The sequence below is a fragment of the Argentina anserina genome, chromosome 2 (genome assembly GCF_933775445.1).
Source record: "Argentina anserina chromosome 2, drPotAnse1.1, whole genome shotgun sequence".
Lineage (NCBI taxonomy): Eukaryota > Viridiplantae > Streptophyta > Magnoliopsida > Rosales > Rosaceae > Argentina > Argentina anserina.
This window is the reverse complement of record NC_065873.1, coordinates 500,372-613,471: the sequence shown is the minus strand read 5'-3', so window position 1 is coordinate 613,471 and position 113,100 is coordinate 500,372. Positions and strand designations below refer to the sequence as shown.

The 113,100-nt window shown below is 36.9% G+C and overlaps 13 protein-coding genes and 1 pseudogene across 16 annotated transcripts; 6 read left to right on the top strand and 8 right to left on the bottom strand.

Moving 5' to 3' along the window:
- Positions 1–16,245: 16,245 nt before the first annotated feature.
- LOC126782882 (probable BOI-related E3 ubiquitin-protein ligase 3) lies at positions 16,246–22,384 on the top strand. Of its 2 annotated transcripts, XM_050508223.1 has the most exons (3): positions 16,246–16,366; positions 20,954–21,172; positions 21,314–22,384. In XM_050508223.1, exons 1-3 carry the CDS (start codon positions 16,349–16,351, stop codon positions 21,857–21,859), a joined length of 783 nt encoding a protein of 260 aa, XP_050364180.1. In that variant the 5' UTR covers positions 16,246–16,348; the 3' UTR covers positions 21,860–22,384. The 2 variants fall into 2 exon arrangements, with proteins under 2 accessions (XP_050364180.1, XP_050364179.1); XM_050508222.1 differs by lacking the exon at positions 16,246–16,366 and having other exon boundaries at positions 19,847–21,172; positions 21,314–22,380.
- Positions 22,385–23,487: 1,103 nt separating this feature from the next.
- Positions 23,488–24,760, top strand: LOC126783033 (SKP1-like protein 11). Its single transcript, XM_050508414.1, has 2 exons — positions 23,488–23,855; positions 24,118–24,760. Exons 1-2 carry the CDS (start codon positions 23,532–23,534, stop codon positions 24,337–24,339), a joined length of 546 nt encoding a protein of 181 aa, XP_050364371.1. The 5' UTR covers positions 23,488–23,531; the 3' UTR covers positions 24,340–24,760.
- A 21,624-nt stretch (positions 24,761–46,384) lies between these two features.
- Positions 46,385–50,963, top strand: LOC126783060 (uncharacterized). 3 transcript variants are annotated; one of them, XR_007670835.1, is made up of 13 exons: positions 46,385–46,580; positions 46,760–46,897; positions 47,028–47,109; positions 47,408–47,484; positions 47,628–47,728; positions 47,816–47,942; positions 48,494–48,610; positions 48,736–48,821; positions 49,098–49,164; positions 49,419–49,497; positions 49,624–49,715; positions 50,253–50,392; positions 50,466–50,963. XR_007670835.1 is itself a non-coding variant. In XM_050508442.1 (13 exons), the coding sequence occupies exons 1-13, from the start codon at positions 46,458–46,460 to the stop codon at positions 50,499–50,501; spliced, it is 1,269 nt and encodes a 422-aa protein (XP_050364399.1). In that variant the 5' UTR covers positions 46,385–46,457; the 3' UTR covers positions 50,502–50,963. The 3 variants fall into 3 exon arrangements, 1 of the variants encoding a protein (XP_050364399.1); XR_007670834.1 differs by lacking the exon at positions 50,466–50,963 and adding an exon at positions 49,823–49,973 and having other exon boundaries at positions 50,249–50,383; XM_050508442.1 differs by having other exon boundaries at positions 50,249–50,392.
- A 1,025-nt stretch (positions 50,964–51,988) lies between these two features.
- On the bottom strand, positions 51,989–53,794 carry LOC126784633 (magnesium dechelatase SGRL, chloroplastic). Its single transcript, XM_050510111.1, has 5 exons — positions 53,532–53,794; positions 52,917–53,090; positions 52,676–52,834; positions 52,454–52,600; positions 51,989–52,195 (listed from the first exon to the last, which is right to left on the bottom strand). The coding sequence occupies exons 1-5, from the start codon at positions 53,694–53,696 to the stop codon at positions 52,079–52,081; spliced, it is 762 nt and encodes a 253-aa protein (XP_050366068.1). The 5' UTR covers positions 53,697–53,794; the 3' UTR covers positions 51,989–52,078.
- A 9,078-nt stretch (positions 53,795–62,872) lies between these two features.
- LOC126785287 (probable methyltransferase PMT24) lies at positions 62,873–68,183 on the top strand. Its single transcript, XM_050510923.1, has 9 exons — positions 62,873–63,211; positions 63,807–64,793; positions 64,874–65,023; positions 65,631–65,901; positions 66,029–66,139; positions 66,225–66,399; positions 66,670–66,939; positions 67,384–67,581; positions 67,692–68,183. Exons 2-9 carry the CDS (start codon positions 63,849–63,851, stop codon positions 67,918–67,920), a joined length of 2,349 nt encoding a protein of 782 aa, XP_050366880.1. The 5' UTR covers positions 62,873–63,211; positions 63,807–63,848; the 3' UTR covers positions 67,921–68,183.
- A 3,761-nt stretch (positions 68,184–71,944) lies between these two features.
- Positions 71,945–73,740, bottom strand: LOC126782953 (disease resistance protein RPM1-like; annotated as a pseudogene).
- A 149-nt stretch (positions 73,741–73,889) lies between these two features.
- LOC126782954 (disease resistance protein RUN1-like) lies at positions 73,890–78,710 on the bottom strand. The gene is given in 7 exon segments (XM_050508310.1): positions 73,890–75,607; positions 75,714–75,992; positions 76,106–76,365; positions 76,368–77,194; positions 77,429–77,733; positions 77,735–77,947; positions 78,633–78,710. Coding segments are annotated over 7 exon segments (3,519 nt in total). The 5' UTR covers positions 78,702–78,710; the 3' UTR covers positions 73,890–74,041.
- Positions 78,711–78,896: 186 nt separating this feature from the next.
- Positions 78,897–82,432, top strand: LOC126785220 (dolichyl-diphosphooligosaccharide--protein glycosyltransferase subunit DAD1). Its single transcript, XM_050510842.1, has 5 exons — positions 78,897–79,068; positions 79,163–79,210; positions 81,773–81,860; positions 81,958–82,001; positions 82,192–82,432. Exons 1-5 carry the CDS (start codon positions 78,964–78,966, stop codon positions 82,273–82,275), a joined length of 369 nt encoding a protein of 122 aa, XP_050366799.1. The 5' UTR covers positions 78,897–78,963; the 3' UTR covers positions 82,276–82,432.
- Positions 82,433–83,350: 918 nt separating this feature from the next.
- LOC126782179 (uncharacterized) lies at positions 83,351–84,477 on the bottom strand. Its single transcript, XM_050507370.1, has 2 exons — positions 84,081–84,477; positions 83,351–83,968 (listed from the first exon to the last, which is right to left on the bottom strand). Exons 1-2 carry the CDS (start codon positions 84,138–84,140, stop codon positions 83,351–83,353), a joined length of 678 nt encoding a protein of 225 aa, XP_050363327.1. The 5' UTR covers positions 84,141–84,477.
- Positions 84,478–85,184: 707 nt separating this feature from the next.
- On the bottom strand, positions 85,185–90,112 carry LOC126785217 (uncharacterized). Its single transcript, XM_050510838.1, has 7 exons — positions 89,640–90,112; positions 88,489–88,541; positions 87,982–88,074; positions 87,682–87,905; positions 86,853–86,919; positions 85,799–85,909; positions 85,185–85,404 (listed from the first exon to the last, which is right to left on the bottom strand). Exons 1-7 carry the CDS (start codon positions 90,049–90,051, stop codon positions 85,381–85,383), a joined length of 984 nt encoding a protein of 327 aa, XP_050366795.1. The 5' UTR covers positions 90,052–90,112; the 3' UTR covers positions 85,185–85,380.
- Positions 90,113–90,868: 756 nt separating this feature from the next.
- Positions 90,869–93,093, bottom strand: LOC126785219 (uncharacterized). The gene is made up of 4 exons (XM_050510841.1): positions 93,018–93,093; positions 92,856–92,909; positions 92,673–92,724; positions 90,869–91,233 (listed from the first exon to the last, which is right to left on the bottom strand). Exons 1-4 carry the CDS (start codon positions 93,071–93,073, stop codon positions 91,024–91,026), a joined length of 372 nt encoding a protein of 123 aa, XP_050366798.1. The 5' UTR covers positions 93,074–93,093; the 3' UTR covers positions 90,869–91,023.
- Positions 93,094–93,211: 118 nt separating this feature from the next.
- On the top strand, positions 93,212–94,910 carry LOC126785218 (protein PARTING DANCERS). The gene is made up of 8 exons (XM_050510839.1): positions 93,212–93,343; positions 93,514–93,632; positions 93,723–93,811; positions 93,893–93,988; positions 94,118–94,212; positions 94,291–94,331; positions 94,442–94,525; positions 94,603–94,910. The coding sequence occupies exons 1-8, from the start codon at positions 93,301–93,303 to the stop codon at positions 94,750–94,752; spliced, it is 717 nt and encodes a 238-aa protein (XP_050366796.1). The 5' UTR covers positions 93,212–93,300; the 3' UTR covers positions 94,753–94,910.
- A 353-nt stretch (positions 94,911–95,263) lies between these two features.
- Positions 95,264–103,039, bottom strand: LOC126785216 (bifunctional aspartokinase/homoserine dehydrogenase 2, chloroplastic-like). The gene is made up of 18 exons (XM_050510837.1): positions 102,895–103,039; positions 102,097–102,164; positions 101,617–101,994; positions 101,255–101,343; positions 100,848–101,151; positions 100,644–100,696; positions 100,340–100,554; positions 100,158–100,245; positions 99,953–100,066; positions 99,370–99,468; positions 98,962–99,156; positions 98,291–98,373; positions 97,552–97,777; positions 96,791–96,936; positions 96,522–96,657; positions 96,271–96,354; positions 96,094–96,186; positions 95,264–95,696 (listed from the first exon to the last, which is right to left on the bottom strand). The coding sequence occupies exons 1-18, from the start codon at positions 103,005–103,007 to the stop codon at positions 95,451–95,453; spliced, it is 2,730 nt and encodes a 909-aa protein (XP_050366794.1). The 5' UTR covers positions 103,008–103,039; the 3' UTR covers positions 95,264–95,450.
- A 7,531-nt stretch (positions 103,040–110,570) lies between these two features.
- Positions 110,571–111,621, bottom strand: LOC126784753 (protein LEAD-SENSITIVE 1-like). Its single transcript, XM_050510251.1, has 2 exons — positions 111,525–111,621; positions 110,571–111,397 (listed from the first exon to the last, which is right to left on the bottom strand). The coding sequence occupies exons 1-2, from the start codon at positions 111,616–111,618 to the stop codon at positions 110,754–110,756; spliced, it is 738 nt and encodes a 245-aa protein (XP_050366208.1). The 5' UTR covers positions 111,619–111,621; the 3' UTR covers positions 110,571–110,753.
- Positions 111,622–113,100: the final 1,479 nt, after the last annotated feature.

Sequence of the window (113,100 nt, the reverse complement as noted above, 5' to 3'; positions counted from 1 at the left end):
TTCTTCATTGTTTCACCAATATAGCACAAACACTATGTGATTCACACATTGGTATAGCACATTGTATTACTTCTATTTTGGACAACAACTACTGACATGCTATATTAGATATCAAAACTCAAATTGCATTCACATCTACATGTATGTGACTGGTTCATAAAGATGCAAACGGACTAAGAATGGAACCATTCATTCATTATGATAGCTTGATTGAAGCTTTTGGAAGTGATCGTGCAATGGACTAGGAGCAAAATGGTGAAGCAGATGAAGATCTAAATGACAATGATTATGTTGATATTGAAGAACATGGTTTGGATGAAAACACATCTTCTTCCAATGTTATTCCCACCTTATGCTCGAACTAGGAAGCGAGCGAGAGATGTTTATTCTCAATGTTTGGGAGATATGGCTAGTACATTACGCTCTTTTGTAGATGTGACCAAGGAACATTTGGAGACAATGCAAGGAGTACTCATGACTGAGCATATGACATCTGAAAGAAGAGGTAAGATAGTTGAGGAGCTTATGAAAATTGAAGGCATAAATGATTATGATGTGTTAGATCCAGTTGTTGAGATTATTCGAGATGACTCCAAAATTGACCTCTTGTTCACTTTGCCTACCAACCTAAAAATTAAATAGATCCATAACTTGCTTGTCCAAGTCAGGAAATAATTATTGGGTTGAGTTTTCTTTTGTATTCCTCCTGAGATTATGGTGATTGGAGTAATTATATTTTGAACTTATTTAAAGACTTACCTATAATATATATGTTGGAATTCTGATTAATGTAAGGTTATTATCTATTATGAACATTAACTATGATATTGACGAGATATGGATGATGTTTTGAATCAAGTAGGCATTCTCTATATTTTTAGTTGGTTTTGATTTTTCTTAGTCTGTATAATTACTTTCACTTGTGATCAAATTCATCATGAAAGAGAGGCATGTAACAAATTGAATTGGTGGCAAATTCTTTCAAGTAGGTTGATGTTGTTTTCAATTTTATATACAAGGATATAATTGGAACTTTACTATATGTTTGCTTTCCACTCCTACACTCAACCAAACATCATAAATGAATTCAAATGGATTTCATGCATGATTTCTTTGCCTTACCAAACATATGAAAGGAATTTGGATAGGAATTCTACCTTCCCTTTACCATGGAAAAGAGAAGGGAATTAACTTACATTCGGTCAACCAAACATGGTCTAAGATCAATCACAATGAAATTCACAATGTATACTGCCAATAACAATGTGAAACGTAGAGCGAAAAAAGTTAGTTGACAGAATCACATAGAGGTGGAGAAGTCATTAGACGTGTTATCGTTAGTTTGAATTCATTAATGAAACGATCAAATTAGCGATACGATTACAAGTTCAAACACCTGTGATAAGATTCACATTTGGATATAGAAATAATAAATCATAATAAATTATGTGTTGGGTATGTAGTTTTGTTCTACATAATGAAATGATGAGATAGATGAATGTGATGGATATCCCTCATTTGGTGGAGGAGAGAAACATACGAAGTGTTTCAATGACTAAGAATAAAAGAATGGAAAGAGATGTACGGGAGACAGTTAAGGAAATTGAATGGAGAAAGTAATAGAGTTAATTAAGGCAATCATGCATGGCCACAAGTTAATTATGAGAGTTGGCTATAAAACCCGTACGCTCCTTTCATTCAATAATAAGTTTTGTAGAAAACCAAACCAGTAGAGTTTGAGAAACAGAAAGCCTCACTTTGCGTGAGAGAGAAATCCTCTTGAGAATAATACAAGAGAGACTAGTTAGCCACAATATTTATTGTGAGATTGAGTATTGTAATTCCATTTTTCCATAGTGGAAAAAATCGTTTCTTTTGTTATCTCATTGTGATTACACAAAACGTGGGAAAAGTCAGATCCTGGGATAACTCATTATCCGTGGGCCTTGTATTAGGCGGTGTTATTTGTAATCTTTCCCAACAAGTGGTATCAGAGCTTCGGCTCTGCACGGTTTAGCTTGTGTCATTCACAATGGAAGAATCAACCTCGACGTCATCACCGACGATGGTTAAATTAACCTCTTCAAATTACTCCATTTGGAAGCCCAGAATGGAGGACATTTTGTACTGCAAAGATTTATTTCAACCTTTGCAAAATGAAGGGGCAAAACCGGCTGAAAAAACTGATGCTGAATGGACATTAATGAATAGGAAAACTGTGGGGCAAATCCGACAATGGATTGACCAAAGTGTCTTTCATCATGTAGCGCAAGAAACAGTTGCGTACACATTATGGACAAAACTCGAGTCCATGTATGAAAGAAAAACAGCTCAGAATAAAGCCTCTACGATCCGGCGGTTGGTGAACCTTAAGTATAAGGAGACAAGGAGTGTCTCTGAACACTTGAGTGACTTTCAGGGATTGGTGAATCAACTCACCAATATGAAGATGGTGCTTGAAGATGAAATGCAAGCGTTATTACTCCTTAGCTCATTGCCAGACAATTGGGACACGCTTGTAGTCTCATTAAGTAATTCAGCTCCACAAGGTGTTCTAACATTGGATACAGTTAAAGATAGCTTGTTCAATGAAGAATCAAGGAGGAAGGAGCAAGGGATGCCAATAGAGGCTGAGGCACTTGTCACTGAATATCGTGGAAGAAGCATCAACAGGAGATCCCACATTAGAGACAAGTCTAGAGGTAGGTCAAGGGAAAGGTTCAAAGGTAAGCCGAGGACCAAAAGAGACGTGGAGTGTTATCATTGTGGCGAGAAAGGCCACATGAAGAGAGAATGCAGGAAGCTCAGAATGGAGCAATCGGGAAATGGTGATGTAAGCAATGTTGCTGCTACCATTTCTCATGGAGATGAGGTCATCTTTGTTTGTGATGCTGGTCATATCAATTTGGCATCACATGATACCTGCTGGGTTATGGATTCTGGTGCATCATTCCATGTAACCTCACGAAGGGACTTCTTTACCTCTTATACAAGAGGTGATTTTGGTCATGTGAGGATGGGGAATGATAATACATCCCAGATTGTGGGAAGAGGAGATGTTTCCCTAGAAACAAACACTGGTTGTCGTCTAACATTGAAAGACGTGAGACATGTTCCAGATATGCGTCTCAATCTCATATCCACAGGATTGCTAGATGAAGAAGGTTATACTAGTGTGTTTGGGGATAAGAAATGGAAGCTAACACGAAGTTCCTTGGTGATAGCCCGAGGCAAGAAGGTAAATACCCTTTATTGTATAGAATCCGAAGTCAATAATGGGTTCGTTAATGCTCTCGGAGAAGACTCCTCATTTGAGCTATGGCATAAACGGCTCGGACATATGAGTGAGAAGGGACTTCGAATTCTGGCCAAAAGAGAGACATTAGCCGGGTTGAAAGGCAAATGTATGTCTCTTAAACCATGTTCACATTGCTTGGCTAGAAAGCAACATAGAGCTTCTTTCTCCTACAAAACCCCACATAGAAGACCAAGTGTTTTGGATTTGGTGCATTCTGATCTTTGTGGTCCAATGACCACGAGTACTCATGGAGGTGCATGGTACTTTGTTACCTTTATTGATGATCATTCCAGAAAGGTTTGGGCATTTGCGCTCAAGACAAAAGATCAGGTGTTTGATGTATTCAAACAATTTCATGCCAGTGTTGAACGAGAAACTGGCAGAAAGTTAAAGTGCGTCCGCACTGACAACGGAGGAGAGTATATGGGAGCTTTCAGACGTTACTGCATCAGTAACGGAATCAGGCATGAACGATCTGTTCCAAAGACTCCACAGCATAACGGAGTGGCTGAGAGGATGAACAGAACTATTGTCGAAAGGGTGAGGACAATGTTATCTCATGCTAAGTTGCCCAAGAACTTTTGGGGTGAAGCTCTACTGAGCGCTGTTGATTTGATCAACCTATCTCCTTCAGCACCATTGAATGGTGAAGTTCCAAACAAGTTTTGGACTGGAAAAGAGGTATCCTACAACCACCTGAAGGTGTTCGGTTGTAGAGCATTTGTTCATATTCCCAAAGATGAAAGATCAAAGCTCGACCCCAAGTCGAAGGAGTGCATCTTCTTGGGATATGGAAATGAAGAATTCGGGTACAGGCTATGAGATCCTGTCAAGAAAAAGATTGTCAGGAGTAGAGATGTTGTTTTCTTTGAAGATGAGAATATTGAAGATATTCAAAAAGGTACCAACGTGAAGCCTGTCAATCCCAGAGAATATCCAATTAACTTGGATCCAGTTTCTCGTCAAGAGATTCATAGGGGAGATTTAGTTGAAGATATTGGAGATGTAAATAATGAACCTCCAATGAATAATGATCCAGCTGAAGAAGCAGCTGATGAAATGGTTGAAGGTAATGAGAATGAAGAACAAGATCCTCAAAAACCTCAATTAAGAAGGTCACGTAGGATACCTAAGCCCCAAACAAAGTATCCTGCAACAGAGTATGTGTTACTCACTGAAGGGGGAGAACGAGAGTCTTATGAAGAAGCTCTGATAAATGACCACAAGGGAGAGTGGTTGAAAGCCATGCAAGAAGAGATGCAATCCTTGCATAAGAACCAGACTTATGAGCTGGTAGAGTTACCCAAAGGTAGAAGAGCACTTAGAAATAAATGGGTGTATAAACTGAAGACTGAAGAAAATAGCTCACGACCAAGATATAAGGCAAGGTTAGTCGTGAAAGGTTTCAGTCAGAAGAAAGGTATCGACTTTGAAGAGATCTTCGCACCTGTGGTGAAGATGTCATCCATCCGGGTCGTACTTGGCTTGGCTGCAAGTCAAAATCTAGAAGTTGATCAACTAGATGTGAAGACTGCATTTCTTCATGGTGATTTAGAAGAAGAAATTTACATGGAGCAGCCAGAAGGATTCAAAGTCAGTGAAAAAGAAGATCTAGTATGTAGACTAAAGAAGAGTCTATATGGTCTAAAGCAGGCACCAAGACAATGGTATAAGAAGTTTGATTCCTTCATGATTGAGCATAGGTATCAAAGGACTACTTCTGATCATTGTGTCTTTGTCAAGATATTTCCTGATGATGGGTTTATCATACTACTTTTGTATGTTGACGATATGTTGATCGTAGGACAAAATGGTGACAAGATCAGCAAGTTAAAGAAAGAACTGAAGAAGTCTTTTGCTATGAAAGACTTAGGACCTGCAAAGCACATTCTCGGTATGAGCATCTCTCGTGATCGGGAGAAAAGCAAGTTGTGGTTATCACAAGAAAAATATATTGAGAAAGTATTGGAGCGGTTCCATATGGATAAAGCAAAAGCAGTTGTTACTCCACTTGCAAGTCATTTTAAGCTTAGCTCAAAGCAAAGTCCTACATGTAAAGCAGAAAAGGACGAAATGCACAAGGTGCCATATGCCTCAGCAGTCGGGAGCCTAATGTATGCAATGGTGTGTACAAGACCCGACATAACACACGCAGTTAGTGTTGTGAGTAGATTCCTGTCTAAACCAGGAAAAGAGCACTGGAGTGCGGTAAAGTGGATTTTGAAATATCTAAGGGGGACTTCCAAAATGAGTTTATGCTTTGGAAGTGGAAAACCTGAGCTGGTCGGCTACACAGATGCAGATATGGCTGGAGATATTGATTCCAGAAAGTCTACTTCTGGATACCTGATTACTTTTTCAGGGGGAGCAGTATCATGGCAATCGAAGCTACAAAAGTGTGTCGCTCTGTCTACTACAGAGGCGGAATTCATAGCAGCTACAGAAGCTTGCAAGGAAATGCTATGGATGAAGCGGTTCTTGTATGAGTTAGGTCAAGAACAACATAAGTACATTGTGCATTGTGATAGTCAGAGTGCAATCCACTTGAGTAAGAATTCGAGTTTTCACTCGAGGTCGAAGCACATTGATGTGCGATATCACTGGATACGTGATATGTTGGAATCCAAGCAGTTACAGCTTGAGAAGATTCATACTGATGATAACTATTCAGATATGATGACAAAGTCCTTACCTAAGGACAAGTACGAGTACTGCAGACAAGCAGCAGGAGTATTCAATCTCTCCACTTAAGTCGGGAGGGAGAGATTGATGGATATCCCTCATTTGGTGGAGGAGAGAAACATACGAAGTGTTTCAATGACTAAGAATAAAAGAATGGAAAGAGATGTACGGGAGACAGTTAAGGAAATTGAATGGAGAAAGTAATAGAGTTAATTAAGGCAATCATGCATGGCCACAAGTTAATTATGAGAGTTGGCTATAAAACCCGTACGCTCCTTTCATTCAATAATAAATTTTGTAGAAAACCAAACCAGTAGAGTTTGAGAAACAGAAAGCCTTACTTTGCGTGAGAGAGAAATCCTCTTGAGAATAATCCAAGAGAGACTAGTTAGCCACAATATTTATTGTGAGATTGAGTATTGTAATTCCATTTTTCCATAGTGGAAAAAATCGTTTCTTTTATTATCTCATTGTGATTACACAAAACGTGGGAAAAGTCAGATCCTGGGATAACTCATTATCCGTGGGCCTTGTATTAGGCAGTGTTATTTGTAATCTTTCCCAACAGAATGAGCACTAGCTCTTTTTGTGAATATCAGAGTATGTTTGTGATGCTATATTTTCGATAACACTAAGTTGGGTACTCCTATTGCTAGTTTCACTGATATGATGGAAACTATAAGATAGGTTTACAAATGAAGGTGTGTACATAAGTCATCACGTATGTAAGTCATTATTTTTTTTGATAACATGCATGATGTTTATCAATACGTAACATGGAAATCGCTTTACAGATACAGACGTACGTGTTTCACCCCTGCAGCATGATTTGCTATACTTATTAGCTAAGTTTTGGATTATTAATGTGAAAGGTATGACTTCAAATGCAATCTAATTAGAAAATAACCAGTTCCAACGTACACGATTTTATATTTCACGATCTTGGCTCTACCAGTGTGGCAGTGTGTCTGTTAATTAAAATTCCTACACACATATATTAAAAGGTCGCGTTCAGCGCTCTGTCAGGGTGAATGAGTTTCAATATTACTCATGAACTTCATATCGACTAGGTATACTATAAAGTCTCTATAACTAATGCCTTCTTATTTCTTAACTTGTTCTACTAATGCCTTCATGTGCACCCACGCATGCAAAGACGACAATCAAAATCATTGTCTAATCGATCCATATTTATAATTTTCAAAACCAGATCTCTGCAGGGGCTCTGGCATGCATGTTTCGTTGACAGAGTCACAGAGATATATGTTATTGCTCCGAATTACAGACTTTTAGTGTTTCGATAAGATCGCTCGGAACTTTACAAATTAAGAAGTATATTAGTATATAATATAACTACAATCGATCTTCTAATTAGCAAGTGGTTTGAAATTAGACCCTTAACATGGTTTTTGTAATAGCAAATGTTGGAGATGCCTTAACGTCCAGATAACATGGTTTCCGAACCTAATGGCAAATGGTGGAGATGCCAATTGACGTCTAGATCTCTATGCATGGATATTAAATCTGATATAACAAAGTTTAGGTAACCCTTAAACTAGATTATAATTAGATGACCGGAATGGGTAGGTTTCAGATGCTAATAAATTTCTTGCATGTCGTCTTCAACCATTCTTCAACGGCTGCATATAATAAATATATAGCAACAGCTAACAGATAATGTTTTCCATATGGAGAGGCATACTCGAGATCTTTTTCGGAATTAACTTGTCCGTCCCTACATGTTCATCCTTTCAGAGAAAGAAATGGTATATAGCGCCCAGCTCTAGATCTCGATCTGTTTATTAGATACTACATCGAGCTACACGCACCACGCGTCCATTGCCAGCTTGGTTCAATTACATGAGTGAAACAAATTAGTTATATGAGACTTCTGTCGTATTTTATCCCTCCAAGATCGAGAAACCTGGTGGTGTTCAGACTTCAGAGAGAACAACCAAACAATGACTCATTTCATTGGTGATCCTTTTACTTGCAACATGAATCTAAGAATATATATATGATCGATGAATATGTAAGATCATATAGAGGAGCTGCTGTTGGTGCTTCTTAGTTTCAACGTAACTCATCCCCAGCCTGGTTCTCTCCCTTCTAGATATCAGATTTGTTTCAAATTGTGCCATGCAGGAATGGGTTAGTACGTATATGGCCATCCTTGAAACTTAAAGAAACTTGAAGGAACTTGACACTGAGCTGACTGAAGATAGTATATGGTACCTTCCACGAACAGTAATTATTATATATCTGTATATTTAATACGCTCGTAATTAAAAGCAACATGCACAGGTCATTCGTCTCATTCTGATGTGACCAGAGGTAAGAAAAAATGAACAAAAAAAAAAGGTATGAAAAATGCATGTTTATTTTCTGCCATGAAATCTATCATTTGGAGGCTTGGAGCATATGAAGAGATCAAGCAGAGGGAGAGAGAGTTAAGGAATAGTACATGGTCACGACGAAAGAGAGCTAGCAAAGAGAGTCGCCTAGCTAGCTCTTGCTCAGCACCCGCCTAGCGCCAAATATAATTTGAGTAAACTACAGTACATGTTTTTAATTTGTCCCGGCCTCTTCGGTCATGAAACTAGTTCAAATTTAATATCCAGATTGTAGTTCTAATGTACACCTTGAATTGCAACCCAAACTCTAGGCTCTATCGACAAACCATATCTTCTCCTGCCCTAAGCGTTTTGTCTAAGTTATTAGATATTACTTGTATAATTTCGAAACTCCAAAAGAATGGGTGAAGAAAGTCGTAACATATATAGGTGCATACTCATTGAGAATGTGTTCGATGAAAATGGAAACATATGGCAACTCTTTTTCCAACTCTTTGTGCAATAATTATATCATTGCAGACACCGATATGGGGTTAAGTTCGCACGCAAAGAAATTGAAGCACCAGTATAGATACTAAAATCAGAAGTCAAATGGGTCAGAATTGAAATTAAATCCATACATGCACGAAAATCATGTAGGTTTATAGTTGGGCAATGCGATCGGTTACGGTGCAGGAAAGGAGAATAGTACGCTTGAATCACATTTCACGTCAAGTTAGAAATCAAGCACGACAAAACGACGTGTTGAATTGCTCGATCTATGAAAGAAAAAGCTTGAATTTGATTAAACGTACGTAGTTAATTGCTGGCATGAAAGCAAAAATAAAGGCTTATTGATTCGGTGAGAACGAAAACAAAATGCATTATGCAGTCAAAGATGGCTGGATGATCGATGCATACCCCAAATAAACATCTGGGAATTGAAGAAACCTTACAACCTAGCTACTACTAGAACTATAGTTTGTACGTATGGTTGTTTTAATTTTCTCATTTGTTGATTGCAATTGAGCTTTGTTGTATTCATTGACCATGGAAGAAAGGTCGGGGAAACTTGACGCACAGGAGCTACGAACAGAACCATTTATTCGTTTCCAAGTTTGAACTATAGAATTTGAACAGAGGTGCAGCATGGGTTTGAAGTAAAGGAGCTTCATAGTTCACATGAGTAGCGTGTATGTGTAATAACCCCAATTTTTCAAACGATATTTGATTTGAAGTAAATCCTATAAAGTTTTGAAATTCATTTAAATTGAATTTGATTGTTTGCATGTGTACGAAAACGGAAACGGAAACGTTCCGAGAACGTTTAATAAGAAAACGTTACGTTTCCGAACGAATTTATCGACTTTTATTCCGTTGCTCGGTTGTGAAAACTTCCTTCACGAAAGTTGTAGAGCTCGTCGATACGAGTTCGAGAGTATGTGACGCGTTCTAATCGGACGACGTACGTAAAAGTTATTAACGACGGAAGTTAGTTTCCGATTTTGGGAGGGGGTATAAAAGGAAATTGTTTTAGTTAGGGTTCCCATAATTGGAAACCCCTTCCCTCACTCACCCGCCGCACACCCCTCTCTTCTCTCTCGGCTTCTCTCTCCCTCCCACCCCGAAACCTCACTCTCCCTTCCCTCAATCTCACCTTCCCCTCGCATCACCGACGACCTCCGCAGCTGGAGCATCGTGGTCCTCACCACCTCGCTCTACGACCACGCAGCTCTTTTTCCCCCCGCAGGCGACCCCGCAAGCTTCTCGTTCCCCGACCCCTTGCCTCGCGCCGATCATTGACCTCCAAGCAGCCGTGCCTCGCCGCCGCTCCTAGACATCACGAGACCTCTGCCACCACTCTCTAGCACACCGAGCCTCTTCCTGCCGCCCAGGGAGCCACAACGACGAGGGAAGCTTCCGCACGAGACTCACCAAGGATTCAAGCTTTTCCAACGTGTTTTGAACTCCGATCTAGGTAAGGAAGCTTTCAATTTCATGGTTGTGATGTTTGTGGTTGGATTGGAGTAGTTTGGGCGGAGATTTGGGCAGATCGGAGGTGGTTGGAGGAGATGGGTACCGCCGCCTAGAGGCGGCGCGTGAGGGCGTTAGGGGTAGCCTAGGGGTGGTTGAAGGCCGTAGGAAGGAAGAGGGGGAGGAGGGGGAGAGTTTAGGCACGGCGGTGGCGTCACACGCTCCGTGGTTAGCCTCGGCGCGTGGGCCCCACGCGCGGCCGGCCGGAGGTGGCGCGTGTGCCACACGCGCCGCCGTGTGAGGCGGTGTAAATAGTTTTGACTGAAAGGGTATTTTGGTAATTTACTGTGTAATGGTAAATGTAAATGTAAATTTTAATTACTACGGTAAATGTAATTAATTTTTACCGTCGGTAAATGTAATTATAATTTACTTTCAGTAAATGTAAAAAGTAAATTGTAAAAAGGGTAATTTAGTAAATTTTATTTACTGAATTTGTATTTACATTAAATCGTACGTATACGCACAGAAATACGTATATAATATTTATACGTACAGAAATACGTATTTAATATTTATACGTACAGAAATACGTATTAATATTTATACGTACAGAAATACATATTAATATTATACGTACAGAAATACGTATTAATATTTATACGTACAGATAATACGTATTTAATATTTATACGTACAGGAAATACGTATTTAATATTTATACGTACAGAAATACGTATATAATATTTATACGTACAGAAATACGTATTAATGGAGTATTGTACAGTAACCGTGAATAGTGAACAGTGAACAGTAACTTCGTATAACCAAAATTGCTGAACAGTACCGTATATTACTGTTTTGGCATTTAAAGGTTTACGAAACGATTCTAAATTCTTTTCTTATTCTTTTAAGGTGATCGTTAAATCGAGGAAAGGAATTAGCATCGCGAATTGTGGGATTACGCTCAAGTCAATAAGGTGAGTAAAATCTCACTGAATTACGAATCTACCCTCGCGGTGATTCAACATTTTTGCAAGTGTGTTTATTTAATGAATTACAACATGTATATAACTTAGTGGACTACGTATATATATAGTATAATGGTAATAAATATATATATATATATATAGTTCATTAAATTACATACTGTTATTAATTCATTAAAAATAGTCATTCGGGTGACAGAAAAATTGTGCATGTGTGATTTTAATGGTACGATATGATGTGAGATTATCGTACGTAATTTTTCAGGTGTTTATGAAATATGACATGTATATGATATAGTGGACTATGTATATATTGTATAAATGGTAAATAAATACAAATATATATAGTTTGCTATATAATATACTGTTATGATTTTTATTATGATATATTGTGAAAGTTTTAAAACGTACAATATGATGAGTGATTATTGTACATGATTTTATCTCGGAAAATGTGAAATATTGTGATTTGTCTTCGGACGTGATGTGTGGTACAATATGATGTGAGATTATTGTACATGTGAGGCAAGTCGGAACCTAGCCTTTGGCCGGGCGAAAGTTACGATACAGTTAGAGCTCTAGTCTGTCTGCCATAGTACTGCATGAGGTAACGGGTGGTTATCTGATCATGGGTACTCAGCTTGTTTTGGATGTTGGGTGGCGGGTGGTTACCCAACATCAGCGGTATACTAAGTGAGGGGTAACGGATGTGTACCAGCGCTCATTAGTTACCATTTTGTGAAAGTATTAGAGTAACCAGATGGGTTGCTCGTTTTCTCATGATTTTCATTATGCTGTGTTGATGTGGAGTTGTGTCTTTTATGAGACGAGAGTTATTTTAATATTTTACTCATACGAGCTGTAAAGCTTACCGGGTTTGTGTTGCAATCCCGGTGCACCAATTACAATGGTGTAGGGGATACTTCCGCAGGTGCTGAGTAGTGGTGATTGAGTGACGACTCCGAAGACTCGAAGTCGATCGCATCCAGTCGTGGTGAGGTTCCAGCGTGGATTGTGTGTGCGATTTGGTGTGATTTTATTTGTGAGGTTGTGAGGATTATACAATTCCATTTGTTATATGTTGAATTATCATTTGGGTTTGTAATAATCGGCTTGACTGAGTTATATTTTAAACTCAGATGTGATCCGCTGTTACGCTTTAATGATTTCGATTTATTTGAGATTATTTGGTGTTTAACGACTTTAGAATTTTGAGTTTTTAAGCTCGAAATTTTGGGGTCGTTACAGTATGAAATCAAAGCAACCTGAGATCAGGGTGGATAGATCATCATGATAGTACTGGAATCAAAGCAACCTGAGTACGTAGCTGACATACACGTATGGAGATGAGATCAGTCTATTAACTTTGAACTGTTTCCTGTTTATGAGGGGAGCAACATGCATGCAACCAAGTAGGTCGTATCTGATCGATATTGCATATCGGGAACAATGCACCTCTTCGCAAACAGACATGCAAAATTGCAAATACATTAGTTAATTTTGATTTTACTAGTTTGCTCTGGTCAGTAATCATAGGTGGTCAAAGTCTGTGCGTGTGAAACTGAAACGCAGATTATCAAGTAAAGAATATGGAAGAGTAGTTGAATGATTGCAAAGCCATTATGTTCGTTTTGGTTTGATTACTCTTACGACAATTTCGTTCATGGTTTGGCCTACATTAATTCGATATGCATTTTCACACAACTTATATATAAATCTATAGCTATCAACTCCAATTTGTATTTATAGAGATGGTGAGGTTGCAAGAATTAGCTCAAGATATATATCTTTCTATTCAGAATTGAGATATATTCGTTGAACTCGAGGGCTTTCTTTTTATTATTCAGAGGTTATATAATTCTCGTATTTGTTCACTTCTTGCTTAACCATTCGACGTGGGAGAAAAAAAAATTATATTGACACGACATATCAAATCATGCAACAACTCTAGAAAGTGGAGTTTCCTGGTTGTAGCCCAAGTACTGTACCTCGATTTCACAATCATATAATTTCGTTTTCTCAATAACATTGGACGTAGCCCGAAATGTCTTGATCAAGACTATATAATACGCGTTGATCTATAGAAAATGGACTTAAAAGTTGAAAATGGATCATTCATTATACACCAAGAAAAGGTGCATATATTGAAATTATCTATAGCTTTCTTCCTCGACCCATATTTGAATTATTAATTTCTTCCACAATTGTCACACACGGCATGGCTGCCACACAAAAAGGGACAAAAAGCTTGAAGGATGACCTAGATAGCTTAGCTTTTCCAAGTGCATCTGGACTTTATATTAAAAATCATAACTGCATGCCATCAAGAAACAATAGTGGTGTCGAGTGTCGACTACCGATTCAAAACTTCAACTCATGAATTGAGGCTAAGAAAAGAATGAAATCTCTAAGTCGGTCATCATCAATCGGCTAGGAAATTTCCATGAACAACTGCATGCCTCTTTAATTTTGTGGCCTTTTTGTCCTTGGCTCGATCTAATCGAAGTTCTCACTTATCCAGAGCCTTTGTATTTCATCAATCCACGTAAAAAGCTTTGATTTTTATCGACCTCAAAGTTTTCGTTAAGTTGTTCACAGTAGGTACTTAAACGAAGTATAACCTATAACTAGCATAGTGGAGTACCGAAAAATTACGCGCCTCAAATTTACCGTATATCAGATAATTCAATTTCTAGTAACTTAATTTTTGCACATGATTCACTAATTCAAATGCTGTATTTTTAGGTTTTTCCATTAAAAAGTGAAAATGAGAACGTAATTATAAATTAGGATGTGTATATTTCCGAAAATTAGTTCCTCCACGACCATAGAATTAGATAATAGGTTTTTCTATGTAACATCTTGATTTTTTTAAGTATGTCAAATTTTATTTTTGTTTTTAGAATTAGATAATAGATGGTATTTTTCGGGTAATTTTTTAAAGTTCGGATCTATTTTGTGAATATACAATTGAAATTTCAGTCTCTGGTGATGTGGCACTATTTGATTGTTCAATTTATGACTTTGTCCCCCGCATCAGTAGCCCACGTGGGTACTTGTCAGAAGCTGATGTGTTCTTTCTTTTGGACACATGTCAGTCATAGTTGGAGAATAAATAAGGTGATGACAAATGGCAACTGCAGAAGAAGAAATTATTCTGGTGATGACATGTGACGCACACCTGTGTTGGAAATTCTGAGATTTGAAGACACGTGGCGAATTCTTAATGGTCCAATTCTTCTTACCGCCGATGTCACTTTGGCAAGCCTATAAATAGGCCGCTTACCCATCAGCTTTTCACTCATATTTGGGGAGTTTTAGCTCTAATCTTTTTTATTATTTTATTAGTTTTATAAAATTCGGCCGATCATAACTTTTCACTCAGATTCTAGATCTGCTAACAGTTACGTGTTTGTATCGACGTCCTCTCTTTATCTTAGAAGTTTGGATTAAATCCAACGGTGATTCTAAAAGGCTCGATTTACGGTTTTGTTTACGTTCAGTACTCGGAGTGGCATGCCAAGGTGAGTAATTTATGAAAGTGTTTCAAATATTCTTATATATTGTTCAAATGGTCGAAAAATATGTTTTAGATCTATTTTAAAATATCTCCATATTTTAAGTGAAACATGTATTTTGCGAAATAGGTGGAATTATATATATATATATATATATATATATATATATATATATATATATTATAATAGGTGTTGGATCTACTATGTTGATAAATCACGTAACATGTGAACTTCTTGATTTGTTATGATTTGTTATGACGAAATAAGTACGTGACACACGGAAGTATAAGTTGTGTGCATTAAATTGAATGATATCCAATATGAATGGAAGATGCAATGTGATGAATTGTTCTGATGGATGTGTATACGATATATAATATTTTACAGTATGTGTAAAAAATGATATCGCTTCACTGACATATTACACATATACTCATTGAGTGCGTGATTTTACTTACCCACTAATTTTTAGACTTATTTATAGAGAAATTTAAATTTTTACCGAGTTGGGATTGGACAAGCTTAGAAGGTAGAGACTAAAGGTAAGGTTTTTATTTACATTTCACTATGTAATATTAACTCACGCATTTGGGACTATTGTTCGATGCGGTAAAAACCACGGACCTCGGGGCCAGATCTAATAAGATGGTATCGGAGGTAATCAGAGACTAGAACTCCAGGATTTTGTGGTAGATTATGATCTTTATTTTTAATGTAGAGCCATAATTGTTTATAATTTTATTAGGAAAGATAATGAATTTTGGAATGAAATTCTTTTTATGGTGATTAGATCGTAACATCTTAATTTTTGAAATAGGTTAAATTTAATTTTCTTTTTAAAAATAAGAAGTAGTCGCCGAGTTTGTGGTATGTTTGGAAGTTACGAATTATTTTTAATAATTTTTCAAAGATATGATTGATATTTGAATCGGTGGTGATGTGACACTATTTGATGGGTTAGTTTCTAACTTAGTCCCCACGCATTAGTAGCCCCACATCGGTGCTTGTCAGATTTTGCATCAGCTTTTCACTCACATTTTCGGGTTTTAGCTCATCTTATTTATTATATTATTAGTTTTTATAATATTTGCGACTAAACTTTGCGGAGCACAATTTTTTATCCGCAACTGATTATAGATCCGCATATTTTTATCTTATAAATTTGGGTTAGATTAAACGGTAATTTTTTATAGGCTCAATTTATAGTTCTGTTTATGTTTAATATTTGGTGTGACGTGCCGAGGATAATGATTTATGTAATGTGTTTCTTTAAATATTCTTACGTGAAATTAGGTTACATATAGAACACACGGAAGACTATATATGAGCTTATTTAACTATGTATACTATAATAACTGCAACTGTTTTAGCTTAAAAGTTAGTTGCTTATTTTTCTCTCTCTAGGGTTCGAAACAAAAATTGCCCGCTTAGCAACGTGAACCTTTACTTCCACTACAAGCTATTTGTGAGGAGGGGCGTATATTGATCTTGCCTCGTTCCTTTGTTATGTGACACATATATGCAACCTGCTTTTCGGATGAGTGATGAAAACACATGTTCTCAAAATTAGAGGTAACATTAAAACTTTAAAAAACTGCTCAAATGTATTTGGGTTGTCCCACTGCCACGTGGCGGAAAAACCATACTTCTAAATATTTCATGTAGTTTTGGTTTGAAAAATTATCGTCGTCTCTATTACATTACAATATACCCGGACGAGTAGATTTCAATCAATAACGTAGATTACCAAAGGTGTTTTTTTTTTCATTAATGATGTGGTTAGACCATTTGATATCTACATTACTCGGAAAGAAATCAAAATTTCTACGTCTAATGATTCTTATCGATCACTACCATTTGTGGAAAGTACGAAACCCGGGGCAGGGAGGGGGCTGGGTGGGCATGCAGTGTTGGTATTTGCAGCTACCTCAGGTTCATGTCCATATCACTTTGCCGAAAGAAGCAAGGCAAAGCAAAACCTAGCTCGCTCTACAAAAATTCTTCCCTTCATCCGTGAAAATTCATTTGCGTATGTGTCATAACTTCAGCCACTTATTTCAGTCAGTTTTTGTCTTAGTATTAGTTCATTTAGGTTCAATTCGATTTCTTTAGAATACAAAGCAAGTCAAAAAATCAATCACAAAAGTTGGATCTTGTTGAAATTTAAAAGTAAGATTTGATCTTAAACATCTTTGTCCTTCTTCCTCAAAAGGGTCGGGGCAGCAATGGCCTTGATGACGACAACCAGAGAAAAGTTTGGATGATGCAGTTGAGAATTGTATTTGAGGATGAACCTTCACTTGGGTGGAGGGAAGAACCTCCGCCCTTCATTCATAGGCGAGTCTAGGCAAGTGCCTGAGCTGAGATTTTATTGTTTGCTTGGAGTATAGAACTTTTTCATGGAAAACCCATGTAAAAATGGCAATTTTGGGCAAAAGTTTGGGGAAGAAAGTGTTGCAGGTCATTTTTTTTCCGTAAGTAGGAACAAAATGGTGTTGTATAAAGATTTAACTATTATTGAATTGATTTGAGTCCTCAATTGAAAAAAAAAACTTATATAGCAGTTGTTGTACCAGCATATCTATTAACTATGTCAATATTTCAATTTCCCCGTACATTTTGAATTCTTTTACAAAAATCCTTTTTTGTCTCAAGATTTCAGTCATAGCTATTAACTATGTCGCTAAATGTCTGTATTCTTCATTTCAAAATTATTATTCTTTTAATTTTGATGACGAATGAATACTTTTCTCTTTTAATTTATTTACCGAGAGTCAAAATTTTAATTAACATCATCTTGGTCTTAATTAATATAAACAAATAGAAGCAGTTGGGAAGTTGCAGAAAGCTAAAACCCCCATACATTTTCCCCATTGAAATTATAACACCACACTCGACTTCCTCTTCTTTTGGTCTGCACACACCTCATGGTCTCCTCTGGGTTTTCAGGATCACTCACATCTCCCTTGATAATTATATAAACAAGGTCAGTCAATGGAGTGTGATATGGGCATCACCGATGCTGCTCACCTGCGGGACATGAACTGAGGGACAGAAAGGGACAAATCGGCGGTAGCCGTCGATTTTAAATGGAGCGGATCGTACGGATTGCACATAAGAACCCAATTTTCTATGACCCATTTATCTCTTCGGTTCCAGAGCCCCAGAATACTTCTGCTTTTACCTTCTTCCTCTCTCCCCCAATTCAAACTATGCCATCTACAATTGGCAGGTTTTAAATCAAGAATTTGAATCAATAGACGAATGGGAGAGAGATCGTTTCGACAATTGAAATCGGTGACTGATTGATCGTCGGAGAGAGTTTCTGGATTGCAACTAGATAAATATTGTTCTCTCAATCTTCATTTTTGGTATGAGCTCTCTATCAAGTATCAATCTTGGTGAAATTGGTAGAAGTAGAAAGCTCTATGTTTTTTCAACAAACCAAGAACCCAGAGAATTAAGTTGTTTGCTGACTCTGCTCTCTCTTTGTCCCTCATTTATTCTGTTCATCATTATTCCAGGTTTCCAACCCAGGTCTCTCTAACTCTTATTTTCTCAGTCTGTTGCCAGTGAAAATCATTTACTTAAATTGTGATTAAATTTCGATATCAATAGACAATTGAACTAGAAAATTTGATCCCTTTACAAGTCAAATTAAAGAAAAAAAAATCTCAAGGAATCAGACCACAGGTTTGAATAATTGAGTTGAAACCAAAACAATAATGCATCTTGATTCAACCCAGAATACAAAAAGAGTACGTAAAAGAAATCTTGATTATGAAATAATTTTCGCCCTTGAATCAAAGCCAAATTCTCATAATCTTTATTTTAGTAAATGTTTAATTAGTCATTAGACAAACCCAGGGATTGAGCCGACTGACCCAGAGACAGAGAGAGGAAGAAGAAGAAGAAGAAGAAGAAGAGCAACGGATGAACATGGGGACGAATTAGGTGCAGCTGAAACTAGGTTCTGTAGAATTCTTTCAGCCTTTGGATCGGCTTCATTTAAATCCAATGGTCAAAAAGCTGCTGCCCCTTTCTGTCCCGTAAATGTTCTCCCGCAGGTGAGCAGGCCTGTCACACTACTACTCAAAAGAACTCCAAAAGGGTCCAGAGGAATCGATGGTAATTACGCTTTTTCCTGCAGGGTAAAAATGCAGGAAAAAACAGAGCCACTGTCTATGTACCAAATAAACAGAGTAACTATCAGGGGTTTCTTGAATAGATGCCTGACACTGACAGAGATGAAGTCAGGGTTTTGTTAAGTGGGTTCTGTTGATCAGAATCTTAGTGCCATCCCTGCTATGGGCCTATGGTAGTGGGTTATAAGCACAAGGGTAAAAGTGAGTGGAAAAGTTTTTAAGTTATTTTCATTTGAGAACCACTAAATATTTACCTGCCCAAAATCTTTAAGGGATGATAGAATTTTCTCATATTCGCTCGGAAAATACTGCAATTTTTCTCCTTAAAAAATATAGATATATATATATATACTGCAATTATTCAAAATAGTTCGTTTAAAGAGACAATAGAAGGTTTCAATAAAAAAAAAAGACAATAGAAGGCTGCCGTATTCGAGCGGTAATGAAGTTACAGCAAACGTTTAAAATTTAATAATAAATCTCACGTGCATAAACCATAAGAAGATATAACAATGTAATTAACTAATAACAATCCGTGCGTGTGGCCGTGCGCATACTTTATTATCTTATTTTATTCATGGATTCATTACATTTTTTGCTCTGTTCTCTCAATTCATTACTAGATAACATACCAAATAACACACGAATGGATTCATTACCTCATTCGTTGATTAGAATTAGACATACAATTTATTACTAAATGTACCTGGTTAAATTTTCTTTGCCAGCTTTTTAATTACTAATAAATATTCTACTAAATAACACATATGCTTCCCATAATCCCCCTCCCCAAGCATAAAAGATCCGGAATGTTAGTCTTGACTCTTGACAATGTCCGAAATTTGTGGGCGTGTTCTGTATAGATTAGAACACCGGGGGAATGACCGAATAACAATAACAATCCAAGCTTTCAAAGTCTCAATAAAACTCTGCATTCCGTGTTGGGATACATCCGATACAAACACACGTTTTCCTTATTGATAATTAAAATCATAGGACTAAGTTAACCCAAATATATACAGTATATGGTATATCCAAAATATTGAGTTTTAAGTGTGTTGACCAAGTAAGAGAAAACAAAAAGAAGTATTGACCGGTATTTAATCCTGGAAAAAAGATATGCATGCAACACCTTCCCAATACTAATCAGATTCACACGCAAATTCATAGGATACACACCTCACGTTTTGCTGTTGAAAAACATAATCGAGAAAGAAACTTAAAATCACATAAATCTTTTGAACAAAATGGGTAGGTGAGAATTGACACCAATCCATTGCTCTGAGGTGAGTAAATTATGCTCAATCTGAATGGTATTAAAATATTTACTCTTTCAAGAGAGGGAGGAGAAATAAAGGGGGAAGAATAGTGTCTCCTATTCTAAGCCATTCCAGATGAGTGACCAGACTGACAAAATCAAAATTTTCATATAAATACGAGAGAGAGATGATGGCATGGAGGACTCGTTCACACAGAGCCTCTCACTCTCACCCACTTGGAATTGAATTCTGTGTGTTTGTTTGTTTCGTTTCTAATTCAAAACAAACGCACCCTCTTCTTCCTCTTCCTCCTCTGAAATCTCTGACCGACCCGATAGTTTAGTCACAATATCTGCATGCGTACGTTTTTGTTTGTTTCCAACCCCATTGATGTAGAGCAAAATGAGGCAACAAAATCCTCAAACTTTTATTTTATATAAAGCCGAGACACAGACTCAGTGAAGCATCCTATGCCCTTATCCCTATTTCCTCTGCTGGTTTCTTATACAACCTTGCTATTCTCTTGTGGGTCTTCTTCTTTGTTTAGCTGTTTATATATATATAGCTCCCCCCAACTTCTAGCCCACCACCTTTTTTTGTCAAAAATGGAACATTGAGGGAGAAAAGCTTGAATCTTTAGAGTACATTTGTATTCTGGTGTTGGTTTTGGTTTAGAGGGTGAAATAATCATGGCTATTGAGGCGCAGTTGTATTCTGACAGTCTTGGGTTTCCGATGTTTGGTTCACAAGCACAGGATTTGATGGTGGACAACAATGTTTGCGGTGGGTTTAATCAGTTCTGTTTCAATGCTCAGCAGAAACCGCCGCAGCTACAGTACCAGCCACCGCCGTTGATTCCTGGTACTCTTGTTCCTGCTCCTCATAACAACAACTACATGGCTTATACTCGACACGGTATTGCAGCTGAGGAGGCCAAGCAAAGACAGGAGATTGATGACTATCTCAGATTACAGGTTACAGCCCATTTTTCAAGAGCAGATTATTAGTTTTGGTGTTCTGTTTTTTCAACTTATTTGGTTCTACTTTCATGGTTTTGGTCCTTTTAGTCCTTCTGGGTTTTTGCTGAATGTCCATGTTTTTGGTTTTGGAAACAGAATGAGAGATTGAGATTGATGCTGCAAGAGCATAGCAAGCGGCAAGTCGCATTGTTGTTGAAGAAAGTCGAGTGCAGAACAGAGCTAGTAATGAAGCAGAAGAATGAGGAGATAGCACAAGCGGTCAAGAAGAGAATGGAGCTCGAAGATTTCTTGAGGAAATTGGAGGCTGAAAACCACGCGTGGCAAAGAGCAGCTCAGGAGAACGTGGCCACGGTCATGTCCTTAAACAACACTCTTGAACAGTTCAGGGAGAGAGCCACTCGTGGTGTCATGGAAGATGCAGAGTCTTGCTGTTGTAGTGAACAAGAGGAGGAGGAAGAAGAAGACACAGGTGATTTCAGAGGAGGAGGAGGTTTTGATAATGGTGTTGTGGGTGACGAGATAAAGATGATGATATGCAAAGGCTGCAATTTTGAAAGGTCGTGTGTCATGTTTCTCCCTTGCAGGCATCTTTGTTCATGCAAAGCCTGTGAAGTTGGTTTTGATGCTTGTCCTGTTTGCTCGACGCCAAAGAAGGCTAGCATAGAGGCATTGATTTTCTAGGCTGAAATTCCAGGAAAAAATGGGGAGATAGAAACAAGGGGAAGAGCGAAAGGGTTTGAAGGATTAGCAGTGGTGATGATCATGGTGCTATCAATGGGTGAAACAGAACAGTGAACAGAGCCAACTTCAATGCAATGCCAATGGTGTAAATGGGTTTTCTTAATTTGCGTTTTCTTTTCCTTTTTTAGGGACTCTGAGTTTAGGCTTAGTTTGTAAACCTCTGAGAAAGACGAAATGGATAGGACATACAGAACAGAGGGCATCTTTTCCTTTCATGGAGGTGTCTTGCTGCTTTTGCCTTTTTCAAAATGTTGCTGTGTTTTTGTTGTGGTTTTTATTCTTGGCATGGTGGGATTCATCTGTTTATTCATATCAATCGGGATTGCACAAATTGGTCCACAACTATTGACAGAAAGATGAGCCATCAGGAGAGGATTGAAAACGTTCAGATGAGAGAACAAGTCTGTTTCCGCGTTTTGTTTTCATGCTAGAAATGAGTCTTGTTCAAGTTCTATGAGCTTGATTAAGAAAGGATTTAAATCAAAAGAGTCAATGGAAAAACTAACTAGGAAGTATAATAGATTATGGATTGCACATTGGATATCTTGCTTGTTTTGTCAAAGATATGTTAAAGATGACAATACCATTGGAAACATCTGATTTAAAAAGAAAACAGCCAGTCAAGTTTGCATCTTTATGGGGACGACATTGCCGATAGGTATTCCAATTTCCTTAGGTCCAAATATGTGTGCTTCTCAATTGCCAAGTATAAAATGGTCCATCTCATGCTCATTTTTGGCGCCCATCTTAACCTCATGTTCACGCAAGAATTCTGTTAAATTAGTGAAAGGCTTAGAAATCATAACATACTCAAGACTCAAGAGAGTGCCCTGACCATTAGATATAATTGACAAATGCGACTTATATTGGCGAAGGGAATTTTTTTCCATCATATTGAAGTAGGGGTGATATAAGATTTTAATTTTCGGTAATTACATGATGAAAGAGTTAACGTTCAGCGAATATTTTAGTGTGATGATCCTCTTAATAATTGATACTTCTAAGTATGGACTGGACACTTTCTTTTCATTTTATTGTTATTCTTTTTAGTGTGTGTGGGCACTGTGGCATTTTGTCATCATTCAAAAAATCGTAACTGAAGTAATTAGTGAGCAAAATGTGCTATAAGTTAAAATTGACTTACATTTTGGATTTATACCACGCACGAGAAAGAGCAAGCATTTGATTTGACACAGATTTAGTGAATCACCATTATACTAAGAAAATCAATACTAAAAACATATATAGTTGAAAGAGGAAAACAATGGTTCCAACTTCGTAATGTAGTTGAGTGACCTAAATTTGCAACCGCATCAGATTCTTTCAAGATATGAGTGAATTTCAATCTTGTCTATGTTTGGTAAGTACTTAAAATAACTTATAATAAATAAATTGTTCAGACTATGATGGCAAGGATTGAGTTGATTTAGAGCAAAGTATGGTAAAAAGTAATAACACAAGTTAATCAAATAAATTTTGGTAGATTTTTCAACCAAAACGGCGTCGGTTCTTTGATATAAAAAGAGAAGCCCCTCACTCTCACTCTTCAACACTATTCAACCCAAAACCCCAAACCCTCCCATCTCTCAGCACCTCACTAAACCCCAAAACGATGTCGTCTCAGAAGAGACTAATCACCCTGACGAGCTACGACGGCCAGAGCTTCAAGGTCGAAGAGGCGGTGGCTTTCCAGTCGGTGATGATCAAGACCATCGTGGATGACATCGGCGCTGAGAACCCCATTCCAATTTCCAACGTCTCCGGCGTCATCTTGAGGAAGGTGATCGACTACTGCCGGAAGCACGCTGAGGACGGCAAAGATTCCAAGACGGAAAGAAACTGGCGATTCGTATGGCCCAACAAAGACTCGCCTCTCAAGAAATGGGAGTCTCAGTTCGTCAAGGTCGAGCAGAAGGATCTCTTTGAGCTCATTTTGGTTAGTCCCTTTAAACCCCTATCTTCGATTTCGCTTCTTTCGGTTTTGATTGAATTTTAGGGTTAGGGTTAGGGTTTTGCTGATTTGATGGATTTTTTGGGGTTTTGCGATTGTGTTATATTTTCTTTGTTGGTTTTTTTGTTCTTTGTATTGGGTTGTATTCAATTTCGCGAAGATTGGATATTTGATCATTGAGATTTGGCTTTTCTGATTGGTGGGGTGTTTGGGATTGAATTGTGGTGGGTTTGGTTGTGATTTGCAGGCTGCGAACTACCTGAACATTAAGGGGCTGATGGATTTGGCTTGCCAAACTGTGGCAGATATGGTCAGGGGGAAGACTGTGGAAGAAATGCGCAAGATTTTCAACATTAAGAATGACTACACTGCAGAGGAAGAAGAGGTGGTTCGGAGGGAGAATGCATGGGCATTTGAAGATCTAGAGTCGGAGGGGAAATCATTGTCGGAGGGAGAACTGGGCATTTGAGTAGAAGCCGACGGCTGTCTGATTGGTATCCGGTGTCGATAATGTGGATGGTAGGAATGTTGATATAACTAAGGCTGATAATTGTTTTCCCCTGGGGTTCCTGTGAAGTTTGTGTTTGTACTAACAATGAAAAGGTGTTGTTAGGTTGCTTAGTGTTTTGAAGAATTGCAAATCTCTTTTGCTATCCTAATTGCATGCGGATTTTTATTAGTGTAGGGTAGTTTTAGTCCTCTGCCTTCAGTATTGTTTTTACTTTCTAGCTATAGTCTTATTCTCCAAATTCTTGAATGCTGCAACAATGAACTTTGAATGTGGGTTGCAAAGGTGGCTGTGCTGCTATAGGAATGTCTGATCAGTTTTTTCTTGGCTTTTCCGCTGTAGCATTGTTTTATCCCAGTCTATTCCTAGATAATTGGATATAGCAATGTTTCTGTCTATAGAAATGCCTGCTCTTTCATGCCGCTATAATATCTGCTTGCTAACAAGCTGCCTGAACCTGTTCTTTCTCTGGTTTACTTTGGCTGGAGGCCAGTATGTACGTTGTCAAACGACCGTGTCCTTTATTCACTGCCTACAGTAACACTTAAAATGTCATAATTGAATAGTTCAAACGCCCACCTTTCTCTTCGTAATTAGCATTTTTCTTCTCCAACTGTCTTTGTGCAATCTTTCCGCTTATATATTTGCAATTTCGCATCTTGTGCTCAAGCATATTGAGGATGTTGCCCCTAAAATTATGAAGTGGGTTTTTTTTTGTTCCCACCTTTTGTGTTCGTGATCACGATTGGAGCTATCTTTGTCAGTAGGTGCTTCTATTCCCCTACTTAGCTCTTTCCGGATTAAGTAGTATCACAAAGTATGCAAGTGAATTAAGGGGGCTGGAAGACGGAATAGAAGTATCAGTGTTTGAGGTATTTTGATGAGGCAATGTGGAAAGGTGTACTGGATATCGTATAGGTATATCTCAACCAAAAGCTGCCAATTGGAATAAGGAGATCGAACATGTGACGAATTCGAAATAAAATAAGAGGAAATGAATCAGCTTACTGAAAAATATTAGAATATCATGTCAAATTAGTGGATTGTGCAAGTGATGTTTATGGCATATTGTTCGGGTTTGGTGTACCTTTGAGAGCAAATTTTGGCCTCGAGTTGACAACACAAAGTATTGCAGTGAGATTGTTCTCGTCTTCCTCGAGCACCCTGCATCTCTCTGTTTGTTGCCACATTATTATAGTACTCCCACCAAGAATTTGTTGCCTCCAGCTGTTTATTGAGTACGATTTTCTCAGTTTCACAATTCTTACTTTCGTCCTTGCACTTGCAGACATGTCCTTCACCATTTAGCAAAGTATTCTGATCTTTTCCAATAGCTGCAATTGCCTCTTGCTCCCATTTTCTGCAATCTTTTTTGTAATTGTTTCCAACATTTGTTTCACAAACTTGGATGCATATTGCATGACATTTCTCATACCATAGTTCTCAATTCACCGAAATCTCCGCCAGAAATTGAACAAACGGTTTGCCCAAATTCGTCGACATACATCGTGAATCACACAAACCCTTTATATATCATCTCCTTACGCTACACCACCGTTGAGTCGACTTGAACAATGATCTGGTGATCATTCATAAGGTGGGTTAGGGTACGTTCATTCCACATAACCATCATTTCACCTTATACCGCATCACACCTTGATCTGCAATATTTTTTATCAATCGAGTGAATAACTTTTCTTCAGGGCGATGAGGTTTAGGATCAAAATTGACTTACTATATTACAAAGGTATTTTCTTACAAAGTAAAATAACAAAAACCTCAAAACATAGGCTTTGTTGTACAAAGATAATAAAAACATCAAGATGAAGCCTAATTTTCTCTTTCTAGGTTCATATTTTCATATGTTAAATACTAACCCTCAAGAATGTTAAGATAACACGTCATCAAAGGGACGACTAACGAGCTTTATGCTTAATAGAGCAAATCTCAAATACATAAATTTCAAGATGGAATAAGATATAATAATGATAATATGACTTCTTAATTATCAGTTGCTAGTAATATATCTTGTAATAAACTTGATCACAACTGTCATATTTCTCAAACAAATATCATTTTATGAATCGTAATTGAATACTTTTCTTTTCTCATGACAAAGATCAAACAAAGTATACTGACATAATTGGTCCTTACAAATTTAAACTAATATACAGTTGTCCTCCTTCTAGATACATACTATACAATTGTGTCTCTTGGTTAGGGATGACAATATTACCCATCGGGTAGGGTATTCACGGGTATTCGATCCTAATGGGGCTGTGTAATTGAGAAAAACGGGAAACGAGTATGTGGATTCCCTATATTCAAAATATGAAATCGGGTAACGGGCGGAGATTGTATTTTGATCCCCATCTCAATCCTTATCCAATAAGAATAAAAATATATATTATATATGTTTCAATATTAATTAATATTTATGTAAATAAAAACTTTTTTTATAGTTATTATTTTATTTTGAACTAGACTTGTATTGGTTTAAGTTGGATTAATGTAAAAAAAAAAACTAATTTCATCATGATATTTAGTTTTCATTTTAGATTTTTACATTTTTCTATACTTCATATGATTGTTTATATAATATAATAAAATATCATTAACGAGTATTGAGGCGGGTATGAGAAACAGATTCACAACGGGTATAGGGAAGGGGAATACCTATTACTTTCTAACGGAGATTGTGCGGATATGAGGATGTAATTGAATTTAGGTATGAGTATGGTATTTTCGATCCTCTGACCCTACCTTGCCCATTGACATCCCTACTCTTGGTTGTCTAATCATAGTTCATCATGTAAGTAAATTATTTGATTTCATCCCCATCAAACTTGATTACTATCATTGTGGGTAGTCCGTTATAATATATCAAGTAGAATAAGTCTATATGAATTAGAATATTTTTTTGAAACATGACGATATAATCATTGATAAAGAACTCAAGAAAGAGAAGAATATAACAACCTAGTTCACTCCCTTGGGGGCTACAACATAATTGGAACTAAACAAAGAACCAAACTAGAGGCATAAACCTTAACAAAGGAACTTAGTATACCTAACTCTAACATGAAACCTAAAAAAAATAAAAGTTCGTCAAAAAAAAAAATAATGTTTGCATGACTAGCTCGCTTATTTGAGGATCGCTAGAATCACCATACACAGAAGGTGCATCCCCAAGGCATCTCATGCCAAGGATGGCCAGAATCAAACTTGATTGTGGCCGAAAACCTTCCATCATACGTACTTCAAAAATCCGAGGTTATCTAGCAGCTAAAGAGACATCTGAATAATTTTTCTTTGCTATGACCCTGTTGCAGTTTCTTTGGCGCTTGAGATGCGACTTGTGCACTTGCAAGCGTTCCAAATTGGGAAAATTTGAAGACAGTCTTAGCATTTGGAGATAGTCAGCTTCTATCATGATCACTATTATCTTCTCTAGATTTAACTATGGGTTAAAGTTGGTATATTTTGTTGCTAGATATATGGTGGTTATATGATTAAAAGTGTTGATTTGATGCGACTTCTCTAGAGTACAAGACACAATTGGATGGCTAGAGCTTTATATTTTGCTTGTTGGGACTAGGGCAACTCACCAACACATACTAAATTTTCCCATCCGGCCACACCTTTGCAAGCACCACACGACCAAAGAATTGTGGAGAAAAGAGACGAGTACCTCAAATAAGGTGAAACTCAACTTTAGGTTTTGGAAATATACTTTCCACATTGGAGAATTTGGACATAGCCTGTGGGTTTATGAGGGTTTGTAAGTCAGGAGGAACCTCAAATGTGATGATCATGATGTTCATCAACTCAAAAGACACTGCAATTAACTCTCGTAGCTGCTCTGTCAGATCCGAAGAGCTATCAACACATTGTCAGCGGCTCCGCTCCTCCATTTCGGAAGGGATGTACTCCTTGAGATCTGGAATCTTTAGGGAGTGAGCAGCAGCAAGTAGTCTCTACGCCTTCTTATTGTTCTCCAAGATGCGGCAAACTGCTTCAGCTTTAGAGCCATCTTCAAAGCTTCATCCATGGCGTTTCATGCGCTTCTTTTCTCTTGGTGAATTGGGTTTGGGTCACTTCATCCGTTGCCAATTGATTTTAGATGTGAACCTCAGATCAGTTTATCACTTATGATGTTAAACACTCCATCATTTTGGTATTCCTTGAAGGAAAGTACTAGCAAAGATTAGTCAACTATCATGCATAAACTATTTAGTTTTATATAAAATATTTAGCCATATCATTCATCTTAACTCGAGTTTACAACACAAACTATCTATCTTTTGCAAACTTTAGATGAACAATCAAGCAATTTTAATCGAATATGATAGATATCATGCAGCTATTAAGAACCATAGAAATTGATCTATTTATGTGCACATAGAGTTAAACGATAATTCAACTAGGGTTTAGAGCCATCTTCAAAGCTTCATCCATGGCGTTTCATGCGCTTCTTTTCTCTTGGTGAATTGGGTTTGGGTCACTTCATCCGTTGCCGATTGGTTTTAGATGTGAACCTCAGATCAGTTTATCACTTATGATGTTAAACACTCCATCATTTTGGTATTCCTTGAAGGGAAGTACTAGCAAAGATTAGTCAACTATCATGCATAAACTATTTAGTTTTATATAAAATATTTAGCCATATCATTCATCTTAACTCGAGTTTACAACACAAACTATCTATCTTTTGCAAACTTTAGATGAACAATCAAGCAATTTTAATCGAATATGATAGATATCATGCATCTATTAAGAACCATAGAAATTGATCTATTTATGTGCACATAGAGTTAAACGATAATTCATCTAGGGTTTAGTGGCATTACCTCTAGTTAATATGTTTATTTGAAACCTATTGACGAAGAATATGGAATTTTTTCATCCACCGTGAGATTTAAGATTTTGTAGAATTTAGACACACTTTGGATTATGAAATTGGATTCGTATGAACTCGTGACCATATATAAGAGCAATTTGAGCATAGTTCTCGTCCATCACTAAGATTTAGAAGTCATGTTTCTCCATCTTCCTATAAATTATATAAGTACAAACATGAAGTATGTCAAACTCTAAAATTCTGATTCCATAAGTCGATCTTATTATTATTTAACTTATAAAAAAGGAAATAGACTCTAGTAATATACTAATATAATGAAGATGAGCCATGTAATTAGTGGCGGATGTTAGCTACGGCTCTCCCAACAATTGGTGGTAGAAAATTTTGGGGGCCAGGCTTTATTTAGAATATCCACTGGGTAAAAAAAAAGATTTTTACAACCTTATTACCTAACTAACCTAAGCCCAGCCCAATCAACATGTAATTAACAAAGTGATGTAACTAGGCACATGTCACAATTCACCAATCGTGTGTTCCACTCTTGAGAAGAGTTTGCACGGCTCCTCTCCTATTGGCTATTGATTAGTGCACTATTGTTGCTCATTTCTCTTCTCACGTATGTTTCCCTGTTCAATTCTCGAGGTACAACTGCGACACCGAGTCACCGATATGTTGCTCTGTTTCTATTGCACCATGCAAAATTGTTCTTCAGTTGAATCAATTATTCTATCACTTGAATTACTTCTTGGCATAGGAAAGATGAATAAAAAATAGATTGAGGTAATTAATTCTTATTTGATCCTTATAATCATACTATTGTTTTTGAGTTCTTCACGTCTTCATATCATTTTTATTTGATTGATTCTTTTCTTAATTCTTATTTAATTCTTACTGATATAAGAATTTGGCTATTGGGGATTGCGAATCAACTGGTCAAAGCTTCTTAGCTTCAACAAAATAATTACTAATCTTGTTGGGAATTCTATTAAGGTTAGATATGTTTCCTAAATTCTAATGTCATTCTTTACCAATCCAAATATATTATTCATGTCTCTTCAAACTTTGAGAAATTCAAATAGACTTTTTTAAATTGTAATGTCATTCTATTAAGGCAATGATTGATCATTTTCGAGTATATTAGAGATCATAGAGCGCAATTCAAATAGAGTATTTTATGTAACAATTCTTAATGACTCTTATTTATTTGTGATTCTCATATCTCTTTGGAATTATTGATCGATGAATAGTATGTAAAAATTATTATTTTTATCTTCTTAAGAGTTTTCATTATGGTTGTTATTTTTTTCAGCTCATCTAACTTTTAGACATTAGATCCGCTACTGCATGTAATAATCATTTTGTTTGAAACCAGGCGTGGACCTAGGCACAACCTTGAGTGAGATCAAGTCCCCCCGAGATTTTTCAAATAAGTTGATTAACATGCATGAAAATTACAATATTGAATACTTTGCAAGCTATGTCAAGTATAATCACTCTCACCAAGCCCACCCAGGTTCGATTCTCGTGTACAACACGTTTGCTTTTACTTGTCCACTGTCTTCTTCATTAATTCTCTCAATTCTTCTTGGCTTCCTTAATTTCTTCTCCACGGTAAATGGTTAGGTTGTTATTAGTTTAAGCTGAATTTATTTTCTCAACTTTTCTCTTTTCTAAAGAATGTAAAATAAATGGGTACTAAAATTTATTTCTAGTAATCAGCTAATTAATAGTTTTTGGAATTTTTCTTATTTTTCATACTAAAAAGGTAATGAAGTATATAGCTAATGCAATTTAACTTAATATTTGACACAAGTTCAATTTTCTTATAGTTTAGACCAAATTTAAGCCCACCCAAGTTTTGAATCTTGGATCCGCCCTGCTTCACTTCCTCCTATACAAGAAAATTTAAATGAAAGAGGCTCAACAGTTTTAAATATAGTTTCAATAAACATAGGCCCCGTTTGATTGACAAGAATGTAGAAACATGGAAATGAATTAATTTATTTTCCAACATAATTTGGAATGGAATAGGTTTTTGTATTTCCATGTGGGTGTTCGGAAGATATTGAAATCTAAAATTTGGAATTATTTTGGTAAGTCATTAGAATGGAATGTTCAATCAAAATTTTCATTAAAAGTCATTTCTAAGGAAAGAAGATACAATTTAAAAGGAAATTAGTCTTTGTCTATGTGAATGGAAATAGTATCACCTCTGGGTAGGTAATTAATTTCAGACTTTAAGACAGAGTCAATCTCCAGTCAAATCACATTTTTTATTTCCATTCTAATATCAAATTACAACCAAACAACACCTAGATATAGAAACTGAAATGAATTCATTTCAGGGTTTAAGAGGGAGTCAATTTCCAGTCAAATCACATTTTTTATTTCCATTCCAATATCAAATTACAACCAAACAACACATAGACATAGAAACTAAAATGAAATCTTTTTCCATAGCAGAATTTCCTGTCAACCAAACGGGCCATACAATAGATCAATATGAATTAGAAGCAATGGAATAAAAAGAAAAGAGGCAAGAAATACTTACAGAGTCGTGCGACATATAAACGATCGAGAATAAAGAAGCAGCAACAATTTAATAATTGCACAATCGTAGTATTTAGCAGCATGAAACCCTTTTTATATCAAGCCAATTCTTCTCCCAATTGGAATTTGGAAGGAATTTTTTGATTAAGTATAATAAATTTGGGTTTGTCTCCTTATTAATGTCCCAAAAGAAATGAAGAAGTCTTTTTTGGGCCTTTGGTGGGTGAGAATCCGTTTGGTAGTAGGAATTAAACTGGAAACATACACGAGTCGAGCAAAATCTCCGTCAACGCCTAGATTATGCAAACAAAGTTTTCCAAATTTCCATTGCGATCAAATTGAATCATGTGTGACAATTGAAGGCTTGAATGGACAAACTTGCAGCACATATACAATTTGATTATGATTTATGAATGCTAAAAGCCTGCAAGGTTGGCTTGGTTTTGTATATGAGCTAGAAGAGTGTGTGGTTGAACATCTCAAACGTGGTAATGGTGGGTATGAATTCGACGTAGGCATGTCAATCAAAATACAGTAATGGAAAGAGGTCGATATAGCCAATAGATTAAAAATAAATAGACAGTAGTCCAATAGTACTAGACCAAAATAGAACCTAAGCATCCATGCTTTTGAGAATGAAATTGCTCAGACAAGATGATAAAAAATTTCTAAGAGGCTAAGTCATGTAAGATGCTTCGATATAGTTCAGAAGAGGCATTGGCAGCACAAAGCTTTGCAGTGAGATTTTTCTTGTCTTCCTTGAGCACCCTGCATCTCTTTTTGTAGTCAAAAACACGATTGTGATAACGAGTAGACAATCTAGTTTCTACCTCAAGCCTTCTAGCAAGGTCAGTGTTACTATTGACAAGGCTCCAAATGTAGTTCTCATAGTAAAGCATCCAACTTCCGTAACCGATTTCGCTTTGCATGTAGTATTGGTTCCAATAATTTGCTTCCTCAAGCTGTTTATTGAGTACAATTTTCTCACTTTTCCATTTCTTGCTTTCTTCCTGGCACTTGCAAACATGTCCCTGACCATTTAGCAAAGTCTTCTGACCTTTTCCAATAGCTGCAATTACCTCTTCAAATTTGGCGCCAATGTCTTTACTCTCTTGCTCCCATTTTCTGCAATCCTCTTTGTAAGTTTTAAGTGTTTCCAGCATTTGTTCCTCAAACTTGGAGTGATAATCTAACTCCTTAACTAAAGCTTGAGACTTCATCTTCGCTTCTACAATCACTCCGTCAAGCTTTTGATTGTGCATTTTCCATGCTTGACGAGTACCTTCATGTTCACGTCTCTCTGCCTTTAGTTGATCCTTTAATGCTTTCATTTCACTCTCCAGTGCTTCCTTTTCTCTCTTCAAGTTATCATTTTCAGCTCTCAGTCTCTCAACTTCTCCAGTGTCCTCAAGAAGTGCTTCCTTATTGCTTTTATTCTCAGCTGTCTTCGTATTGTCCTCCACGAGATCACTGATATCATTGCTACTCGCAGTATCAATTTGATCAGCCACGACCAATTGTTCTTCCCATTTATTGTCAACTTTATTCGTATGCCTGATGGGAAGTACCTGGAAAAAATAATCGTAAGGCAATATTTCTTCTGATGACATATCATCAAAGCATCTCGGTGCTTCTGCAACTTCCAAATTCTCTTCACTTGGCGATTTGTAATTCTCAGCTTTTGGTGCTTCTTCAATTTCAGATGTTTTAGTGTCCTGGCAAGTATTAGATGTTAAGAAACTAATCAAATTCACTTAAATTCTGGATAACTTATGATCATATAGCTTTCATTTTATTTGACTTTGCTTCAATGCACTATTTTGATTTTACATTACAAAATGTGAGCATCTAAACAAATGATAGTAGAGACTTTCTAACTTGAATGTTGGAAGTGTTAGCTACCTTAGGTTCGCTGCCAGTATATTCTGATACAAGCTCCATCAACCCATATCTAGCCGCCAATGCTTCTTGGCAATTGTATCTTTCTTCTTTTGGTGCTTCTTCTTCAGTTTCATACTTGATAGTGTCCTGCAAATAGTTAGTTTTTGAAGAAGCAGTTCAAGTTAAATTGACCGGTGACTTGGTAGTGATCATTTAGCTGGTAGATGTTATCTTGTTTCAATGCACATGTATAAATAATGATAGTATGTACACATATTTCTTAATATGAAGTTTGGATAGATACCTTTGGTTCGGTGCATGTCAATTCTGATATATGTTCCATATACCCATACTTAGCCACCGATTCCTTTCCCAAACTGTTATTTTCATCTTGGTGATGGACTTCAGATTTCTGATTTGGCAACTCATCCTCAATCTTGGTACATGGGAATTCTGATATTGGATCTGTATACCCATATTTAGTAACCAATTCCTGTTCCCAATTGCACTTTAGCCCTTCGTGATCTTCAAACTTCTCTTGTTGTAGATCATCCTCCATTTTGGCTTCATTTTTCTCTGCTTGTAAACGTTTTTCAGATTCCTGCAAAAATATTTAACTTAAAACACAGAATGAACTTTGCTTCCTGATTGGAACAAGTGACAATTGTTAAAAACTCACTTTGAGTTTAGGATTGTAAGCTCTAGAACTGAGGACCTTATTAACACTGTAACAACTGTTGGTCAGGACAAATAGACCCCGGGCTATGAACAAACTGTATGGAGTTTGATCAATACAATAGATATTCAGGATCACTATTGCAAGTCGCTCCATCCAGAAGAGATAGTCAGGCTTCTGCATAACCAAGCTCAATCAAGTTAATTCAAGAGTCTCAACCAAAGAGGCTATCTTATATATAGGTCTATATATCTGTTTAATTAGATATCACATATGTACACTGCATCTATGTCTCAGCAAACAATTATTTACATCCGGCAATGTTTTCCTGACAAAGAGTGGGGCATGGACACTCGAGAATCAACCTAGGTCCTAATTAGCAGTCTGACAAATGGCAATAACGTCTTAAGATGCTTATGTTCTCAACTCAATTACAAGAAATGCCAAATTTGATTCCTTATTCAATCAAATTCACAAATTGATCTCTCATAGGAAGTCTTATGATGTCCTAATTCATGATGACACATTTGACATTTCCGAATACATATCTACATGAATTAGACAGAGACAGTGAACATATATATATACATGCACTGATGGACAGTGAGCATACATGCACGTACTGATGGTGAGTATTTAGTATTAGTACTTTGTCACTTACCGCAGGCAAAGGATCGACCTCTAAGCTCAGGGAGAAGCAGACCAAGTAGATGAAATCAGAAAAACAGAAGAACACAGTAGAGAAACGAGCAAATCTGGATATTTCAAAGATGCACACCAGGACCACAATCCGCTCCAGCCAGAACATAAGTCTTTGTAACATCTCGACCTTTTGAACCAAAACCCCTCCCTTGTTAGCTTTCTGCAAATGTAAACGATCGATACAACATGTTTAGGCAACATAAAAAATTGTAAGGAAAAAAAAATAAGGACAAGGGTATCCAACTGTGATCAAAATTAAGTCGTCATGAGAGAGCATCACATCTAAGTACCATGCAGCATTATAGGGGAAAAGTACGATCAGTAAAACGGTCTAAAATAAGGTGTCAGCAAACACACACACACACACACACAATATATATCTACCTTTTAGTTTTTTTTAATCAAATCCTTTTAGTTTACTGAGGCAGGTAAGGGATGAAGTAAGAGGTGAACTATTAACTATTTTCCATGAGTATGTTAAGGTGAAGTCTTCTGCTCTAACAGCAGCTATATATGAAAACCCAAAATTGATATTTCTGTCCAAAAATCTGTTTGCATCAGCCATTAATATATAGAACCAAATATATGAAATTGAACTACTAAACATATGTCTAAACACAAACATTAGCTTATGCGCAATGATATCTAAACATATCTACCAATGTCTATGGATAAATTAAGCATACTATAATTGGTAGAAAATAATATATGAAGTAACTTCGTAGGTATAAACTTGATGCATGCATGTCTATCTAAATATATGTACATGAAGTAAGTTTATTAAGATCGACTAGTGTTTAGCAGTACTCACTCTAGGGTTAGGGTTTTTCGGAAGTCCTTGCCACTTTCTTGTAGGCATGTAGTAGACAATGAAAGAACTACATATGGTGGACAGCAAGTAGAAGCAGAAAGCTATGCCCGAATATTTTGTACGTCTGTGGTAGAGTGTTAGGACGTAAAAGGTCACAGTTCGCTCCAACCAAAATAACCAGATATAATTCGGCGGCAGCTGCATGTAATCCATCACAACCTCGCTAGTTAGGCATAAACGGCACCTATTGCAATATACGTTATCAAGAATAGAATTGTACGGTGGAACTCTAGAATTAAAGCTAAGACAAGCAACTTACAGCTGATGTTGTACCAATAAGTCGGCGGTAACAGGATATCCCTAGGGATAGAAAACTAGACCAAGTGAAATCGATTATGGATTCCGTTGAAAAAGTAGGAACGATTACCAGAAGGAAAATTGCAAGAATCTCAACATTTAGGAGGAGACCATCTAATTTGGATAGCAATAGTATCGCTTTGGGGGCCATTCGATTCCCTTCTGTTCTACCAGTGCAGGTATGAAGTCAAGAGAGACAACTGCGCGCTTAGGGTTTAAGAATTAAGATATAAAGGACTTTATAGTTTACACATTAATTAATTTACGCTTTTCTTTATTTTTAAATAAAAAATAGCTTTTTTGTCCTTTTTGGTAAGTAAATATATTATAAAATATGATGGTGTTAAATGTACCCAATAAACTTACTTAGATAATTACTTAAATTGATAAAAAACTAAAAAGTTTGCTGGATATATTTAGTCCTATAAAATATTTACCCATATATTGGATATTCTCTTTGGCAGGAAGAAGAGAGAGAAAGTTCAACATCGGTCCTAATCCCGTCGGTTCCCATTTAAACCTTTTAGCATATCGGTTATGGTCGCAACTATGATAAGATTGAGATTATAATACCTAATTTTGGATTGTCTAATTTGTCTGTTGAACTTGTCATCGTTTTTCCACATATATTCGGTTGGCCCGTTACCATATATACATTAGTTATGGCTAGTTTGTGCACTACTTGCGACCTATATAAGCAAATTGCATCGGAAAAAAAATTCATGTTTATGTACTTGGAATGGGTTTATCAGATTCCATGGCATTTTGTAGCGAGTTTCCAAAAGATCTGAAAACTCCGGCGAAAATTTAAACCAACAGCGATGAAAATTTCTCCGGTTAAAATAATGAATTATACCAACCCTCTAAATTAGTTCCTTGCGCACCACCACCGCCGGATCTATACCAACCCTAAAAAAGTATATAATTTAATCTCTTTACGGTTAGAATGGATATACAAGGCCCTTCCAACGAGGGATCCTTTTTTTTTGGTTTAAAAAATGGATAGCTCATTCACCAACTTTTCGATTACATTTTCACATCTCCACCGTTCAACTTTTAGAGCCTAATGTGTAGATCACCTTTGTAAAATTTTAGCCAAAATGGAGGTTTTAAGGTATTCAAAAATAGAATTTAAACTGATAAATATGAACGGTTCCAGTTTGACAGATTTGGTGCGTCCATTGTTTCCACCAAGTTTGATGCCTTAGCGATCACTATTTTGGCTGAAATTCTACAGAGTTGATCTACACATTAAACTCTAAAAGTTGAACGATGGAGATGTGAAAATGTAATCGAATGAACATATATATTTTCACATTATTAGACAACCAGATGGGCCGTCTAATGAGTCATGAGTGCATTTATAATTGATGTTTTGTGGATTTTCGTATATATTTTTATGCGAGTTGTATTTGTTGTTTTACTCATACGAGTTTCAAAGCTTACCGGGTTTGTGTTTACAATCCCGGTGCACCTATTCGATGGTGTATGAGATAATTCCGCATGTGTAGATTAGCGGAAATCGACAGACCACTCTGAGGACTCGAAATTGTTTTTATCCTATCTTGTGGTGAGGATTTTGTGAGGATTTTTACATTTCCATTTGATATAATGTCGAATTATAAATTTGGTTTGTAATAATCAATTTGACTGAGTTGTACAATGAAACTCAGTAATGATCTGCTGTAACATTAAAATGATTTCGATTTATTGAGATTGTTTTAGAGTTTCATGACTTCGAAATTTGAGTTTCATACACGAAATTTTGGAGTCGTGACATGTGGGAACCCTCTCAACGGGTCGTTCGACCCGACCCGGGTTTCCATCAACTTTGTCAAGCAGTGGTCTTCGCATTTTGCTCTCTTTCTCTCTCTGTAATTGAGAGAGTGAGTGTGGTGTTGAGGTGAAGACGACGAGAACCAGGAGGACGAAGGCACCGTCTTATGCTCTAGAAACTTCATTGTTGGGCCGGGTCATACATTTTTATACTTAAGTCCATTTAACTTCGGCCTTACCACATGCTAGAATTTGGAAGAATTTTTTTAGGGCCACGCGTGCAAGTGCGCAATACAAACAACGACGTGAACGAAATAATTAAGATATATCAATTTTATTATGAATTTAGATGTATATTATTCGAAATAATTAAAATCGAATAAATTATTTTTTCATTCATTGATATTATATATATATATATATAACTCACCAATAATTAACATTAACATATATGAAATATTCTAACCTCTAATGAACGAGTTTTGTTCTTTGGCTCAAATCAAAGTTTATGAGAAATGTTAGATAGTTATATAGTTTATACATTAAATCGTATACATTCAATTTGATGTTAATTATCTACATTTAATTTTTTAGTTGTGATGTTTATTTAAAAAGAAGGTAATCAATTAAATCATTTTATGTAATTTGATATCTCATTTTGGGGTTTTCTAGTAATAAATATAAAAGATAATTATCTAGATTTTTAATTTTGAATAGATAAGTTAATAATTGTTTTCTGGTAATTTCATATGCATTGATTAAGTCAAAACTATCTAAGAAAAAAAAGGGAGATCCAAGTGCCATTTTGGGAGGTATGAATAGAAGCTCCCATACATTAATAATAAGAAAATGAAAATATTAAAATCAAGTGAAGATGTCAAGGGCCAGGATCTTAAACCCTTGAACGATAGAATCTAAATGAAGGCTTGTATCTCTGCACGATAATTGCTTCTTGAAGTAAAGCATAGATTTGAAGGTCCATATGATCAATGTTTTGAGCAATCAACCAAACCCAAGTGTGACTTGTAAGAACGTAGATGCATGATAGGACGGCCATGTCGTTTGTTCTATAGATACATGTAAGACGTCCCAGCTGACATTATACAAGTTGATCACCAGGGACGGTAGGGAGGTCGAGGTCCTCACGAATCCTTGTATAAGAAAGATCATATGCTGTTTCTGCATCGTAGAACTGCAAATAATGTGGGTAATAATCAGAGTGGTAGATTACAAAATCGAAAAGCTCCACAGAATTGGTTTCCCCTGCTCGAATTGCTTCCATTGCAAGTAACCTCTTCTCCTCAATTTCAGCGTTCTCTTTCTGGGTTATGGAATACATCGAATATATGTTGCAAGCAGTGCCTGTGGTTGATATGATCCACAAACCAACCATAATTACTATATACCAAAAACTAGGCCACCCAAAAAACATCTGGAGAATGGTAACCGTCCGATCAACGAAGAAAGTCAAGTACAAGTCAGACATTGCCTGCAACGAACAGAATTAGATGTTCGTTATCAGTTTCCCTAGCTATTTAGGGTTTAACAACATAATTGAGAGAGAGAGAGAGAGAGAGAGAGAGAGAGAGAGAGAGAGAGAGGTTGATTAATGAAAAATATATAGTACTTACAGGCATGGGAGCACCCAGACGGTAGAACACAATGTAATGCTATCTCAGCGCTGTTCCAATTATGATCAATATGCCAAAAGAATAAAATTTGGGACAGATGAGTATCAGAATCAATGTCGAGATCCTCTCACAAATGCTGACGAGAATATCTAAGTGGACGTATCTGAAGCTGCGGCCTGCAACCTTCTGATCTTCTATCTCGTCTGCCATTGTTGTCTTGCTTTGCAGGTATAGGCAATCGATGTAGGGCTTAAAAGATATACTTATAGGCTACGTACATAATCCATTAACCGTATCAGATATATGTGACTACCGATCAAGTTTACCCCGGGTTAGGATTTCTCTATATACTGTATCTTAATTCTTTTACTTTTACTTTGTTTGTATGATTACTAGCTACGTACGTACGGAAAATTATAATATACATCAATGTATGATATACATCTCACATCCGACGGTCGATATTGTTTTATGAGTGGTGTCAGAAAAATAATATTCGTTGTCAACCGTTGGATGTAAGATATATAACATATATTGATTTATACTAGATTAACCCCGTACGTACTACCAATTACCGTCTTACCAAACGCGCCTAGTAGGGAAATATAAAGTAAGGGTTATAAGTTGATCGGGTCGAGCTAGTGCAGACCAATAATAGGATAATGCAACAAAATGTGATAATTTATTTGCTAGATCATCGGCACTAAGAATTTCCAATTCAAAATATCAATTTTGGTACGTACGTAGAAGGAGATTTCTTTGTATCAACAATTATGTTTTTTTCATGTGCACGGACCAACTTTGATACACAATAAACATCAGTGTTCCCTTGAACCTTGATTAGCCAAAAGCATATTCATAGTGTGAATGTATAGAAACACATTCAGTGTATACAGAATTATGTACCAATTATTTCATAAGGAAAAAAAAGGAAAAGAGGAGAGAGAGAGAGAGAGAGAGAGAGAGTAGTTAGCTAGCTAGCTAACAAAAGTTAAAAGATCGATCATTCTGTACGTATTTCCAGGTTTGGACCCAAAATATTTTCTACGTCCAACGCATAACCTCACATATAAATGTCTTTCAGTACGCGCATCTCTTCTGTGCTCCTGCTTTCTCCTTCTTCAACCTCTGATCTGCTCCGACTGCTCGACTTGTTCCTTCTCCGTCCTCAACTTTTTTTTAAACTCATCCACTAAGGCTCTGTACGTTCCTTGTTTGGCTAGCTTCCAGCATAATTAAGCCGCCCATGGTCACATCGATATTTCACTTTGAGTACGTAACAACTCCTCAAGGTACTTGGTGTCTTCAACATGGTGGTCTTTGCCTGATAATTACTCTAGTTCTTCGTCCAGTAGGCTATGAATGTCCTCATGCTGATCTTATGCTTGTCGATTGCCTTTGCGATTTCTTCTGGCATCCCAATAATAAGCACTCGATCAACAATAAAACAATCAGAGAAGTAATTGAAAGAACAAAGCTAAGAGCAATCCAAGCACAAGATGAATAAGCTTAGGGTCCAAGAAGCAGCAACCTCAAGCAAGATGAATAAGCTTAGGGTCTTCTAGTACTTCACGAAGGATCCACCAATTGGCAACGTATATATGAGAAAGCTTAGGGTCTTCTAGTACCGTTCTATATATTTTTTACAGAAAATAAATAAATAACATGGGAAGGGGACCCCCTGAATCTATTCTCCTTATATTTGAGAATTTTTGGGTTCATAATAATAATTGAAGATAATCGAATACGAGAACAAAAAATCATTAACTAATGTAAACTTGGACGAATCACATGGGTTGATCCGAGGACTCAAATATCGATACTCTCCTCGATATTTTCCCGAAAGTTTTCATTTTTCAGTATATGGATGTATCTCTTACATACCAAGTATTTATTGATAGAAATTTTCGATATTTTCATAATATCGCCGCGTGTCAGCATAACTTTAAATAAATAAAAATTACTAGTTAGGAGAATCAAACCTCTAATCTATTATTTACAAGCACAAAGCTATAGCTAACTCTATTGTACCAACTTGTTGGTACATATGGCTCTTTCTCATATGTGTGTGTGTGTGTGTCTATATATATATATATACATTGCATTTCATGTCTCAACATTCACCTAAAATTGAAATAAAACCGAACTACTTGTTGAGGACAATCAAACCCCGTTCACCTCATTACAATCTTCACAAAGCTATGGTTATGTCAAAGTCAAGAAATGCTCGATCCGAATGGGAACTACAAGTACAGTCAATCACCCATGACCCTTATGGTTGGCATATAAGTTAGTACATGCAAAATTATAAAGGGGAGATATCATTTAATTACTATTCTTCACAATATACTCATGACTTTACTCTAGGACATGATGAAGATAGTGAACATTTTGTACCTCATAGATCCTCTATGTGATTCTAAATCACTCATGTAATTTCATGTTTAATGTATCATATGTAAATAAGGCATGATGACCTAGTTTCCCTTTGAGTTCTTAGCCATAAAAAAAAAAATATATATATATATATATATACAGTCCCTATCCAGAGTGAAGCTTCACTCTGAAATTACAGAGTGAAGTTCTAATTTTGGCACACTTTTCGGTCAACTTTTTTCACCATAAGTGATTCAATATTTAGGTATGATATTCAAGATCATCTATACAAAATTTTATCTAATTCGGATATCGTTAAGATATTGAAATTAAATTAAATCAATGAATGAATTAAAACTGTTCAACGTGAACCGTTCGTGTAAATCCCAATTTTGAAAGCTCAAACCATTGTCAAATTGGATGAAATTTTGTAGAGATGATCTTGAATAATATACCTAAATATTGAATCACTTATAGTGAAAAAATTTGACCGAAAAGTGTGCCAAAATTGGAACTTTACTCTGTAATTCCAGAGTGAAGCTTCACTCTGGATAGAGACTATATATATATATATATTTAAGTATACTTTTTAATAATTTTTGACAATAATTTCATTTTAAATTACTACAACTCATTATAAATTAATAGTTATATAATAATTTCTTATGACATATAGTAGATAATTGATCAACTAAATATTTCTCAAAATTTGATTCAAAATTTCCATCAATTTATTTAATTTTTTTAAATAGAAATTTTCCCGAAATTTCTATCGAGATTTTCAATTTTCAGATTTTCGATATTTCCGTTCTCACTAAAATTTAATCCTTGGGTTGATCCAACACTAACATCTCGACTTTTGAAAAAGGACGGGTAATTCTTTTACTATCTAATTCTAGCCGATCGATCTCATGGGACCTATATGACTCCAACTCGAACTTATAATTAGTTGCAAAATAAGTAGAATTCCTCTCTACTTGTGTGAATTCACTAGCCGGAAGAGAGACAGAACTATTATATCCGAAAAAAACTACTTGGTCTCCAAGCTCTCGATTGGAACCAAATTGTTGTTATCCGGATCAACTTTGTATGTTTTAAAACTCCTTGTTGTCATATCTGGATTGAGACCTGTTGCATCCAAGTTGCCTTCTCCATGATCATTGCCTTCATCACCAACATTATGTTGATTTTGATCAACGATTTCCTGATTATCCACAGTAATATTGCCACCGTCGTCTTCATTGTCATTGATATTACCAATTACATTTTCTATCCGCATAACAAAATCTAGTATTTGATGGATTACCAAGATCTAGTAATATTGAGCTGTACCTAACAATGGGCAATCTCATGTGTTCATGCTTGTCGTGGATCAATATCAACTTTAGTTCTTGATTTGCGAAGTATAAAGTCCGGGTAGCCGATGCTACTAATTAAGCCATCATTTTCACTCTTTACTAAAGCATACAGATTGCCTTGAGAAAACAGTATATTCTCAAGCTTAAGGCTGTCGTTGTTGTTAATTATCTGACGAGCACTCCATTTTAGGTCTCCAAGTCTGCATAAACACAATGTCTTCTGGCCTTTCAAATCCTCAAAAACTATGGCCACAGTAATATGGCCGGAAGAGTTAATATCATGACTTGTAAGTAATGCAACACCCCTGAGGAAAATGCTGGGACCAAAATCTCTCCATTCCCTCATTTTTACAATATTTCTGAAAGATATAATCGTCCTAGACGACGGAAGTTTGTACAACTCCTGAAATTGGGTTAAGTAGACACATAGTAGACCCTAATTCTTGTTGTTTTACCATGATGAACCAACCTTTAGAAGATCCACAGATCCAGCTTCCTCGAACCTCCATAGGAAGCTCCAACTTGAAGTATTAACCTTTTGTTTGGCCGACATGGACTATGGAATTTTGCTTTTTGTGTAATCAACAGTCATTGATAAAGTTTACTCCCCACCCCGTATAGACATTTGACGAGTACTAAACATTAATATTCCAAGAAATTAAGGAGAGAAAATATAGTTAATAACTTGATAGTTTATACGCAACTATCTGCTCAAGAGAAGGTCAAAAGCTATAATTAATCTAAAGGGTTTGACAATTTAAAATCGAGGACATGTTTTCACTTCGATATGCAGAGAAATTGATAATGGAGGCAGTAAAAAAAAGAAGTGCAAGGTAAAGGCCAATCTCAGCAAAATGAAGTACTAGCTAACATATCCAACTAAATTGAAAATCCGAAAATTTACATTATATTACTTAATGACTAGAGTTAATTTGGTCAGGAGTATAGACCTACAGTAAAATATGAACATATATAATATAATACTATTCATAATATAGAGAAGCGTCCCTCTAGAAAAAGGACACACTTTGGCAAGCTATAATGGGACACCATTGTGTGCTCTTGTTAACAACTTGAGGACCCCATGCATGCATTATTTTGACATCCAATCAAAATCATGTGTCAAGCATTGAGTTAAGAATGCAAGATCATTGAAAATCACATGATAATTTGAATCCAAAAACCGTTTAAATTAGAGTTCACAGTAATTTGTCTATACTTTTGAGTAATATATTAACTTTATTTAAACTGCTTTGAGTCGAGTCGAGCTGCGTACGTACTGCAGACAATTAGGAGACTTGGTTTTTGTCATGTACGCGCACGTCGATCGGACCAACTTTGATACACACATACATCATACCATTTCAAACGGTGATTAACCAAAGCGTATTGATATAGGGAATATATAGAATCACATTCAATACTATGTATCAATTATTATTTCATAAGAAAAAATGAAGAGAAATTTGGGATAAAAAAGAGAGAGTAGGTTTATCATATAAACCAACTGCAAAACCAAAATATTTTCTACGTCCAACGCATAACTTCATACTTGTCTTTCAGTTCGCGCATCTCTTCCTCAAGCTTCTGCATCTCTTCTCTGTGCTTCTGCTTCTCCTTCTTCAACCTCTGCTCGACTTGTTCCTTCTCCATCTTCAACCTTTTCTCAAACTCATCCACTAAGGCTCTATACCTTCCTTGTTTGGCTTCTAGCATAAGCAGTCCATGGTCACATCGATCTTTCACTTTGAATAACAACTCCTCAAAGTACTTGATGTCCCCGACATGGTGATCTTTGCTTGATAAATTCTCTAATTCTTCGTCCAGTAAGCTAAGAATGTCCTCAATTCCATGATCATATGCTTGTCGATTGCCTTTGCGCTTTCTTCGTGCATCCCAATAATCAGAACTCATCAGCAAGAAAACAATCGAAGAAGTAATTGCCAGAGCAAAACCCAAGTACAATCCAAGCACAAGGTTCAAGGAAGCAGCATCCTCAAGCAGTCCCATTGTCAGAGATAGGTACGTATCTAGTAGTTGATGAAGGATCATATCATATATAATGAGAAAGCTAGAGCAATGCTCGGTCGGTTTGGGTATGCATGTTGTTTCTTATAACGCACTTTTTAGTTAATAAGCTAGCGTAATTCTAGGGCTAACTTCATTAATTAAGGAAATGGAATATATGTAGTTGGTTGCGGTTAAAAGAGAAGGATCTCTTAAAGAGATTTGATTATTATTCGGGCTCTATAAATGCCTCTTTAGCTTTACATTGCCTTTGCTTTGTTAATATCATGAAACTTCCCACTGAAATCAAATCTAATGTAAATCTTCTTAATAACCGTATAACATCTCGATAATGAAGAATGGAAAAGGGAATAAATCACAAAGTTAATCGATCGGGCAATTCTTTTGCATGAATCGTGGCATTATGCAATTTCCAAATTGATGCTTGTTCTCTAGAGGAATAAATGCATCATCGAGTAGTTGTAAAATTGCATCATATAAAATCTTCCCCATGTATTACATCCGCAAAAGGATATGTACAAGTGTGTAACATATAAAATCTCATCCCAAATGGCTATAACACGTTTCAAAGACACTAAATGACTGGAGTCGATTTGTAGAGTTTTCGTTGTCAAAATAGATTGACATAGATCGAGAACGTTCTCAAAATATAGCAAGCATCGCTAACTTCATAAATGTCGGACGAAAGACAAAAGATACGTTTGATGATCAATTAACGACACTATTAGCTTTGGTAGAGAAGAAGAACAAGATGTTTAACCATCCATAATCTTTGGTAGAGAAGAAGAAAGACAAAACATTATCCAAATGAGGACTAATACCGACGCTTAACCATCCATAATCTTTGGTAGAGAAGAAGAAGAAGATGTTTCCCCATAGGAAGAAGGTAGTTGGCTCGTAAGTCGTAACTAACATTCCCGGTCCCATAAAACGACGCCGTATGGTTTAACACTGCCGTCGTCGTCGTCTCTTCTTTGTTCTCCTCCTTTTTCTCCGCAGCAACAAAATAGCCGATTCTTTCGTACTCCACTGTCCACTCCTTCACTCCGATTCAGTCATCGGCCGCCATTGAATGGCCAATTATGCCCTCATTCCAACCGGAGAAGATGAAGAAGTAGACCCTCCACTCCTCCCCTCCACTCCCAAGCCTCCACGTGTCGCCTCCCTCGACGTCTTCCGCGGCCTCTGCGTCTTCGTGAGCCTCTCTCTCTCTCTCTCTGACCTCCATTTCTGTTTCAGCTCTCGAATCCATAGCCTTTAAGCATCTAGTCGTTGACTTCATAGCCGTTACTGCTGAAGTGAATTTGAACTCTTCGGTTTTCAATTGTTGATTGAATTCTGGTGGTTGTTAATGATGCATTGCTTGGATTCCAGCTGATGATGGTGGTTGATTACGGCGGCTCGGTTATTCCGGCGATCGCTCACTCGCCGTGGACCGGTCTCCATTTGGCTGACTTTGTCATGCCGTTTTTCCTCTTCATTGCCGGAGTTTCTCTCGCTCTGGTCTGCAAGGTACTCATGGATTCAAATTTGACACCTTGTAAATTTTCGGCATTCGATTTTAGTACTATATGTGTTACGTGTTAGAATTTGTGTTATGAGGTCATGAAATTTGGAGCTTGGTTTCGATTGGCGATTGCAGAGAGTGACTAACAGAGTGGAAGCTACATGGAAAGCCGTGTTTCGTGCCCTTAAGCTTTTTCTCTTGGGTGTTCTTCTTCAAGGTAATGTGGTGTTTGTATTGAATGAATAAACAGATGAAGAAATACTATATATTTTCGGCAACTTAAGAAGCCGAGAGTGGACTCAGAAACTGGAGTGTGGCTTGATAAGGGAAAATGACATAACTTTGAACCTCTTCGAAACTATTTTTGTGTCCCATGTTCACTTAAATGCGGATGACTTTTTAATGTAGATCATCCTTGTGATCCTGAAGTTGAAAGCTGTTGTGTTTCTTTGGTTGATTGTGTGATGGAAGTAGTTCTGAAAAGACCAACTTTACATTGTCAATGCCATTTTCAGGTGGTTATTTTCATGGAGTGAATTCCTTGACTTATGGAGTTGACATTGAAAGGATACGGTGGTTTGGCATTTTGCAGGTGCATACTGTTTGATTGTATTATTTCAATTTCTATGTCATAAAAACTTAGTTCACAGTCATGATACCTTTTTTTTTACTGCGTGCTAATTTGTATCACATATAGTGTGTCACTTTCCTCTACCACTTTGGTTTCTTATGCAGAGGATAGCAATTGGTTATATTGTTGCCGCTTTATGCGAAATCTGGCTTTCACATCGGACATCGAGGGAACTCGGGTCTTTCAGGAGCTGTTACTGGCACTGGTATGGTTTAGAACTGTAACACTTTGGTGAATATGGGTATAAAGAAGAAATTCGTATGCGGTGTCAATTCTGTTTCATACTTTTCAGGTGTGTCATCTTTTTGTTATCAGCGATATACGCTGGGTTGCTGTATGGTTTGTATGTTCCAGATTGGGAATTCAAAGCATCAACACCTACCTCCTTGCCTTCCTCTAATGATAGTCATGTTTATGTGGTGCGACTATGCTTGGAACTTCTTTTCTTCTTTGTTTATGCTTATGCCTTCTGTGTCATTCGTGAACTTTGGAAATTAGCAAATGTTCTCATCATGTTATTTTCATTATCTAGTCCTTCATGATGATTTTTTTTTTGGAATAACCCTCATGATGATTTTTCTCCCTACATTCTCAAAACAAAATTGATGAATTTTTTCCCTAGCTTTCTATTAACGACTTGTCTAGTTTTGTCCTCGCAAATGTTTACATTTTTGAATCTTCAACGTTCTTTATTCCTGTAATCCATTTTCCCTTGCTTTCTCTAAACAGTTTGCATGGTTGAAGTAATTTTATGTGTGGACTGTGGACAACCTGCTTGTGCGGTGTATGTTATCTTCAGACCAAGATACCCATCTTTGAATACATTGTTTCATTGTTAAGTTTAATTTCCTATATTTTGTTTCTAATAAAAGTCATGAGCATGTGTCCTTGTCCACCTTTATTTAATAAGGTCTGTGTCCAGTATTCTGATTATAGTTCAATCCTCCCATTTCTGATGACTCTGTTATAGGTGAAGTGTTCTCTAAGAGGAGATCTTGGACCTGGTTGTAATTCGGCTGGGATGATTGATCGTTACATTGTGGGTGTTGATCATCTATATTCAAAACCCGTTTACAGGAACCTGAAGGTGATTACTTAGTAATTAGTATACACTGCTTGATTGTAATTGAATATATAGTGTTTAAAGAAAAAATCAAAAATATGACGGAGAAGGATGTGGTGAGGGTGCCTTACCCGGACTTCTATGTGCAGGAGTGCAATATGTCTACTGATGGTCGCATTCCAGAGAGTTCCCCTTCATGGTGTCACACTCCTTTTGATCCTGAAGGTATATTAAGGTGCCCAATCTAACCTTTCTTGTGTCCTACCTTATTCACAAGGGTCCTACTGTCCTAGGATGCTTTACTTCAGTTCATATTCTTTCATAAGTTGCATATATTTTCAAACAGACGATCTCCTCAGTGCTCAGTGATTGAGCATATGATTTGGAACTTAGGGTTGCCTTCTTTATCATTTACTTTTTGTTCAGTGATTGAGCATATAAATGAGTTGTAATTCATCCCAGCTATTATGAGTATTATCAGTCTACTGACATTCTTACTTTGCTTTCTTAGTACCCTAACAGCAGCAGTGGCTTGCATAATTGGACTCCAGTACGGTCACATTCTTGCACACATAGAGGTAATGACCTGTTTGCATTTATGGATTTCCTCAGTCACCAATGGAATATGTTGCAATTTTCTGGTGTTAATATATGAACATCAACATTGACAACAATTGTAAGAGGTGTTGAATTTTATTGTGTGGTTTGGTATCATATGGAGAGGTATCATTGATTTATAATTTATGAACTATCTTTATAAATCTAAACTCAATGCGAACTCTATCATATTGGTGATTTTCTTAGCCTTTTTGCTGTCACTTTACTGTTTCAGGACCACAAAGGGCGCCTAAATATTTGGTCCCTGGTCTCAGTTTCAATGTTTGTCCTTGGATTGTTTTTTGCATTCATAGGTATGCATTATGTAACTTCCAAAAATAATTCCTGAAGTTAGTGGATTCATTTCTTAGTATGTATATTTGTCATGAGGCAGCTCTGATGAAGACTAACTTTCTACACTTCCGTTGTCTGATTTTCAGGCATTCCTGTAAATAAATCTCTCTACACCATCAGTTATATGCTAATTACTTCTGCATCTGCGGGAATGACATTTTGCGCATTATATTTGCTGGTCAGTTTTAAGAGTTTACACTTGTCATTTGAAGTGATACCTATGCATCTCTTGCTTTCTCAATTTCACGAACCTTTCTGTCTCTGGTGACATACTGAAACTTGCAGGTTTTATGTTTGAGATCTGACATAATCTTCTTAGATTGAGATTCTAAGCTTGAGCTCGGGCTTAGACTCCTTCATTGATTTTAAGAATCAATCTATTCATGATGAATGGAATATAGACCAAAAAAGAAATTTAAGTGGCACACAATCATCTGTACGTGTTCTCATGTAGCTTGTAACTTAATGGACATTAATTTCTTAGACAAATGAGATGGTCATTGTTTTTTTTTTTCATGAAATAAAAAGATGGTCATTGTTTTAACTTCTTACAATTGAATTTGACCATCATGTTTGCAAATGTTTTCTTTGCATCCTTACTTCAGTTACTCGGTATCTTTTGAAGGGTACTTAATGGAAGTACCACAATGCTTTTTGTTGATTAGTATTCATGATAACAACCAAATTGATAACTGCCTGCATGTATTGCAGATAGATGTGTACCATTACCGGTGCATAACATTTGTGTTGGAGTGGATGGGCATACATTCTTTGAGTATTTTCATAATTGTAACTTCCAATATAGCTGTTATCGCGATTCAGGGATTCTACTGGACTGAGCCTGAGAATAATATTGTAAGTGTTGATCGATAGTTACTCTTTTAACATAAACTACACATTTCTTCTGACACTTCTTGTTTGCAAACAGGTTAACTGGATCATAACACCTTTTGTGCACAAGTGAATTGTTTCTCTAGTGTTCGAGGATGCATAAGAATCCTTTGGTCATTTGTCCTTGATACTAAAGCATTGATGGATACTTCATGATTGTCGTTACATCATCTCATGCATGCTATGCTAGAGATCTGAATTGGAGTCCAATTTCTTCCTATCATCTATTTCTACATCCAAGTTTATTCTGCCATCGCTTGATCAAGCAACCAAAATTATTGTTTGACAATTCGGCCCTAGAAGTTCGTACATACATGATACATCTGACCGTGAAAGAATCTGTATATCAGTGCGTAAGTTTACCGGAAATTTTGTACCTGCGAATTTCATCTCTTGGTTAACTTCTGTAGCGAAGCTCACAGCCTCCCTTGAATCCTTGACCCTCGTTGATCATTATGTTTTTTTTCCAAACAGGGACTAATTATTTTTATTTATACTTGCAACTTTTATGTTGCACTTTTGGTCCATGCTCTATGTCGTTCCCTCACCTCTTATACTTGATAGAAATCATAGAATTGAGAACTGCAGAAGTGACCTAGTGATATTATTGCATTTGACCAAAATAATGTAACAGCAACCAAAAGAATTTCTTATGATCATCCTCGTTTTCCTTGTTGTCCTCGACATGCTTCTTAAGGTACTTGATGACTTTGGCGGCAAGGGTGACGCCGGTGACTTCAGGCAATGCAATGATGTTTTCGGCCTCATCTTTATTGTTTGAGATTGAAGAGCTACGGAATCATCTATGTCGAAAATTTCTCCGTCGGAGCAAGTCAGGGTTACCTGTTCGACATGATCCTGGGCTCGGGTGTTTCTTTTTCTTTTTCTTTTTCTTTTTCAAGCTTTTTGATACAGGTTTGAAGTATTATTAGTATGTAGTTATCCTAAGCTCGCCAAGAGTCGTGGAATTACGAGTCGTTAGTTCTCCTAAGCTAGTCATATTCGTAATTCCTTCCGTACTAAAGTTCCTCTAAAGAAAAAACAACTCTCAGATTATGATTAGAATCTCCTACAAAACTATGACGACGTTTAACTTTAATTGCAATTACTCTTAACATCATTGTAGTATATATGCAGAAAAATATTATTTGCGTTTAAAAGCCTATTACTTGGGTTTAATATGTGACCGGTTCGGCACCGAAAGGGTGCTTGACCAACACCATACCTGTGCCTTTTACTGGATGTTTCTGACTGAATACTATTATTTATGAAAGCTTAAGATTCATTCTTTGCTTCTAGCCTCAACGAACTGTTTGGTTCCTCATATTCATCATGATGCGATTTGCGATTGAAACCTTTAAGATAGTAATACTACCGGCTCAGCAATATTAAGTATGAAACAGAAACTAAAGAAGCAAAAGACATTAACCATTGATCAACAGATGGACAAGTTAATTTCAGTCGCAAAAGAATTGTAATATTTCCAGTTGTATGTCCACAACTCTTGTTTACATCAAAATGAGATCTGGCCGGTGTCTGCTTAAAAGAATCTTACTCATGAAAGCCGATTCATTCTTTGCTTCTAGCGTCAGGAGTTGCAGTTGTCGAGCCTCTGAGGTATTTAGGATTTTGTTTTATATGCAATGGACTTTAAAGAAGGAACGCAAATAGAACTTGGAATAAGGATCTTGGCCTTGCCCACTTGTCTGGAGGATGGAGGGGATCAATAGATGCAATTGCTCCTTGAGTGTGATCCCTTGGTCTTTCCTGCAGAAATTTAAATTAACAAAATCACACTCATGTTCTCCCCCCCAAAATTTACCTCCGACGCACCTTATATATAATTGCACCATAGTTCTTGGGATAACTAAATGGAGTACGTGGAGTTGATAACAAGATTTCACCAACTAAAATGTTGCAGTGACTCACATGGGAGAAGCTAATCCCTTTTATAGGATCCAATAGATGCATATGAGTATCAAAGTGTCAAGTGTGCTAGATTTTATATGATAGGGTTTGTCTTACCTCTACAGCATCCTTGAGAGGACCCCAACATTCAATTCTGTTGTACTTCTTCAAACTAGAATGAAAATAAACCCGAACTAAAGCATCAAGTAGCTCTGGATGCTCTCTGAAGAGTGGTGAGTCTCCATGTAACACAGCTTTCAGTACCTGCAGGGGTCATATTATTGATTCAGTCACCAGCATGTCCTTAAGAATCTGAGGTGATTTAGTGAGTATACTTACCAGAGGCATTTCTTTTGAAAATATGTGATATCTGAACTCCGCTGCCAGGTCTAGCAAGAGATTGGGACCGCTCACATAGCAATGGATATGCAGACACATTTCACCATTCACCCTTTTCCACTCTGCAACAACATCATCCTTGTTGTACCATCCTTTTAACTGCATTGGTAGTTCTTAGCACAATAAGCATCATATCAAGTTTTTCGAAACCATGTGGGAAACAAATATACAGCACGCAGACCTGTTCAAGGTTGATGACATTGGAGATTGTTAAGGTCAAGTTAGCTGTGAAGTCACAATGAGATAGGATGTAAGTTCTTGGGATGATCCCAACATAGTTGTTCATCTCTTCTCCCATAAACTCGACCTTTAGCTTTGAAGCGTCGAATTTTGCTGGACCCAAAAGACCAACAGCCTGCCAATTTGAGAACAACACATCAGCAATGAGTCAATGACACTTGATGAAACTCCAGTCTTTAATTTATCAAATTGAAGTGATAACAATGGGGCATTTGAGGTACTTCAACTAGCAAGCAATCCCTATATCTGGAAACTAAACGCACTCACAGTAGTTTACAAGATAGAAGGCTGAAGCATAGCTGCCCTTATATTTCTTTCCCTAAATAAACAAACGCCTATCAAATTTACAAAACGTAATTCAGACCTATGTCACAAACTGGAGGAATTACAATCCAGCAATTTACCACAGAAGAGATCACATCATATATCTCAAGTAATGAAGACAAAGGTACAAACTTTAGCTTCTAAAGGGAATGCCCTTCATAGATAATGCTTCATATAACTCAGATATGGCGATGCATTTATAGAGAATAACCAGAAAGAGAGAGTTTGTTACCTCAGAAACAAAGGTACTGTAAGACTCTCTATTGTGGCTGATGGCAGATAGCAAAACAGAATTGGGTTTTTTTGATGAAGCAATAACAAGATTGCTGGTCTTGTTGGTGTTGGAGCTCATCAATGGTGATGGTGGAAATGGATGATAAGCACAATGACAGGCCATGGAAGATGCATAACCCTGTTTTGAAGCTCTTCATTTTTCACAGAAAGCAAACATCTTTTCTCTCTTTGGTTTGAGTAAGAGAGAAATCAGAGAGAGAAAAGGAGTGGAAGCAGAATATGTGGAGGAATGTAGTTCATAGCTCTTGTCATGTGGACTGTGAGACTCTAGTTCACAACACCCCAAAGCTCCAAAATCTCTGTCAAGAGGCACTTGCCACCACACAAATTTTTTTTGAAAAAAATGAATTTGGCTCATTTTCTATTTTTCAGAATAGTGAGAATTAGTACTGGGGATTGGTCATGAAGTCCAAGTTTGCAACACATCATCATCAGCTTGGAATTTTGATAACTTTGTGGATAATGTAATGTCATGGACTCATGGGTGCCACAAGTCTTACAATCGTACATGGCAGCCCAAAATAGAAACAAAAAATCAAGTGTCCAACTCAAGATGGATTATTGACCAAAAAAAACTCAAGATGGAAAATAGCCCATTTCTATTGTTGTCTTCAAAACCAGAAGAGAAAGATGGAAAAAAAAAAGAGAACAGAAGAAAGAGTTCGGGGAGACCTAAACAGGAGAATGTGGCTAACGGTTTGGACTTTGGTCAGATGGCGATAATGTAATGAAATCCAAGATTGGCTCCAACTTATGGGCTCATATGTTGTGCAACAATATACGACATACACACAGTTGCGTGTGATAATTGAAGGATGTCATAACATGCATGTAGGGATATGGGGGGTAATGTGTAGAGGAAAATATTGTATGCAGCAGCGCAAGATAAAATTTTCCTCAACTTATTAGTAAACTATGATTTAAAAAAAATAGTTCAGGCCTTTAATGTTCAATATATACTTAACATATATGTTTGCATGTTTTTTGTTTTTTGAGAATGTATATGTCTGAACGTTGTTTTACTTCAGGTTAATGAAATAATGAAGAAAGACTACCACTTGACAAGCTAGTCATGTAAGTCCAAGGAAATACATCTCTTTACGAGAGTTAATTAGCGGGTCAAGCTAATTCTAGATGTTAGTTGTTTTAAGTCGAATACCATTGGAGATACATCCATCCATTTCAAGTATCCATCCTAGATATTGTTGTCCTGTAAACAAACTTTCCTTCAGATGAAGCACTATCTTCTCCTGCTCGTCGGGGAATAGGTCGGACTTGGTCTCCAGAACCCTTCTACTACCTGATTGGCTGATTATATTCCTACATTGATATCTCAAAAATTGAGAGATTAGTAATTAGAAGGGGAGTCGTATTATTGGTCGATCATGATATAGAGACATTGATATATATATATATATATATATATATATATATATATATATATATATATATATATATATATATAGTCTCTATCCAGAGTAAAGCTTCACTCTGAAATTACAGAGTGAAGCTCTAATTTTGACACACTTTTCGGTTAATTTTTTTCACCATAAGCGATTCAATATTTAGGTATGGTATTCAAGATCATATCTACAAAATTTTATCTAATTCGGACATCATTAAGGTATTGAAATTAGATCAAATCAATGAGTGAATTAAAACTGTTCAACGTGAACCGTTCGTGTAAATCTCAATTTTGAAAGCTCAAACCATTGTCAAATTGGATGAAACTTTGTAGAGATGATCTTGAATAGTATACCTAAATATTGAATCGCTTATGGTGAAAAAATTTGACCGAAAAGTGTGTCAAACTCTGGATAGAGACTGTATATATATATATATATATACGGGGTTTTTCAGGTAAGGAGTTCCTTATCTTAGGTTAAGGTACATATTTTCATTTTTGACCAACTTTTCGATTGAGTTTTCACATCTCCACCGTCCAGTATCTAGGTTATAACGTATAAATCATTCCATCACCGTTAAAGTACTCATAATTTCGATTTTCTAATCAAAATATGAACGGTTCAGGTTCGGCAAATTCAATATGTCCATTGGTTTTGATTAGTTCGATACCTTAACGATCATGAAATCGGCTGCAATTTTGTGGAGATGATCTATACATTATAACCTAGATATTGGACGGTGGAGATGTGAAAACTCGATCGAAAAGTTGATAAAAATGAAAATCCGTACCTTAGCTTAAGGTATGGACCTCTGCACCTGAAAAGCTCTGTATATATATATATATATTTTTTTTTTTCCTTTTTATAAGTGGAAAATAAATTGACATATTATAAAAAAGAAAAATGAAAAGTATCTTACATATCTATATATGCCTAATTACATATCTTATATATATATATATATATATATATATATATATATTATATACAAATTTTCTCAAATAAGAAGGTCTGCATCAATAGTTTTGGTGCAGATTTCTATTTTTAAACTACTTTTTGGTCGAATTTCTTCATCTCTACCGTCTAATATCTAGATAATATTGTATAAATCATCTCTGCAAAATTTCATCCAATTTGGTGATCGTTAAGACCCTTAAAATCGAAAAACAAATGGACGAGCTGAATTCTGTCAAACATGAACTGGTCATGTTTTTAACATAAAAACGCAAATTTAAAGGCCTTACGATCATCAAATTGTCTGACATTTTGCAGAGATGATCTACACAATATTATTTAGATACTAGATAGTGGAGATGCGGAAATTCAATCGAAAAGTTGTACAAAGATATAAATCTGCACCGAAACAGTGGTGCAGACCTCTACAGCCAAGAAGGACTATATATATATATATATATATATATATATAAGTTATTGACCAAAAAAATAAAAAAGTAAGCAATTGAAGTCATCCTAGGGATATTTGATGTAATTAGGAAACTTATCCTATTGCTTGAAGGCAATATCCACCAATATTATAACCTAACATTTGAAATTAGTCAAATTACGTAACAAAACTGTGCATAAATACTCATCATAATTCATAAAATTGGTCATAGATATCAAGTTGTTAATGTACGATTTGCCGATGTCTTTTAAGTTGATTGGCGTTTACCTTCGTATATCATCTTGCGTTTCAATTACTGATCGATATATATTTGGCTGGTTAAGCTTTCCCGTGTAAACTTCTCTAACGCCTCGAACTCAACAGAAACTCTATGGAAAGGGTCTTTGTTGCGTTTGATCATATCAAATTGGTTGGTTTCTAACTCAACATGTTCATTTTGGATATCATTTGCTGATTTTTGGCTTGTTGAGCTTTTCCCTTCTGAGTTCTTCACACTGATAGAGTGATAGGTGGATGTCCGCCTAATCTAATCATCCCTTTGATCAAGAGATAGTTCATGTGAGAGAAGTCGTGCACCATCCCAAGTAAGTTGGTCAGCTCCCTACGTACATTAAGCATCCATGTCATATAAGACACAATATCATCCAAATTAGCAGGTGTTCTAATCAAGCTAGGTCATCAATGATTTTGAACTTGAGCTTATTTAAGGCATTAATGTTCACTGACACCACCGTGTGATAGTCATGTGTACCGTTAATTTGAGCCCACCGTTAGTTGGTCAATGGTTAGTCAACAAGAATTATAAAAGACAAAAAGAAACTCGAGTCAGTAAACATATAAATTTACCACAAGAAGTTAGCAGTTCTGCAAATGCAGAACTTGAATCTCTCTCGTCTCTCGTATATTCATCATGATCAACTTATCAAGACATCAACTGTATAAATTTCACCCAAAAACATATCCTATTTCCCATCAATCACCCATTTCCCCTCACCCATCACCCAGATCACTAACCCACTATTAGAGTCATACCCCAAAAAAAGAATTCAATATCATCTTCTGGGTACATCCACCCCAAATCAGCCTCAAAATCACCGTCCAAAATTGTCAGGCCAAGCTCTCCGTCATCCCCTCCGCTGCTGCCATTGTCATCAAGGCCTCAAGATGTCGTTCAAGGCAGTGGGGCCTTGGCACTATTCGAGGCACATCAAGAGGTTACTAGGTCTGTCGTCTTAGTTCTCCATGGAGCAGTTGAGAGAGAGAGAGAGAGAGAGAGAGAGAGAGAGAGAGAGAGAGAGAGATTTATCAGAATTTACCCACTAATGAATTCAATTTACCAAGTTTGACTGAATTCTTTTTATTTAATTAGGTTTAACAGAGTTAATCTCAAGGATAGTGTCATTTATCAACTAAATTAATGAGTGATCTTGATTGGTTGGTAATGCACGTTGCACGCAACGGCGCGGTGGACTACCACTCCGCACTACCCATTTCCTGGCGATCCCGTCTGTGCCGGTCGGAGCTATATCAGCGATCCACGACGGTCGAAATCTGTAAAATTCAAGTTTCTAGACAGATTCCGACAATTTTACTATTCCAGCCGCCGTGGGTCCCCAATAGAGCTTCGGCCAGTATAGACGGGACCGCCGGGAGAGAGTGCGGCTGTCGTGATCTACTCTGCCATTGCAGCCTACCGTTACCGAAAACGCCGAATCTGTACAGTTCGTACGGTATAGACGTATGAAAATCCTCCTCTATATATATATATATATATATGTATGTATGTACCGGCTGAGATGAAACAATCAGGATGCTTAAGAAAAGTTACTGCTGTGTCTGCAACCAAGATGCATGTAGGGGGAAATAATGTAGTCACCAGAATATCTAAAAAGTGATTTAATAACATTACTTACACAAAAAATAATACTACATCTCTTATTTCCCCTACGAAGCCAGTAAGATATCACAGGGAATATAAGTAACAATTAACTGTATTGTTGAGGTTAGTGTACCTGTCAAAATTTTGTTTGCACCTTTATAGGTAGAAGTATTTGCAGTAGTTTCAGCAATCTAATCGATCGATTAAGATCCCTGTGGAGCGCTCGTCCAGCATTCGATAATTAAATTGACCTTCAGGATTCACGAGGGAATACAAGGAGATGAAATCAACTGACGGCAATTGAAACAACTACACTTATGTACGTTTAAAATTAACCCAACTGAAACTTGGTGTCATATATATTGAAGGCATGCATGCATCATTCTTACTAACGGTCGATCAAGTTGGGTAACAAACACTAACAAAGTTAGTTTATATATACACTGTGTTATAGAAACTAGATACCAATTGGCTCAGATAGTTCTCCTTGCCTTGCCACTAGCTACTTGTCCAAGTTTTAGTTGAAGAATATTCGTGCCCTATACATTTTATTATTTGTAGTTAAATTCTCCTGCGTAACCAGTGTTTACAATGGAGATCGAAGAAACAATAGCGAGAGGTCTCGAAATGTGCAGGGGTACATGGTAGTCAGGTAGAGAGGAGAGGAGACTATGCATGTGTTGGATGAGACTTGGATTAATGGAGTGAGAGGATTCTTTTGGGTAGGCATGTAAGTGTGTGAGTGATATATGAGTATGCAATTACAGATAGATGGAATGCATGAGCAGGTTCCTTGATGTTAAGCGCGACAACGTACAGTACGTAGATGGATCATGGAATCTTGCCCAAAAAATGTGAGCTATCGTAAGGAATATCGAGCAGTATTAGTTGGCTTGGCGCTTATACCAATCCAACCAATGCTCCAAAGAAGGGTCAATCAAAATCTGGGGCGGGTCAGTAGCAGTACTGAACCTATGGAGTTATGAAGAGCAATCCGCACAATATGGAGAGCACAGGAAGCGAAACACAGTATATATGCTGATATAGGATATACAGATAGCCCCGCAGTCTCGACCACCGTAAACATCATACTCCACATTTGCGCTGCCCTGTACCGCATAGCCGACTCCTCATCCTAAACCCTAAAACCAGCTACTTAATTTATCTCGCTTTCTCAACCTCCGTTATTATTCATTCATACTATATTCAAGGACCAAAATGTTCAGAATTCAGAATAAATTCATGTGCAAATTTCATGTGCTTTAAATTCATCAAGAAACCACATCGATCGAGCTCTAAGGGAATCAGACCTCACAGCTTACGATCATCGTCAACTCGATCATTTGTCAATTGTTTATTTGATGTAAAATGTTGGAGCAAGGGTCTTGATTGATTATCTTGAAGATAAGAAGGGAGGAAAGTTAGAACGTAACAATGACTTACGAACAACTCATGTAGAATAAAATAATGACGAGCCTGGGTAACTTACTCTGAATGGCCCTGTCCTAGAACTCTAGAAGAGGATGCATGCCTAGCTGTTTGCGTGACGGTTAAATTGTTATGACCGATCAAAATCACGATTACAAACAAACAAAGTATATATAACAGTATAATTGAATCAAAACAAACAACAACCAATAACAACAACGAAATCAAAAATTAACAATACTAACTTGATTCAGATAGAGGCCTGCTTTGCAGTGACCTAAGACAGAAATTCGTCCCAACTTGTGCTGCAGTTTCGGACGTCTATCTTGAGGATACAACTATCTGGTACAAGTTCTTACACAAGAACTTGTCCCTGGCGAATTTACTTTGTTTCAGAGAAATCGATTTGGGGAGGAAGAAGAAGAGATGAACGTCTGATGGAAAACAACGACACAATGTCGTCTTTATATAAAGACAAATCCGAACAGGTAAAATTGTTCAAAAAGTTGTAACTGTTGGTAACAGTTATTACCTTTGGTTTTATCCGAAAATAATAATAAGATTATTAATTTAAAAAGGGAAAATTTTGGTAACTATACATGAACTATGGACCACTATTAATATCAGTACACCAAGTTCTAAAACATAAATTTTGGTACATTAAGTTCCAAGCTACACCCAACTCTCATACATTACGTGATATCTACCGTTAAATTTGTGAAATCTGTTATAATTTGGAGGGTAATTTAGTCTCTTCATATTTGAATTTTGAGCACTCACCACCCACCTCTCTTCTGGTCTTTCTCTCTCCGCCAACCCCCAATTCCCCATACCAAGTTTTGATGGTAACCCAGTCTCCCCATATTCTAGCATCCTAGAAACCTCATGGGACAATCCACTAAAATGACAAAACACACTAAGCTAGAATTGAACAAGGTCCAAACCCAGAACCACCACGACTTTGAGCAATCCAAGAACTTTATGAATCAAACAGATCATCTGAAATAAAATTCAGGTGTCAAAAATCACCTACGCGCCGATCTCGAGTCCCTCCGCCAATTTAGAACCCATACTTCTCGTCCTCAGCGACGGTGTGTACCGATCGTCGGAGGCCATTACCAGTAGAGAGGGTGAGTGAGGTGTAGAAAGAGATAGTAATCATTAGCCCAAATTGCAGAATTCACAATCAGAATTGAGACTTGATGTCCTAGATGGGTGTGGTTGCATTGGGTGCTAAAGAAACTGATGATGATTAGGTCAAAGGAAAGGTGGAGTAGGCTGAGACGGATAAAGCAGCGTCAAGGAAGAAGAGGATAAACCAGTGTAATTTTTGAGGCCGATGCGCCTGGGGCGGTGGTTGTGAGCAATTTAGCAAACGAAAGGCTAGGGGTTTAAGGAAGGGGAGAGAGAGAGAGAGAGAGAGAGAGAGAGAGAGAGAGAGAGAGAGAGAGAGAGAGAGAGAGAGAGAGAGAGTATTAGCTCTAGACCGTTTTACCCCTAAAACTATGATTCTTGTCCTACAAACTAACGGCGTCAGAGACATCGTGTACATATATTAAGTCAGAGCTCATATTTGATGTACAAAAATTGCAGGTTTGAAACTTGTTGTACTGATATTAGTAGGGGGCTGAACTTCATGTATTTTTACCAAAAATTTTCCATTTAAAAATTATAATCAGATTTAATTTCCAGAGCCCAAAGAGCCCCAATGCCAATCTATGACTTTATATAAATATATACCATTTTCTATTAGAAATCCAATAGAAAGCCCATCAAGCCCACTCTAGGCTATTCCACTCATTCACTTGCTCACATGGGTGTTTGTTTATAAACAACTAAGCAAATAACTTTTCTTCAATGTGGGATTGTATCCCACACTAAGTTCCAACATAAATAATATCCTCTTTTACTTGGATGGTGTTTTGCCTGCTACATGCATGAAAGCTCGAACAAGGAGATTGCATGTACAGTACCTAGAAGCAGCTGAGCAACAACGCCAGTTGCAAATACATAAAACCATATATGCCTCGCAAAAACAAACAGCTTAAAAGCAAATATCAAAATCTATGTATATGAGCTTTTATTTCTAGCTCCGCACAATATGTTAGTGATAACAATAAAAAGAAGAATGTACGTAATCGGTGCTCCGGACGTGCCGGATGTCTTCGAGATGGTTCAACATTCTCCCTTGTTAGTGTCGGTCGGCTAAGAGTGGAAGTGTGCATGCATACATTTGTTTAGTGTTTGAAAATGTTGTGTGACGACTGAAGAAGTGAAGAACATGGTGGGGTGGGGTGGGGCGACGACCCACGTTCTTGGTGACTGAATAACAGAATAAGATAAAATGTCGACGTATGCCTAGTGTCGGTGCTTATGTTTCTATCGGAATTGGTCATGAATGATAGAGATGGGCATTTATAATATGCAGTTGCTCTAGTGGCAGTCTATTCGTTAGTTCCATACACACTCAGATTTTAACAAATGGCATCCCTAGCCTTTTGCCGGAGTCCCTTGATCGATACAGTACAATAGCAGGGGACATATTGAGAACGATGTTGTTTTCCTAATTTCGTATTTTTGGCTCATACGAATATCTTCCAAAATTTACCATGATGAAAAGGTACTAAATTATATGGACTATAGAACGTTACACATAATCATTATGAGCTATGTATATATATATATATATATATATATATATCATCTATTACACTTACCATTTACATTTAAATAAGAAGAGAATTTAGTATAAGTCATCATTTTTTAAAAGGGGTTTGAAACCTAACCTAGTTGGGAGACTCATCCCCACGCCGGTTCCATTTATTAAAAATATAGGTAAATTTTGCATCGGACGGACATATAACCTAAACTCCGAGCTACAACATTAGAACACACCAAATCCTCGTAGAGAACATTATGAATAATAGCATGAGTCTCCCCTAATTAAACGTTATCAATATGAGACAAGCAGATAAGATCAGTTAACCTATTAGTTACACCGTTTGCTTCACGATAAATGTGCATTTGTATATTTGAGTTTTTAAATATGAAAATATAAAATATATGGAGTTGATTCGGAAGTGTATGCTAAATGAAAATTCTGTGTATGAGAAAATGAAAAAGAAATCTTGTAGATCACCGTCATTGCTGTAACTGCCTGTAAGATCTCATTGCACTAATACACTTCTTTTCTTTTCTTGACTTGGTTGACTCTGAGGTTAAATGGTTTACAACCTACCCTGAGCTGGTATTCCCGATCCCATTAAAAGGTTGTAGAACCAGAACTTAGATCTCCATTCCTGTCCTCTCTCTCTCTCTCTCTCTCTCTCTCTCTGATATTTACTTAAACAAGTTGCCATAGCCCATAATAGAAATGAGATACTAGTCGGTGGCATTGAGAGCTATAAAGTATCAACAGCTTAAAAGACCCACAGACCCAGTTCCGAGTTCTCTTAGTACTTCGGAGGCAAATAGAATGCAGTGAGCAACACGACCCTACAGTACGTTTTCTCAGTCTACAATATCCCTTGTCATTATTTTCCATTAGATTCATGTTCTCTTGCATGTTCAAAGGTCTTTGCTTTTTGATTAATTGCATCCGATGAAGTTCCAAGTTTCAATCTTTATTTCACTCTGCATGTCAATTGCATACTTGTAATATAGAACCCACCAATTTAGTCTTCAAGCTGCTTTAATGGGAATCTAGTTATGAGTTATGACTAATGAGAAATGGGTTTGTTACTAGATGAGGAACAAGATGAGATCTTTATGGGTAGATCCAATAGCAAAAGTTGATATCTGAGGCTGAGGTTTCGAGCTTCTTTGTGAATTGATGAATCTGGTTTATTTGGGATAAGAATGAGCTTTTCTTGTTAGGCTGTCGTATGATCTCTACTTTGATATGTTATGCTATAATTTGCTATGGAATGTTCATACGTTCTTACCACAATTGCACATCAAAATTAGCAAGGTTTCATATTCGTGTGTATTAGATCATGGCTTGGTTGGTTTCCTCCATTAATATAGACTTCGTTTACGATTTGATAACGGAAACGTTATGGATAGCTGAGTTTCTCTTGTTATTGCCTCTCTCAGGTGTGTGTATAATTTGGGAAATCGCTCTTTTGGCCTCCCAAGATGGCTATGGGGAAGTATTCCCGAGTTGACGGGAAAAAGTCACTGAATTGTTGCTCAACAACTAGTTTAGTTGTATTTGTTGCATTCTGTTTAGTTGGGGTTTGGATGTTAATGTCATCAGTTGTTCCGATTCAGACTCAAAGTTTATCAACTGAGGAGAATCTGACCGATAAAAGTTCTAAGCAATATGAAGACAGTTCTGGTGGATTATCAGAAACTGTAACAAGAGAGGAAGACAGTGGCAGTGACTCACAGAGTGAAACCACCACTGAAAATATTCAAAATGTTTCACAGGACGAGTCTGTGAGTACAAGTGAAGAAAAACAGGAAGATGTGGTTTTAAAAGAGGTCTCTGAGGAGAAGGTTGAGTCTGAAAATGAGAATGGTGACGAAGGAAATCAGCGAGAGAATACCTCTGATGAGAAAACTGAGACCGATGAGGAACCAAAGACAGAGAAAGAAAATGATCAGGAAGCTAGTTCTGGGGATGGGCAGTCAAACTCAGAAGCTGGATCAACAGAGGAAGCAGGTGGTAAAACGAGTGAAAATGAACAGTCAGAATTAGAGGGTGAAAAGAAATCGGAGGGAGATGAATCTGCCGATGAAAAGAAGCAGGAAGATGAAGTTCCTAGTCATAACGATGAGGAGAAAGTTGAGAACAATCAAGACAATAATTCAGAAGAAAGTGATACCAGTAATAACAAGGAAACAAAAAAGTTTTCAACATCTAAAACTCAGAGTGAGTATAGTTGGAAACTCTGTAATGTCACTGCAGGGCCTGACTACATCCCTTGTCTTGACGATTTGAAAACTATTAGAAAGCTTCCAAGTACAATGCACTATGAACATCGGGAGAGGCACTGCCCTGAGGAAGCTCCCACCTGCCTGGTTTCTCTACCAGAAGGATATAGACGGCGGATTCAGTGGCCAACAAGCAGGGAAAAGGTATATCAGCTGTCAAAAAATAAACAATTACCTATTTTTTCACACTTGAAATTTAACTGTGTTCTTGGTGCATGATGCAGATATGGTACCACAATGTTCCTCACACCAAGCTTGCAGTTGTTAAGGGGCACCAAAATTGGGTTAAAGTAACTGGCGAATACCTTACTTTCCCTGGTGGTGGAACTCAATTTAAGAATGGTGCTCTTCATTATATTGATTTTATTCAAAAAGTGAGTCCTATTAACTATATATTAGCATATTATCTATGCATTCATTTGCATGAGTTGTTCGCTTGTTTGCTATGTCGGTCTTCAGGAATCTAAAGTCTGAATTTGAATACATGAACTGCCAATTATAATTCATTAATTTCATTTACATTGTCAACCAGTAGTTATATCGGTTAGGATTGGACAAAATTATACTGACTAACTGAACAGGATGTACCTGTGTTCCTTCATACTTCATTCCTATCTCTGCTTTGCTGAAAACCAATCTGTGGTGTTAAAAGTCTTTGCTTCCTGTATGGAGGGCTGGGAATGTGTCTGTGTGGGTGTACTGTAGTTGTTTGGGTTTTTTTCTTCTCTACACTCCGTGTACAACATAAGTATATGTTGTACAGAGATACACCATTGTTCTAAGACACCTGTACCTAATGAATCTAAGCAAAAGCTTTATTTAATATTTGTAGTTTTTAAACATGATATTCAGCTTGAATGCTTGATTATGTAATCATCTGGAGTTTCAATCTGGAAAGCATAACTACATAAGTTGTTGGTGGAAGTCATGTTTCGTTGCCTACTTTGTTGCTTAACGTGAAATCTTGTATTGGTCTTGCAGTCTCTTCCTGATATTGCATGGGGTAAAAGAAGCCGTGTGCTATTGGATGTAGGGTGTGGGGTTGCCAGCTTTGGAGGATATCTATTTGACAGAGATGTACTTGCGATGTCATTTGCTCCCAAGGATGAACATGAAGCCCAAGTTCAATTTGCGCTAGAGCGGGGTATCCCTGCCATATCAGCTGTGATGGGTACCACGAGGCTACCGTACCCAAGTTCTGTGTTTGACGTTATCCACTGTGCACGCTGTAGAGTTCCTTGGCATGTTGAAGGTAATAAATGCATGTATATACATACATATATATAGAGATTATACACACACACACACACGTAGATGCTTTAATTTTTCAACTAGGTTGAGTCTTAGAAAAATAAATCATGTAATATTTTACTTTTCAGGTGGTAAACTGCTCTTGGAGCTTAATCGTGTTTTGCGACCCGGTGGTTATTTTGTTTGGTCTGCTACCCCAGTTTACCAAAAGCTTCCTGAAGATGTCGGCATCTGGAAAGGTCAACTAATTTGATTTCTTCATTACCTCTGATGATATCTGAAAGTTATTTTGCTCCTACCTAACATACTCTGTCTTTCTTCCAGCTATGTCTAAACTAACTAAGTCAATTTGCTGGGATCTGGTGGTGATTGAAAACGACAAGCTAAATCAAGTCGCTGCTGCAATATATAGGAAACCATCTACCAATGAGTGCTACAATGAAAGAGCACAAAATGAGCCTCCCCTTTGCAGTGAATCTGATGATCCAAATGCTGCCTGGTAATTTGCCTTTCAATAGACAGCATCTTCCATTTTCATCTCTTACGAGTTTTACATAAAATCTGTCCGTTGCAACTAGGAAAAAAAAACACTAGAAAGTAAAAATTAATTTTATTAAAATTTTAAAAGTTTGTCTTAGGCCAAATTTGTCCTATTATATACCGTCAATAGTTTGTTGAAGTGCCTTTCTGCTATCAAGATGCTCCTAGCATTCTTTGTCGGTCAAATTGTTAACAATATATAAGGTGTCTATTGTTTCTGCAATATCAGGAAAGTTCCATTAGAGGCATGCATACACAAAGTGCCTGAGGATGCTTCAGATCGTGGGTCTCAATGGCCGCCGCAGTGGCCATCAAGGTTGGAGAAACCACCGTACTGGTTGAAGTCTCAGCTTGATGTTAATGGAACATCTGCCCCAGAGGATTTTCTTTCTGACTATAAGCATTGGAAGAATGTTGTGTCCAAGACATATTTGACTGGGATGGGAATTGATTGGTCTTCTGTAAGGAATGTCCTGGACATGAGAGCTGTCTATGGAGGGTAAGCAATAATTATTCTTAGCTACTACTTACTTTTCTTCCAATGGAAGTTCACTACCCGGTCTTTCATAAGGGTTATGGGTGAAGCTTGTGTACAATGTCTTTTTATTCTTATATTTCCTTTTACTCCTTTCTGAGGCTTTGCTTACAATTGACTGGATTTATTTTTCTCTTCCCCAAATACGAATAGCTGGGGCTGATTAAAATAAAGTTGAAATCAAATACTTGGAACGTGTTTATTTATTTTACATTTTAGCTGCAGTAGGGTAAATGTTGATCAATATCCCACTATGGCAAATAGTTTGAAAATTTCACAGTAGGGATTGGCGTGTCATATCCCCCTTTCTGCTACTTCTGTTTATTTTATACTGAGGCTCTGTTTTTCATGGTAGTAAACATGGAAAATTCTTTAACTTAATCTTTAACAATATGTTCTATATTTCAGGTTTGCTGCAGCATTGAAAGATTTGAAAGTATGGGTAATGAATGTAGTTCCGCCTATTGACTCTCGTGATACACTTGCAATAATCTTTGAGCGCGGATTAATCGGAATGTACCATGATTGGTGTGAGTCATTCAGTACATATCCTAGGACATATGATGTTGTCCATGCAGATCATCTATTCTCTGTCCTTAAGAAAAGGTATGTTCTGATTTTAAGATGTTGCCCTTCAGTTTGCTATAAATGTGCATTGTACTCCCAACCCTTCATCCACGTCGTGCATAATTCTTACTTGTCCTCTCTGGTCACAGATGCAACTTAGTGGCGGTGATTGCGGAAGTTGACAGGATACTAAGGCCGGAAGGCAAACTAATCGTATGGGATGATGCTGAAACCCTGAATGAGATTGAGAGCATGGCCAAATCTCTGCAGTGGGACATCAGATTTACATACTCAAAAGACAACAAGGGTTTGCTCTGCATTCAGAAAACGTTTTGGCGTCCTACTGAGCAAGAAACAATTCTATCAGCCATTGCTTAGAGGCTTCAATCTGTGTCTTTGACCGCCAAAGGCTTGGTCACTGGCACCATCAACCTATTGGGTATTCTTTTGTTGGCTAAAGCATTATTTTTCTGAAATCAAATCTCTACAAGTTAATTTTCATTTGGCGATGTATAATATAGCTAGGTGCTCTCAGAAGCCGTTTGTTCTCTCTTCCCTTTGTTGAAGCAGAGAGATTGGGCTTACAGCTTTTGTATTTTAACACTCTCAAACGTATAATTGTAAACTAGCCACAACCTACTTTGTCACTATCACAAATCATCTAACTTAGAATCCTGCTCCCACAAATCCCACAATGTGCTTGCTATTATGTGGTGGTGTAACAAGTCCTTACAATTTTCTTACCGCAAAGTTCTTGGTTGTTATCGCTTATCACCGTTGTAGACAACCATCACATATTTATTAACTGATTGGTTCCATTGATGTATACTGTACCCGCTTGACAGAGTGTACAAAATCTTCCTCTACCTGTCAGACATGTATTAGGTCAAATGTTAATTAACATTCTATTACTCTGATGTTATAGGTGACATTTTGGGTACAAATGAGAGTAGATGAAATTCGTTTAAGATGTCACAGATTCTTGAACACTTTAAAGCTTTTGCCAGACAAGATAGGTGATCATCAAAGACATGCTTCAGTAGTTTGTGCGAAAATGGAGCCTACCATATAGAGATAGAGTTCAGTTTCCATCCCCTTCCAACTCTTATTGTCCCAAATAATATAAGATTATCTTCCATCCGACATTCCTCTTAACTTTCACGATTATATCTCTCTCAAGTACACATGTGCATCAAATTCTTTAATAACGGATCTGCTTCTCTGCAAGGGCAGCTTGACCCTGTTAAAGGTTAGTCCCAATAATTATTTTTCCGAGTAATTGGTAGATTGATAGTTACCTACCTTTATCATCTTCAAGACAGTGCAGTCTGGTGATTTGAATTTTTGTTTTTGAACCTTAAAATTCATTGAAGAAAGTTAACGATTACAATCGTTGAAGAGGGCATCCCTTATCATAACGGGAGCAATTACAAACCAAATCTGGCTATCACAAGAAGCTAGAGCATGTTTAGCAAGGATATCAGCAACTCTATTAGATTCACGCCGAGCATGAATCACCCTAAAGTTTGGATGTCTCTTCATAATCTCCTTCACTTTGCTAAGAATACTTGAATTTTTCCTTATATATGACATGCTACAGATATAACTGGTACCAAACAGATAGATTGATACAGTAACTGAGCAATTTATATTTTATTGAATGCTAATAAGAATAAACACTTTTGAAGGGTCACTTTGAAATGATTCAAATGAACACTTGATCATTAATCTACGTTACTGCATAATAGAGAAAAGCGGTTGAAGAAGAATGTGGTGAACATGCTATAACATTTTTTTGAGTCAAATATGATGAACTTATTGTATAATTTTTTTTTCTTTTTATTTTGGGTACAAAATTCTAACATGTTCTGGCTTGAAAGGATTTCACTTTTTAACTGATGAAGACCAAAGACAAGGATAAATGGAAAATTGTGGTATTGCATACACTACCCTTTTAGTAAAATATATCAAGTACTTAGTGACATTACTGATGGGCATTCCCTTTTTATAGTAAAAATTATTTCAATGTTGGCAAGTAAGCCTACAAAAGTACTAAGATGCTTCTACTGAACTCCTTAAGAAACTTCTTCATCAACTTTTTCTTAGCTTAGCTTGTTTCTTTGGCTGTGAGTAAAATATGGAAATGAAAAGAAACATCTCCTCATGTTTGCATGATTGAAATTGAAAAACAAATCTCCATTAGTTTTTGGGTTGGTGTTTTCAACCATAGGCTTAAAGGGCTTCAATGATTTCTTCTTTATATTTAACAAGTTTGATGATAGCTTTACTGTCATTCCATTCTTGGCAGCAAAGAAAATAATGCAATACCCATCTCACATGTCACTTAATTTCAGCAAATTAAGTAAGCTGGTGAAATCCTCTTGTGGTTAGGTCACATTAGAGTAGGTGTGGCATTACTAATTTATCACCTTGAGCCACTCTGACAACAAGGATTTGTTACCATACACAAACAATTTAATTCCTATACCCAACTCATAAAAGGTTCCAATTAAGAAGTATAAAATCCATTAAACTCTTTTCTCTTTCACTTAAACAGATTCTATATAATGAGAGAAACAGCATGAGCTGCATAGCCTCAACAGTTTTAGAATTATCAAATACCTCACTGTCCGCCATTGCCACATCTTTTCTGAAACAATCAAGTTGGCAATCTCCTTACATTACTCAACTTGTCTGCTGCCTTCTCAGTAACTTGAGAGCACAAAAGTATTGAGTATATATCACTTCCTTCAATTCCACAGTGGAATAGTATTCAACAATGTTAGGTTCTTGGAGACACAAGTGCTTGCTCTTCACTCTTGTTGCTCTCATTCTTCTCTCATCCTCATCATCATCAGAAGCGTCAAGAGCATTGCCGAAGGACTTATTTGAACAGATGCTGCCAAAGAAGCTACCTACTCCTTCTTCAGCTCCCTCTAAGGGTACAAATTCTGCAACAAAGTCTTCCTGGAAGGCCTTCGAAGCTCGTAGGAACCTCCCTTCATCAGATGGAAAGGTCTAGTTTTATATATGAAGAGGTTTAGTTTCCATTCTATCTCTAACTAGTAACTGCAAAAAACATGCAATCCGTGGTACTGTGCTGATCAAACGGAAGCATGCAGAGATTTGAAATCAGCTTATGCACAGAACCATACCCCTTGTAGATTTCTTTTGAGTTAAACTGCTGGTACAGCCTCTTGTAAAGATAGGGAAGTAGATTCATTATTTTACAGGCTGAATTAGCTAGCAATCATAATTTTGGGACAGTTGCGGTACATGGAGCTTCATTTGCTTCGAAATAGGCATTGCTCGTGGCCATGTATCACTTACAATATATTCTTTGTACTTCTTCCATGGAGCAATATCTGTGTAATATGTATTTAGTTTCCTCCAAATAAGTCACTCAAACTCAACATGGCATGGTGATGAAGTCTTGACCAAGCAGATCTATTTTTAAACTACAAACATTATGTGGTGTCAATTCTATGTATTGGCAGGAGGGTCTATATGGATTTTCCTACCTGAGGAAAGCTATAGTTTCTGTCTAAATCCTTGCAATTTCAGCTATGTCTTGTTGACTGAATTGAGAAGTCGTTGAATCATAACTAATGACAGTGTTCTAAAAGGCTGTTTAATTTATGAGAAAGAAAACACAACAAACTGAATTAAGTCCACTTCGGCTCCAGAAATGCTTTTTTCTCAACAAAAATGATCTCATTTGCCTGGCAATACATATATAATTAACACTCAGCTGATCCATATATATCTTGTCAGACTCTGAACTAAATTAAAAACCAACAAGGTGCCTTATTATATCCGACACTCAAAAGAAGGCAGGTGAATCTAGTGCATCACTTGCATGACAATGCGAATCATCAGATTCAACAACAGAAGGGCCATTGTGTTTTTTGAGCTAGAACCCCCTTCCAGGTCAAAAATGCACCACCATATATTCCTTAAAAGTTATAAGTGAGAAAAAAGACAACAACAAAAAAAGAAAAAAGAAATGAGTTAAGCTTTCTGGGAATATATGGGCGCTTTGATTGAGTTTCTCTGGTTGGCAAACCAATTCTGCTGCCCATGTCTAGATTGTTACGGTTAATGAAACTACTCAATAAGTCAATATTACACGGTAAAATTGGAAATTTTGCAGAACTTCTGTAATCAAACATGCATGTAATTAGCCAATGATGGGCTGAATGAGTTAGGTGTGTTATAAAACACTATTTGGAAACAAGAGTATAACTCACTTAGAGGTCTACCTGAAAATAACTCGGAGCAGGTATGGAAAACAATAAGATGCTTAATTTTTAGAAAGCTAATTGTAATGTGGACAATATACAAACATAATCAACAGTCTAAATCTCCACACAAGAAAAACAAATTTGGAACCACTTGGTCTTTCCATGAACTGGATACAGTCTTCCAATGTAAACCTTTTTGCAAAGCCTCTCCTGAAACGAAACTCACTACCAGCACCGGGATTAAGGCTAAGACTTAGAGACAGGTTAGTCAAATGTTTGAAGGTTTCGAAGCTTTCCAATGGCGTCTGGGAAGTTCCTTAACCAGAGGTCCTCTCGAATTGAGATATTTCAAGTTGAATAAGTACATTAGTTCATCTGGAAATTTAATGGTTGGGGCATTCTCCAAATCTAGAACCCTCAAGAGTTTATTTCCGAAGCCAATTTTTTTTTTAAAAGTGACTGAAAGTACATCAGTAACAAACACCAAGGAAAGACCGAAGTTGGGACAAACCTTTGCAACATTCAAGTTCTCCTTCAACTGTTTGAACTGGCAGACGGCGAGCTCCAGTTTGTTCCATTCCTTAGCTGCCATCATATACAGCACAAAATCTTTCATTTTCTCCTATTGACAGAGCAAGCTCACGTATAAGATCGTGCATCTTACATGCTGGATTCCAACTACTGTACTTTTCTTGTAGCATACTGTGGGATACAAGTTCCATAAGATAGCCCGCGGCAACTTCTTCTAATGTGAGCCCTTTTATTTGTTCGACAAATCCTTCAGCAATCCACAATCTTGTGACTTTCATTACTGATGATCAAATAGTCCTCTGAGAAAAATGAACAATAGAGGAAACAGTTCTTCAGTCGGTAACTCGGTATGGTAAAGCATTGAAACTACGCAACAAAAGTGCTTTTAACAGGTTCTAGCAATGATTTGTTACTCAAATGCCAATTTAAGCTGTAGTAGACTTTGCTCCACTGATCCAATGGCTTCTTAGAAGACGTAACACCACCAAAAGCAACAATAGCCAGAGGAAGACCTTCACACTTTTCTACAAGATCCCAAGCTAACGCCTCAAGCTCTGGTGGACAAACTTTGTTATGGCAAGTGGAGAATGCTTTCTTGTTGAAAAGCTCCCATGCATAATTCTTTTCCAAGGGTAGGATACTGTGAATAGGGTAAGAATATCATGCTATGTCTTCCTTCCGAGTTGTGAGCATGATTCGACTTCCACATTCTGCATCTAGAAGTTCTAACTTAATTTCTTCCCACATGTTGACATCCCTCACATCATCCAGTACAATTAGATACCTTTTAGACTCTAAGAAGTTTACTAGCATATCTAGTAACCCTATAGCTCATGACATTCAAACTTTCAGGGTTCTCATCCTTCATTGTTTTGTAAAATTCCTTGATCAAGCTTCTAAGTAAGTCTTCAATCACATAACTTTGGAAGACAGTAAACCATGCATAACAGACGAAATGTTTCTTGGCAACTTCATTGCTTAAGGTCTTGCCAAATATAGTTGTCTTGCCTGAACCTCCCATGCCAACCACAGAGACAACAACTTGGTGCTGATCTTCATTCATCAGCCATCCCAATAACATCTGCTTTTTGTCTTCAATTTCATTGAGTTCTTCCTCCTTGATGAAAAGAGAATAACTCGCTTGGTTTCACACCCATTTGAGCATATCAAGAGAAGTATTTGTCCCTTCTATAACAGTGACACCATTTTTTTGATTTCTCACTGGAATGGCCTTAAACATATTGTAGTAATTTTCTGCAATTTAACGTCTATACCGGAGATTCTTTGAAATGTTGATGGTTAAAAGTCTACCTTCAATTTTCTCCTCATACATATGATACATGAATTCATCAACGTCTTCAACATCATAGGCCAAATATCTTATGCTTGCTACCCAAGTCTCTTCCCCTCGTGTGCGGCTGTGTTGCCCTCAGCATCATACAAACCAGTATGAAGTGTGATCAGATATTAGTTTGACACAATGAATCATACCAATTTACTATGTGTCATTCAGTCTATTGCAAATGTGATCCTTTATAACCTCGGTATACATCTAATTTATTGAAATACGAATTAATGAAAACTTGGGATATTAATGAGATATCAGAAATTTAGAAGTGTGGTGTGGAGGATGATGCAATCTATGAAAGCTCCCATGCATAGAAGACTTTTACAAGCTTACTTGTTATGATATGTATGCAGTGGTCTTATTAGGTCCTGCGCCGTCAATGGAGTTGTTTAAATCTTTTTGGACGAGCCTGAGTTGCACTACTAGATGATGCACCATCATCATCATCATCATCAAAGTGTTCAAGGCTTCTCTTGGTATTAATACCAACGTTGCTCTGCTTCAATACTCTTTGCCAAAGCTCCTCTGCATCTTCCTCATACACCATGCGCACTCCACACTTCTTCACTTGCACAATTTCCTCATCGAATATTCCGCCCCGGGATGAGGACAGAAATGAGAATACAAGCTGATAGTGGATATCCTGCCACTCATGTTGGGGGTAATGTCTATAACAGTATCTATCACGATGCAAATAGGTTAACCAAATGTGATCCAACGCAGGCTGACCAGTTTTTTCCCAAAACAGTATACCAAAGCCACCCAAGAATTGTTCATTGACCTTCAATCTGCAACTTATGGACCAATTTAACCATGACGGAAGTGGTTTCACAGGTTTGAACACGACACACAAGGCGAATCCCATGAACTTTTTAGTAAACCAACCTGGATGCAGCTCTACAGTTAAAGAAGACCCCGCACTTTGGTAACCGTACCACTCCGGAATTTCATTTCCAGGAGCAATGAAGTCAAAAGTCTGATCTTCAAAACGTCGTAACTTCAGGTAGCGTGTTAGCAATGAAAGTGCTATATTCCTGCAAGTCTCATTCTCCACCATTTTGAAACAGTTGACACATCTCGCTTCGAGCACCGGATTGCATTCTCCTTTTTTATTGGGCAATGTATCTAAAGATATGCAGTTGCTAAGGTGTAACCGTAGATGAGATGGAAGATCTGGTAATGTCTGAAGGTTGTGGCACCAATTCAAATGTAGATATCTAAGTCTGGAGAGTTGGCTGATGCTGTCGGGTAGTTTAACAAGCTGGTTTTTACTCAGATTTAAGCATCTCAGTGACGCTAATTGGCTGATGCTCTCAGGTAGCTCAACAAATTGATTTTCACTCAAATCTAACAATCTCAATGACGCTAAGCCTCCAAAATCACTGGGGATTGCTTCTTCAGAGAGATTGCAGTCACTTAGATTCAATTCAGTTAATGAATGCAAACCAGATAAACAAGCCAGAGATAATCCTGCCAGACTGGGACTTCTTTTCTGGAATAACTGAAACGGGTTGAACATCATATTCCATGATTTAGGTGACTTTGCTTTACATCCAGCAAGAGATAGTTCTTTGAGGTTTTTCAAAAGACCAATAGAAGGGGGCACTTCTCTTATGCCACTTCCACTGACATCAAGCTTCGTCAAACAAGCAACATGGCCCAACTCATCTGGCAATTTATCAAGCTTTGAACAACCAGAAAGATTGAGATCTTTCAGAGATTTTAAGCCACCTACACTGCTTGGAAGACACGCAAGATTCTTGCAATCTTTCAAGTTCAGCACAGTAAGTCTTTCAAGCACTCCAATTGTTGGGTCAACCTCATATAATCTTATACAACCTTCAAGAAACAGAACCTCGAGATGTGGCACACCTTTAAAGTTTGGAGTGTTGACTAGATTCAGAGAGTGACTCAGATCAATGGATTTCAAATTGTATAAAGGCTGCATGTCAGGCAAAAATAATAGGGAAAAAAAAATTAGATTCCATGATACATTTTTAACAATTGTTATAAGAAATAAAAGAAATAAAATATACTATAATTTATACCTCAGTTCCTACCCGAACATGTTTAATGCAACTGTGACGCAAACTAAGTTCGAGCAACTTCTGAGGGTTGAAATGTGATGGCAGAGATTTTGACGGATAACCCATCCAATCAAGAATCCGTAAACTATTGGGAAGATAATCAAGCCCCTTAGGAAGGTTTCCATTCTTAATCTTCAAGAATCTCAATCTGTTCATCATTAAAATTGATTTCGGGGTCACATCCACCTCTATTCCTGATTCAGTTGAGTCCACATATATGCCTTCTATTGTTTCAGTTCCCTGTCAAAACAATTTTTTCATACCATATATAATAACCAGATTCGTAGATTGACGAAACATATAATGTATAAGCAAGCAACAGTTAAAATCAATTGGCATACTAAATCGCTTACAGTATTTTTGGTCAAGACGTGTTTGATGTCTTCAAGAAGCCACAACCTACTGCACCTGCCTGGCTCATTAGGAGATTCCAGGTGGACAATTTCGTGACCCATTTCTCGGAGCAAATCATGCATCCATAGTCTTCCATTTGAAAGAGTCAAAAGAGACCTTTCAATGAGGACTTTTATTCCAATAATTGCAGAAACATCACAACTGGATAGGACGTCTGTTACTCGATCTTTTTCATGTCCATTAAAGAAACATGCTACGCTAGAAATATTTTCTTCTCTTCAGAATCTAGATCATTGTAACTTATCTTAAGCACGTCGAAAATTTCCAAGTTGCCAACTCTTCCCAGTTTTCTCAATGCACTCTTCCATTCAATCACATCTCTTCCGTGCAAAAAAGAACCCAGTACTTCAAGAGCTAATGGAAGACCTTTGGCATAATTTATAACAGGTTCTGTCAAACCAAGAAAAGCTTCTTCAGGATAATCTCTTTTGAATGCCTTACGGCTAAGAAGCTGAAGAGAATCAGTTCCATTTAAAACTTCGGCCTTCAATCTTCTCTCCACTCCATGTTCAATCAACAAATGCTCATCCCTAGTTGTGATAAGAACTCTACTCCCTGAACCAAACCACTCTTGGTTTCCTGCCAAATATTTTAAATGGCTAGAGTGGTTGACATTATCAAGAATGAGAAGAACTTTTTTGTGACATAGCAACCTCCTTATAATGGTGGCACCTTCATGAAGATCTGATATATCAGCCATTTTTGTCCAAATCCCCGAGAGAAGTTGCTTTTGTAAATTAAGTAGACCATTTTTTTCAACGGAGTTTCTTACATCAGTGAGAAGGAAACTAAATTCAAATTCGTGAGCGATTCTCTCATACACCAGTCTTACCACAGTTGTCTTACCAATGCCGCCCATTCCCCATATGCCAATGAAGCGGACGTCATTCAGCCCTACGCCTAAAAGCAAATTGACTTGCTGCAATCTTGAATCAATCCCAACTAGATTTTCTGCACCATTGAATGATGTAGGTCGCAATTTTTTCCATATAACTTCAACTATATTTGAAATGAGCTTTGATTCATACCTACAACACAATAGACTACACTTGGCAGCTTATTTATATGCAGATTTAGTTTATGAAAATGTATCTGCATTGGAGTTGATTTCTTTTATATCTTGTAATGATATTTATAAGAGGCCCCATAACCTATACAATTGGTTATCTGCCTAAATATTTGTTAAAAACATAATGAAGAGCACATAAATTAACTACTGAAAATTAATGGAAAGATTTCAAAAGAAAAGAGTATATACATACCATTCCTTTGCATTCCACCCAGAGATACTTGCCAGTTCTGTTAAAGCATATCTCCACCTTTGCACTTTCTCTTTGTCATCCCTAAACCTTTCTTCGTGACGTACGAAGGCTTCTCCAAAACTTCCCATTTGCTTTCTAACATCAGAGGGATCGACATTGTAGAAAATGGGCAGCACCATTTCTCTTGCTTTCATGCATTCAAGAATTCTTACAAGTTCATCCAAGCACCATGTTGACGATGCATAATTTTGTGAGAGAACAATGAGAGAAAATTTTGATTCTTCAATCATAGTAAAAACTAAAAAGTGCTGGAGAAATAACCTTCCCTTTTTGAAGTTCAGGATCATCCCTAAAAGTTATGATTCCTTGGTGTTCCAATGCAGAGTATAAGTGGTCTGTAAAAGTCTTGCGGGTGTCATCACCTCTAAAACTCAGAAAGACATCATATTTCCACCGAGGGGTTGAAGAAGAGAAAGATGGAGAGGTTGTTTGACTGCTAATTTCCACTGAACCTACTTGCTACTTGTAGAAGAGCAAGTGTCCAACTCAGTAAGAAACTCTCAACACTAGCAATTTCAAGGTTTGGAATCAACTAAATATCATAGAAAACATGTATTTGTGTGTCCCGGCATATCTTCCTCACTGCATAAATCCTAGAAAATATAAAATACTTTCCTATTAAATCAACTGAAAACACCATTCATTCTGAAAGGAGTGCATAATTGACTATGAAACAAGAAACATTAGCTGGTTTGGCTTCTGTGGTCGATTTCAATCCTTTGCTTACTCTAATTTAGGTATCTTAATAGTAAACACACAGTGACACAAGACACTAGCTCGTTGTAAACTAGAAAGAAATGTAATTGAGAACACGATTGGTGTCCAAATGATTTTAAACCCCACGACAGTTGAAGCTAAACGTGCATTAGCAGCAGCTACGAGTGCTTATATCCTATTTGACCAGAAGTTATGATTTGAAAACTAATGAGTTCCCAAGTATGCATAACTGTCTAAACATTCATAAGATTTCTGAATATGAATCTATGATCAATGAGGAATTGATGCATCTCTTAGAAATACTAATCGGAGAAAAAGACAGAAAACAAGATGAACAGAGAACAAGAACATAGCAACATATGTAAGCAAACTAACACTGTAATAAGAATCACAACTAGAGGATATATATAATCAGTTAAAACTTCACCAGAGTTTCGTGGGAATTCCAAGTCGGGATGGGATCGGCTTCAAATATAGCAGCTTTTGATCTACCCATTCATGTCGTTCGTTCTTATAACAAAGAAGATCAAGAATGCATGGAAGTAAAGGGATGGTTGACTTATGAGATAGAACATTGACTTAGAACTCCAGAAAACTGCCACGTGTCAATGGGTCCCCTAAAATGAATGAAATGACGATGTAGTCCCCAATTTCTAAACCTTAAAGGTCAAACCAAGACCCGGAGAGTGTTGGATCTAGTAGAGAGACAGCAAAGTGAGACGAAGGAGTTGGAACTGAATTCGATCTTTCTCTCGAAAATGGTGAAGCCATCGTCGTCTTCGTCGTCGTCGGCGAGCCAGGACGCCTGTGCCCTTTTCAATTCGCTGAGATCGGCTTACTCTGCCACTCCTACCACTCTCAAGGTTTGTCTTTTTCTTCTTCTTCTTTCTCTTTTGTATTAAAATCTGAACCAAATTTCTGATATTGGAGTTTTTCTGTTGCTTTTGAATATATCAGGTGATTGATCTCTATGTGGGTTTCGCTGTATCCACTGCCATCATCCAGGTAATGTTTCAGTTAGTTTTGTTTTACTGTTTACAATTTGATTCAATCTAATTATTGTGGAATTGGGGATGCCCCATTTTAATGTAATCTTAAGTAAATGGAAGGGAAGGACATTTTAATTGGCATGTGAAATGAGTCAGGTTTTCTGCTTGAACTGTATTTTCTGTAATCTATTCTAGTGACCAAGTCATGGTTTTTTTCTGAACCAAGTTGTGAAAAGAAGGTTGCTTTTTGCTGTGATCTGGGTATCAGGGTATGTGTATTAATGAAACTTAATTGAGACCCAGTTTGAATGAGTAGTGTAAAATACAGAACTCAAGTGTCACAAGACTTACAGTCGCTAGATTAACAAATCCGGGGGTTATAGCCTCTTATGTTGCTCATCTTGGTCAGAAACTATCAGACATGCTTTCTGTTGAATCTTTTGATCACTGGGCAATGGTCGATCTTAATTAACGTTTGTTGCCTTCTCCAAACAAAAAACAAATTAACGCTTGCTGTGATGTTGACAATTATGTCATTGTATTTTTGCGATCTAAATAATGTATCATCTCTTCATAAAGTTTTATCTCTCTACTACATTGATTGGAAAACTTCCAATGAGTATCTTATAATGAGGAATTGGTGGGGACTCTCAGATAAATGGTTGGAGAACATGTACATTAGAACTTGAAGATATCCATTGAACTCTAAAACCTTCATCCAACCATTCATTTGAAAGTCTTCATTATGTTTTCATTATAAGGTCCTCATCAGATGCTCTTCCCTATATTGAGGAATACACATAAAAACATTTTTCAGCCATTGTGAAGTCTTGTTATTTAATTAACATATATATTGAAGTGCTCAAATCTTAGAGAATTCACAAGAAAATTGCAAGCAGAGGAATTAGTTACAGCTATGCCAATTTGAGATATTTAGGTGTTATGAACTAATCTAAAATAAGTTAACTTGAGTGCTTGATGATCTTTTTTTACCAAGCATTTTTCTTGTTCAGTAATAGGAATGAAACAGCTTTGCATATCTTGGTAATCTTGTTATTTGACGTGCATTTCTCGAAGATGGTGCTATGCATCTCAACACTTTGAAATGCATCACACTAACTAGGATCACTAACATGTTCACAGTGTTATTTTTCTTTCAGTGTAAATGCATGCATACTGTTTCATGATCGAGTTTCAGTCATTTTAACTTTAAGGCTTTGTTAGCTAAGGTTTTATTATATGTGTAGCTTTTTGTTCCCTTCTGTCAGCATTATGTTAGCATCTGATAAATAAATGTATATGCATGCTTGGTTTGTAGAAGCTGGTCTGAGATAAGTTAACGTGACCGCTTGATGGTCTTTGTTACCAAGCATTTTTTCTTTTGTGTAATAGTAATATCTTTTATATTGTGTTTTCGTGCAAGTTTACATGTTTTTATCGGAAATTATTGTTATGCATCTCAACACTTTGAAATTAGTTGCATCATACTAATTAGGATTAACAACTTGGTGTTATCGTCATATCAGTATAAATTCAGACATACTGTTTCATGATTGAGTTAATGTCATCTGAATCATTGGGTTTTTTAAATTGAGGTGTGATTATATGTGTACTTTTGTGTTCCATAAGTCACCATTCTTCTACCATCTGTCAAGTAAATGTTGTTCCACACTTGGTTTGTAGAAGCTGGTCAGACTTAGTTAATTGCTTTTAAGAGGGCTTTGAAGCACCGATAGTTAATTGCTTTTAAGAGGGCTTCAGACGTACTGTTTCATGATTGAGTTAATGTCATCTGAATCATTGGGGTTTTTAAATTGAGGTGTGATTATATGTGTACTTTTGTGTTCCATAAGTCACCATTCTTCTACCATCTGTCAAGTAAATGTTGTTCCACACTTGATTTGTAGAAGCTGGTCAGACTTAGTTAATTGCTTTTAAGAGGGCTTTGAAGCACCGATCGTTGTATGTCAAAAGGACTTGAAGAACCAACTATGTTGATAGTTAATAATAAAACAACTATGTTGAACCAACTTTATTTTTAGGTGTTTGTCGGTGTTACAAGTTGACAAATAGAACAATGCAAATCATACCAATCAATCAAACAAAAGGTTTAGTATAGTTTTCCTCTACCTCATAGGTTTTATATTAACATATATGGACACAAGACATGAAGTTCTACCACATAAAAAGGATGATGAATATCATGATGTTTTAGGACATAGGCATCACACGAGCATGAACATGTAGCATTACCGTACATGAAAATGTAAACAACATATCATTGGTCTTAGTACAGATTTTTGTAAATTTGGGTCTCTGTTCTTCATGGTAAAAGGTCCTAAAATTTGTTGTTAGTTGGAGTGTATGATAGACTGTTAAAGGACATAAGCCTATAGACCACTTCTTTTCCAACCACCAATAGCCCTCCGTTTATAGTTACTATATTTACATGCTGAGGTCATGTTTCACAACACCTTTAGTCAGCATATCCACTTCTGTATTGCCTAAATAAAAGTTTTGCAACCTGATGCTGATTAATTCTCATTTATTATATCATCTACTTTGCTGCTATGACCAGGTTGTCTACATGGCTCTCGTTGGATCCTTCCCATTTAACTCTTTTCTCTCTGGAGTACTCTCATGCATAGGGACTGCAGTCCTTGCTGGTAAGAAGACTATCTAGGTTTTTCATCTTTGTGGTGTGAGACTTAAGATGAGGTTATTAACTCTGAAACCGACTAAACCCTACTTCTTCTTTTGCAGTTTGCCTCCGTATCCAAGTGAACAAAGAAAATAAGGAATTTAAGGTAAAGGTTCCTACTTGCACTTTTGTCCAATGTTCCTCTTCAGATTAATACGCAGACTCTAGGCTGTTTTGTTCCCACTGTTCCTCTTCACTATACAGTATGTTGTATACATTCTTATAGTTGTTCTTCAACAATTTCCTGTTTTCCTTCCCCATCCTGCTCCCTGACTGCTGTTTTTCTGGAACTGCAGGATTTAGCACCAGAGCGTGCTTTCGCAGATTTTGTTCTCTGCAATTTGGTGCTGCATTTGGTGATCATGAATTTCCTTGGATGAATTAGCACATTTTGGCCTGCTTTGATACTGTTTCCTAGAACAATGAGAACTAGATGTGATCGATGAGATATTAATATTATGTATCCGCTTGAGCAACTTTGCTTGCCAATTTGATCTTGATCTATTCACATGGTAAGTACATTTAAATTGAGTCGTATCTGGATTTTCTTATACATAATTTAGCTAATCTATAGTTGGTGATTGTGAAAATGTTGAGTTATGACACATTCCTCTTACCTATCGGTCTCAAACTCTCAAAAGGTAAATAATAAATACAGCAACGGTACCATGGGGTGTTTACATGGGTGTTAACTGGTCATCCATAGGGCTTCAGCTTCCAGTTCCATCTTTACATCATGCTCGATTTTTACACTTTGCTTCTCACAAACTAATCAAGTTCATGATGGAACATATTTCACATTCTGGGAAACGACCGTAGTGTAGAGTTTTTTTGGTCTGATTATATAGCAACTTAGAATAGGATTATAATACCTCCGCTTTCGTCTTACTCATAGCCTCATACTATTTCAGAATATAATTCTAAGAAAGCTGAGGTGAGGAAAAACGAATGGTCGACGCACAAAATCCTTTAGTTCTATTCTTACACTATTAACTCGGCCATCACTATCGTCAGAAAATTACAGAGTCAGGCATTATATGAAGTATCTTTCAACCTGAAAATGGCTAATGATAGTATAGCAGTATAACTTTGAAGCTTTTTATCAGGAAACGAGTTATTGCTGCTTTTCCACTTAAATGTAGAAGTGTTTCTAACCATAAATGCATCATTGTCTACCAATATTCCTCAACAGATTGAAAATTGCTTAGCCTAGTTTGTTCAAACCCTAAAAGATTGGATAAAAAGAGTCTGCGTACAGATAACAGCACCGACCAAATACGATGCCGAAATCAATAAAAGTCTTAAATGGATAAATGCCTGAGTTGTAGCACACAAGTAATGTCATACACTCATTCATTGTATTAAATTAATGAACAAAGGTAGACTACTCTTGGTTCTTTCGCTAGCTAGCTAGCTATACAAGTAGACCTGAAATTACATACGATAATTTGTGTTTCAAGCTTCATATGTTACATGGAACCTCTTGTATTTCTTGCTCTGGTACCTGCCATTTGATCTGAATCGTGTCAACCCCATCCCCTCTCCAATAGGTAGTGTCACGTAGTGATACCCTTTCTTTTCCTTAAAAACCTGATCAGGAGACACACCTCCACACCCCCTTATAGAGTGATGAAGATTATTCAGCACCACATTGCTACCCTTTGGATTTAGATTCATAATCTTTAACAACTTTAAGTACTCTTCAACCTTGCAGTCGATGACCGCAAAATCAATATTCTTCAGCTGCTTCACCACCCGTACCACACATGGATCAATACCATAAACAAATTCAACAACACCTTGAAGACCATTTTCCAGAAACAGGGTTTTGCTCATATTCTCCACATATTCGTGATGATGATTAAGAGGCTGAGTAATGCAGACGATGAGGCGGCCTCCGGTCTGCTTTGCGGCCACCGCCAGTGAAACAGTCAGCGGTGTTACGCCTTCAGATGTGATCTGTACGATTAACTTTGCTCTCTTCCCAGCTGCCAAAGCTGATACGAACTCCATGCATTTTGGTTCTATGATGCAGCTTCTGCTGCTACAGTCTTGATTGTTTTGAACTTTACACTGCAGATGGATCAAGTACGAGATGGATCAGGCACTGCATAATATCAAAAATGAACTATCTGACCCCAAAACTGGAAAAATATCGAAATTGAAAGAGTTTGCTATAACTTACCAGGTGAAGAGTGTGGAGGTAAGCTTGCAACGCAGTTTGAGGACACCACTCCATTGCCATTCTTGAACTCACCAGTGCTTTCCGAACACAAAGAGATATATTCTGTTGATTTCAACTTGAAAAGCCAGGTTCGAGTTTGTGGAAGGATCGAGATCTTTGGAGATTTGAAGAATATCCATGAAAGAGGGCATATTTATAGAAGCATGGGAAAAACTGGTTGCTCGCAGATATTAGTTGTTTAAGGTGATGGGGTGTCTTTCACTGCCCATTACGTAAAGACATGTGGCGTAAGAAAGGAGGCGATCTGTATGAAGTAGGTTAAATCGTGGCACATTTTGGGCATTTTCATGTGAGTGACTGACCAGAAAGGAAGTTCACATCCCAGAGGGAATTTAAATGATCGGAGATTTGGAATTGCTTGTGTTTGGGTTCTACTGGATGTTGAGGAGGACACTTGTCACCTGCCAAACACGAGCAGATGGATGACACAAGAACTCAATCGATTAATACAAGTCTGCTGATGAAATCATAATGATATTGTAATACGCAAGTCTCCTCATAAAGTCAAAAGGATAGATATCAATGTTTCGACCGCCCAATCTTTTAGGGCATTTCATGTGAACGGCGTACTCTGGTTGATGTATACTCCAAACGTCAAAATGAAAAGAAGATAAATATCAATATGTTCGACCTGCGAAGCATTTAGTGAATTTCATGTGAAGTTTGTGAACGGCACTTGGAATCTTCGTCGCAACTCGTTTGAAACTTTAGAGCTCTGCCAAGCAAGAACACCCGGAGGAAAGAGATACATGGTTCATTACTTCATTTCCTTCAAATTATGTGTTTTTCTACTTGCAACATTACTTAACGGAAGAGGTGTTTCATTCGCATTCTCTTCACTATTGAGGGTTAGTGTAATGCGTGCACATCCGCCTCGAAGAAACTTGAATTGGTACACAGAAGCAAACGGACTGCAATACTACGAATTATGCTGGTTTGGTAGTTTTTTCATTATCCATTCATAAGACTCCTCGAGTTACTAAAATGCATACACTCAAAATTAGTCACACGTCTCAATAGAAAAAGTGATAGGTGTTAACATACTATGGGGTAAAGATAGGGCTTCGCTTTATGTAGAATGTATTATGTATAATGATACAATTCAAGAATTCAGATCAAAACATTTCCTCTACAATTTGCCATAAGTTAATTAATTACGTGGCAGTAAACCAGCAGTCTTTTTTTTCATATTCCAAATTACAGTGTAGGAAGACTTCAAGGGTAGTGTGGTACCCATCACCTAATCAATATCTTTTACAGCATCCTGAAACCAACAGCAGCAACAATTTCAGCATGGAGAGAACAATGCCTTCTTTCAAAACAGTTTCTAAAGGGCACAATAAGATGTATACTACCCAGCTTTTTTCCTCGGCCTCTTGTTTCTAGAGTGAAACTAATATTTAGCTACCAGCCTACCACATTGTGCACTGTCCCTGATATAGGTGGGATACACTTGTATAATTGTATTAGAGATATGATACACAACGGGATCCTAATAGACTTTTAGCATTAGTCTTATATACTTATATCTACATATAGTCACAAATTTTCTGGGAATAACTATTTCTGCATCATAATTTATCTTTATGAACTATTTAACACTTAACGAATGAGATAAATAATTGCCTGGTAAATATTCTTGTCAATGTGGGAATTACCTTTGCTAATCGTGTTACATAAGCAGCAGCTAATGCAGTGATTAACAGTCCAGCTGCTAGTGTCAACAGCTGACCAGTTCCTCCGGGCAAACCAACATCAGATTCCTCTTGCTGAAACATAAATCAAAACTAAATGAAATATCTGATAACCAGATGGAGATTGATATAAAATGCGGCAGAAGGAACACAAAAGAGTTAGATCTAAATCCAACGTCTTTTCTAAGTATGGAGCAGCATTTTTTTAACCAAATCTGATCCTTGCTGTTCAGAAACTTATATTCAGGAATGAAATAGACAGTTAGATGGTTGTCACTATGAACTTAGGATAAAAGAGAGGCATTCTCTTAGGCTTAAGGACGATATTTTTCACCGGATTGCAACTGTATTTTGAACCAATGAGCCCATTTTACCATTAAGATATTGAATGACTTCTGACCAGGTTCTCACGTATGCTAATTTGTTCATGTCCTTTAAATTTTATCACTACACTCTAGAAATCACACGCATTATGACATTGGTAGAGCCCAGTGTTGCAGATACCAGCATGAAACCAACTATGCATCTGGATGTTATGTAACAACTTTTAATTTTCCAGACTTGTGGCTATATCAACCACAAAACAGTATATACAATGATAGCTGAACTGTGTCTATTTCCTATCCAGTTCTTCACACAAGTAATAACCTACTAAAGATACTTTTTCACTCCACCAGTAGAAGTATACACTCAGAAGTCAGAACTACTGGATATATCTATGATCGCATGACAATTCAAATTCTTATCCTATGCTTGCTCCATATCTTATTCTATGAATTAAGATCAGCCTAGCAGTCTATCAACCTTAGTGTTGTACTCAGGTAAAAGTAAGATTTTGTACGCAGCAAGGAAGTATAAGTTCCTTCTCCATTGTTCATACTCAATCACCTACCTCAAACCCCAGCCCCGAGAAGAAAACAAAAGGCGGAGAAATATAGGATTAAAGAAAACATGATTATATAGGCTTGACTAACATAAAGTTAGTACACAATAACAGGAAAAAGTGAAAGAAACTCACAATTATGGCTCGCCCAAATGCACCAGCACTCACATAAGCCCAGGTTCCTGGAAGCATCCCCAACCAACTGCAAGAAAATTATAGACTTTAGACTAAAGTGACAGTTTAACAAACTTATCTAGCAGTTCAGGGCATTAAAGATCTTAATAAAACTATCATACATGACCTGATGACCACTCTTAAGTAAATTCAATTATTTTTCAAATGGGCCACTGAACTTATTGGTACAGTGATGCATAATAATGTTGACAAACTTGAAAAGGTGCACAAACATTTACATCAGTCATAAAGACAGCACCTGAAGTCACAAGAGAACAAGTTTATTCCTATTTACTGTAACGCTTCTATGACTTCCTAACTAATAACGAAGCATCCTATTCTAGGCAGTTCAAGCTTAAATCCCCTCACCTACGACTATGGGAATATAAAGAGGTACCGAAATAAATTTCATGAGAAGAAAAGACATGTCAAATTTTGAACACTTGTGAGAAAAGGCAAAAACAGCACCTAATGCATAGGGCAATTAGTGGCTAAAATAAATTAGTTCAAGCCACAAAGACCATTTAGACCTTGTACACTTCAAGCTGGTTAAACTCAGCCTGCACCCAGTCAAGTAGGAAAGTTTAACCCAATAATTAGGCAAGGAAAAAACTAAATAAGACTTAAGACCACTACAAATCAAGCTAAGCTGCAAAAGAAATCGAACAGGTCCTAAGGCTCAGCCAGTGGGTACTCTCATAAGCATCCAATAAGACAGATAGTACGACAACCAACTAGACTTCTACGAAATCAGAATTCATAAAGTGAGCAAGAAGTAGGGTATACTAACCTTCCCAACACGTATGGGACAAACTTTACAGACGTCAATCCATATAAATAGTTCCCCAAAGAAAAAGGAAGCAAAGGGCTCAATCGGAGGAGAGTAACAACTCTGAAGCCGTTTTCTCCGATAGCCTTATCAATTGCGAGGAACTTCTTGTTTCCCTCAACCAATTTAAGAATACGCTCACGAGCAAAATATCTAGCAATCAGGAAAGCAACACTAGCAGCCACCTGAAATAGTAAATAATATCAGGGAAAAAGTACAGATATTAATGTTCTCTGTAAGCTTGTAGATTAACTAACTTACCGTTCCACTTAGAGAGACTAGAATTGAGCCAGTAACTGTGCCAAAAAGAAGACCAGCTGACATGGTCAACGGAACAGCTGGAATCGCAAGAATCTGGGAAAATATTTTTTCAATAGTCAGAAGTTGAAAGAATGTTTGGATTCTTTTTTTTTTTGGTAATGAAAAGAATGTTTGGATGACTGCAGAAATCTGAAGTAGATGCTATGAAAATTTCTACACATGTTGAATTTTGTTATGAAAGATGATGATGGAGTAGAGTTTAGATCATATAGCCCGTGAAGAACCAGCTAAATTTCTCATTCGAATTTGAGATAAGAAGTAAATAATATTTTTCATTTTCTTAAAGATTCATAAATAGCTACTTATTCATTTAAGCCTGATAGAAACTGCTTAAACGTGTTTCACATGTAAAGGTACATATAAATAACTATCAGAGGTATCACCATATAAGAATAAAGTCAATAAATACATGGCAATATATTAAGGGAATGGGTATCAAGTGCATACTTCCAGTCCGGCATAAACTGCTACGAACAAAGCATATCCAGCTGGACCATACCCTGTGCATCAAAAGCTCAGAGAGGTCAATCAAAGATAGAATTTTTTTAAGCAATTAAACAAAAGCACGGTTCATATTCTGGTTTTATCAAAGGATAATGCAAACAACAGGAATAGGATAGAGAGTTTCACATTATTCTATCTTTTGACCACCCAGTCAGGCCTGATTCCAGTAGGGCCTATAGGAGAAGCTCTTTGTCCAAACTTTAAAGTAGAGCAATTTAAATGGAGATATTCTACTACAAGAGCTTTATAGAGTCAAAATAAAGCATGCACTGCCCTTTTACCTCAAAAAGAGAGAACCTCAAAAGAACAGAAAAAGTATAAAAATATCACCGACTTGCATTACATGATCGCAGAAACTGCATAATTGAGCTTCTGTAGAAGGTATTTGGAGCCCATGCTAGTTACTTCTCAGTTCCAGTTGTTTAGAAACAAAATGCCACGTGCAACTTTAGTATTGTTTCCGTACGAACTGGGTGGTAGGTAACTTTGGCAGGCTATGGCTAACTTGTGGGTTGGCTTGAATTGATGGTGTTTACTATACGTGGCTAGAGAGAAATGCTAGATACTTGACCAAAACTTTAAAGTCTGAGAGAGATCTCACTCATCATAAACAGCCACTACATTCGGCTGTAGTATAACTTATATTGATTCACGTCACAACTCTTAACTACTGCTTGCAGTAAGCTACTTATCCACCTAATTTCACTTGAAGTAACATAAGTGATAGAACACAGTCATAATAGACATAAGAATTCCATATTGCAAGGCAATGAACTACCGAACTACAGATTAACATGCTAAGAAACTGCTTTGCTAGATTCTGCTTTCACAAATAAAGTTAAACCCAGCACGAATCCTAAGCTAGAGCACCTAGTACAGATACCTAATGAGAGCTCACAACCAATCAAAACATTCCATCCAGCACAAAATTTTCAATTCTGTTCAGCATTACAATTAAAGGAGCCAATAGTCCAATATGCCAATGCAGACGATCAAAATCAAAGGTCACATGAATTCGCAATAATCCTAAGTCAAATTCTCATAATTCAAACATTAAAGACACGAAAAAGGGTGCTCAAATTAATCAGCTTTACCTTCAATGAGAGTAGTGAACTGATTCAAGAAGGCATTAACCTGATCCTTATAGACAAACCCAGCCGCCCCAAACCCACCAACAAGCCCAACCAACAACAGCCCCGCCAAGATTGTACCTTTAAGCGCGAACCCACCCTCCTCCCCCTCATCATCACCGCCGCCGCCGGACTTGTCAACCTCGGGGGCGTCGTCGCTCTTGCTGAATAGCCACTTGAGGCTCTGGGGCGGAGCAGCGGCGGGGGTGGTCTTCTGGAGGCTGGTGGGGTTGGGCTTGGTCTGCTTGAGGGAGGAGCATGGGGAGAGGAAGTGGAGGCGGTGGTGGTGGAGGTTGGGTCTGGAGGAGGAGGAGGGGAAGGGAGAGAGGGACGGCGGAGATGGAGGCGGCCTCAGAGTGAGGAAGAGGGTGCGCATTTTAAGCAGTGAGGTGTGTGCACGATAAGAGCGGGAGGCTCACCACTGCCCATGTAGCAACTCAAAGTATACTTAGTGACATCATAAAAGAAAAGAAAAGAAAAAAGTGTGGCTTTTAAATTTTGGAGGACACTGGAAATATGTGGAAATCTGTGAGGGAGTGATAAGGTCACTGACTGTGGTTTGGTTGAGGTGAAAGTTGGTTGTGATTGGGGGATGTTATGGTATTATTGTGAGTGGTAGAGAAGGTGCCATGTACTTCTTTAGTTTACCTGAAATTTTTATTGAATAATGAAAGAGATTGTCTCTTTTTATTTCTTTGATAGTCATTTAGACCGAATGTGTAATTGCTCTTACTCATCAGAACTATGATTATTATTTAGGGGGTGTTTGTTTCGTTATATTAGTTGGGATGAGTCTCTTCTGTCCCATGTAGAAAAGTAAGAAGACCATTGATGCTTGCCCATTGATTAGTAATTTTGAATCTAAAAGAATGTCTAAAATGCTCTTAATCACTAGAACTAGGATGTTTCCAAAATGAGCGTTTGAGTGAGAGCTTTTGCACTAGCAAACTTGCCATACAATGAAATTATCTAGATATTGGGATTAGCCACAGAGGCTAAGCCTACCCAGGCGCCAAAAGTATTGACAAAAATTTCAGGACATCTCCAAGAGTATAGAGAGGGTTTCCTGATTATGTGAAGACACCGACCTTTTAATATTCACAGAACAAAACCACAACTCTGCGGTCAATGTGTCAAATTAGCCTTAGATTTGTTTTGGGTTCATTCTGAACTCCCACAACTGAGAAGGAAAGTAAATGATAACACCTTCAGCATCACTGCCAAGGCTATGGGAAGGGACATGTCATTTGCTCGAATGCTTAATATACAATGTTGTTACAACCTCAAATATCATGCAAGAAGTACAGTACGATCAATGATTTAGAGAAATGAAAACAATCTAAATCATCTAAGGATTATTGCTTTCCGGTTGTTTGCTCGAAGATGAGGAACTGGCAGCTTGGGAAAACTTTCCTTTAAGTATCAAATTCAAGTCTGGCTTTGGCAAAGTAGACGTGATTTTGTGTAGCTGATCATTCAGACTAGCATGCAGTTGCTGATGTGAAATTAGTTCTGGCTTCTCAAAAGCTTTTACTGCTGAGCTTGCTGCAAGATTAATCTGTAGGAAAGGAGAGTACATAAGAGAAATGAATTTATCCTTCTATTGCATGAAGAACTGTTGATGTTATGTTTTGCAGGTTTCTTTATGCACAAGGCCTTTACGTCACATAGGAGCACAGCCAATTGAGACGAGGAATACACCATAAGAAAGATGACTTTGTTTTACTATTGTAATAACAATTAGTTTGCTCCATGTCATCATTGTATTTCACAAAAGAGAGTTAGGCAAACTACACACAAACTCACACGCAGTGCACAGCAGATAGGAGAACATTTTGCCAAGCCATCTTGGTCATTGATCACTACCCATCTTGCTGCTAAAAGTATAACATATGTACAAGAAGCAAGTATTAGCACGAACACAGCACACATATATGCATGAAACATCCTACCGTTCCGTAGCACGTGCACACATAAGGAAAACTCCTAAAGAAGCCATAGGTAAGTAAAAGATGACTGTCCATTAATTCTGATCTGGTCAAAAGCTTCTGTTGATGACCACAACCTGATGAATCCAGGAGAGCTAGGAATGAGATCTGCCTAATCTGTTGCCAGAGGATACACATATCATGTTTCCAACAGTTTAGGTGTATCACTGATACACCTGCAATTAAACAGATGATATTGTATTCTATCTCACAAAGACAGTCTTTGATCTCTACAGGACAATGTCTAAAGGCAAATCTTTTGCCATTCTTGCATAGGGCTTTCCTTAAATCATGGGATCATCCAACTCCACAATCAAAATCCTCAGAACGACTCCACTCTTAGTTACTACAGAGTTGTAGTTACAGAAAGTCTTATTCGAATTATAATAATTCATTATCATATCCTGATTGACATTCTTGATCACCAATAACACAATTTGCAAATTCTCTAATCAATTGTTCTTCATGTGGCAACATAATGATCACGACGACCAATATAGAGCAAACTTCTAGGTAACTTGCAAGTTAAGTACCGGTATTGGAAATCAAAACAAGAATCCTGGGCTAAGTTCCTAGCTCCTAGGAGCCACGACCAGCTCGACAAGTAGCTAAACAGACATCAGCAACATCTTATAAAAATAAACTCTAAACTTTTCTCAAGCAGCAATGATCCTCGTCTATTTGCAAAATTTTGAATCCTGCTACTCCCAACACCTACATTCATCAAGTAGCACATCCTAAAATTGGGTTATGAGTCCGACGACAACTGACCCTCATCTTTTTAGTAAGATGAATCCTACTACTCTCAACACCTACATTCATCACGTAGCACATCCGAATCTGCGCTATCAGCCCAATGACAACTGAAGGATTGCAATTCAAGCAATTGAAGAGTGAGAATAAAACCAAAGAATACACTGATCAGAGCACATAATATATAGAACAGCATGATCTAGTGAAATGCTTTATAAGACTAATCCGACGAAATCTATGAAAAATTTCAACATACCGACTGTGAAGCCATCTCTACAGCAGCTTTTACTAGAGGCAGTATACAAAACCTAAACCAAACCCAATAGAACAACAATTAGTCTTAAAATTGAGTACTTGAATCATTATTATAATTTCCCAATTTTTCCTTTTTGAAGTAACTAAATTTTGGGTCAAAAGAAAATGAAAGTGAGGAGCTTACATTCCACGGCCACCGGCCAGAGCTTCCTCCGATGGGTCTTTCCATTCATCAATTCTGCCAATTTACCATCTACCAGGTTAAATTACGTTGGGTAAATAAAAAAAATTACAAAATCAAGTAAACATATATATATAGAGATAGAGTTGAGAAAGAGATACATACACCCAACCGTAACGGCGGTCAAATAAAAGGCGTTTGGATTTTGAGGAGGACTCCATTCTCTGTTGCTCTGAAACTGACCACCCTCGTAACACAGATAGGGGAAGAAGAAGAAGAGGAATGCTAAGTGGGCCGGGTCGGACTCGTCCACTATCGGGTTTGAGTTCATGGCAAATTCGTAAATAAAAGGAGAACCTCCGCCCTTTATATAATCCAAAGGCCCCACTCAAAATCAAACTTCCCCGCTTCGCTTCAGAGAGACTCGGAGCTTTTCAAATCGGCGATCATGAAGCCGACGGATCGGGTTCGGGCAAAGGCCACAAATTCCGGTAAACTTCGCTCCAAACTGTACTGATTTTCCGCTAATTTTCGTTGCTTAATTATTCTTTCTTGCTTGCTATTCCAATTTTTGCTCCGATAGCTTCCACCGGTGTTCCTTCCGGTGCACCGGAAAATTGAATTGAAAATTAAATGTTTGTTGTGGTTGTGGTGATGTCAGCTGGGGTTTGTATGATGCGAAACGCGTGGAAAGATGAACAGCACCCGTCTTTCATTAACTTCATCTCCAATTTCCTCGCTGCCAATTCTTTCAAGCTCAACTTTGTTTCAATTCCACCCGTAATTTTTCCTGCTTTGTATTTATTTTATTATATTTCAATTGTCTCGGTGAGTCTTTAAGCTCTGTGATGAGTTTCGATTGAATTGCAGGACTTCATTTTCAACTGTGGGGGTTCATCAGTGGCATTCATCTTTGTCACAAGCTTGGATTCAACTAATGTCTCCGAAATCTTGGCCAGGTACTTGACCAACTTGCTTTCGCTGTTGAACTCAATTCATGCGGTTGAACTCAATTAATGCGAATCCTGGTGACAATACAGAACTCAATTACTGAAGAAGCAATTTGCACATCTCTATGTTATCTGCACTCTCCCAACCAAGGAGCAAAATGACTTGTTTGTTCGTTCTTACTTCAAGTGAGTTGTCTGTTTCTTTTTTTTTGCTCAAGGAAAGTGTGCCATTAGATTTGGTAGAGCTTACAGGAGTAATCTTCTGTGATAATGTTTGAGTATGAAGTTGACCGGAGCTGTTTTTAACTTGTCAAGATCCGGATTGGAGCTTGGTAGGCCGGCATTTGTTCTGGTTAAAGACTTGGAGATGGGTTTTGAGAAGATGCTGAGGATAGCTTTTGCGCGCGGAGGTAAATCTTGTTCTTTAAAGCTCGATCATTTTAAGGATTCTGATGGAAAATGTTCTGAGTTACTAATTGATTATACAGTATGCAAGCGAGAGGATGTCACCACAAAATTGAAGGCTCAGGTTGGTGTACTGTCATACAAACATTAACAATGTTATGTTTCACACTTGGTTCTTGTGGCCTATCCTGCACATTTCTTTTGCTAAACATTTGGGGTTTCTTGTTTGATTAGAGAGAACAATATGTGCAAAGTGCTGGTGTGTTTCAAAGAGTGATCACATCGATACCAGGAATTGACAATCATGATGCAAATGCGGTACGTTACTTTTCATCGTCAAAGCTTGTATTAATTAACACTGCCTAACTAAAGGTTATTCTGGCTATTATGTTCAGCTTAACCAAGCAGTGGGATCAATTGAAGCAATTGCCAAGGAATCCAAGGAATATATACTGGAAAACACAGACCTTTCAGCTGACAAGGCAGAAATGGTTACCAGGTTCTTCAGGGATCAAAATTTTTATCTCAGTCCCAAGATTAATTGACACCCCTGTTTTATCTAATGAGTTCGATAGAAGCGGAGACTCATGGGCACATACTGAACCTTGCTTCTATTTTGTCGACTATTAGTCTATTACTGTGTACATATAGTTTCTGGAATTGGTACAAGGATGTGGTTAAACAGACCAAGCAGGTTTGAGAACTAAAACCCTGTAACATCCCCATGTTTTCAATTGTGCACGCAACCTATAGGTTCTTGATGATATAACCAGAATCATAGTTTTCAGACCAAAAAATACCTGAATCATAGATTCGGCTACACATCCGAGTTCCTCATATCCACTATAACATGCACTCGAGCATCTAAGTTAAAGGAGCTCAGATTATCACTTCCAATATCAGAAATTCAAGTTTGACTGAACATCAGTAGAGCTCGAGAAGGAAACTTTCTTCCACTCATCACTGTTTTTTTATTCGCAGAGACTTAATAAACACTTGTATACCCTGAAATTGCCAGCAGAAATGGAAGAGTAACCAAAATCAAATGAAAGCTGCTTCCGTCAACCACGGTGCAATCTACTTCAAAATTACTAAATGAGTTACATAAACCTGTTCGGAAATACACCTACAGGTGAGCAGTATTATAACATCCACTACATGATAAGGCATGCATACATTACAAGCTGAAGTAAAATTGGTTTGACCAACTGTAGAAACTATGAACTGTATGGGCACACGTTAACTATGATGGAGCACCGAGATATGACGCAAGCCGTAATATATCACTGAAGACTCCACCAGCGGTAACTTCCGCACCAGCTCCTGGCCCACGGACTATTAGTGGTTGATCTTTGTACCTTGTGGTTGTGAAAGCGATGATATTATCCGCTCCTGATAATTGAGCAAATGGGTGATCGTTTTTGTATGCTTGAAGCTTCACTGCCCCCTTCTGGTTGACGACATCAACCACCCCAACGTATCTCAAGACCTTCAACATCATAAGCCGCAACATAAGATATACGATCATTTAAAAAGTGAAAGAAAAAAGAAAATGAAATAGGGGAGGGTCTGGAAAGCTGTAAAAAACTATAGCTGCTATACTATATAAGATTGAATGAACCATGCCCATTACAGAAACCCAGGGTTTTATCACAAACATTGTCAAAAAGAAACATCCACAAAACCTTTATAGCATGTCAGAAAGAAAAAGGCAACTGTGGAGGGTCACAGGAAACTAGAATGATACTATTCTTGAATTTAAAAACAAGATATAGTGAGTTGTATCTAGTAGTTTGCTCCCATAGTTTGCCCATTTAGATGACTGATACTCAAGCAAATCATATATATTCAATAGACATTGCAGAAATGCATCTCAAGATACTTACTTCTCCTGAATCCTCAGCCATCTGTCTTTTCTTAGTCAAGTCATGATCGAACTGTGGAAGTTTCTGCATGAATTCCTCCGCTGATGCACTATCCTGAAAAGTTACCCAAGACACAATGTCAAGGTGTTCTTAGGCAATTGATAAGGTATAGTGAACAAACAGCAGAATGGATTTTACCTTTAATGGTTCTGGCACAAGGCTTTCAACAGGGATGTCAGAAAGTTCCAGCTTGAGACCAGATTCCCTAGCAAGAATTATTACCTGCATTTGAAAGGTACTTTAGGAGAGCAAATCTAACACCAAAGTAACAAAACAGAAATTGTAGTAGTTGTTGTTCAAGTTCGGATATGAGAAATAGCAGCATAAGTATGAAACTCAGTTTATAATAGTAATATGGAGTTGGCGGACAAAAACCTAGCACAAATTACCTTCCTACAAACATCTGTTCCGGATAGATCATCCCTTGGGTCTGGCTCAGTAAATCCTGCCTGCTTTGCCTCAGCCACCACCTCACTAAAGGTTCGTTTTCCTACAAAGTTGTTGAAGATGTAGCTCAAAGTCCCACTGCAAGAGCAAACAAAGATGCAAGATTTAAGTTCCGTGACACGTGTGGATTTCCAAAAATCAAGTTCTATATGCTTAAAGGGGTCCTAATAGAGTGATAGTGTAGAATTTTTGATTTTGATCGTCTGAATACCTGAATATGCCTTCAATACGTAATATTTTATCTCCTGTTTCTAGGAGCCCTTGTAAGGTATTGATGATTGGGAGACCAGCTCCAACAGTGGCTTCATAGAAGTAATGTGTATATGATTGCCGTTGAAGAGCTCTCAATTTCAGATACTGGACATGGACAACATTATGTCATTAATCATGAAAGCCCAGAAGTCAATACACATGCAAAATATATCAAGATCCAGTCTTCTCCAAAGTAAAATTTTGACTGTATGAGTAACTAAAAGCGGATATTGTCCCAACAGAACTTATACTGGATGGTATATGATGAAAGTACGAAATTAAGTGCAAAGCTTATGGTATGAAAGTAGTGTATACAGTAATATGATAAAATCCTTGTGACATACAAATATTACAGATATTTTGAATCAACACACTGCTGAAGCCATTGTGCATTAAAATAACAAAACTTGAAGATCATTCAGATTACATTATCATCCTTCAACACAAGGAAGAAAGTCTATTCATAACTGAGAAATGAGAGTAGCATTTCCATTGCAAAGGCCATAATAATTGTGGTCCTTGCTTGGTAAAACCTTTTAAATATTGTAAAGCAAGATATCCCCAAATGGTACTTAAGTGGATAGATAAAATAAAACAATGGGAATGCTTTGTATTTGTATCAGTTAATGCAAATCATATATCTCCAAAAACCAAACTTTGCAATTATATAATGTCACCTTAAGAAAACCTAAATATTTGCCCACATACAAAGATTATTACCTGATCAAGAGGACCTGAATTTGCCTTTTTGTTCGGGGTGACTACATGTATTCCTTTCCGTAACCAGTCATAGTAATGGCTTGCAATGACAGAATCAGCTGTGCAGTCAACTATAACAGTATTTGGAATAAAATGATTCCCATGTACATGCTGCACAAACTTGTCCATGTCTGCCAGTTCTCCTTTTTCTTTTTGAAGTTCTCTCCATCTAGATAAGTCAACACCCCTGCAACCATATATATATTGAAACATAAATTCCAAGATTTCCCACTACGGAACGAGTGATTTCCATTACTAAAGCAAAATGATACACATATCACCATTAGAAGCAATTAGAACATTTATTTAGTAAAATACAACAAGAACTGGAATACAAAAGACTAGTAGTATGGGCACGTGAAATGTGAATGATAACAAGTTTATAGGTTTTGGAATGTCCAGTTAGCAGAAGACACAATTACTGATGTATACAATGTCTAAATGACTGTACAAGCTTTTAATATCAAATTCAATAAACCTGTAAGTCAAATTTCAATTCACAACAGTACAATAACTTATACGGTTATACCACATACAAGTTGGACCACCATCATGTTCCAACTTCTAAAGTTATAACACATACTAATTCAGCATTATATCCTTGATAATCTCAACATATACATATAAAAGATCCAAGTGATCCAGCTCTATGACAGCACCATTTGATTTATGAATACTCCAATTAAAGAATTTAACTTACGTCTCACTCAAAAGCATTGTCCTTGAGCCAGTGATTCCCATCACACGCAAGTCAATGTTAAACTTATCCTTAAGGGCAGCAGCCTGCAAAAATTAGAAAGTTAATGAATTTTTGCCAACCCAACACACAAAATTAAAAGGATCAACTTCCCATCAAAGCTGCATTAATAATCATGCCCAAAACTAAATTCTAAAGACAGTGAATATGAATAATAGACAGAAGAAAGACTGCAAAATCATGCTTGAATAGATCTAGATCATCAGAGCAGCATCTATAAAAACTATACACTAGAAGATAAGAGAGAGAGAGAGAGAGAGAGAGAGAGAGCAGGTCAGTGCAACATAATGACTAAACAGAATTAGATGGCGTGCATTATTGAATAAAGTACGTGTGGTAATTAGACCCACCTTTACGTTAGGGTAGTTTTAGAAATGGCAGACTTTTTATTGCTGAACTGGTTATGAAAACTTACTTCAACTTGTTAAAATCCATGTTCTTTGCGAATGTGACTGTGTTATAAGAAATTTTTGAAATTTTAGCACACAGTTTTAAAGTCTTTGACACGAATTGGGAAGTTTACATAGAAAAGCATGTGAATTGATACAGACAACATACAAATGAAACATTGCAATTAAGTAACAACAACAGAAAAGAATTTGCTGAACAAGCACCTGATCTCTCAGTTGATCAAGTAGTGTAGCACCAATAAGTCCTGGTCCAACAATCCCCATTGCTATAGTGGTTCTTGACAGATAAAATCTAGAGTGAACTGCTCTTAGTGCCCTAATACAATCCTCCCGCTTTAATACTACTGTAATGTTGTACTCAGAACAACCTTGAGCTATAGCGCGCACATTAATATTTGCCTGCAGTGCAGAAACAATTTAGCCACCCTGGTATTGGAGATTATGAATTGTGAGAACCATTAAGTTTCAAAGACTACTGTTAAGAAGACAATACCCATATTATCTATAGTAACGTCATTATAATCATGTATTTAATAGTTATGCAAACAATTATACAAATTTGATTAACTTTAGGTTCATATATTTTTATATATTCAAAGATAAATGCCATACCTTTGCCAGTGCGTTGAAAAGAGTTGCACTAACTCCAGGAGTACTTGCCATTTTCTGGCCAACTGCTGCCAATATACTACAGTTTGGAATCACTTGAACCTGAGAGGTTCAGAAAGATAAGAGAGATACACTGTAAATAGATACAAAGTATGGGGTGGAAGTGATGCTATATGAGAATATTCAAAATGGGAACATAACAAAAAAGGTACAGGACTCATAATCCCAGTAATGGAGTTGAGCTAAGAAATAATACTCCATTTCACAATGAATCAAATCAATATCATCATTAGATTGAAAGCATTTTCACCTGTATTATTTTTAAGTTATAATTGTTATAAACAAGTGTAGGTCTAACAAGTGTATTGTTATAACAGTAACAGGTGCAGGTCTAAACTAAATATTGCGAGATTATCACCTTGGTTCCACTCTAGGATCCAACTTATTTTCATCACATGAAATCACTAGCTCCACAACATTTTAAAACCAGCCTCAAGCACTTAATTACAATATGTTACTAACCAAATGCAAACATTCAATACCATGTAACCTGATAAAGAAATCTAGTCAAACAAAATTCAAGCACCTGAGAAAGACGCCCTGCATTCAAAGCTTCACGGAATCTAGATTGTAGTGCCTCAGAAACAGCTTTTACTTCTTTCTCCGGGACAGCAAAGCATACAGAATGCTCACTACTAGCCTACATTTACCCACAATTAGGCACATTAAGCATCATAAAATTTGTATACTGCTTCAACCCATCATGCACCAGAATAAAGAGGATGAGCTACCTGAGATATCATAATAACATTAGCCCCCACATCTTTAACGGCAGAAAATATGGCACCGGCTGTACCAGGAACACCAGCCATTCCAGTTCTGGGAGTACAAAAGGACAACAATAATTAAGATAGGATAAGTGTTACTTAACATTCAAAGAAATAAAATGCAACTACTGTTATGAACTGCTCACCCTTCAACATTTACAAGGGCCAAATTGTCTATTGTCGCAAACCCTCTTACAAAGGATTCCAAACTTTGTTCCACTTCACCCTCAGAAGCAGAAGAGCGACAAATTTTTGTTCCAGGTGCAGAGAGATTGAACACGTTCCTTATGATGATTGGGATGTCATATCGCATTACTGGAATGATGGTGCGTGGATGCAGAACATTTGCCCCAAAATAAGACTACATGTGTGCATATACTTCGTATTAATATTATTAATATTGTGAATGTATCAAATCTCAGAAACTACAAAAAATGCATATAGGTTTACCATTTCCCAGGCCTCTTGATAAGACAATGTCTTCAAAATCACTGCTTCACTTACTGCAGAAGAAAAGTTTCTTGACATTAATTCAAACTCCCTCAGACTGTGACATTACATAATGCATCATCACATTATTCTCTAATAGTTAGGCAATTATTATAGAATGATCAGTATGGGACCTTTTCTGGTAGGAAGTTAAGTTACACATACCTTTCCTTGGATCTGCACTATAGACACCATCAACATCTGTCCAAATTGTAACCTGACTGGCCTTGAATAGAGCACCCATGATAGCTGCGGAAAAGTCACTTCCGTCTCTCTTTAAAGTAGTAGGAATGTCTTCGGGTGTGCTGGCAATAAAACCAGTAGCTACAATTGTTTTTGATGGATTTCTTGCATACCATTGCTCAAGTCTCTTTTCAGATTTCTCAAAATCAGGATCAACTTGATCAGAGCTAGTAGGGTTAACAATAAGGACTTCCCTTGTATCCATCCATTTGCAATCCACTCCATTCTGAAAAGAAACACAACAAAATAAAGCATTAATATACCAGACAGTTAGGAACACCAGCAGTCAGTAAATGCTTCCAAAATGGCCAAATAAGCAATCATCAGACCTTTCTAACAACAGATGCCAGTAACTGAGCAGACCATAACTCTCCATAACCTACCACAAAATCAGTGAAAGATTCGGTTGCATGGCCAGCTGTCAGAGGTAAGGAGGTTAGTCAGTGGAAGAGGCTTTATAATAAAAACAGATGCACAACAGTAAATGTGAACCATTTGACTACTAATATTTATTCAAAAGATTTATTTCACTTGAGGGGAATGCATTCAGGTCAAAGAGCAACTAATGGTATATTTTTTGGAAATAAATAATATACGATCAAACAATTCCAATACACTCTGGGTAAATTTTATCTTCCAATTACACAAAAGACATAACTGTGAGACAGAGTGAGAGAGAGATGCTCAATACCAATATATATTGCACGAAGCATAGCTTTCAGGTTACTGATGTCCTGATTTAGTGCTGATAAGAAGCTAGCGAGTTCATCCCCATCAAGTAAATCCACAGCAGTTGATCGGTGTTTTACTAAAATAGCATCCAATGCAGCCAAATAAGACTCATCTCGTGATTGAGCCTTGTAGATGAGGTCATACATCATATCTGTCACCTTAGACATTGCAGAGACAACTACAAACTTCCTCTCAGACTCGTCACTCAGAATTATCTTTGCAACATTGTTAATTCTTTCAGAACTTCCGACGCAAGTGCCACCAAACTTATGAACAGACCAACTGTCACCTGTAGGAAGCTGAACTTTCTCAGGGGATGTTTCTACTGGAGTACCTACTGATCAAGGAAAGGAAATCATATTAGAGGATAATTTAATCGTCCACCACATTATCTTAAGAGCAAATTTGAAATTATGTGAAAGGTTGAATAGGGGTGAACCTGTGACTGACGCAAAGATGTGGGGTCTAAAGGTCCTTTTCCTTTGCAACCCAGAAACAAAGCTCAGCCTGCAATAGATAACAAACCTTTCACGTTAACAAGCCCTTTCTAGTAGCAGAAGATGGAACACTAATCCCTACAGAAAAAGCTCGACAACTTTCAAGATGAAAAAACAGATACGAAACAAAATAATAACAAAACCAATAATCTACAGAAAACATATAGAAGAAGCATGTCACCAGCATGCCAGTTCTAACACTTGATAGAGTTCAATGCAGTGTATCAACTCATTTTATTTCTGCCATTCAAGATGTTAACCAATGTTGAAGTCAAAACTTTTGGCTAAATTACCAGTGAAGGTTAAATTAACCTACTCCCGTGATGTTAACTATTTCTTACTTAACATGTAAAGACAAAAGGGCGAAAAGTCAAGACTTGAGACAAAACAGCGAAAATCAAAAGCTTTCAGAATACCTTAGAACAACAAGAAGCTTCATAATGACCAAACATATGATCTCTAGTTGACACCAATGTGCACACATTATATAAGTCTCATACATTTACCATAAAGTAGATCACTAAATTCTTAAGAATGCATAAAGGCATTTCAAGCAACACAAAGTATAATTCACTCGAATCGCAAACCAACAGCTCAAATCGTTCTCTCTCTCTCAACCTTACAAATACGAATCTCAAGCTAATTGACGCGAATAGAGTTGAGCTATACTTGCTAAAAACTCCAGAAAATGATAAACAATAGCAAAAATGAATGAAGGAGGTGGTGGTAGAGAGTGGTACCGAGAGCGCTGAGGGAGAAGTAATGCGCGGCATTGATTAGAGAAGAAGCAGATCCTTTTGGGCGGCGCGAATGCACTGGGGGACGCCGGCGACGGCGACGAGAGCGACGCCATGAAAGTTTGGGGGGGTTTGGCGGCTTTGGTTGATTAGCTCTGAAAAGAGAGGACACTGATTAATTAGAAAGGTGGGCGGCGCCTCAAGATGTGAGGATTCGCTCTTGCCTCGACACGTGGCGTCTTTTTATTTTCCATGTGGCTTTTTTGCGATCTGGGTGATTGATTCACCCAAACTGGAAAAAAATCGTAAAAAGCTTGTTTTCTTTTTCTCACACAAACATGCCTCGTTAGATTGTGCCGAACATAACAAGAAACAAAAATCAAACTTTGCTCGAATAGGTTAATTCCTCATTTTAGGGTGGAACAATAATTACGGTGATACTATCTATATATCAACCATAAATATGTCTTCTGAAACCTACTGCTCTGATATGGAGAGAGCGGTTGCCGTTCAGGTGCTCTATTCTCATAGAGGACCTGACCGGCCGTTAGGGTGAGGGAGCACTAGCTAGATCACAACTTTGCGTGGTAGATGAAAAAAATGCTTTTATTTATGGCTGATATATTAGATGAATAATAAATGACATGGCACCGTATGTTTCCTTGAAGATATTATCAGTAACTCTACCCTTCAATACGTGAGACAAGCAAGTATATATGGATGCAGAATCTTCAACCTAGATAACTTAAATTCTTATTTCACGTAAGGCTTAGTAACAATGCAGGATCACATGTGTAAAGAATGAAAACATGAAAAGCTTTCTGTGCAAATAGCATGTTAATTATTTGTTATATTGTATTTCTAGGAATTCTTGCCTAGCTGGTTTTTTCCAAGTGTTATAGTGGACCAAGTTAACTCACCATATTTGGTTGAAGCTGTTGCTGGTAGAGTAGTTTGCCTCCAATAGTCTTTCAGTCTATTTGTTTGAAGATGTAAAAGCTTCAACAAACTCATAAGGTGTCACCAAACCAGAGAATGTTTATGCGTGATATTCATAGGCATTTAACTTCTTTACATTCCTCTTTCTTTCTCATGCATGCTTTATTGCTTTTAAAGTGTCCATAATGTTGGCTTATAAGTTTGCTAGATTAGCCAGATTAACATGTCCTCCAGATTTAGAATGTCTCTTGATCTTTCTTTTTTTTTTGGTAAGCGTAAGAGAACAAAAATCTAAACCCCTGTGAAAATTTATGGGAGCTGAAATTTGCATTCCAAAAATTACAATCTACACTCCTTATCTATTAAAATTCTCAATTTGCCCTCAACTTTCACATCATCTTCCTTCGTTCTCTCTTTTTTAGTTTTTCCTCGTTGGTTTTCATCTTCCCCTCCACTGAACTATCTCATTCCCTTTGTTGCATCTTAACTAAATGGATCTAAGTTTAACGGGCTATCATTTGATACAGAATTGAGTCTGTGTTTGATGGTTAAGATTATAACTCTTGAAGCTATGTTGTTAAGTATGAGGTATGGGAAGCGGTGGCCTGAGATTTTCGGACGGATTAACTCACCTCCAGTAATTTTTAATCAAGAAACCCAAGAACCAAAGAATTGAAATGTCCACTCGAATTTGATATTGAAAGAAGAAAAATAAATTGAAGAAGTGAAGGCAAAAACATAGACTATTCATGAAAACTTTGTTGTCATCCATTATTTATCTCCAAATATGATTGATCCAAAAAGGTACCATATTAATTTTGAATCAGATTTGGAGAGGAGAGATGAATAATAGAAAAAGTACAAAAAAAAGCTAGAGGACAAAACTAATGCCAGCAACAAAGTCAAATATGGAAATTATAAAAACAAATTGTAAAACAATATTGAACCTTAACATATAATGAAACCGAGCAAATAAAAAAGTTGTAACCATGAAATTGAACTCTCAGCTAATCTTCTGCATAATAAAAACTACATGGCAATGAAAAAATTTCACTTCAGCAATTCATAATCAAGATGTATAGTGATAGTTTGGCATAAAAAGAAGATTTTCAACCTAAAGGCTAGCAAAAACTTCCTAAAAAACTCCATTTGTGTCTCAAAAGGAGGATGCCACATATGATGTTTAAAAAGAAATTTTCATTCCTCCAATGTCTCAACTCAGCTAGTACAAGTCTCTACATCATTCGAATCATTCATCACAACAACAAAAAAGGCACATATTATATAGAATATTATATTTGGAATTTTCTAAAACAGAATTCCAGTGCTGAGGTTCGAACCCAGAAATTCTCAAATCCATTAGAAAGTGTATGAGCTACACTAGATGATTTTTTTATAACAAGGACGAATATTCTTGCCCCTCAAAATTAGATGAAAAGTCCAACGGTTGACAATATATGTAACAACAACAACAACCAGTGTAAATATGTTTAAATCCCAGTGTCCCACTACAATACTAGAAACTTCAAATGTTAGGTTATAATCGAACTCAGTTCAACTACAAGTGTGATTACTGAGGTCGTCGAATAGGCTGATCAACATCTATGTGCATATTACTCAGGTCTTCCTGCATGAATAGCTCAGTCCCACTGACATGTATATAGTATCATGAATAAACTCTTCCGGTCCAAGGCTCCATCATAAATGCTCGATAAACAGCACGCCTGATATACGGAATAACATCCTCAATAGTCAACATGAATTGTGGCAACTCTCTGAACCCATCACAATTCAATTGTTGCGAAAAAAATCTACAACCCGATCCGATAACAAGATAATTGTAAATGATCTCCTCCACTATTTTGATAGATGAATCACTAACATAATATGAATGAGATCTTGTATCATAACCAACAACAAGAAATAAAAATGGATATGTCTTTTCGAGAACATGTTCTCGACCACACAGAAATATGTTTGTTTTCACAGCAGCGTACTCAATGGTATTGTCTATCATACGACCACCCCTAATATGATCTTGCAATTCTCTGCTAGCTGTCAATACCTTCGTCGAGATTCTGGCCCCCGCAGTATACATTCACAGTGTAATCTTAGTAAATTTGGAGTAATTATCAGACTGTTCAAAATTGACGGAATCAGTTCCCCTAGAATCTACAGCGAGAATCACCCTATCACGTAGTATCATGGCCAAGACGGTCATTCCCTTTAGGAATTCATTAACAATTGTTCAATCCGCAGGCGTTTCATTAGTTGCTCACGATCAGATGTTTGATAATCATTCATTCCAATACCAGTTGATGGTGTTCTTGGATGCTTCGAAGAAACTTAAATCTTTGATGTGTCCATTTAGCAAGTACCACAAACCAGTTCTTAAGTCAGCTCTTGACTCAAAGAAAGTTGGCTTGTGAAGTGACAGCTATACTGGATGATTAGTATACAGGATTATAGGGTTTCAAAAAGTTTAATAAAATAATATAAATTGTTGAATCGTTTGAAGTGTTAAAGTAGAATATGCTTATATTAGCCAAGATAACACATCTTCAGTTGAATAGTTTTGCAATGTCTGTAGAGTATTCTATAGTACTTCTATTTGTAAACATAGGTGAACTATTTTGTATAATCTTAGAAGACATTATCCTATTAATTAGATTTAGTATTGTATCATTATATATATATATATATATATATATCTCCTCATGGAGAATAATATTGTTGAACCATCCTATTATACATACAGGGTTACAAAAAATGTAATAAAATAATATAAATTGTTGAATCGTTTGAAGTGTTAAAGTAGAATATGCTTATATTAGCCGAGACAACATATCTCCAGCCGACTAGTTTTGCAGTGTCTATAGAGTATTCTAGAGTACTTCTTCTTGTAAATATAGGTGAACTATTTTGTATAATTTTAGGAGATAATCTCCTACTATATTTAGTATCATATCACTATATGTATCTCCTCATGGAGAATAATATCATTGAACCATCATATTCTACATATAGGGTTACAAAAAAAAAATTGTTGAATCATTTGAAGTGTTCAATTAGAATACGTTTATATTAGCCAAGATAGCATATCTCCAGCCGATCAGTTTTGGAGTGTCTATAGAGTATTCTAAGGACTTCTTCTTGTAAATATAGGTGAACTATTTTGTATAATCTTACTGCATGTTGACTTACCCGGAATTGAGTTGTATTCCCCCGGAATCAATTTCATTACGGCGTTTACTTGCAAAGGGGAATTGAATTTGTAGTGGGACCCGCCATCAAAACCCAAAATGAATTCCATAAAAGCCCCACATTTGTAATACTGGGGGGAGGTCGGAATGAGAGGGAATGCAGATTTCTTCCAAAAATATCAAACCCAACCCTAGAGTATAATGGCCTCCACATGCATCTCATTCTCTTCCTTAAAACTTGATTAGTGGAGCATTTGTTTGACTGGTACCTTAATACATGTACCATCATTTATATCCTATTCATGTTGCAACTTGCAAGTAATTAAACTAACTCATATCATCGGTGCAGTTAGAACCAGAATCATATTGGGAAGTTCTCATTTGCTATCATATGATGAACGCAAACGCCATTTAGACATTGTCAAATTATCTAATAGCAAATGTTGTTGAACTTCAAAAACTGAAACTACTTCTAATCCTATGTATCAAAACAATAATACTTGAAGTGAGCTAAGTAAATTGAAAAGATAGCTAGGGTATTCCATTCGTAACAAGTCAAGCTTTTCATCAATGTCCCAATGTTCATAAAAGTACACAAATGATTATAATGTGACACTGGAAAATGAAGAAAACACTAATGAGAGAGAGAGAGAGAGAGAGAGAGAGAGAGAGAGAGTTTTATCCGAATTGTAAAAAAAAAGTATTTTGGTAATTAACTTAAATTTAATTCTGATTCCTTATCGTAAGTAAACAACAACAATCGTAATTAGTTTCATTCTCATTCCTCTGTATTATTTCATTATGTCTCTCATTCCTTATGATTCTTATTCTAGATTAATTTCATTCTGGGTAAGTAAACGTGCCATTAGGAGACACTCTCCTATTTAATTTAGTATTGTATCACTATATATATATATATATATATACTATAGGATAATAATAGGCAAAGTTGCCAAAATACACCATAAACTTGGTTGAAATTGTCATTTTACACCCTATACTTGCAATTGTGTCAATATACCTCCTAAAGTTGGTAAACTTGACCGATTTGCTTCCCCTCCGTTAAGTTTAACTGTTTTCATCTAATTTTGCGTCACATGCTATGCACATGAGAAGTAATGCTGCATTTATATTTATATATTTTTAAAAAAAAATTAGAGGATTTTTTAATCAAATTATTTATTCTACGTACTCAACCCTACTTCGAATTATATATTTTATATGCCCACCCATTTCAAATATAGTGTGTTGTGTACATATATAATTATATATCTACACATTATTTTTAATTTTTTATGTTATTATGTATTTATTTATATTTTTCCAATATCTTTTAACATACCATATTATATAAATTAATAAATATTTAAATTAATAACATGTTTCAAAATACAAAAAAAGCTAGTAGCGCGCAAGTCTTCATCATAAGTAATTTTATTCATTTATTTCATTATTAAAAATGAATAAATATATAATGACAATACTACCCTTCACATGCATTGCATGTGACTAAACTTTGGATGGAAAACATTAAATTTAACGGAGGGGTGCAAATCGACAATTTTTACTATATTTAGGAGGTAAATTAACTCAATTGCAAGTTCGAAGTGCAAACTGACAATTATGGCTAAATTTTAGGGTGCAAATTGTCATTTTGCCGAGAATAATATCATTGAACCATCATATTCTACATATAGGGTTACAAAAACATATAATAAAATAATATAAATTGTTGAATTGTTTGAAGTGTTAAAGTACGCTTGTATTAGCCAAGACAACACATCTCCATCCGACCATTTTTTCAGTGTATGTAGAGTATTCTAGGGTACTTCTCCTTGTAAATATAGGTGAACTATTTTGTATAATCTTAGGAGATACTTTCCTATTAGATTTAGTATTGTATCACTATATATATCTCCTTATCGAACCATCCTATTCTACTGTGTCGGACACACAAAGCCTTGGAATTGAGCGAGTATTTACTATTATGGAGCAGAATCAACGAGACCAGAATATTTGGCTTTTTTCTCGATGATTTCCCCTCTTGTAGTTTGGGTAACTTATAATGTCGATTATAACTCAAATTAGAGGGACAACTCTTCTCTATTCAGAACATCCCTTGATCAATCCCTCATCTCTCACGGGGTAACTAAAAAAAGTTAAAATCTGAAATTAACTTTGAATTTGTTTGGCTGTACAATCTTAGGGATGATTTCACCAATGCCTCTTGAAAATTGTTGGTCCTTGAACAATGGCGGATCCAGAATTTGTTCTGAGCCAAGGCAAAATTATTTTACAAATTCTTACTCTTGAAAAAACTGTTGCAAATTCGAGTTTGTCTTAGTCTAATAGCATAATTTGATCACATAAAACATTACATAATTTGATTGTACGTCTGACCTTATACGAGTTTGTTAGGAAACCAATTAGTTGAACCAAACCAACATAAGTAATTGCATAATTTGATTATATATAGTGTGCTACCAACATGAATTATGCTATTTTCTTTATTCCTTTTTTTTTCTTGAACTCAATATAAGTTCTATCTGTGCAGATCTTTGATAAATAAAGGGAAAAACCCTATATGTATTATGCCTCCTTGTCTTATGTCTCATATCTCATTAATTATAAAGCCCAAAATGATGTTGTCGAAAGAAAATATAGAAGGACGCATACAAGTGGTCTGGTATTCATCAAATTCTTCCTTATTCTATGATTTTTACATACCAGCTTATATAATAATAGGTGAATTACAAACCCCAGCCTAGGCGATTGCCTAAGCTTGCCTATACATAAATCCGCCACTCTCCTTGAACTTTAGAGATTTGCTCACTGAAATTTTGTGTATAGTTGATCCAAGTCCCAACTTCTATCAGAACTTAAGTGGAATTAAAGATACACAGCTACTTGCACTAGTTGCATATGTTTACATGCTTGAAGATAAATTAGTCACTAAATTTGAGTGGTGGAAATAGGTATAGAAGTGGTGGCAGATGACAATGTTTATCATACTATATATTCGTATATTTTCTTTAAATTCCAAAAAAATTAGGACTTGGACCAACTTTTATGGTCACATCGAGATGACTTTTTGTTAATGTACCTGTAGTATATGCTCCTGCCGTCTGCTATTACTCACGGCTAAATGTTATGCATAAACAGTTATTTGTTCATTGCACGATCTGTTCTTTCATATGTATATATTAATATGTGTTGGTATTTTTTACAGACAATCCAGGCAACCATGACTGAGGTCATAGTGAGTATATTAGGGGATGATAAATTACTAGCAGCAGAGGCTGCAGAGCTATTAGGAGAGTTGTGGAGGAACAAGGTCCCAACAAAATTCTTGGTCAATAAGAGAGAGACGAAACACTTTGATCGAGCAAAGGACTCTAAAATTCCCTGGATGATAATTGTGGGAAAAAAAGTACAGAATGAGGGGTTGTGATATTGAAGAACATCGCATCTAGGGAAAAAGTTGTAATTCAAAGAAGTGACATTGTACAAGAACTTAAGAAAACGGTTGGATGCATGATTGTTTCAGATTGTGAATGCATAGAAGAACCATTGGGCCTGATTCCCTATTTCCCTTTCTACATGTTCTGTGTTTATGTAGCTCTTTCTAATCTTCTTTTAACTTTTGGGGTTGCAAAACAAGCTACTCCATTATGGTTAAATTGTTTCATATGCTTATGAAAAATACAATACTGGTCGTTTTCATTTGGGAGTATCAGAACTCAACACATCCTGCTTCTTTTCCTTCATTGTCTTACTTTCTTCTTCTTCCTCATTTGTGTTGAGCTTTCCCAGAATGGCAATGATCTCGTTGATCGGCAATGGAATCAACCTGTCAATCTTCTCCTTCAGCTCCATGTAATTGTCCGGGTCATGAACTCTCACATCTTCAAGAAGTCTACCAGAGCTTTGATCCAAGATAGCTTGGGCAACAGTTCTAATAGTAAGTTTGGCAGAACATGCCTGCTCGCTCATATGCTTCCCTGTTTTGCAGTAAATCGCAAAGCATTCGCAGTTGTTCTCCAAAAGGTTGTAATCACCAAAGCCATCTTGGCTGTTGAGCAAGGCGGTGGCACGGTTTAAAACTGCAGCAGGGTCATCACAGCTTCCGGTGCTGCAAGTTCCTGACCTTTTGAAAAGGAAATGGTGATAAGGGACTTGATAATCAAATCGATAAAGCTCGTAGCCTGAAAGAAAGCAATCAAGGCATGATATGACCACTCCTCGATGAACTTTTCGGTCAAAACCACAGGTTTTGCAAGCAGGCCTTCGTCTCAGTTTGTTTGCTGGTTCCTCTTTTCTGGTTTTGGTGTAGTGGATCACCTTATCTGGCTCCATAAATATTCCTGAGCATAAAACATACCATAAACAAAGTAGACACATTACAAATCTATTCAAAACAAATGTATATATAAACTCGACGTATTAAAAGTTTGGCAAGTTAACATTTGAGGATTGCAACAGAGAAGCTACCATGGTGGGAGTATGACTTCCATTTTCTGAAGCTGTAGATGTGATCTCCTGGCTGGAGTTTGCTCTTATGAATCTTGTTTGATATCAGTCCCATCTCCCTCTCTCTCTCTCTCTCTCTCTCTCTCTCTCTCTCTCTCAAAATAGGTGGTTTTTCTGGTAGTAAGCACCAAAATGTGAAGGCATACATGGGGGAGCTAGGCTCCATAATTTATAAATCTAGATGAGGAGATGAGTGATATGAAGTGACATTGTGGTGGGGATCTTGATTTTCTGTACACTAGCTAACTCATAATTCTAAGTTTCTAAGCACTTACAGTGGGAAGGTTAAACGTACTTTTCTACATACGACTAATCAATAATGGATCATGGATATGTACGTACTCGACAATTACCTTCCAGTACTCAATCTAGCAACAAGTTCATTTTCATTGTTCATTCTCTCCGTTTTTGATAATTAATTATTTTAGGTGAAACCAAATAATTTGCTATGGGAGGCTTGGAGCTTGATTTAGTTCAAGAAGTTTTGGATGAATCCAACCTCAATTCATCCTTACCTTTTCCGGTATACAATAAGAACAAATGAGGAAAAATCTGAAAATCATGCTGTATTACAGTCAATAATATATGGTTACAAAAATATATAACCGAGTAGACTTATTAGATTGAGATCCAAGTAATTGGTTGCATGCTATATTTATATCTAGTAATTCTTGGACATTAATTGATGTAGTTTGTGGTTTATGGTTTATTGTTGAGGTATGCAGCTACAACATCAAATCATCAATTCAATTGAAATGTCACAGCCATCTAGAGCCGATCAACTAAATTCTGTTACAGGATCATGACTTTCGAACGCTTTCTTTTTCTTGTTATATTGGGATCAATCAAACTACAGACTTTCTTTTTAACTCGATCAAGGTCGAAATCAAGCAGGTTGCACACATCTAAGCTCCATTGCTCTAAAAGGTTTTTCTCTTTGGTCTAAAAGGATTTCTCTTCATTTCTTGGTCTCATTGTAGCTCCTTTTGCGGACACTAGATCCATTTTTAGTGAATTAATCTTGTCCCAGTTTATGTTTTGCTTGCATTGCGTAATATCCAGGCATGTGACATTCTTTAAAAATCGAGGGTTTAACTGATTTCTCAGCAGTTACGTTCTTGAAATATTTGAAAGAGATTACTAATTATTGAACTTCTTTTTCAATTAAATTTTTGGCCCAGCATGCAAAAGTTGAAGCTGCTAGGAACACACAACGAATAAGGACCACAATCTGGAGGCAAGGGTCTAAATAATTAAGCTCAAGGACCACAGTTTAAAGTGTGTGTTCCCTCAACTGCACATTGTTCAAGTACCATAAACTATAAGTAATATGTGTCATTGGAAATGAGCTAACAATGTATAACAAGTTGACTCGATCAACAACAATGGCAAGAGAATGCAACAATTTGAGCTGTAGAAAGGGATGAGCTACAACTTTCTGTAAAGTTTGTAGGGTTGGTTTATGCTCGAGTTATATCTTTAAAGTAAAACAGTGGAGAAGCTATTTAGGAGTAAACACTGCATGTGTAGCATAGCT

Coding starts and splice junctions, on each gene's coding strand:
- LOC126782882 (XM_050508222.1), top strand. CDS start 20,888: ATGGCTATTGAGGCGCAGTTGTATTCTGACAGTCTTGGGTTTCCGATG. Junction 21,173..21,313: donor ATGACTATCTCAGATTACAG/GTTACAGCCCAT, acceptor TTTTGGAAACAG/AATGAGAGATTGAGATTGAT.
- LOC126783033 (XM_050508414.1), top strand. CDS start 23,532: ATGTCGTCTCAGAAGAGACTAATCACCCTGACGAGCTACGACGGCCAG. Junction 23,856..24,117: donor ATCTCTTTGAGCTCATTTTG/GTTAGTCCCTTT, acceptor TGTGATTTGCAG/GCTGCGAACTACCTGAACAT.
- LOC126783060 (XM_050508442.1), top strand. CDS start 46,458: ATGGCCAATTATGCCCTCATTCCAACCGGAGAAGATGAAGAAGTAGAC. Junction 47,110..47,407: donor CTTGGGTGTTCTTCTTCAAG/GTAATGTGGTGT, acceptor TGCCATTTTCAG/GTGGTTATTTTCATGGAGTG. Junction 47,485..47,627: donor GGTGGTTTGGCATTTTGCAG/GTGCATACTGTT, acceptor TTTCTTATGCAG/AGGATAGCAATTGGTTATAT.
- LOC126784633 (XM_050510111.1), bottom strand. CDS start 53,696: ATGGCCTGTCATTGTGCTTATCATCCATTTCCACCATCACCATTGATG. Junction 53,091..53,531: donor ACAGTACCTTTGTTTCTGAG/GTAACAAACTCT, acceptor TCAAATTGGCAG/GCTGTTGGTCTTTTGGGTCC. Junction 52,835..52,916: donor ATGTCATCAACCTTGAACAG/GTCTGCGTGCTG, acceptor CTACCAATGCAG/TTAAAAGGATGGTACAACAA.
- LOC126785287 (XM_050510923.1), top strand. CDS start 63,849: ATGGCTATGGGGAAGTATTCCCGAGTTGACGGGAAAAAGTCACTGAAT. Junction 64,794..64,873: donor GGCCAACAAGCAGGGAAAAG/GTATATCAGCTG, acceptor TGCATGATGCAG/ATATGGTACCACAATGTTCC. Junction 65,024..65,630: donor ATATTGATTTTATTCAAAAA/GTGAGTCCTATT, acceptor TTGGTCTTGCAG/TCTCTTCCTGATATTGCATG.
- LOC126785220 (XM_050510842.1), top strand. CDS start 78,964: ATGGTGAAGCCATCGTCGTCTTCGTCGTCGTCGGCGAGCCAGGACGCC. Junction 79,211..81,772: donor TATCCACTGCCATCATCCAG/GTAATGTTTCAG, acceptor TGCTATGACCAG/GTTGTCTACATGGCTCTCGT. Junction 81,861..81,957: donor AGGGACTGCAGTCCTTGCTG/GTAAGAAGACTA, acceptor CTTCTTTTGCAG/TTTGCCTCCGTATCCAAGTG.
- LOC126782179 (XM_050507370.1), bottom strand. CDS start 84,140: ATGGCAATGGAGTGGTGTCCTCAAACTGCGTTGCAAGCTTACCTCCAC. Junction 83,969..84,080: donor ACCTCCACACTCTTCACCTG/GTAAGTTATAGC, acceptor ATCCATCTGCAG/TGTAAAGTTCAAAACAATCA.
- LOC126785217 (XM_050510838.1), bottom strand. CDS start 90,051: ATGCGCACCCTCTTCCTCACTCTGAGGCCGCCTCCATCTCCGCCGTCC. Junction 88,542..89,639: donor GTTCACTACTCTCATTGAAG/GTAAAGCTGATT, acceptor TTTGATGCACAG/GGTATGGTCCAGCTGGATAT. Junction 85,910..86,852: donor CATTTGGGCGAGCCATAATT/GTGAGTTTCTTT, acceptor TTTATGTTTCAG/CAAGAGGAATCTGATGTTGG.
- LOC126785219 (XM_050510841.1), bottom strand. CDS start 93,073: ATGGAGTCCTCCTCAAAATCCAAACGCCTTTTATTTGACCGCCGTTAC. Junction 92,910..93,017: donor GACCGCCGTTACGGTTGGGT/GTATGTATCTCT, acceptor GTAAATTGGCAG/AATTGATGAATGGAAAGACC. Junction 91,234..92,672: donor TAGAGATGGCTTCACAGTCG/GTATGTTGAAAT, acceptor CCTTTCCTACAG/ATTAATCTTGCAGCAAGCTC.
- LOC126785218 (XM_050510839.1), top strand. CDS start 93,301: ATGAAGCCGACGGATCGGGTTCGGGCAAAGGCCACAAATTCCG. Junction 93,633..93,722: donor ACTTTGTTTCAATTCCACCC/GTAATTTTTCCT, acceptor ATTGAATTGCAG/GACTTCATTTTCAACTGTGG. Junction 93,989..94,117: donor TTTGTTCGTTCTTACTTCAA/GTGAGTTGTCTG, acceptor TAACTTGTCAAG/ATCCGGATTGGAGCTTGGTA.
- LOC126785216 (XM_050510837.1), bottom strand. CDS start 103,007: ATGGCGTCGCTCTCGTCGCCGTCGCCGGCGTCCCCCAGTGCATTCGCG. Junction 100,697..100,847: donor TAGTGCAGATCCAAGGAAAG/GTATGTGTAACT, acceptor TTTCTTCTGCAG/TAAGTGAAGCAGTGATTTTG. Junction 98,374..98,961: donor TTGATCAACTGAGAGATCAG/GTGCTTGTTCAG, acceptor TAATTTTTGCAG/GCTGCTGCCCTTAAGGATAA.
- LOC126784753 (XM_050510251.1), bottom strand. CDS start 111,618: ATGGGACTGATATCAAACAAGATTCATAAGAGCAAACTCCAGCCAGGA. Junction 111,398..111,524: donor GAAGTCATACTCCCACCATG/GTAGCTTCTCTG, acceptor TTTTATGCTCAG/GAATATTTATGGAGCCAGAT.